Source organism: Oncorhynchus masou, chromosome 13 (assembly GCF_036934945.1).
Source record: "Oncorhynchus masou masou isolate Uvic2021 chromosome 13, UVic_Omas_1.1, whole genome shotgun sequence".
In the NCBI taxonomy this organism is placed as follows: Eukaryota; Metazoa; Chordata; class Actinopteri; order Salmoniformes; family Salmonidae; genus Oncorhynchus; species Oncorhynchus masou.
Genome location: NC_088224.1, coordinates 5,451,903 through 5,596,081, shown reverse-complemented (window position 1 = coordinate 5,596,081; position 144,179 = coordinate 5,451,903). Strand labels below are relative to the sequence as shown.

At 45.5% G+C, this 144,179-nt stretch overlaps 1 protein-coding gene and 1 pseudogene across 1 annotated transcript; one reads left to right on the top strand and one right to left on the bottom strand.

Annotated features, from left to right (window-relative positions):
- Positions 1–41,636: 41,636 nt before the first annotated feature.
- LOC135551623 (uncharacterized protein C18orf19 homolog A-like) lies at positions 41,637–42,808 on the top strand (annotated as a pseudogene).
- Positions 42,809–63,185: 20,377 nt separating this feature from the next.
- Positions 63,186–137,056, bottom strand: ldlrad4a (low density lipoprotein receptor class A domain containing 4a). The gene is made up of 4 exons (XM_064982561.1): positions 136,759–137,056; positions 66,473–66,639; positions 64,081–64,149; positions 63,186–63,792 (listed from the first exon to the last, which is right to left on the bottom strand). The coding sequence occupies exons 1-4, from the start codon at positions 136,856–136,858 to the stop codon at positions 63,205–63,207; spliced, it is 924 nt and encodes a 307-aa protein (XP_064838633.1). The 5' UTR covers positions 136,859–137,056; the 3' UTR covers positions 63,186–63,204.
- Between the last annotated feature and the right edge of the window lie 7,123 nt (positions 137,057–144,179).

Here is a 144,179-nt window from a genome sequence, read left to right as displayed (position 1 = left end):
AGGAGAAGACCATTCTAACATGGCAGGAGGAGTGGACCATTCTAACATGGTGGGATGAGAAGACCATTCTAACATGAAAGGAGGAGATGACCATTCTAACATGGTGGGATGAGAAGACCATTCTGACATGAAAGGAGGAGATTACCATTCTAACATGGTGGGATGAGAAGACCATTCTAACATGAAAGGAGGAGATGACCATTCTAACATTGTGGGATGAGAAGACCATTCTGACATGTTGGGAGGAGAAGACCATTCTGACATGGCAGAGGAGAAAACCATTCTAACATGGTGTGAGGAGAAGACCATTCTGACATGACAGGAGGAGATGACCATTCTAAGACCATTCTAACATGGTGGGATGAGAATGCCATTGTAACATGGCAGGAGTAGTGGACCATTCTAACTTGGTGGGATGAGACGACCATTCTAATATGGCAAGAGGAGATGACCATTCAAAGACCATTCTAACATGACAGAGGACAAGACCATTCTGACATGTTGGGAGGAGAAGACCATTCTAACATGGCATGAGGAGTGGACCATTTTAACATGAAAGGAGGAGATGACCATTCTAAGACCATTCCAACATGGTGGGAGGAGAAGACCATTCTAACTTGGCAGGAGGAGTGGACCATTCAAACATGGTGGGATGAGGAGACCATTCTAACATGGCAGGAGGAGAAGACCATTGTAAAATGGCAGGAGGAGTGGACCATTCTAACATGGTGGCATGAGAAGACCATTCTGACATGAAAGGAGGAGATGACCATTCTAAGACCATTCAAACATGGAGGGATGAGGAGACCATTCTAACATGGCAGGAGGAGTGGACCATTCTAACATGGTGGGAAGAGAAGACCATTCTGACATGTTGGGAGGAGAAGACCATTCTAACATGGCAGGGGGAGTGGACCATTCTAACATGGCAGGAGGAGTGGACCATTCTAACATGAAAGGAGGAGTGGACCATTCTAACATGAAAGGAGGAGATGACCATTCTAAGACCATTCCAACATGGTGGGAGGAGAAGACCATTCTAACTTGGCAGGATGAGTGGACAATTCTAAGACCATTCCAACATGGTGGGAGGAGAAGACCATTCTAACTTGGCAGGAGGAGTGGACCATTCTACCATCGTGGGATGAGAAGACCATTCTAACATGGTGGGATGCGAAGACCATTCTAACGTGGTGGGATGAGAAGACCATTCTAACATGGCAGATGAGAAGACCATTCTGACATGTTGGGAGGAGAAGACCATTCTAACATGGCAGGGGGAGTGGACCATTCTAACATGGCAGGAGGAGTGGACCATTCTAACATGAAAGGAGGAGATGACCATTCTAAGACCATTCCAACATGGTGGGAGGAGAAGACCATTCTAACTTGGCAGGATGAGTGGACAATTCTAAGACCATTCCAACATGGTGGGAGGAGAAGACCATTCTAACTTGGCAGGAGGAGTGGACCATTCTACCATGGTGGGATGAGAAGACCATTCTAACATGGTGGGATGAGAAGACCATTCTAACGTGGTGGGATGAGAAGACCATTCTAACATGGCAGATGAGAAGACCATTCTGACATGTTGGGAGGAGAAGACCATTCTAACATGGCCGAGGAGTGGACCATTCTGACATGTTGGGAGAAGAAGACCATTCTGACATGTTGGGAGGAGAGGACCATTCTAACATGGCAGGAGGAGTGGACCATTCTAACATGGTGGGATGAGAAGACCATTCTAACATGGCTAGAGGAGATGACTATTCTAAGACCATTCTAACATGGTGGGAGGAGAAGACCATTGTAACATTGCAGGAGGAGTGGACCATTCTGACATGGTGGGATGAGAAGACCATTCTAACATGAAAGGAGGAGATGACCATTCTAACATGGTGGGATGAGAAGACCATTCTGACATGTTGGGAGGAGAAGACCATTCTAACATGGCAGGAGGAGTGGACCATTCTAACATGGTGGGATGAGAAGACCATTCTAACATGAAAGGAGGAGATGACCATTCTAACATGGTGGGATGAGAAGACCATTCTGACATGAAAGGAGGAGATTACCATTCTAACATGGTGGGATGAGAAGACCATTCTGACATGTTGGGAGGAGAAGACCATTCTAACATGGCAGGAGGAGTGGACCATTCTAACATGGTGGGATGAGAAGACCATTCTAACATGAAAGGAGGAGATGACCATTCTAACATGGTGGGATGAGAAGACCATTCTGACATGAAAGGAGGAGATTACCATTCTAACATGGTGGGATGAGAAGACCATTCTAACATGAAAGGAGGAGATGACCATTCTAACATTGTGGGATGAGAAGACCATTCTGACATGTTGGGAGGAGAAGACCATTCTGACATGGCAGAGGAGAAAACCATTCTAACATGGTGTGAGGAGAAGACCATTCTGACATGACAGGAGGAGATGACCATTCTAAGACCCTTCTAACATGGTGGGATGAGAATGCCATTGTAACATGGCAGGAGGAGTGGACCATTCTAACTTGGTGGGATGAGACGACCATTCTAATATGGCAAGAGGAGATGACCATTCAAATAACATTCTAACATGACAGAGGACAAGACCATTCTGACATGTTGGGAGGAGAAGACCATTCTAACATGGCAGAGGGAGTGGACCATTCTAACATGGCATGAGGAGTGGACCATTTTAACATGAAAGGAGGAGATGACCATTCTAAGACCATTCCAACATGGTGGGAGGAGAAGACCATTCTAACTTGGCAGGAGGAGTGGACCATTCAAACATGGTGGGATGAGTAGACCATTCTAACATGGCAGGAGGAGAAGACCATTGTAAAATGGCAGGAGGAGTGGACCATTCTAACATGGTGGCATGAGAAGACCATTCTGACATGAAAGGAGGAGATGACCATTCTAAGACCATTCAAACATGGTGGGATGAGGAGACCATTCTAACATGGCAGGAGGAGATGACCATTCTAAGACCATTCTAACATGGTGGTAGGAGAAGACCATAGTAAAATGGCAGGAGGAGTGGACCATTCTGACATGTTGGGAGGAGAAGACCATTCTAACATGGCCGAGGAGTGAACCATTCTGACATGTTGGGAGGAGAAGACCATTCTAACATGAAAGGAGGAGATGACCATTCTAACATGGTGGGATGAGAAGACCATTCTGACATGAAAGGAGGAGATTACCATTCTAACATGGTGGGATGAGAAGACCATTCTGACATGTTGGGAGGAGAAGACCATTCTAACATGGCAGGAGGAGTGGACCATTCTAACATGGTGGGATGAGAAGACCATTCTAACATGAAAGGAGGAGATGACCATTCTGACATGTTGGGAGGAGAAGACCATTCTAACATGGCAGGAGGAGTGGACCATTCTAACATGGTGGGATGAGAAGACCATTCTAACATGAAAGGAGGAGATGACCATTCTAACATGGTGGGATGAGAAGACCATTCTGACATGAAAGGAGGAGATTACCATTCTAACATGGTGGGATGAGAAGACCATTCTAACATGAAAGGAGGAGATGACCATTCTAACATTGTGGGATGAGAAGACCATTCTGACATGTTGGGAGGAGAAGACCATTCTGACATGGCAGAGGAGAAAACCATTCTAACATGGTGTGAGGAGAAGACCATTCTGACATGACAGGAGGAGATGACCATTCTAAGACCATTCTAACATGGTGGGATGAGAATGCCATTGTAACATGGCAGGAGGAGTGGACCATTCTAACTTGGTGGGATGAGACGACCATTCTAATATGGCAAGAGGAGATGACCATTCAAATAACATTCTAACATGACAGAGGACAAGACCATTCTGACATGTTGGGAGGAGAAGACCATTCTAACATGGCAGAGGGAGTGGACCATTCTAACATGGCATGAGGAGTGGACCATTTTAACATGAAAGGAGGAGATGACCATTCTAAGACCATTCCAACATGGTGGGAGGAGAAGACCATTCTAACTTGGCAGGAGGAGTGGACCATTCAAACATGGTGGGATGAGGAGACCATTCTAACATGGCAGGAGGAGAAGACCATTGTAAAATGGCAGTATGAGTGGACCATTCTAACATGGTGGCATGAGAAGACCATTCTGACATGAAAGGAGGAGATGACCATTCTAAGACCATTCAAACATGGTGGGATGAGGAGACCATTCTAACATGGCAGGAGGAGATGACCATTCTAAGACCATTCTAACATGGTGGGAGGAGAAGACCATAGTAAAATGGCAGGAGGAGTGGACCATTCTGACATGTTGGGAGGAGAAGACCATTCTAACATGGCCGAGGAGTGAACCATTCTGACATGTTGGGAGGAGAAGACCATTCTGACATGTTGGGAGGAGAGGACCATTCTAACATGGCAGGAGGAGTGGACCATTCTGACATGGTGGGATGAGAAGACCATTCTAACATGGCAGGAGGAATGGACCATTCAAACATGGTGGGATGAGGAGACCATTCTAACATGGCAGGAGGAGATGACCATTCTAAGACCATTCTAACATGGTGGGAGGAGAAGACCATTGTAAAATGGCAGGAGGAGTGGACCATTCTAACATGGTGGGATTAGAAGACCATTCTGACATGTTGGGAGGAGAAGACCATTCTAACATGGCAGGAGGAGTGGACCATTCTAACATGGTGGGAAGAGAAGACCATTCTGACATGTTGGGAGGAGAAGACCATTCTAACATGGCAGGGGGAGTGGACCATTCTAAGACCATTCCAACATGGTGGGAGGAGAAGAGCATTCTAACTTGGCAGGATGAGTGGACAATTCTAAGACCATTCCAACATGGTGGGAGGAGAAGACCATTCTAACTTGGCAGGAGGAGTGGACCATTCTACCATGGTGGGATGAGAAGACCATTCTAACATGGTGGGATGCGAAGACCATTCTAACGTGGTGGGATGAGAAGACCATTCTAACATGGTGGGATGAGAAGACAATTCTGACATGGTGGGATGAGAAGACCATTCTAACATGGCAGATGAGAAGACCATTCTGACATGTTGGGAGGAGAAGACCATTCTAACATGGCAGGGGGAGTGGACCATTCTAACATGGCAGGAGGAGTGGACCATTCTAACATGGCAGGAGGAGTGGACCATTCTAACATGAAAGGAGGAGATGACCATTCTAAGACCATTCCAACATGGTGGGAGGAGAAGACCATTCTAACTTGGCAGGATGAGTGGACAATTCTAAGACCATTCCAACATGGTGGGAGGAGAAGACCATTCTAACTTGGCAGGAGGAGTGGACCATTCTACCATGGTGGGATGAGAAGACCATTCTAACATGGTGGGATGAGAAGACCATTCTAACGTGGTGGGATGAGAAGACCCTTCTAACATGGCGGGATGAGAAGACAATTCTGACATGGTGGGATGAGACGACCATTCTAACATGGCAGATGAGAAGACCATTCTGACATGTTGGGAGGAGAAGACCATTCTAACATGGCCGAGGAGTGGACCATTCTGACATGTTGGGAGAAGAAGACCATTCTGACATGTTGGGAGGAGAGGACCATTCTAACGTGGCAGGAGGAGTGGACCATTCTAACATGGTGGGATGAGAAGACCATTCTAACATGGCTAGAGGAGATGACTATTCTAAGACCATTCTAACATGGTGGGAGGAGAAGACCATTGTAACATTGCAGGAGGAGTGGACCATTCTGACATGGTGGGATGAGAAGACCATTCTAACATGGCAGGAGGAATGGACCATTCAAACATGGTGGGATGAGGAGACCATTCTAACATGGCAGGAGGAGATGACCATTCTAAGACCATTCTAACATGGTGGGAGGAGAAGACCATTGTAAAATGGCAGGAGGAGTGGACCATTCTAACATGGTGGGATGAGAAGACCATTCTGACATGTTGGGAGGAGAAGACCATTCTGACATGGTGGGATGAGGAGACCATTCTAACATGGCAGGAGGAGATGACCATTCTAAGACCATTCTAACATGGTGGGAGGAGAAGACCATTGTAAAATGGCAGGAGGAGTGGACCATTCTAACATGGTGGGATGAGAAGACCATTCTGACATGTTGGGAGGAGAAGACCATTCTAACATGGCAGGAGGAGTGGACCATTCTAACATGGTGGGAAGAGAAGACCATTCTGACATGTTGGGAGGAGAAGACCATTCTAACATGGCATGAGGAGTGGACCATTCTAACATGGTGGGATGAGAAGACCATTCTGACATGAAAGGAGGAGATGACCATTCTAACATGGTGGCATGAGAAGACCATTCTGACATGAAAGGAGGAGATTACCATTCTAACATGGTGGGATGAGAAGACCATTCTAACATGAAAGGAGGAGATGACCATTCTAACATGTTGGGATGAGAATGCCATTGTAACATGGCAGGAGGAGTGGACCATTCTAACTTGGTGGGATGAGACGCCCATTCTAACATGGCAAGAGGAGATGACCATTCAAAGACCATTCTAACATGATAGAGGACAAGACCATTCTGACATGTTGGGAGGTGAAGACCATTCAAACATGGCAGGGGGAGTGGACCATTCTAACATGGCAGGAGGAGTGGACCATTCTAACATGAAAGGAGGAGATGACCATTCTAAGACCATTCCAACATGGTGGGAGGAGAAGACCATTCTAACTTGGCAGGAGGAGTGGACAATTCTAAGACCATTCCAACATGGTGGGATGAGAAGACCATTCTAACACGGTGGGATGAGAAGACCATTCTAACTTGTTTGGATGAGAAGACCATTCTAACATGGCGGGATGAGAAGACAATTCTGACATGGTGGGATGAGAAGACCATTCTAACATGGCAGATGAGAAGACCATTCTGACATGTTGGGAGGAGAAGACCATTCTAACATAGCAGAGGAGAAGACCCTTCTGACATGTTGGGATGAGAAGACCATTCTAATATGCCTTTATGGTTGAGAATCCAACATCAGGGCTGTATTCGTTAGCTGTATTCGGCAGCAAAATGTTATATTTTTTGCAAAGCATATCGCAAAGAAAACAAAAACAAGTCTCTATTGGACAGAGTCAGGTCCCTCCCATTTCTGTTCCTTTTGCTCTGTTTGCTTCCCTTTGCTTCCTAGAATTAACGGTAAACGGTTTCTCTTGCGAAACGTTTTGCAGAAGACCAAATGTTTTGCACCGCAATCAGACTAATGAATTTACCCCAGGTTACGCTACTTTGAACTCGTGACTCCGTTACAAAACAAACACAATGGATCTATTGAGATAGTGTTCACACTATCTGTGTTAGCGTCCCTGCATGACAAATAGGTTTTCCCTAGAGCTCTGATGAAGTAGCTGCTGCTGCTAACAGAAGAACAAAGAGGTTGACAGAGTCAGGAGGGAAGAGAAGCTCTATATCAATACAACTATTGAACTCAGATTCAGTTAGCAAACACCACAACTTCATTGCATTTGATGGTAAGGGTTTTCATTGTGTTTTGTCAATTTTATGCTCCTTTGATCATATGTCTGACTCATACTGGTTACAGTAGTACTGGTATTTATTCTGTTTAATTCACAATTATATAATTTTTTTCTTTGGTCTACAAAAACAAATGAATCAGCAGATGAATCCATCTATTGTACATGTACATATGGGACAGCATATAGGCCCAGAGAATCAATCTCGGTTTCAAGAGCTGTCTGTGACGCTTTCAACTTGTCCAACACACAATCATATCCATATCTCTTGAATCAGTGTACTCAGTCCATCTCTCTTTGTGAACCAGCTGTCGTAGTGCATGCTATTTTCAGCCAGTACAACATATACGTAATAATATCCATAACCTCGTCCATAGGCTGCAGTTGCTAACGCATAGAGCCTGAGAACAGTGTGGGACTGTATGGAACTAAGGGAGTGACATTTACTGAGAGACACGCTATTAAATTCAAAATCCTTCCCAATCACACGACTATTGGGGGTGGATCTAAATCAAGGCGGGAGTGGGTAGTCACTAGTAAACACAAACACAAAGTTATAAAACTATTTCTACTATTTCTCTTTTTTAAAACTTTAACCTTGCCTAACGTTACATTTAATAATTACATTTTTGTAGCCAATTTTGACTTTGGCTGCGGAATCAGACTTTGTGGCTATGGAAGCTGATGGAAACTGAGAGGGAGTGAGGTTGAATGGCGAGAATCGGCAATAAAAATACAGGTTCTATTACATTAATAATATATTTTTTGTGAAGCCCAATTGATTCTGACTTCGGGCATAAGTTTCTATGCGAAAACCATTTCTACGATTTTAGAACTTCCTTGTTTACCTCCCTTGTACTGCTTGTGCTTTAAAGTCCACCATGTAGAGGGGAGGGTCTAAGGGTTGGGCTCGATAGTGAGGGACTGAGGGAACAGCCAATTAAAATCGGCGGATGTTTCGCCACTCCTGCCACAGACTCCCATTCAAGTTCCATTCTGTGAAATGGTGGTTCGACAGAGAGAGAGATGAGAGAGAGATGGTTCGACAGAGAGAGAGACAGCTAAGGGACGAGATTATAATCTCCAAATCTGTTGAGTCAGTCAAAATGGCGCCGGAAGAAGTGGCAGCAGTTTTACGGGCGCCCAACCAATTGTGCTATTATGTGTGTTTTTTCACGTTATTTGTAACTGTAACGGTTTTCTTGTGTCGAAGGTCCTTGTTTTTGAAAGAAAATCACCTTTTTTGTCCATTAAAATAACATCTGTAACGGTTTTCTTGAGGTGAAGGAGAGGCGGACCAAAATGCAGCGTGGTTATTATTCATGGTTCTTTAATAAATAAACTATACATGAATAGAATAACAAAACCAATAAATGTGAAAAACCAAAACAGCCCTATCTGGTGCAAACACAGAGACAGGAACAATCACCCACAAACCCTAACACCAAACAGGCTACCTAAATATGGTTCCCAATCAGAGACAATGACTAACACCTGCCTCTGATTGAGAACCATATCAGGCCAAACACAGAAACAGACAAACTCGACACACAACATAGAATGCCCACTCAGATCACACCCTGACCAAACAAAACATAGAAACATACAAAGCAAACTATGGTCAGGGTGTGACAGTAACTTGTTTTGTACAATGTAATGTTTCTGATACGGTTGCATAATGTTTCTGCAATCGTATTTTACGGCAAAAAAGAGCTTCTTGATATCAGGACAGCGATCACTAAACGCGGATGAGACAAAGATTGTTTCTTCAACAAGCAAGACGCACAGGACATTCTCCAAACACCCGACAGGGCCAACATCCCCGTTATTTGCAAGAGGAAGCAATGCAGATACAGAGGACAAAGAGCCGGATGCCTGGTCAGGACCCGGAAAAGGCGAGTGGGAAAGCTGCCGTTACCGCCAATACTACTTGCCAACGTGCAATCATTGGACAATAAACTAGAAGAGGTACGATCACAAATATCCTACCAACGGGACATCAAAACTGTAATATACTATGTTTCACGGAATTGTGGCTGAATGACGACATGCCTATTCAGCTAGCGGGATATATACGCTGCACCGGCAAGATAGGACAGCACACTCCGGAAAGAAGAGGGGGGGCGGTCTGTGCATATTTGTAAACAACAGCTGGTGCACGAAATCTAAGGAAGTCTCTAGATTTTGCTTGCCTGAAGTAGAGTATATTGTGATAAATTGCAGGCCACACTTCTTGCCTAAACAGTTTTCAGCTATACTTTTCGTGGCTGTTTATTTACCACCACAGACAGATGCTGGCACTAAGACTGTACTCAGTCAGCTGTATAAGGAAATAAGAAAGCAGAAAACTACTCACCCAGAGGTGGCGCTCCTAGTGGCTGGAAACTTTATTGCAGGGAAACTTAAATCAGTTCTACCAAATTTCCATCAACATGTTAAACGTGCAACCAGAGGGAAAAAAATTCTAGACCATCTTTACTCCATGCTTACAAGCAAAAATTAAAGCAGGAAGTACCATTGACTCGGTCCATAAAAAAGTGTTCAGATACAGGACTGTTTTGCTATCACAGACTGGAACATGTTCCGGGATTCCTCCGATGGCATTGAGGAGTTCACCACATCAGTCATTGGCTTCATCAATAAGTGCATCGATGACATTGTCCCCACAGTAATTGTACGTACATATCCCAACTAGAAGCCATGGATTACAGGCAACATCTGCACTGAGCTAAAGGCGAGAGCTGCCACTTTCAAGGTGCGGGACTTTAACCCGGAAGCTTATAAGAAATCCAGCTATTCCCTACGACAACCCATCAAACAGGCAAAGCATTAATACAGAACTAAGATCGAAACGTACTACACCAGCTCCGACATTCGTAGGATGTACGCCGGGGCCCCCTCGATGCCCAGAGGGGGCGGAGGAACCCCCCGCACCTCAAACTCCTGGAGCGGGCCAGCCACCACCGGCCTGAGGAGAGACACATGGAACAAGGTGTTAATACACAACAATTAATGAGGGAAATGAAAACCAGGTGTGTAGGAAAACAAGACAAAACAAATGGAAAATGAAAAGTGGATTGAGGATGGCTAGAAGAAGGGTTACGCCGACCGCCGAATGCCGCCCGAACAAGGAGAGGAACCGACTTCGGTGGAAGTCGTGACAGCTGTAAATGAGACCTTGGTCTCAGTCTGTGTTTCTTGTTGAAGTATAATAACAATAATAATAATTATCTATGCACAATCACTTTACCAGCATGTACAAATTACCTCGACTAACATGTATCCCCACACATTGACTTGGTAGCGGTGCCCCCTGTATATTACTTCATTATTTTTATTTTATTTAGAACTTTAAATGATTACATCATAACAATTTCTTAATATTAGCATTAACCTTTTCTTTCTTTGATTACATCTGCAAATTAATTTGTGAAATTATATCCAGGACAGCCTGAATTGTAATCAAAAATATAGGTAACACCAGTGACAAAAAGGAATCACTTGCATTTTTTAATGTAATCTATTGAAAGTATTTAAATGCATTAAGCTGGCATGTATGTTGATTTATAATGGTAAAGAGTTGGTTAAACTTCAAAATCCACCGTTTCCGTAGAATCGCCTAAGTGATAAAATCCAAAGTTATCAAATGAAGTTTTATGGAAAGACTGCACAAACTATTTATATAGCACATTTATTACAACAAATGCATTTCAAGGTGTTCAGGTGTTCAGTTGTTTGATGGGGTGTTGTCTGGAAAGTGGGGCAAAGAGGGCATCAAAATGGCTACATGCATGTATGTTCAGGAGTGGTGTGCACCACAGCAGTGGTGGAGGCCAAGAGTCCCTATGGTTCAAGGGACCTCACCATTAGAGTCAGTGAAGTCGAAGGATTTATATATGAAGGAGGGAGGATCTTACAGCCTCTGTGAGGTCCAAGGTCAACTCCACATCATGGGGAGGGACACCTGCTTCTTCACCTGCTTGTGTGAAACACCAAAGCCTCCGTCACCAGCACCATCCAACTTGAATCAAATCAAATCAAATCTATTTATATAGCCCTTCGTACATCAGCTGATATCTCAAAGTGCTGTACAGAAACCCAGCCTAAAACCCCAAACAGCAAGCAATACAGGTGTAGAAGCACGGTGGCTAGGATAAAACTCCCTAGAAAGGCCAAAACCTAGGAAGAAACCTAGAGAGGAACCAGGCTATGTGGGGTGGCCAGTCCTCTTCTGGCTGTGCCGGGTGGAGATTATAACAGAACATGGCCAAGATGTTCAAATGTTCATAAATGACCAGCATGGTCAAATAATAATAATCACAGGCAGAACAATTGAAACTGGAGCAGCAGCACGGCCAGGTGGACTGGGGACAGCAAGGATTCATTATGTCAGGTAGTCCTGAGGCATGGTCCTAGGGCTCAGGTCCTCCGAGAGAGAGAAAGAGAGAAAGAGAGAATTAGAGAGAGCATACTTTAATTCACACAGGACACCGGGTAGGACAGGAGAAGTACTCCAGATATAACAAACTGACCCTAGCCCCCGACACATAAACTACTGCAGCATAAATACTGGAGGCTGAGACAGGAGGGGTCAGGAGACACTGTGGCCCCATCCGAGGACACCCCCGGACAGGACCAAACAGGAAGGATATAACCCCACCCACTTTGCCAAAGCACAGCCCCCACCCCACTAGAGGGATATTTTCAACCACCAACTTACCATCCTGAGACAAGGCCGAGTATAGCCCACAAAGAACTCCGCCACGGCACAACCCAAGGAGGGGGGCGCCAACCCAGACAGGAAGATCACATCAGTGACTCAACCCACTCAAGTGACGCACCCCTCCCAGGGACGGTATGAAAGAACCCTAGTAAGCCAGTGACTCAGCCCCTGTAATAGGGTTAGAGGCAGAGAATCCCAGTGGAAAGAGGGGAACCGGCCAGGCAGAGACAGCAACGGCGGTTTGTTGCTCCAGAGCCTTTCCGTTCACCTTGACACTCCTGGGCCAGACTACACTCAATCATATGACCCACTGAAGAGATGAGTCTTCAGTAAAGACTTAAAGGTTGAGACCGAGTTTGCGTCTCTTACATGTGTAGGCAGACCGTTCCATAAAAATGGAGCTCTATAGGAGAAAGCCCTGCCTCCAGCTGTTTGCTTAGAAATTCTAGGGACAATTAGGAGGCCTGCGACTTGTGACCATAGCGTATGTGTAGGTATGTACGGCAGGACCAAATCAGAGAGATAGGTAGTAGCAAGCCCATGTAATGCTTTATAGGTTAGCAGTAAAACCATGAAATCAGCCCTTGCCTTGACAGGAAGCCAGTGTAGGGAGGCTAGCACTGGAGTAATATGATCACATTTTTCTAGTCAGGATTCTAGCAGCCGTATTTAGCACTAACTGAAGTTTATTTAGTGCTTTATCCGGGTAGCCGGAAAGTAGAGCATTGCAGTAGTCTAACCTAGAAGTTACAAAATCATTAATACATTTTTCTGCATCAAGTTTCTGATTTTTGCAATGTTACGTAGATGGAAAAAAGCTGTCCTTGAAACAATCTTGATATGTTCTTGAAAAGAGAGATCAGGGTCCAGAGTAACGCCAAGGTCCTTCACAGTTTTATTTGAGACGACTGTACAACCATTAAGATTAATTGTCAGATTCAACAGAAGATCTCTTTGTTTCTTGCGACCTAGAACAAGCATCTCTGTTTTGTCCGAGTTTAAAAGTAGAAAGTTCCACTTCCTTATGTCTGAAACACATGCTTCTAGCGAGGGCAATTTTGGGGCTTCACCATGTTTCATTGAAATGTACAGCTGTGTGTCATCTGCATGGCAGTGAAAGTTAACATTATGTTTTCGAATGACATCCCCAAGAGGTAAAATATATAGTGAAAACAATAGTGGTCCTAAAACGGAACCTTGAGGAACACCGAAATTTACAGTTGATTTGTCAGAGGACAAACCATTCACAGAGACAAACTGATATCTTTCCGACAGATAAGATCTAAACCAGGCCAGAACTTGTCCGTGTAGACCAATTTGGGTTTCCAATGGTGGTATCAAAAGCAGCACTAAGGTCAAGTAGCACGAGGACAGATGCAGAGCCTTGGTCTGATGCCATTAAAAGGTCATTTACCACCTTCACAAGTGCAGTCTCAGTGCTATGATGGGGTCTAAAACCACACTGAAGCATTTCGTATTCATTGTTTGTCTTCAGGAAGGCTGTAAGTTGCTGCGCAACAGCCTTTTCTAAAAATTTTGAGAGGAATGGAAGATTCGATATTGGCCGATAGTTTTTTATATTTTCTGGGTCAAGGTTTGGCTTTTTCAAGAGAGGCTTTATTACTGCCACTTTTAGTGAGTTTGGTACACATCCGGTGGATAGAGAGCCGTTTATTATGTTCAACATAGGAGGGCCAAGCACAGGAAGCAGCTCTTTCAGTAGTTTAGTTGGAATAGGGTCCAGTATGCATCTTGAAGTTTTAGAGGCCATGATTATTTTCATCATTGTGTCAAGAGATATAGTACTAAAACACTTGAGCGTCTCTCTTGATCCTAGGTCCTGGCAGAGTTGTGCAGACTCAGGACAACCGAGCTTTGAAGGAATATGCAGATTTAAGGAGGAGTCCGTAATTTGCTTTCTAATAATCATGATCTTTTCCTCAAAGAAGTTCATGAATTTATCACTGCTGAAGTGAAAGCCAACCTCTCTTGGGGAATGCTGTTTTTTTAGTTAGCTTTGCGACAGTATCAAAAAGGAATTTTGGATTGTTCTTATTTTCCTCAATTAAGTTAGAAAAATAGGATGATTGAGCAGCAGTAAGGGCTCTTCAGTACTGCACGGTACTGTCTTTCCAAGCTAGTTGGAAGACTTCCAGTTTGGTGTGGCGCCATTTCCGTTCCAATTTTCTAGAAGCTTGCTTCAGAGCTCGGGTATTTTCTGTGTACCAGGGAGCTAGTTTCTTATGAGAAATGTTTGTAGTTTTTAGGGGTGCAACTGCATCTCAGCTTTTGCGCAAGGTTAAATTGAGTTCCTCAGTTAGGTGGTTAATAAGGCTCGGGACAATACTGCCCCCTTTGGATGAATTGCGTGCCCATAGTAAACTGAAAAAAAATCTGTCCGAAATTGCTAATATATGCATATAATAATAATAATTGAATAGAAAACACTCTAAAGTTTCTAAAACAGTTTGAATTATGTCTGTAAGTACAGCAGAACTCACAGGGCAGCCAATCTCCCAAACTAGTTTTGGCATCCAGAAAGTTGGGGCAACTTTGATGTCATCGCCCCCACCCTTCCCAACCAGCTATGGATCTGGGAACAGTTTCTATGTCTTCCGCAAGATGTCCTCTATCAGTAGAGCGTTTAATTGTGCAAATCCCGCGAGCTTTGACCCTTTGGCAGGCAAAATAGTGAGTGTTGCGAGAAATACATGCGCGTTCGGGCGCGCGTTGGGCACAGAGCTTCCTTTGTTCTAGCTTGCATGAGAAGAAGTCAGATTGTCCGGTTAAATTGAGAATTGTTTTGTACGTTAATAACATCCTAAAGCTTGATTCTGCACTTAGTTTGACTAGTTTAGTCGACATATAATATGTAATTTTGAAGTTTTGATGCGCAACTGTTCGGGACCAGAAGTCATTTTGGATGCATTTCAGATGGAACTTGTAGCATATGCTAATACAAAGACACACGACTTGAAACCAAACGATTTATTGAGTAAGTATGACTCCTTCCACTACATTCTGATCGAAGACCATCAAAGGTAAGGGAATATTTATGTTGTAATTTTGTGTTTCTGTTGACTCCAACATAGCGGAGAAATATTGCTTATGTCTGAGCGCCGTCTCAGATTATTGAATAGTCAATGATTTCTGTAACGTTAAAAAGAAATGTGACAAAGCGATTGCATTAAGAAGCAGTGTATCTTTCTAATTATATGTAGAACATGTATATTTAGTCAAAGTTTATGATGTGTATTGCTGTTATCTGGCGGTATCAGGCGGAGCTATCTATAATTTCTCCGGACATTTTTTAGCATTTTCTGAACATGGCGTAAATGTAAACAGAGATTTATGGATATAAATTGCATATTATTGAAAAAAACATAAATATACTGTGTAACATGTCCTATTACTGTCATCTGATAAAGATTTTCAAAAGGTTAGTGAATTATTTTTCTTTTAATCCTGCGTTTGTGATTGCATCTTTTGTTCGACAAAATGGCTACATATCGTCTGTGTCTTTGTGGTGGTTTGACATACATATGTGCTATGTTTTCACCGTAAAACATTTTAGAAATCTGAATCGCTGGGTAGATGAACAAGGTGTTTATCTTTCATTTGAGCTATTGGACTTGTTAATGTGTGGAGGTTAAATATTTCTAAGAATATTTTTGCATTCTGTGAGCCACTTTTTGAGTTGAGGGGGGAAGTGGTGCCCTTGGGGAACGTGTAGCGTTTTGTCCTCTGGCATCCTTGGGTAGACAGAGGGAATCTGGAAGGACATCAAGGAATCTTTGTGTTGTCTGTGAATTTATAGCACAACTTTTGATGTTCCTTGGTTGGGGTCTGAGCAGCTTATTTGTTGCAATTGCAAAGGTAATAAAATGGTGGTCTGATAGTACAGGATTATGAGGAAAAAATTAAGATCCACAACATTTATTCCATGGGACAATACTAGGTCCAGAGTATGACTGTGACAGTGAGTGGGTCCAGAGACATGTTGGACAAAACCCACTGAGTCGACGATGGCTCTGAAAGCCTTTTGGAGTGGGTCTGTGGACTTTTCCATGTGAATATTAAAGTCACCAAAGATTAGAATATTATCTGCTATGACTACAAGGTCTGATAGAAATTCAGGGAACTCAATGAGGAACGCTGTATATGGCCCAGGAGGCCTGTAAACAGTAGCTATAAAAAGTGATTGAGTAGGCTGCATAGATTTCATGACTAGTAGCTCAAAAGACAAAAACGTCTTTTTTTTTGGTAAATTGAAATTTGCTATCGTAAATGTTAGCAACACCTCCGCCTTTGCGGGCTGCACGGGGGATATGGTCACTCGTGTAGCCATGAGGTGAGGCTTCATTTAACACAGTAAATTCATCAGGCTTAAGCCATGTTTCAGTCAGGCCAATCACATCAAGATTATGATCAGTGATTAGTTCATTGACTATAATTGCCTTTGAACTATGGGATCTAACATTAAGTAGCCCTATTTTGAGATGTGAGGTATCATGAGCTCTTTCAATAATGACAGGAATGGAGGAGGTCTTTATCCTAGTGAGATTGCTAAGGCGAACACCGCCATGTTTAGTTTTGCCCAACCTAGGTCGCGGCACAGACACGGTCTCAGTGGGGATAGCTGAGCTGACTACACTGACTACACTCAAGGCCATCAGACTGTTAAACAGCCACCACTAACATTGAGTTGCTGCTGCCAACATACTGACTCAACTCCAGCCACTTTAATGATGGAAAAATGGACGTAAAAAATATATCACTAGCCACTTTAAACAATGCCACTTAATATAATGTTTACATACCCTACATTAATCATCTCATATGTATATACTGTACTCTATACCATCTACTGCATCTTGCCATCTTTATGTAATACATGTATCACTAGCCACTTTAACTATGCCACTTTGTTTACATACTCATCTCATATGTATATACTGTACTCGATACCATCTACTGTATCTTGCCTATGCTGCTCTGCACCATCACTCATTCATATCTGATGTACATATTCTTTATCCCCTTACACTGTGTATAAGAAATTAGTTTTGGAATTGTTAGTTAGATTACCTGTTGGTTATTACGGCATTGTCGGAACTGGAAGCACAAGCATTTTGCTACACTCGCATTAACATCTGCTAACCATGTGTATGTGTCAAATAAAATTTGATTTGATTTGCTGGCATGCTGGCTAACAGCCTGCTGCCTGGCCTGCATCCTATTTCAATGTGGAGCTAGAGGAGCTAGAGCCCTGTCTATGTTGGTAGATAAGATGAGAGCACCCCTCCAGCTAGGATGGAGTCCGTCACTCCTCAGCAGGTCAGGCTTGGTCATGTTTGTGGGTGAGTCCCAGAAAGAATGCCAATTATCTACAAATTCTATCTTTTGGGAGGGGCAGAAAACAGTTTTCAACCAGCAATTGAGTTGTGAGACTGCTGTAGAGCTCATCACTCCCCCTAACTGGGAGGGGGCCAGAGACAATTACTCGAAGACCTCCGACAGACTCATAGTGTATCTCAGTTTCATTCAGTAGTACAGCAATGTACCAGGGCCTAAAATGAATACCCGCCACCTGCCAAATACGGGTAGATTTTGGCATTGATGGGTAAGATGTCCATTTCACCAGCCATGTTTGCGGGTGGTCAGTGCTCCACAGAGCATTTCACTAGCATTCGATACAAGAGTTGATCTGTTTAAGTTCTTTCTCAAGATTAAACTTGAGCATGTGTTTTCGCAAAATACTGATTCGGGCCTAGAAATACATAAAATAACTGGTACCCATTTTAAGCTCAAAAGCAAATTCTGTCCAAATTCTGTCCAACTCCTTGATTAATACCTATTGTAGGTTTGTCGAACAAGAAGCCATGACAGTATATAGGAGACAAACATTAAATGTGAATTAATGAATTAATGAAAGATTCACCTTAGGTTATGAAACCTGCAGATAAGGGGAGTGCTGTGGTTGTTTTAGACTATGATAAATATAAAGAAGAAATTCAAAGACAATTCAGTAGTGAATGTTTCTATAGAGATCCCACACAGGTGTTCCAAAGGGATATATGCTCTAATCTGGAGCCCAATTAAACCACCTCATCTCAAAACCTGAATATGAATACCTTTGCTGCAAATGTGCCATACATGCCTGTACATTTTACAGAAATTACACAAACCTAAAACACAACAAGGCAATTATCCAGGCAGAAGTTGCAGCATTGAGCCCATAGATGTTGAGAGTCTAAATACCGCGGCATTCCCCATGTGTGTGTGTGTGTGTGGGGGGGGGGGGGGCTGAATATTGTCGTGGAAATTTCCTCTATTTACCAAATCATGAGAGCAAACCACACACACACATAAGCCAGAGTTAGTTATCAAAGTCCATCTTTAATTATATGAGCTCTATCACAACCCTGTGACTCTCAGATCAATTCAGTGTCTATCAATGAATTCTCTGAGTCCCTTACACATTTCAACTGAGAACTTTTATAGCAAAGACACACAGGATAAGACAGCATCGGCATAATTCATCATTCAGCTTTGTCTCCTTTCTCAAGCTCAGAACCATAAACCAATCCTCCATATCAACAGGCATATATCAAATCCATCCTATCTTGACAAGATCACAGAGACACACTGACTGGCACACAGATTTGTGGAGCCAAGATATACACGCTTGACCTCTCCCCTCTCTCCGGCCCAAGCAACTTAGTCTTGACATAGAACAGATACTGCAACCCCGCCACAGTATTATACAAAAATAACATTCTGATGAGAAGTAACTTACAAACATATGATGAACACTAAAACCTCTTACCTATGTCACAAACCAATTCTGATTATTCCCCAACAATATGTTTTGAAGTAGAACTATTGATGATGAATACTACCTCCAAACGAATGGAATGTCCAGGGGATTTTTTTGTTAGTAATGAAAACGAAAATCCATTTTTTTAATAAAGTCCTGAAGTGGTATTGATATATTGAAGGCATTTTTTGCAAATGGGAAGGAACTGAAAAAGAGCTGTCAGATTTTATGGCACTACTCAATGACATTGACCCCAATCTCAAATTCACTATTGAACCATTACCACGAGATGTGGATTGAGAAATCAAATGGAACCCTGTTTACAACTCGTATAGAAAATTAAGGACAGAAATATTACATTGCAGGGTGACAGCTTCCATCCTGAGCCATTAAAAAGAGGACTTCCAAGAAGCCAGTTTTTCAGACTGCACCTTATATGCCACTCCACAGAGGACTATCTAGAAAAAGCAGCGGAGATGCACATGAGGTTTCTAAGAAGAGGCTATTAGCCACAATGTGTGGATGAAGCTCTTCATTTGGCATTGGAAAACACATGAGATGAACTGTTACAAAAAAAGACCCGCTAAAGCTATAGAACACTCCGTAATGTTCACAACTACATTTACTTTGAACTCGAGAAAACACATACAGGAAAACGGTTCCAAATTACATTTACATTTACAAGTCATTTAGCAGACGCTCTTATCCAGAGCGACTTACAAATTGGTGAATTCACCTGACATCCACCTGACATCCAGTGGAACAGCCACTTACACTTACATTACTTACAATAGTGCATCTAAATCATTTAAGGGGGGGGGGGTGAGAAGGATTACTTATCCTATCCTAGGTATTCCTTGAAGAGGTGGGGTTTCAGGTGTCTCCGGAAGGTGGTGATTGACTCTGCTGTCCTGGCGTCGAAATCAATGACATTATTACGTGCTCCACCAACCATGTTATCTACATGATTAAATGTCCATGTGGGCTCTGCTATGTCGGTAAAACCTCTTGTTCTCTCAAACAGAGAATTAGTGAACATAAAAGTTCAATCAGGAGAAACGACAGGGATTATCCAGTCGCAGTACATTTCAATGACCGGAAGCATGACATTTCTACCTTTAGATTTTGTGGCATAGAGAAAGTTATGATATAAAGACAGGGGAGGTGATATCAATAATACTTAATTATGAACTGCTGTTCTGGCTAGTTGAACTGCTGTTCTGGCTAGTTACTGCTGTTCTGGCTAGTTACTGCTGTTCTGGCTAGTTGAACTGCTGTTCTGGCTAGTTGAACTGCTGTTCTGGCTAATTGAACTACTGTTCTGGCTAGTTACTGCTGTTCTGGCAAGTTACTGCTGTTCTGGCTAGTTACTGCTGTTCTGGCTAGTTGAACTGCTGTTCTGGCTAGTTGAACTGCTGTTCTGGCTAGTTGAACTGCTGTTCTGGCTAGTTGAACTGCTGTTCTGGCTAGTTACTGCTGTTCTGGCTAGTTACTGCTGTTCTGGCTAGTTGAACTGCTGTTCTGGCTAGTTACTGCTGTTCTGGCTAGTTGAACTGCTGTTCTGGCTAGTTGAACTGCTGTTCTGGCCAGTTGAACTGCTGTTCTGGCTAGTTGAACTGCTGTTCTGGCTAGTTACTGCTGTTCTGGCTAGTTACTGCTGTTCTGGCTAGTTGAACTGCTGTTCTGGCTAGTTGAACTGCTGTTCTGGCCAGTTGAACTGCTGTTCTGGCTAGTTGAACTGCTGTTCTGGCTAGTTGAACTGCTGTTCTGGCTAGTTACTGCTGTTCTGGCTAGTTACTGCTGTTCTGGCTAGTTGAACTGCTGTTCTGGCTAGTTACTGCTGTTCTGGCTAGTTGAACTGCTGTTCTGGCTAGTTGGACTGCTGTTCTGGCTAGTTACTGCTGTTCTGGCTAGTTGAACTGCTGTTCTGGCTAGTTACTGCTGTTCTGGCTAGTTGAACTGCTGTTCTGGCTAGTTGGACTGCTGTTCTGGCTAGTTACTGCTGTTCTGGCTAGTTGAACTGCTGTTCTGGCTAGTTACTGCTGTTCTGGCTAGTTGAACTGCTGTTCTGGCTAGTTGGACTGCTGTTCTGGCTAGTTACTGCTGTTCTGGCTAGTTGAACTGCTGTTCTGGCTAGTTGAACTGCTGTTCTGGCTAGTTACTGCTGTTCTGGCTAGTTGAACTGCTGTTCTGGCTAGTTACTGCTGTTCTGGCTAGTTGAACTGCTGTTCTGGCTAGTTGAACTGCTGTTCTGGCTAGTTACTGCTGTTCTGGCTAGTTACTGCTGTTCTGGCTAGTTACTGAGAGGGTGTAAGGACATCAGGGATAAAATTGTAGACCTACTCAAAGCTGGGATGGGCTACAGGACAATAGGCAAGCAGCTTGGTGAGAAGGCAACAAATGTTGGCGCAATTATTAGAAAATGGAAGAAATTCAAGATGACGGTCAATCACCCTCGGTCTGGTGTTCCATGCAAGATATCACCTCGTGGGGCATCAATGATCATGAGGAAGGTGAGGGATCAGCCCAGAACTACACGGCAGGACTTGGTCAATGACCTGAAGAGAGCTGGGACCCCAGTCTTAAAGAAAACCATTAGTAACACACTATGCCGTCATGGATTAAAATCCTGCAGCGCACGTAAGGTCCCCCTGCTCAAGAGAGCGCATGTCCAGGCCCGTCTGAAGTTTGCCAATGACCATCTGGATGATCCAGAGGAGGAATGGGAGAAGGTCATGTGGTCTGATGAGACAAAAATAGAGCTTTTTGGTCTAAACTCCACTCGCCGTGTTTGGAGGAAGAAGAAGGATGAGTACAACCCCAAGAACACCATACCAACGGTGAAGCATGGAGGTGGAAACATCATTCTTTGGGGATGCTTTTCTCCAAAGGGGACAGAACGAATGCACCGTATTGAGGGGAGGATGGATGGGGCCATGTATCGCGAGATCTTGGCCAACAACCTCCTTCCCTCAGTAAGAGCATTGAAGATGGGTCGTGGCTGGGTCTTCCAGCATGACAACGACCCGAAACACACAGCCAGGGCAACTAAGGAGTTGCTCCGTAAGAAGCATCTCAAGGTCCTGGAGTGGCCTAGCCAGTCTCCAGACCTGAACCCAATAGAAAATCTTTGGAGGGCGCTGAAAGTCCGTATTGCCCAGCGACAGCCCTGAAACCTGAAGGATCTGGAGAAGGTCTGTATGGAGGAGTGGTCCAAAATCCCTGCTGCAGTGTGTGCAAACCTGGTCAAGAACTACAGGAAACGTATGATCTCTGTAATTGCTAACAAAGGATTCTGTACCAAATATTAAGTTCTGCTTTTCTGATGTATTAAATACTTATGTCATGCAATAGAATGCAAATTAATTACTTAAAAATCATACAATGTGATTTTCTGGATTTTTGTTTTAGATTCCGTCTCTCACAGTTTAAATGTACCTATGATAAAAATTACAGACCTCTACATGCTTTGTAAGTAGGAAAACCTGCAAAATCGGCAGTGTATCAAATACTTGTTCTCCCCACTGTACATGCGGATTGACAGGAAGGTGTTCATCTGCCGTTGCTACTGTCGAAGACACTGGAAATTATGTGGCTGCCTCGCTGCCAGATACTGCACTGCAGTCCACAGCTGTGCACGGCTCTCACACAATGACTCAAACATCTCTTTTGGAACTCTGACATTGTCTCAAACTGGAAGCAGAGTAACCTTGCTTGTCCCACACATGTTCACTTTGTATTGAGCAGTGTCTTTGCGTGACAAATAAATCATGTTCTGTTTTGGGGAAGCAGACTCCGTTGATTTTCAGGGAAGGGGCATGGGAAGTGTGTAAAGTGGTGGTGATGAATGACATGATTATCCCCTCCAGAAGTGAAATATTTATAACTGGTAAAGTTGAGGGTACAGTAAACAACTGAGGGTTCTTCTTGAGCACTGTGTCAATAAGGATCAGTGTCCCGCCAGTGGGGCAACTTCCGGTGAAACTGGAGGGCGCGCAATTCAAATAAAACAATCATAAATATTATGGATTTTAAACATTTAGATACTTATAAGTGTCTTATATTGGTAGAAAGCGTCAATTCTTGTTAATCTAACTGCACTGTCCGATTTACAGTAGCTATCATAGCAAAAAACATGCCATGTGATTGTTTGGGGACGGCGCCCCACATCAAAATATTATTCTGCAATATTTTGGTGATCCACCCCCCTATATATATATATTTTTCTTTTTTATCCCACCGGCACAGGTTCCATACATTCACGTATAACGATTAAATACTAACTTACTTTTTGAAAATCTTCCTATGATTTGTCATCCAAAGGGTCCCAGCTATAACATGTAGTGTCGTTTTGTTAGATAAAATCCTTCTTTATATCGCCAAAAGGCGCCATCGATTTGAGTAATCCACTCGTTCAATTTGCAGAGAGAATAATCCAAAATTATCCTCCGAACTTTGTTTCAACAAGTCAAAATACGTTTCTATTTACTTCTCAGATACCCTACAATGTAATCAAACTATAATGTTTATTTCGGAAAGAAGTATGTTCAATAGGAAACCGATTTTAGCAGGTGCGCAATTTCTTCAAGGCGCATGCAAAACAATTCCAAAACTGTCCTACTAAAACTGTTATTTCTTATTCGTTTTGGAAGTTACATGCCTGAAACCTTGAACATAGACTGCTGACACCCTGTGGAAGTCATGGGAATTGCATTTAGGGAGCAAATTTACAATATGACTTTTCTCTTGCATTTTAAATAGGGATAGGTCTCTCAGAAAATAATTCTGGTTGTTTTTTCTTTGGATTTTCTCCTACCATATCTATTGTGTTATATTCTCCTACATTATTTTAACATTTCTATAAACTTCAACGTTGTTTCTTTTCAATGGTACCAATTATATGCATATCCTGGCTCCAGGGCCTGAGCTACAGGCAGTTTACTTTGGGCATGTCATTCAGACAGGAAATTGAGAAAAAAGGGGCCTAATCCCTAATTAAAGTCACTGATACAAGTAACCTGTTGGTAGCATGAAACGTTTGCAGCTCAGTGAAGGGGAAACTGCCAGTGTGTGTGATGAGTGGGACTCCAGAATCACAGTTACTGAGGAAGGTGACTGAATTGCAGGATTGCTCTGTCTGGGAGAAGGGTAGTGAAAACACTATAATGGCTAACCTACATGATTCTAACAAGCCGCCATACTCTCCCACCACAGCAAAGTGGGATGTAGAGCAGTTAATGCACCTAACTGAGGTGCAGCTGAGAGTTGTAAAGGAAATGGTGGGAAGGTATGTGGGAGTGTTTAGCACTGGTGAATTTGATTTGGGCTGCACAAAACTAGTAAGATTGACACATGGGACATTTTGCAGGACATGATAAAAAGGGGAAAAGTTTACCCCTCCAACTGTCCATGGGCAGCACCAGTGGTGTAAGTAAGAAAGAAGGAAATCAGCTCAATCAGGTTCTGTGCGGATTACAGAAGGTTAAACGAGAGACAATGTTAAGATGCTTATCCACTTCCTAAGATCGACGAGACCTTGGACTCGCTTGCCAGTGCACAGTGGTTCTCCACTTTAGACTTAGCCAGTGGGTACTGGCAAGTCGAGATGCACCCCAAGGAGCATTGCAAAACTGCTTTTGTGACAAAGAGAGGGCATTTCAAATTCCAGGTCATGGGGTTTGGGTTGACAAAGCAGCTTCCAGCATCACATGGACCTGGTTTTGACTGATTTACAGTGAACAACATGTTTGGTGTACTTAGATGATATCATAGTGTTTGATCTTACATTCCAAGAGCATGTGAAGTGTTTAGACAAGGTTTTCAGACGATTGGAGCAGGCAGGACCTAAGGTGAAGCCATCAAAGTGCCATTTGTTCAGGTCACATGTGAGCTACCTGGGACACATCCTCTTGGCTGAGGGAGTGTCCACTGAACCCATGAAAACATGGACAGTCAGGTCATGGCCTAGTCCCAAGTCACTGACAGAGGCCAGAAGATTCTTAGGCCTGACGGCATACGACAGGAGGTTTATAGCACATTTTGCAGCTTTTGGGGAGTCTTTGTACAGGTTGACAGATAGGGAGAAATGTTTTAATGGAATGCAGCTTGTGAAGTGTCCTTTAATTAATTAAAGTCCAAGCTTACCACATCGCACACACGCTTTCCCGGACACAAATCTAGATTTTATAATGGATACTGACTCACGTGACTCCGGTAGAGGGGCAGTCCTCTCCCAGAAACACGAGGGTTGTGAGAGAGTAGTAGAATATGTCAGTCGGCCACTGCCAAAACAGGAGAGGATGTGTTCAACTACCAAGAAGGAGCTTCTTGCTGTAGTGGTGTTTCTTAAACATTTCAGACACTTTTATGGGGAGGAAATTTCTACTGAGAACTGATCACAGCTCACTTATCTGGCTGAGTAACTTCAAACAGCCTGGGGGACAGTTGCCTAGATGGTTAGATAAACTGTCACGGCTTCTTCCGAAGTCGGTCCCTCTCCTTGTTCGGGCGGCGTTCGGCGGTCGACGTCACCTGTCTTCTCGTCATTGCCGCTCCACTTTTCATTTTCCATTTGTTTTGTCCTGGTTTTCCACACACCTGGTTCACATTCCCTCATTTGACTAAATTTATGTTACCCTCTGTTCCCCCATGTCTGTTTGTTACATGTGGTTCACATCAGGCTGGTTTGTGCCGGGTATGTGTTTGACCCATGTGTTTTGTTTATTGTACCGTTTGTGTACTTTGGGCGTTATCGCTGTTTTCCTTGGCCATGAATAAACTGCGCCTGTTATCACCCATCTCAGCTCTTCTGCACCTGACTTACCTTCAACCAGTTGTGCACATTGTGACAGAATTCCACACCTGTTATGGAGTCAGCAGAAGCAGGTCCCCCTGTTTTACGGGTCGAGGAGTGTGTTCGGGAGCATACGGCAATGCTCCACCATCTTGGCGCCGTCATGGACCGCGTCGTCCAGACAATGGACAGGGAATCCCTCCATCACAACAGGGGTCTCCACTACCTCTTGTACCCGGTCCCAGTGGGATTTGTCTCGCCCTTCCCTGGGGAGTTTGATGGGACGGCGGCACGCTGCCAGGGGTTCCTGCTGAAGCAGGAACTTTATCTGCCGACCACCTACCCGGCTCTTTCGGGAAGTGAGAGGGTGTCCGCCCTCTCGTCTCGTGCCTCTCGGGGGAAAGCCCTGGAGTGGGCAAACGGTGTGTGGGTGGAAGGAGATGCGGTGCTGGGCCACTTTGAGGAGTTTAGGTGGAAAAGACGTTCACCCGCCGCTCTACCCTCGGGCGGGTCATCGAAGACTGCCCAGAAGTGGCGGGTGAATGTCTTTTCCACCTGAGACAGGGGACGCACCGGCCCTCCCTTCAGCAGTGAAGTAATGGGGGCAGCCACCTGACCAAAACCCCGGATAAACCTCCGGTAGTAATTGGCAAACCCTAAAAACCGCTGCACCTCTTTCACCGTGGTCGGAGTCGGCCAATTACGCACGGCTGTAACGCGGTCACACTCCATCACCACCCCGGAGGTGGAAATACGATAACCCAGGAAGGAAACAACCTGTTTGAAGAACACACATTTCTCCGCCTTGCAATACATGCTCCAGCAGTTGCCCAAGTACCTTACGCACCGGAGACACGTGCGCCGCGCGTGTGGCAGAATAGATCAAGATGTCATCGATGTACACTACCACTCCCTGCCCGAGCAGGTCTCGGAGAATCTCATCTACAAAGGAATTGTTCAACCCATATGGCATGACGCGGTACTCATAATGGCCAGATGTAGTCCTAAATGCGGTTTTCCACTCATCTCCTCCCGGGATACGCACCAGATTATACGCCCTCCTCAGGTCCAGTTTTGTGAAAAAGCGCACCCCGTGAAATGATTCCACCGCCCGAGTGATGAGAAGTAGTGGGTAACTAAACCCCACTGTGATAGAATTTAGACCTCGATAATCAAAGCACGGACACAGACCTCCCTCCTTCTTCACAAAAAAGAAGCTCGAGGAGACGGGTGATGCGGAGGGCCGAATGTACCCCTGTCCCAGCGATTCAGCAACATATGTCTCCATTGCTACTGTGTTCTCCTGGGACAATGGGTACACGTGACTCCTAGGAAGTGCAGTGTTCTCCAGGACGTCTATCGCGCAGTTATCACGCTTTTTACTGAAGGTGATAGCCAAATTGGCATATTCAGAGGGAATGCGCATGGTGGAAACCTGGTCTGGACTCTCCACCATAGTCGCACCAACGGCAACTGCTATACACCTGCCTGAACACTCCTCTGACCACCCCTTAAGAGCCCCCTGTCGCCAGGAAATCACCGGGTTGTGCTGAGCTAGCCAGGGGATTCCCAACACCACTGGAAACGCAGGTGAATCGATAAGGAACAAACTAATCTGCTCCTTATGACTCCCCTGCGTTACCATGTCCAGTGGCACCGTGACCTAAGGAGTGCACGGGGAAAGGTAGGTCTAACGACACAAGGGGAATCCCTAGCCTTAACGCAATCCCCCGATCCATGAAATTCCCAGCTGCGCCTGAATCGACTAGCGCCTTATGCTGTAGACACTTCCGGTTCCGGTTGGAGCGAGCGGTCGCATCTACACTTCGGTCCGCAGGTAGTATAACTTTTCATTACATTTCGTTATAGTACAACGGTTTGATTTGTCTAATTTTAGCAATTTCTTCTTAGCCAGCTACATAGCCGTCTTTGTATCAACGACAATTGCATAATTATCGTATTTCGTCGTCCTAACGTATCTGCCCAGCAGCTAGCTAAGCAGCTAGCTAACATCCACTGTCCACTAGCACTGTAGAAACTATTACACTCAACTGAACGACTCGATTAGCGTAGTGTCAGCTAGCTACATAGTTGTCTTCGCTGTCTTCGTATCCAAGATAATTGTGCAGTTTAGAGTGTGTAGACTTAGAGTGATTATCTTAATTTACCGAGGTTAGCTAGCCAGCTATTTGTCGTCCTTAACGTAGGAAATGCTGATAGCTAGCTAGCCAACAGCTAGCCAACCTCTACCGAATTGAACTCCAACTACCCGGTCAACATTCCGTCGCTCCACAGGTAGTATCACATTTTCATTTCACTTCATTACAGTACAACGGTTTGTTTTGTTTGATCGTAGCTAGCTAGCTACATAGCCGTCTTTGTCTCTAAGACAATTGTGTAGCCTAGAGCGATTTTCTAGGTTAGCTGGCCAGCTATTGTCGTTCTTTTAACGTAGCTAGCCAGCTAGCCCCCGAATAGCAGCACTGTAGTAACTATTACAGTACAACGGTTTGTTTTGTTTGATCGTAGCTAGCTAGCTACATAGCCATCTTTGTATCTAAGACAATTGTGTAGCCTAGAGCGATTTTCTAGGTTAGCTAGCCAGCTATTGTCGTTCTTTTAAAGTAACGTAACGCAATCAACCTGCTAGCTAGCCAGCTAGCCCCCGAATAGCAGCACTGTAGAAACTATTACACTCGACGGAACGACTTGATTAGTGTAGTGTCAACATCGCAGCCACTACCAGCTAGCCTACTCCAGCAGTACTGTATCATTTCAATCATTTTAGTCAATAAGATTCTTGCTACGTAAGCTTAACTTTCTGAACATTCGAGACGTGTAGTCCACTTGTCATTCCAATCTCCTTTGCATTAGCGTAGCCTCTTCTGTACCCTGTTAACTATGTGTCTATCTATCCCTGTTCTCTCCTCTCTGCACAGACCATACAAACGCTCCACACCGCGTGGCCGCGGCCACCCTAATCTGGTGGTCCCAGCGCGCACGACCCACGTGGAGTTCCTGGTCTCCGGTAGCCTCTGGAACTGCCGATCTGCGGCCAACAAGGCAGAGTTCATCTCAGCCTATGCCTCCCTCCAGTCCCTCGACTTCCTGGCACTGACGGAAACATGGATCACCACAGATAACACTGCTACTCCTACTGCTCTCTCTTCGTCCGCCCACGTGTTCTCGCACACCCCGAGAGCTTCTGGTCAGCGGGGTGGTGGCACCGGGATCCTCATCTCTCCCAAGTGGTCATTCTCTCTCTCTCCCCTTACCCATCTATCTATCGCCTCCTTTGAATTCCATGCTGTCACAGTTACCAGCCCTTTCAAGCTTAACATCCTTATCATTTATCGCCCTCCAGGTTCCTCGGAGAGTTCATCAATGAGCTTGATGCCTTGATAAGCTCCTTTCCTGAGGACGGCTCACCTCTCACAGTCCTGGGCGACTTTAACCTCCCCACGTCTACCTTTGACTCATTCCTCTCTGCCTCCTTCTTTCCACTCCTCTCCTCTTTTGACCTCACCCTCTCACCTTCCCCCCCTACTCACAAGGCAGGCAATACGCTCGACCCCATCTTTACTAGATGCTGTTCTTCCACTAACCTCACTGCAACTCCCCTCCAAGTCTCCGACCACTACCTTGTATCCTTTTCCCTCTCGCTCTCATCCAACACTTCCCACACTGCCCCTACTCGGATGGTATCGCGCTGTCCCAACCTTCGCTCTCTCTCCCCCGCTACTCTTTCCTCTTCCATCCTATCATCTCTTCCCTCTGCTCATACCTTCTCCAACCTTTCTACTGATTCTGCCTCCTCAACCCTCCTCTCTTCCCTTTCTGCATCCTTTGACTCTCTATGTCCCCTATCCTCCAGGCCGGCTCGGTCCTCCCCTCCCGCTCCGTGGCTCGATGACTCATTGCGAGCTCACAGAACAGAGCTCCGGGCAGCCGAGCGGAAATGGAGGAAAACTCGCCTCCCTGCGGACCTGGCATCCTTTCACTCCCTCCTCTCTACATTTTCCTCCTCTGTCTCTGCTGCTAAAGCCACTTTCTACCACTCTAAATTCCAAGCATCTGCCTCTAACCCTAGGAAGCTCTTTGCCACCTTCTCCTCCCTCCTGAATCCTCCTCCCCCTCCCCCCTCCTCCCTCTCTGCAGATGACTTCATCAACCATTTTGAAAAGAAGGTCGACGACATCCGATCCTCGTTTGCTAAGTCAAACGACACCGCTGGTTCTGCTCACACTGCCCTACCCTGTGCTCTGACCTCTTTCTCCCCTCTCTCTCCAGATGAAATCTCACTTCTTGTGACGGCCGGCCGCCCAACAACCTGCCCGCTCGACCCTATCCCCTCCTCTCTTCTCCAGACCATTTCCGGGGACCTTCTCCCTTACCTCACCTCGCTCATCAACTCATCCCTGACCGCTGGCTACGTCCCTTCCGTCTTCAAGAGAGCGAGAGTTGCACCCCTTCTGAAAAAACCTACACTCGATCCCTCCGATGTCAACAACTACAGACCAGTATCCCTTCTTTCTTTTCTCTCCAAAACTCTTGAACGTGCCGTCCTTGGCCAGCTCTCCCGCTATCTCTCTCAGAATGACCTTCTTGATCCAAATCAGTCAGGTTTCAAGACTAGTCATTCAACTGAGACTGCTCTTCTCTGCATCACGGAGGCGCTCCGCACTGCTAAAGCTAACTCTCTCTCCTCTGCTCTCATCCTTCTAGACCTATCGGCTGCCTTCGATACTGTGAACCATCAGATCCTCCTCTCCACCCTCTCCGAGTTGGGCATCTCCGGCGCGGCCCACGCTTGGATTGCGTCCTACCTGACAGGTCGCTCCTACCAGGTGGCGTGGCGAGAATCTGTCTCCTCGCCACGCGCTCTCACCACTGGTGTCCCCCAGGGCTCTATTCTAGGCCCTCTCCTATTCTCGCTATACACCAAGTCACTTGGCTCTGTCATAACCTCACATGGTCTCTCCTATCATTGCTATGCAGACGACACACAATTAATCTTCTCCTTTCCCCCTTCTGATGACCAGGTGGCGAATCGCATCTCTGCATGTCTGGCAGACATATCAGTGTGGATGACGGATCACCACCTCAAGCTGAACCTCGGCAAGACGGAGCTGCTCTTCCTCCCGGGGAAGGACTGCCCGTTCCATGATCTCGCCATCACGGTTGACAACTCCATTGTGTCCTCCTCCCAGAGCGCTAAGAACCTTGGCGTGATCCTGGACAACACCCTGTCGTTCTCAACCAACATCATGGCGGTGGCCCGTTCCTGTAGGTTCATGCTCTACAACATCCGCAGAGTACGACCCTGCCTCACACAGGAAGCGGCGCAGGTCCTAATCCAGGCACTTGTCATCTCCCGTCTGGATTACTGCAACTCGCTGTTGGCTGGGCTCCCTGCCTGTGCCATTAAACCCCTACAACTCATCCAGAACGCCGCAGCCCGTCTGGTGTTCAACCTTCCCAAGTTCTCTCACGTCACCCCGCTCCTCCGCTCTCTCCACTGGCTTCCAGTTGAAGCTCGCATCCGCTACAAGACCATGGTGCTTGCCTACGGAGCTGTGAGGGGAACGGCACCGCAGTACCTCCAGGCTCTGATCAGGCCCTACACCCAAGCAAGGGCACTGCGTTCATCCACCTCTGGCCTGCTCGCCTCCCTACCATTGAGGAAGTACAGTTCCCGCTCAGCCCAGTCAAAACTGTTCGCTGCTCTGGCCCCCCAATGGTGGAACAAACTCCCTCACGACGCCAGGACAGCGGAGTCAATCACCACCTTCCGGAGACACCTGAAACCCCACCTCTTCAAGGAATACCTAGGATAGGATAAGTAATCCTTCTCACCACCCCCCTTAATGATTTAGATGCACTATTGTAAAGTGGCTGTTCCACTGGATGTCAGAAGGTGAATTCACCAATTTGTAAGTCGCTCTGGATAAGAGCGTCTGCTAAATGACTTAGATGTAAATGTTAAATGTCTGTAGAGAGGGAGAAAACGTCTTTCCCTGGGTTAACACATTCATATGACCGACAGGAAGCTCTGGGTAAGTCTGGTGCTGACTCACCTGGGGTGATAGAGTAGTGCTCCGCCTGCACTCCCGACTCCCAGACGAGATCCTCCAGCACCGGTCCCCTTCGAAGCCGACCCCCTAACTCCATGGGGTTAGGAGCAGGAGGGCTGGGACGTGGAAACAACAGGACCTGTTCCGAATGCCCGCGGGCAGCCAGCAGGTTGTCAAGACGGATGGACATGTCGATGTGCTCATCCAGCGCGAGTGTGGTGTCCCGACACGTTAGCTCCCTGCGGACGTCCTCCCTGAGGCTACATCGGAAATGGTCTATCGAGGCCCTGTCATTCCACCCCGCTCCTGCGGCCAAAGTCCTGAACTCCAGGGCAAAGTCCTGCGCGCTCCTCATCTCCTGACCCAGGTGGAACAGCCGTTCACCCGCCGCACAACCCTCTGGTGTGTGATCAAAAACAGCTTGGAATCGGCGGGTGAACTCGGGGTAGTGATCCCTCGCCGAGTCTGGGCCACTCCACACTGCGTTTGCCCACTCTAGGGCTCGTCCAGTCTGACAGGAGACGAGGACGCTCATGCTCTCCTCTCTGTAGGGAGTAGGACGAATGGTCGCCAGGTAAAGTTCAAGTTGTAGGAGGAACCCCTGACACCCAGCCGCCATTCCATCATACTCCCGTGGGAGCGCCAGCCGAAGAGCCCCGGAGCCGAATGCGGTAGCAGGGGAAGGAGGTGCTGGAGGAGGGGGTGCTGGAGATGAGGTGGGAAGGCCACTCCTCTCCCATCGATCCATCCTCTCCATCATTAGATCCATCGCTGATCCAATCCTGTGGGGAACACTGGTATAATGGAGGACCCTTTGCTCCATCGATGCGAGAGGAGATGCGGCTGCTCCTGCTGATTCCATGTTCGGGTGCGGGATTCTGTCACGCAGGACTAGGTGGGTGAGGAAGGAATCAGGGGCAGAGAGTTCCACTAAGAAAAAAGTGCTCTTTAATAAGCACACAAAATTAGACAAGCCCAACAACACAGGGCGCAGACAGTAAAAGTGACTACCCAAAACACAGGGTGCCAAGTACAGAAAATACACACCTTTACCTAAACGCACACACGTAACAATAAAGACAATCCCGCACAAAACAAGGGCGGGTACACGTACTTTAAATAAGGAAGCTCATTAAGTACATACAACAGAACACAGGTGAAACTAATAAGACAAAACAAACAGACAAACGAAAAAGTGATCGGTGGCAGCTAGTAGGCCGGTAACGATGAAGGGGAGCCAACTTCAGCGGAAGTCGTGACATGATTAAAGTGCGCCTGTTATCTTCTTTGGGACTGGGGGGCAGTATTGAGTAGCTTGGATGAAAAAGGTGCCCAGAGTAAACTGCCTGCTACTCAGGCCCAAAAGCTAAAATATGCATATAATTAGTAGATTTGGATAGAAAACACTGAAGTTTCTAAAACTATTTGAATGATGTCTGTGAGTATAACAGAACTCATATGGCAGGCAAAACCTGTCCAATATACAGTGTCTATGGGGTCATATTGCACTTCCTACGGCTTCCACTAGATGTCAACCATCTTTAGAACCTTCTTTCATGCTTCTTCTGTGAAGGGGGAGCGAATAAGAGCTGTTTGACTAAGGGGTCTGGAGTTAGCTGTGTTCCTTTTTATTTCTAAAGACAAAATAATTGTCCGGTTGAAACATTATTGAAGATTTATGATAAAAACATCCTAAAGATTGATTCTGTACATCGTTTGACATGTTTGACATGTTTCTACGAACTGTAATATAACCTTTTTGACTTTTCGTCTGAACCAAGTGATCGCTCATTGAGCAGTTGGATTACTGGGCTCAACGCCCGAATAAAAAGGATGCCATTGGACATTAATTATGGACTTTATCGAACAAAACAAACATTTATTGTGGATCTGGGATTCCTGGGAGTGCATTCCGATGAAGATCATCAAAATTACAGTGGGGCAAAAAAGTATTTAGTCAGCCACCAATTGTGCAAGTACTCCCACTTAAAAAGATGAGAGAGGCCTGTAATTTTCATCATAGGTACACTTCAACTATGACCGACAAAATGAGAAGAAAAATCTAGAACATCACATTGTAAGATTTTAAATTAATTTATTTGCAAATTATGGTGGAAAATAACTCATCACTCAGTTGAATGCGATGAAGACACCCAGAAGATTTTCCACAATCCAACTTGTGCCCGGAAAAAATAGACTGGTACTCAGCTATGAGCTGGATGAGTTTCTTCTTACCAGCAGGAGACACTTGACAGGAGTCGATGTCATTATCAGTCAAACCTAAGTCATCTTGGCAGTCAGTCAGTATATCAGCCATTCTCTGCACTTGCTGCTGGAAAGCTGCTAATGAATCATCCTTCACACATTAACAGTCAAAGTCCTCTAGAGCCATGCAAGGAAAAAGGAAAGACATCGGCAAGAGTGGAATTTCGTCTCAATGTCACTGTCTCCTGAGAAGGGTATATCACTCTAACAGGGAGCCCCCCCCCCCCGCAATAGAGCTATTGTCCTCCATACCAGGATTGACCCTGGTGTTGACCTTGAACTGCTGGGCTCAAAGAGAACTGCACTGCCTGCTAATAGTTTCTGAGTGTTTTGTAGTCTGCCCCAGACTAAGTGCTCCTTCATAGGCTCTAGAGTCACAGCCCCTTTTAGTCTCACAGTTCCAACTTTGTCAGGTACTTCCCTGTCTCTCCATCTCTCCACATTAGCCATCATGTTGATTAGCTTGCTCTCCTCACCCCAGTCACACACAGGAATATAAACCCTCTTCCAGAGATCGCCATTAGTCTTCAGGTGGCGAATTAAGTGCTTTAGGAGATTGCTGCACAAGATGAAGTCATCACTCTGGCCCTCAACCACCAGTGTAGGCACGGCAACTCTACAGCCATACACCCCCATCTCCAGCTCACATACTCCCAAAGGCCTCTTCTTCAACCCACCACAACCAACCAAGACTACCTCTGTAGGACTCAATGATGGACTTTTCAAAACTCCAGCATACAACAGTTCAGGTAAGACCCTAGAGCTCAAGGTACAAGCCATGGACCCACTGTCAAGCATAGCTCTCACTTCCACTTCTCCTCCTATTAACACCTTGTCATAGAATATCATACGTGGAAAGTCTCTGTGTGTTCTGCATTATGATACTCTTCTCAGTCTCCATTTCGTCACAAACACTTTTATATACAGACTCCAAATCAACAGTTCTCAGTGATGGGGACTCTACAAAAGGCCCTAAACTTTCCCCTTCTACATGCAGGCCTACTAGTTTTCCGGGAGCTGAGCAGTGATTACTGTAGGGACTCCACGAGCTGTGCTCAAAGTTGCGGCCTTGGGGCACTGAGAGAGTGCGTGGACAGCTACATGACAAAAAAAGGCAGAGGTGATTGGCCCTGCAGTGAAAGTAAGTATCATGTCCAGCATCCCCACACACATCCCATGGCCTAATAGACATCAATTTGCTCCTATTCCCTTTATGGAACTGACGGTTAGACTGTTGTGGCCTCTGCTCCAGCAATGCAAGGATACGCTCCATCGGCTCAGCTGAGCCCTGAATAGTCTGGGCTGGGTAAGGCAACGTATTGGGTACTTCCATGTGGGTTCTCACAGCAGGCATGGTGATCGGCATGACAGCACCAACTTCCTGCTTCATTGTTGCAATGGCTGGGGTCACCTTAGATAAGTAAGAGTACCTCTGCTCCCTCCTGTATTCATCCAGCCTCTCATGAACATCTGCAGTGGTCAACTGCTGTAATGGCTTGCACTTAAATATAAGCGACAGTTCAGCATTAGGGCAATGTCTGATAAACATGACTGTGAGCTCATGAGATGGGTCTTCAACACTTTTTTCTGTCTCTTTAGACAATCTTCAGCAACCTCCATAGCCCTGTTTAGTCTGAGCCAATAGTCGAATGGTTGTTCATCAGTTTTTATTTTAATTTAATTTTTTTATTTCACCTTTATTTAACCAGGTAGGCTAGTTGAGAACAAGTTCTCATTTGCAACTGCGACCTGGCCAAGATAAAGCATAGCAGTGTGAACAGACAACACAGAGTTACACATGGAGTAAACAATTAACAAGTCAATAACACAGTAGAAAAAAAGGGGAGTCTATATACATTGTGTGCAAAAGGCATGAGGAGGTAGGTGAATAATTACAATTTTGCAGATTAACACTGGGGTGATAAATGATCAGATGGTCATGTACAGGTAGAGATATTGGTGTGCAAAAGAGCAGAAAAGTAAATAAATAAAAACAGTATTGGGATGAGGTAGGTGAAAATGGGTGGGCTATTTACCAATAGACTATGTACAGCTGCAGTGATCGGTTAGCTGCTCAGATAGCAGATGTTTGAAGTTGGTGAGGGAGATTAAAGTCTCCAACTTCAGGGATTTTTGCAATTTGTTCCAGTCACAGGCAGCAGAGTATTGGAACGAAAGGCGGCCAAAAAGGTGTTGGCTTTAGGGATGATCAGTGAGATACACCTACTGGAGCGCGTGCTACGGATGGGTGCTGCCATCGTGACCAGTGAGCTGAGATAAGGTGGAGCTTTACCTAGCAAGGACTTGTAGATGACCTGGAGCCAGTGGGTCAGGCAACGAATATGTAGCGAGGGCCAGCCGACGAGAGCATACAGGTCACAGGTGGTGGGTGGTATAAGGTGCTTTAGTGACAAAACGGATGGCACTGTGATAAACTGCATCCAGTTTGCTGAGTAGAGTGTTGGAAGCAATTTTGTAGATGACATCGCCGAAGTCGAGGATCGGTAGGATAGTCAGTTTTACTAGGGTAAGTTTGGCGGCGTGAGTGAAGAAGGCCTCGTTGCGGAATAGAAAGCCGACTCTTGATTTGATTTTCGATTGGAGATGTTTGATATGAGTCTGGAAGGAGAGTTTACAGTCTAGCCAGACACCATCCAGGGTGGTGATGCTAGTAGGGCATGCGGGTGCAGGCAGCGATCGGTTGAAAAGCAAGCATTTGGTTTTACTAGCGTTTAAGAGCAGTTGGAGGCCACGGAAGGGGTGTTGTATGGCATTGAAGCTTAATTGGAGGTTAGATAGCACAGTGTCCAAGGACGGGCCGGAAGTATATAGAATGGTGTCGTCTGCGTAGAGGTGGATCAGGGAATCGCCCGCAGCAAGAGCAACATCATTGATATATACAGAGAAAAGAGTCGGCCCGAGAATTGAACCCTGTGACACACCCATAGAGACTGCCAGAGGACCGGACCGCATGCTCTCCGATTTGACACACTGAACTCTGTCTGCAAAGTAATTAGTGAACCAGGCAAGGCAGTCATCCGAAAAACCGTGGCTACTGAGTCTGCCGATAAGAATATGGTGATTGACAGAGTCGAAAGCCTTGGCAAGGTCGATGAAGACGGCTGCACAGTACTGTCTTTTATCGATGGCGGTTATGATATCGTTTAGTACCTTGAGTGTGGCTGAGGTGCACCCGTGACCGGCTCGGAAACCAGATTGCACAGCGGAGAAGGTACGGTGGGATTCGAAATGGTCAGTGACCTGTTTGTTGACTTGGCTTTCGAAGACCTTAGATAGGCAGGGCAGGATGGATATAGGTCTGTAACAGTTTGGGTCCAGGGTGTCTCCCCCTTTGAAGAGGGTAGATGACTGCGGCAGCTTTCCAATCCTTGGGGATCTCAGACGATATGAAAGAGAGGTTGAACAGGCTGGTAATCGGGGTTGCGACAATGGCGGCGGATAGTTTCAGAAATAGAGGGTCCAGATTGTCAAGCCCAGCTGATTTGTACGGGTCCAGGTTTTGCAGCTCTTTCAGAACATCTGCCATCTGGATTTTGGTAAAGGAGAACCTGGAGAGGCTTGGACGAGGAGCTGTGGGGGGGGCGGGGCTGTTGGCCGAGGTTGGAGTAGCCAGGCGGAAGGCATGGCCAGCCGTTGAGAAATGCTTGTTGAAGTTTTCGATAATCATGGATTTATCGGTGGTGACCGTGTTACCTAGCCTCAGTGCAGTGGGCAGCTGGGAGGAGGTGCTCTTGTTCTCCATGGACTTCACAGTGTCCCAGAACTTTTTGGAGTTGGAGCTACAGGATGCAAACTTCTGCCTTAAGAAGCTGGCCTTAGCTTTCCTGACTGACTGCGTGTATTGGTTCCTGACTTCCCTGAACAGTTGCATATCGCGGGGACTATTCGATGCTATTGCAGTCCGCCACAGGATGTTTTTGTGCTGGTCGAGGGCAGTCAGGTCTGGAGTGAACCAAGGGCTGTATCTGTTCTTGGTTCTGCATTTTTTAAATGGAGCATGCTTATCTAAAATGGTGAGGAAGTTACTTTTAAAGAATGACCAGGCATCCTTAACTGACGGGATGAGGTCAATGTCCTTCCAGGATACCCGGGCCAGGTCGATTAGAAAGGCCTGCTCACAGAAGTGTTTTAGGGAGCGTTTGACAGTGATGAGGGGTGGTCGTTTGACTGTGTCTCCGTAGCGGATACAGGCAATGAGGCAGTGATCGCTGAGATCCTGGTTGAAGACAGCGGAGGTGTATTTGGTGGGCCAGTTGGTCAGGATGACGTCTATGGGGGTGCCCTTGTTTACAGAGTTAGGGTTGTACCTGGTGGGTTCCTTGATGATTTGTGTGAGATTGAGGGCATCTAGCTTAGATTGTAGGACTGCCGGGGTGTTAAGCATATCCCAGTTTAGGTCACCTAACAGGACAAACTCTGAAGCTAGGTGGGGGGCGATCAATTCACAAATGGTATCCAGGGCACAGCTGGGAGCTGAGGGGGGTCGGTAGCAGGCGGCAACAGTGAGAGACTTATTTCTGGAGAGAGTAATTTTCAAAATTAGTAGTTCGAACTGTTTGGGTATGGACCTGGAAAGTATGACATTACTTTGCAGGCTATCTCTGCAGTAGACTGCAACTCCTCCCCCTTTGGCAGTTCTATCTTTACGGAAGATGTTATAGTTGGGTATGGAAATCTCTGAATTTTTGGTGGCCTTCCTGAGCCAGGATTCAGTCAGAGGTAATGTGACATAAAGGCAGCAAGGGGCATGCTTGAAAAAGCAGTCTCACTAAAATGTTGTTTCAGTACAGGTATGTCAAAGATGGGACTCGGGCCTTTAGATAAATCAACAGAGGGATTGCTGCGTATGCCCACTTTAACAACATCGCGGGCTCTTCCCATAGGCCAACCGATAACCTCAACTGCTAGGTCCATCACAGATACGCCCCTCTTACGCATATAAACCATATCCTCCCACTCATGCACTGTGCACTTTCCAGAGCCATCCCCCCTAAAGTACACCAGTTCCCTGATATCAGACTTCAATACCAGGTTCAGGCCTGACACATCCATACCCCTCGAGCTGCATACACTCCCCATAACATTGTCCCCAACATGTCCAACAATTGCCTTTGACTCCAAACAGGAGGCAATGTTCTCCCCAATGGAGTGACCAATCTGCTGTACGATGTCTGCAATGAAATTCATGGAGACCTCCCCACTCCCTGTATTTGGCAAACCTCTTTCATACACATCCTTGGGCGTTTCCATGGGTAAACTATCATCAAAACTTCCAAAACCCTCCAGTTTAGGCATAGGTGTAGAAGCAACTGGAATTTTGGCTGAACCCCTACCAACAGATGGTAACAGATTAAATGACAGGAAACCCCTACCTCTCCCAACACATTACATCTTAATAATGGGAAATCAACACACTAAAATAAAAGTGCAAATAGCAAAATGTATATTTTTTAGCCTCACATCAAAATCTAACCTATATCTAGTACACTGGTAAAACTTACCTTAGTTATATCAGATACACGTTAGAATTGCAAATAAACAAGTAACACAAAAGTTATATTGCTTATCTGTGAAGAGAAAGTCCCAATCAATATAGAAAGTCTCAATCAGAGAAATCATCAATTTCGATAATAAAATGTTGTAGTAGTTCCCTCTTGTGACAAAATGTGATATCGCCATAAACTGCACCAGCAACGTCTTATCTGATTCTCGAACGGCAACCCCAGAAATGGAAATCCAGCCAGGGATGGTCCGATCCAGAAGAACGGTCACGGCACCACTGTTTCACAAGACGACAGCCTGGTTTTCTCAAGAATCCCTAAAACATTTAACATCCCGAATAACAATTTCATACTCATGTCACAATGCCCATAAAGCTAGCTAGCTAGCTCACTAATGTTAGCTTGTCAGCTAGCTTGCTAAATATCAATTTTCATAAATTAACTTTATGGCAAAAAATATGTATAGTTTGTCTCTACATGAACTAACATATTCCTCTCAACTCTAATGTTTCTGCATGACTCGTTATGACATTATAATTACTTACATTTGCCTCCATCCTATTATTTTTGTCAGCCATCATTGCTGAATAAAGTCTCCAGCGTTGGGTTGCATAGCGTCAAATTCATCATGAGAACCACTCGATATGATTGGTCATCGCCCCCAGCGTTCGCCACTGGTGATTTGCACAAAGTTGGGAATTGCTGAACTTTTTCATCTCCTCTCTCTCCAAGTTCGCGCCACCCAATGGTCCCCTAGTCACCATTTTCCTTGTTGTGTTTCACTGCACAGTTTTGCCAGTAGTGTACAGGACTGGGAGTATGTGAATACACTCGCTCGGTTCGCCTAGCTGAACAGCTGAACTGAAGCATGCTGACTCCTTTAACCCCTAACCGGCTAAATAACGGTAGCTACCAACATTAGCTAAAATGGAAAGTGAGAGACTGTGTACTGTGCACAGGTATTTGCCTACTTTTCTTAAACTATTAATGAAAATCATGCTTTGGTTTGTTTTGTGTATTAACCAGTGGGTGGACTAGGCAGCAGTATGAAGAAGCTGCAGTGTCTCTTTAACCAGAGAACCTTGTGGCAACCAGCTGCCATGCACTCCATGCTTCTGGGCCCAGATACCTGGGAGTCTATATACAGTCTATATATACAGTGCCTTGCGAAAGTATTCGGCCCCCTTGAACTTTGCGACCTTTTGCCACATTTCAGGCTTCAAACATAAAGATATAAAACTGTATTTTTTTGTGAAGAATCAACAACAAGTGGGACACAATCATGAAGTGGAACGACATTTATTGGTAAGTTTTACGAGGGTATGTTTGGCAGCATGAGTGAAGGATGCTTTGTTGCGATATAGGAAGCCGATATTAGATTTAATTTTGGATTGGAGATGCTTAATATGAGTCTGGAAGGAGAGTTTACAGTTTAACCAGACACCTAGGTATTTGTAGTTGTCCAAGTCAGAGCCGTCCACAGTAGTGATGCTGGATGGGCGGGCAGGTGCGGGCAGTGATCGATTGAATAGCATGCATTTGGTTTTACTTGCATTTAAAAGCAGTTGGAGGCCACAGAAGGAGAGTTGTATGGCATTGAAGCTTGTCTGGAGGTTAGTTAACACAGTGTCCAAAGAGGGGCCAGAAGTATAGAGGTAAAGAGGTGGATCAGACAATCACCAGTAGCAAGAGCGACATCATTGATGTATACAGAGAAGAGAGTCGACGCGAGAAGTTAACCCTGTAGCACCCCCATAGAGACTGCCAGAGGTCCGGACAGCAGGCCCTCCGATTTGACACACTGACCTCTATCAGAGAAGTAGTTGGTGAACTAGGCGAGGCAGTCATTTGAGAAACCAAGGCTGTCAGGTCTGCCAATAAGAATGCGATGTTTGACAGAGTCGAAAGGCTTGGCCAGGTCGATGAATACGGCTGCACAGTAATGTGGTTCAGGAGGACTCTAAAGCAGAATAGGAAGGTCATGATCCCCCTTCACCTCATCACCTCCTCCATGTGGTTTGGGACATTTTACTATGCTGCCATGCAGCAAGTTTTTATTTCATATTTATCTATACAGTGAAGTCCCAATGTCTCTTTTGCAAGGGAGCAAAAGTATCTGTATCACAAAAATGCAGCATGAAATAAATAATAAGGAATTAGTTATTGAATTACAACAGTTTTTTACTATGCAGAAAGTTAAAAGTAATAACATTGTATCAATACGTTATTTAGCAAACTGAAATGAGAGGAAGGGACAAAGACAAACCCATAAACATTCATGTACAATGTGAGATGTTTCTCTGAGTCTGTTTCTGTTACTCCTCTCCATATGGGCATTAGTAATAATGGGCTTTTCTCCATCCCTCTGTCAACCTGAGGTTACTGAATGACACAGACACCACTGAGTCTCATTTAGATGTACAGTATTCTAATTAAACAATCAGGGTTGTGTCTGTCTGGCCTGGCCTGGCCTGACAGTGAGAGTTGACAATAAGCCGTCTTTAATTAGTCTCAGACTAGGATGTGCAGAGTGATGGTCATTCGTTTAGTTTAGGGGTGTAAATTTTGTTCCGTTTCTGGATTATGTTGGACTCGCTCAGCTTGTTAAACTGTTGGAGCATTCCCAGAGTGGCTATGCACTGAATGCTCATATCTCATTTCACGTTTGGACAGCAATTGTTTGTGATTGGATTCTCATCCTATGGCAATTCCTTTGAGTGTTTTTGTATTGAAAACGATGTCCAGAGCTAAATCACCACAATATTAACACATCATAGTAATCACAATAACACTAACCACAATACTCATGTTTATTGTCTGACTTTTACAGTGTACCTGGCTGAGGTGGCAAAAAGAGGGACGTCACTCTCGATCAGGTACCTCCATAAACACAGCCACATGACCACCCCACCGCCCATTAAGGAGTATCTGCAGGACAAGATGGAGAAGACCAAGGAACGCCTCTCTGAGAAGATGGATTGAAACCAAGGACGGGTTGTCTGAGAAGATGGAAAAGCTCATCGGTCGGGGAGGATTGGGGACAACAAGGACAAGTTGGCAGAGAAACTCCAGGAGACCAAAGACCAAGTGTTTTTCAGAAAGAAACCAGAGTAGATATATGTTAATTACTGAATATGATTAAATATATGTTCATATGGCCACTGTTGCACTTAATAATTACATGTATAAGGAATGTATATTGTTGGGTCAATGAACTGAGGATAAGAACTAGGGTTATGGAAGTTACTGAGTGAGGAAAAAGGCCATCACTGATAAGGTGGTATAGCCGTGGATTAGAGAGGACTGAGGAATGTGGGCCGAGGTCAGGTAAAGTGACAAGGAACCCTTTTATTACACACATCACTTAACTTCCTGCCTCGATGTGCAAGGAGGCTCCACCTAATAGGCGGGTATAAATACTTGTGCTGGTGGAAACATGTCTTTATCTTTGCAGCTGTTTGACCCAGTGGGTGAATAAACTTGGTTTGAGCTTTAACTAGTTGTCCATTAGGTTCTGACAAACAGAGTGAAAAACGAACAGTTGGCGTTGTCGCCAAGATTCACAATGATTTTTTGTCGACCTGGACAGTCTGAATCATTAGAGCAGGAGCCGGCACAAAAACAAGGCAGGCACAGTTCCTACACCTGTTACCACTCATTCTGACATCTTAGGGAGATGAGAATAGTACGCTGAACAATAATAGGATACGGACCTAGAAAGCCTAAGCTTATTCAGTAATTCCTTTGTGTTAGGACTGGTCGTAAACATATGGTTTAGGGCAGGTTCCGTAAGGATAAGTCCCGAGTGGAGGTGTTCCTCTGCGAGATCCATAGAAACATATGGTTTAGGGCAGGTTCCGTAAGGATAGGTCCCTAGAGGTACTATTCCCCTGCGAGACCTGTAATAGGGACGAAAGTCCCAGCCACAGTAGCCAGGAAGCCATAGGATGAATATATAGGATAGGATGTGTACATCCGTAGGATGTGTGTATGAACATTTGAACATGATTTGGGTGTAGTAGCAGTAGCAATAAAGAGAGGTTGGTTTATGCCCTATTGGGGCGGCGAACTGTGACAGATCAGGTGGGTTGTTGGGAACAATGGTATTTTGGTCAAGAAATTGGACTAAAACCCCTTCCCGTGCTACACATTAGTCATACACAATTACCTGTGGGGAATTGACAGAAACAGTGTCGTCCAACACCAAAAGTATACAGAATAGTGAACAAATTATTGGTAGCCTAAGCTGTTACTGTCACACCCTGACCATAGTTTATTTGTATGTTTCTATGTTCCTGTCTCTGTGTTTGTTGCACCAGATAGGGCTGTTTCGGTTTTCCACATTTGTTGTTTTGTATTGTTCGTGTTTCATCTTCATTAAAGATGTATCTAACTAACCACGCTGCATTTTGGTCCGATCCTTGTTCCACCTCTTCGTCAGAAGAGGAGTTAGAAGAAACTCGTTACAGAATCACCCACCACAACAGGACCAAGCGGCGTGGTGACAAGCAGCGGCAGCAGGAGCAGCATTCACAGGACTTCTGGACTTGGGAGGAGATATTGGACGGAAAAGGACCCTGGGCACAGCCTGGAGAATATCGCCGTCCCAAGGAAGAACTGGAGTCGGCGAAAGCGGAGAGGCGCTGGTTTGAAGAGGCAGCACGGCGACGCGGTTGGAAGCCAGAGAGTCAGCCCCAAAAATTTCTTGGGGGGCTCACAGGGAGTATGGCTACGCCGGGTAGGAGACCTGCGCAAACTTCCTGTGCTTACCGGGGGGCTAGAGAGACCGGGCAGGCACCGTGTTATGCTGTGGTGCGCACGGTGTCTCCAGTGCGGGTGCATAGCCCGGTGCGTTCTATTCCAGCTCCGCGTATCGGCCGGGCTAGATTGAGCGTCGAGCCAAATGCCATGAAGCCGGCTCTACGCATCTGGTCCCCAGTGCGTCTCCTTGGGCCGGCTTACATGGCACCAGCCTTACGCTCGGTGTCCCCGGTTCGCCTGCATAGCACAGTGCGGGCTATTCCACCTTGCCGCACTGGCAGAGCGACCGGGAGTATTCAACCAGGTAAGGTTGGGCAGGCTCGGTGCTCAAGAGCTCCAGTGCGCCTGCACGGTCCGGTCTACTCAGTACCACCTCCACACCCCAGCCCTCCGGTGGCATATCCCCGCACCAGTCTTACTGTGTGTGTCCTCGGCCCAGTACCACCAGTGCCAGCACCACGCATCAGGCCTACAGTGCGCCTCACCTCTCCAGCGCTGCCGGAGCCTTCCTCCTCTCCTGTGCTGCTGGAGTCTCCCGCCTGTTTAGCACAGCTCGAGTCTTCCTCCTCTACTGCACTGCCGGAGCCTCCCGCCTGTTCAGCGCTGCCGGAGCCTTTCTCCTCTCCTGCGCTGCTGGAGTCTCCCGCCTGTTTAGCGCAGCCCGAGCTGTCAGTCTGCATGAAACAGCCGGAGCTGTCAGTCTGCAAGGAGCTGCTAGTCTGCAAGGAGCTGCCAGTCTGCAAGGCGCTGCCAGTCTGCAAGGCGCTGCCAGAGCTGCCAGTCTGCAAGAAGCCGCCAGAGCTGCCAATCTGCATGGAGCAGCCAGATCTGCCAGTCAGCATGGTGCAGTCAGAGCCGCCAGTCAGCATGGTGCAGCCAGAGCCGCCAGTCAGCATGAAGCAGCCAGAGCTGCCAGTCAGCGTGGAGCTGCCAGAGCCGTCAGTCTGCCAGGATCCGCCAGTCAGCCAGACTCTTCCAGATCTGCCAGTCAACCAGACACTTCCAGATCTGCCAGTCAGCCAGACTCTTCCAGATCGGCCAATCAGCCAGACTCTTCCAGATCTGCCAGTCAGCCAGACTCTTCCAGATCTGCCAGTCAGCCAGACACTTCCAGATCTGCCAGTCAGCCAGACTCTTCCAGATCTGCCAGTCAACCAGATTCTTCCAGATCTGCCAGTCAACCAGACTATTCCAGATCTGCCAGTCAGCCAGACTCTTCCAGATCTGCCAGTCAACTAGACTCTACCAGATCTGCTAATCAACCAGACTCTTCCAGATCCGTCAGTCAGCCAGGATCTGCCAGAACTGCCAGCCAGCCAGGATCTGCTGGATTCAACTACCTGGCTGAGCTTCCTCTCAGTACTGGGCTTCCCTCGGTGCTGGGCTTCCTCTCAGCCCCGAGCTTCCCCTCAGTGCTGAGCTTCCCCTCAGTGCTGAGCCACCCCTCAGTGCTGAGCTGCCCCTCAGTGCTGAGCTGTCCCTCTGTCCCGAGCTGCCCCTCTGTCCCGCGCTGCCCCTCTGTCCCGAGCTGCCCCTCTGTCCCGTGTTATTTAGTAAGGTTACCGTGGCTAGGAGGTCACGGAAGCGGACAAGGTGGGGGAGGACTACGGTGAAGTGGGGGCCACGTCCAGCACCGGAGCCGCCACCGCGGACAGATGCCCACCCAGACCCTCCCCGATAGGTTCAGGTTTTGCAGCCGGAGTCCGCACCTTGGGGGGGGGTACTGTCACTCCCTGACCATAGTTTATTTGTATGTTTCTATGTTCCTGTCTCTGTGTTTGTTGCACCAGATAGGGCTGTTTCGGTTTTCCACGTTTGTTGTTTTGTATTGTTCGTGTTTCATCTTCATTAAAGATGTATCTAACTAACCAAGCTGTATTTTGGTCCGATCCTTGTTCCACCTCTTCGTCAGAGGAGGAGTTAGAAGAAACTCGTTACAGTTACTACTTAACGCCGTCAGGGGACCGCAGAGTCTATAATAACTGAAATGGCTTATATGGCCAGGAGACTCCCGGAGTGGGAGGAGACTCCGAGTGGGAGGGGTAGAAGGGAAAAAGTTACAAAAGCACTAGAGGCAAAAAAAATATGACCTACTCCAAGAACCAGATAAATGGTGAGGAATATTAGGCAAATTTGACAAAATTGGTACACATTAACCCGTGGATGGAAAGTTGAAAACCAGCCAAGAGTGTATGGATGCAATCATAGTGTGGAACACTGAAATCAGAGAACGGTCCAGACCACAATACGTATCCTAACCATGGGATTTTATCAGCAGCAGATAAAGATGTGAAAAATAGAGACCTGCGGGGTGAAATAGAGCAGGCAGTAGACAAGAACGAGGCGACAAAGAAAAAACTAGGCATATCCGAAGGTCATGAGCATAGATTAGATGAACAGCAGCAGGAATTGGGTATTGTACTAGAAAATAGTCAAAAACTAAACCAAGAATTAGAGGGAGCCCTTGAGGATAGACAAAAACAAATAATTATCAGGGCATAAGGCGAGACCCAGATGCAGATGGTTGGAGTCTTACATGTTTATTGATCCATAAAGGGGTAGACAAGGGAATGGTCATGGACAGGCAAAAGGTCAAAACCAATTCAGAGTCCAGGAGGTACAGAGTGGCAGACAGGCTCGAGATCAAGGCAGGCAGAATGCTCAGGCAGGCGGGTACAGAGTCCAAAAACAGGCAAGGGTCAAAACCAGGAAGGACCAGCAAAAAGACAATAGAAAGGCAGGAGCACGGGAAAAACACGCTGGTTGACTTGAACATACAAGACGAACTGGCACAAAGAGAGAGGAAACACAGCAATAAATACACCAGAGAAAAAAAGCGACACCTGGAGGGGGTGGAGACAATCACAAGGACAGGTGAAACAGATCAGGGTGTGACAATAATACAACTCATGGTTGCGCTTCAACAGTATCAAAATACGTGTGGAGGAGTATATGCAATTGCCACTCCTCTGCCGTTCACCCTTTATCCCCTGTCTATATCTGGAAAGTACTCCTATATCTATATATCTGGAGACTTCGCTATAAGATAAAACAGGTCACATCTGGTGGGCCACTATTATACCCCTCTCTTGGATAGTGGATCAGCATTATCCAGGTAATAATAGAGATGTGCGCCCAGTATGAACAAACATGACCCCGGAAACATATTATCTTGGACAAATAGTACTAGGAGAGGACAACCCTATTCCCGATGACACACAACCTGAAGTATGGATCCAAATTCAGCATCACCATCCGCCACTGAGTGAAATGCGACGTATTATGAAAGTACTTTCAGTTTTTCTGAGGAAACGGTAGAATTTTTGGGTTTCATACTCAGGATTACGATCATATTGTACTCTCGCTTTTGCCAAAGGCCATATTTTCAACAATCCCACGGGGATATAAAAACGTCAGTTTGGTACTTTGGACACAAACTATGTGACCCAGCGACAATAAATTACGAAATTGAGGATTCTTAACCACAATAAAATGCAAATTAATTACTTAAAAATCATACAATGTGATTTTCTGGATTTTTGTTTTAGATTCCGACTCTCACAGTTGAAGTGTACCTATGATTAAAAAAATTACAGACCTCTACCTGCTTTGTATGTAGGAAAACCTGCAAAATCGGCAGTGTATCAAATACTTGTTCTCCCCACTGTATATACATTTAAATATATAGCTACAAGCTATTTAGCCACTGCTAGCGGCCTTTACCTTCTGCACAAGTACCTGTCATGCATAGGTGTAATAGGTGGCAGGGAAGTCAGGCGCAGGAGAGTCAAATGGAGTGTAAAATGGAGTCTTTTAATAAAGTCCACGAATTATGCTCCATAACACTAAATGTACATAACAAACAAACATGGGTACAAGGACCCGACACGCACCTATACAACAAACACACTACACTGACAATAAAACAATCTCTGACAAAGACATGAGGGGAACAGAGGGTTATATACACAACAGGTAATGAATGGGATTGAAAACAGGTGTGTGGGAAGACAAGAAGAAACCAATGGACAATTAAAAAAGGATCAATGATAGCTAGAAGACCGGTGACGTCGAACGCCGAGCACCGCCCGAACAAGGAGAGGCAACGACTTCGGCAGAAGTTGTGACAGTACCCCCCCCCCCCGATGCGCGGCTCCAGCTGCGCGTCGACACCGGCCTCGGGGACGACCCGGAGGGCGAGGTGCAGGGCGATCCGGATGGAGACGGTGGAATTCTGATAACATGGAAGGATCTAACACATCCTCCACCGGAACCCAGCATCTCTCCTCCGGCCAGTACCCCTCCCAGTCCACGAGGCACTGAAGGCCCCTCGCCCGATGTCTCGAATCCAAAATGGATCGAACAGAGTACGCTGGAACCCCCTCGATGTCTAGAGGAGGCGGAGGAACATCACGCACTTCAGCCTCCTGGAGCGGGCCAGCCACCATCGGCCTGAGGAGAGACACATGGAACGAGGGGTTAATACGGTAATGAGTGGGTAGTTGTAACCTATAGCATACCTCGATCACTCTCCTCAGGACTTTAAACGGCCCCACAAACCGCGTACCCAGCCTCCGGCAGAGCAGGCGAAGGGGCAGGTTTCGGGTCGAGAGCCAGACCCTGTCCCCTGGTGCGAACTCTGGGGCCTCACTGCGGCGACGGTCTGCGCCAATTTTCTGGCGCCTTATGGCACGCTGAAGGTGGACGTGGGCTGCCTCCCAGGTCTCCTCAGCTTGCCGAAACCAATTGTCAATCGCAGGGGCCTCGGTCTGGCTCTGATGCCAAGGAGCCAGAACCGGCTGATATCCTAATACACATTGAAATGGAGTAAGGTTAGTGGAGGAGTGACGTAGCGAGTTCTGAGCCAGGGCACGAACTTCGCCCACTCCCCCGGCCGATCCTGGCAATAAGACCGCAGAAACCTACCCACATCCTGGTTAACTCTCTCCACCTGCCCATTACTCTCAGGGTGAAAACCTGAGGTAAGACTAACCGAGATCCCCAGACGCTCCATGAACGCCTTCCAGACCCTTGATGCGAACTGGGAACCCCGATCAGACACTATATCCTCAGGCACCCCATAGTGCCGGAAAACGTGTGTAAACAGGGCCTCTGCAGTTTGTAAGGTCGTAGGGAGACCGGGCAAAGGGAGGAGACGACAGGACTTAGAAAACCGATCCACAACGACCAGGATCGTGGTGTAACCCTGTGAAGGTGGAAGATCAGTCAAAAAATCCACCGACTGGTGCGACCACGGCCGTTGAGGAATGGGTAGAGGTTGTAGCTTACCTCTGGGCAGGTGTCTAGGAGCCTTGCACTGGGCGCACACCGAGCAGCAAGAAACATAAATCCTCACGTCCTTAGCTAAAGTGGGCCACCAGTATCTCCCGTCAAGACAGCGCATTGTCCGACCTATCCCAGGATGACCAGAGGAGGGTGATGTGTGAGCCCAATATATCAATCGGTCGCGGACAGCAGACGGAACGTGCAGACGACCAGCTGGACACTCAGGGGGAGAAGGCTCTGCACGTGACGCCCGCTCAATGTCCGCGTCCAGCTCCCACACTACAGGCGCCACCAGACACGAAGCTGGGAGTATGGGAGTGGGATCCATGGACCGCTTCTCTGTGTCATACAGCCGAGACAATGCGTCTGACTTAACGTTCTGGGAGCCTGGTCTGTAAGAAAGAGTAAACACAAAACGAGTGAAAAACATGGCCCACCTTGCCTGGCGAGGACTCAATCTCTTCGCCTGCCGGATATACTCCAGATTGCGGTGGTCAGTCCAGATGAGAAAAGGGTGTTTAGCCCCCTCAAGACAATGCCTCCACACCTTCAAAGCTTCTACGACAGCTAACAGCTCTCGGTTCCCCACATCATAGTTTCGCTCCGCTGGGCTGAGCTTCTTCGAAAAGAAAGCACAGGGGGCGAAGCTTCAGTGGCGTACCCGAACGCTGAGAGAGCACTGCTCCTATCCCAGCATCGGATGCGTCCACCTACACTATGAATGGCAAAGAGGGATCCGGATGAGCCAGCACAGGCACCGTGGTAAACAGAGTCTTCAGGTGCTCAAAAGCCCTGTTCGCCTCAGCCGACCACTGCAAGCGTACCGGGCCCCCCTTTAGCAGTGAGGTAATGGGAGCTGCCACCTGACCAAAACCCAGGATAAACCTCCGGTAGTAATTGGAAAACCCCCCAAAACGCTGCAACTCCTATACCGTGGTTGGAGTCGGCCAATTACGCACGGCTGTAATGCGGTCGCTTTCCATCTCCACTCCTGAAGTGGAAATCCGATGCCCTAGGAAGGAGATGGATTGTTAGAAAAACAAGCATTTCTCAGCCTTGACATATAGATCATTCTCCAACAGGCGACCAAGCACCCTGCGCACCAGGGACACATGCTCGGCGCGTGTAGCAGAGTATATCAGAATATCATCGATATACACCACTACACCCTGCCCGTGCAGGTCCCTGAAGATCTCATCTACAAATGATTGGAAACCTGATGGAGCATTCATCAACCCATATGGCATGACCAGGTACTCATAATGACCTGAGGTGGTGCTAAATGCCGTCTTCCACTCATCACCCTTCTTAATACGCACCAGATTGTACGCACTCCTGAGATCCAATTTTGTGAAAAAACGTGCCCCGTGCATTAACTCAATAATCGTATTGATCAGAGGTAGCGGGTAACTATATTTCACTGTGATTTTATTAAGACCTCGATAATCAACGCACGGGCGTAAACCGCCATCCTTTTCTTTCACAAAAAAAAAACTCGAAGAAATGGGTGAAATGGATGGCTGAATGAACCCCTGATGCAGGGATTCAGAGACATATGTCTCCATTTCCTCCGTCTCCGCTTGCGACAGGGGATACACGTGACTCTTGGGATATGCACTGTCTACCAGGAGATCTATCGCACAATCCCCCCGTCGATGGGGTGGTAATTGAGTCGCCTTCTTTTTACAGAAGGCGAGAGCCAAATCGGCATATTCGGGGGGAATGCGCACGGTGGAGACCTGGTCTGGACTTTCCACCGTAGTACCACCAATGGAAACCCCTAAACACCTACCTGAGCATTCTCGCGACCACCCCGTAAGTGCCCTCTGTGGCCAAGAAACAGTGGAGTTATGACAAACTAACCAGGATAGGCCTAGCACCACAGAATACGCAGGAGAATCAATAAGGAAAAGACTAATCTTCTCCTTGTGACCCTCCCGCGTTATCATACACAAAGGTGCGGTTACCTCCCTGATAAACCCTGACCCTAATGGTCGACTATCTAAGGCATGAATAGGGAAAGGCATATCCACAGGAACAATAGGGATCCCTAAACTATGAGCTAGACTTTTATTAATGAAATTCCCAGCCGCACCTGAATCTACTAGCGCCTCATACTGGGAATGCAGTGAAAAATCAGGAAAAGAGACAGAGACAAACATTAGTGCAGCAGAGGGCTCTGGATGAGAATGGTGCCTACTCACCTGGGGTGACGCCAGAATACCCTGCCTGCCCTCTCTATTCCCAGAGGAACAAACCCGGCACCGACCAGCAGTGTGCTCTCTGCGACATTGAATGGTGCTCGAGCGGGAACCCCCTCCGATCTCCCTGCGCACCATCCCTCCCAATTCCATAGGTTCGGGAGAGAGGGTGCGGGAGGATGGAACAACCAGACCCCGATCTAGACGTCCACGAGTAGCCAGCATGTTGTCCTGCTTGATGAACATGTCCACCAGCTGGTCGAAGGTGAGGGTGGTGTCTCTACAGGCCAGCTCCCGACGGACGTCCTCGCATAGACTACACCGGTAATGGTCGATCAGGGCCCTGTCGCTCCCTCCAGCGCCGGCAGCCAAGGTCCTAAACTCCAAAGCAAAATACTGTGCACTCCTCGTCTACTGCCTCAGATGATAGAGAAGCTCACCTGCTGCTTTGCCTTCAGGTGGGTGATCGAATACTATCCGGAATTGGCGGTTGAACACCTCAAAATGGTCAAGCGCCGCATCCTCCCTACTACACACAGCGCTGGCCCATTCCAGGGCTTTCCCGGTGAGGCATGAGACGAGGGCGTAACTCTTCTCACGGTCAGATGGTATTGGGGAGGCCGTGGCTAGATACAAGTTCAGTTTAAGGAGGAAAACCTGGCAGCCGGCAGTATCTCCGTTGTATCCCGTAGGTAGAGATAAATGGATCTTTGATTCCGGAGAGGAAAAAACGTTGACGGGAGATTCCGGTTGTGGTGGTGGTGGCGCTGGAGAAACTCCCTGTCTCTCCCAGCGATCCATTTTCATGACAATGTGATCCATGACGGAGCTGATAACGTCAAGCTCTCTCGCTTGTTCTTGAACGCGTTCCTCCAGGTCCATGGGCATAGAGTCTTCTCCTGCTGACTTCATATATGGTCAGAGATTCTGTCATGCATAGGTGTAATAGGTGGCAGGGAAGTCAGGTGCAGGAGAGTCAAATGGAGTGTAAAATGTAGTCTTTTAATAAAGTCCACGGAGTATGCTCCATAACACTAAATGTACATAACAAACAAACATGGGTACAAGGACCCGACGCGCACCTATACAACAAACACACTACACTGACAATAAAACAATCTCTGACAAAGACATGAGGGGAAACAGAGGGTTATATACACAACAGGTAATGAATGGGATTGAAAACAGGTGTGTGGGAAGACAAGACGAAACCAATGGAAAATAAAAAAAGGATCAATGATGGCTAGAAGACCGGTGACGTCGAACGCCGAGCACCGCCCGAACAAGGAGAGGCAACGACTTCGGCAGAAGTCGTGACAGTACCAGACCTTTTTTTAGCTTGGATAATTCTCGCCAGCCTACCAGTAACGGACTGTCTCTCCGCCACAACGCTGGATTCCTGCCGTAATCCCTGGACCACTCTCCTGATCTTCACAGCTAGCTAGCACCCACCGAGTTACCCAGTACCGAAACTATCCCTGAGGCCCACCTCCCTGCCTACTCAGTTGTTCACCCGGACTCCACCCAAACACGGCTAGAACACACTACTCCACCGGATCCTTGCCGTAAACTCTGGACCTTGGCACCGGATCACCACTGCTACTGAGTGGCTATAGTGGCTAACGCCCCTGCCCCGAAGCTAGCACCAGTTAGCCGTGAGCCAGGCGCATCTCCCGGAAACTAAATTACTACAACTACAATACCTCTTTCGCCATCTGGCTTGGATCCTTAGTTGACACGGCATCCCACCGCACCACCACGACAGGTCTGCCTGCGAATACTCCATCCGCTGTGTCTTCAACCGGCCTCCGTTGGCGCAGACGCTTCCACTAGCCCCGGGCTACTAACTTTAAACGCCACGTCGCCTGCGTGATACTGTGGTAGCGACTACTCCGCGGCTTCCCTGTCCCATATATTGCGGTCCCCTGGACCCTATGATCACTTGGCTACATACAGTAGCTGATGCCCGCTGGACTGTCCATTAATCACGGTATTCCATTCTGTTTATTTATTATTATCTTTTACTTTTTTTGTTTGTTATTTTTGTTTATCTGTCGGCCCCAGCCGCGAACTCAGGCTCTGTGTGTAGTTAACCGACCCTCTCTGCCCATTCATCGCCATTTTACCTGTTGTTGTTTTAGCTCATTAGCTGTTGTTGTCTTACCTGTTGTTGACTTAGTTAGCTCTCCAAATCAACACCTGTGATTACTTTATGCCTCGCTTTACTTCTCTCTCAGATGTCAATATTCCTTGTATACTGTTGTTTAGGTTAGTTATCATTATTTTAGTTTACAATGGAGCCCCTAGTTCCACTCATAATACCTCTGATACCTCCTTTGTCCCACCTCCCACACATGCGGTGACCTCACCCATTATAACACAGCTTATCTAGAGATACAACCTCTCTTATCATCACTCAGTGCCGCTGTACCCACACCCCACCATACCCCTGTCTGCACATTATGCCCTGAATCTATTCTACCATGCCCAGAAATCTGCTCCCTTTATTCTTTGTCCACAAGGGGACCAGTTTTGCTAGCCTTTAGCCGTACCCTCATCCTACTCCTCCTGTGTTCCTAGGGTGATGTGGAGGTAAACCCAGGCACCCTCATTTGTTGACATTTGCGATCGAAAAAGCCTTGATTTCATGCATGTCAACATCAGAAGCCTCCTCCCGAAGTTTGTTTTACTCACTGCTTTAGCACACTCTGCCAACCGTGATGTCCTTGCCGTGTCTGAATCCTGGCTTAGGAAGGCCACCAACAATTCTGAGATTTCCATACCCAGCTACAACATTTTCCGTCAAGATAGAACTGCCAAAGGGGGAGGAGTTGCAATCCACTGCAGAGATAGCCTGCAAAGTTCTGTCATACTTTCCAGGTCTATACCCAAACAGTTTGAAATTCTAATTTTATCTACAGAGGGTACTGGAGAAGACTCATGAGATGAGAACATGTACTTGGTACAGTAACCGATAAAGGTTAAGGACAACTGGAGTATAGAATGGTTCTATAACCAGAACATTAGATTCTAGAGCATAACACATTTCCTTTGTAGCAGATTATATAAGGAGTATTTTTCTGTCATTATGTGACCATCATAACTGTAGCATGTTTTATTTCCTCTGTTCTACAAAAAGACAAAGCACATTGGAGGCATTCACAAAAAACTGATGCCCTCTTGCCGTGTTAAATGTTCTTTTTAATATCATCATCTATACACATTATATTACAGTATTAACAACGTTCTCTTGTGGTTTCTACCCATTGGGTAGGATATGTGCATAATATATTAAATACATATACAGCACCGTACAAATAAACAGAGTCAGACCACTGAAGAAAGCACCATCAGTAGAGGCACAACAAAGGTGGGGCGTAGAGTGGTTTCCAATGCCTGCTCAACACACAACCATTAGGCACCGAATTTGCTCACGTAATTGTAACATGCAAACCTCCTTAAAACTGAAAAATATATAAAAATAAAATGTTATCCGTCCTAACTTCTAACTACAAGAGCAAAAAGCTACAAGCAAAAATAGGAACATAAAAAAAGAGCACAAACACCTCATTTCTAAAGTCTCCAAAAAAGGTTTTAGCGAATACCAAGACACGGCCCTGCTACACTAAAGCCATCAGTCATTAGCCATCAGCCATTATCCGTCAGCCATTGAGGGAACGCTTGCTTTGAAATAAACGAAAGGTGCTTCGCTGCTGTGTTGTGCTCGTATTGCGCCCAGTCCAATAGCAGCGTCCAAGCTCAAGAATCGCAGAGGTTCAATTCTCGATGGCTGACCTGCATGTTAATTCTATTTTGTGAATATAAAAAAAGAGAAAAATAAGTTGCTGTTGGTTGGTTTCGGTGTAAAAGGTAGAAGACACAATGCTGATGGCAACACATGTACTGTAGCTGACTTGTTGTACGGAGGAGTTAATATCAATAGGAACAATTGACAGCAGTAGTAGTAGTAGTAGTAGTAGTAGTAGAAGTAGTAGTAGCAACAGTAGTAGTAGAAGTAGTAGTAGTAGAAGTAGTAGAAGTAGTAGTAGTAGAAGTAGTAGTAGTAGAAGTAGTAGTAGTAGTAGTAACAGTAGTAGTAGTAGTAGTAGTAGTAGTAGAAGTAGTAGTAGCAACAGTAGTAGAAGTAGTAGTAGTAGAAGTAGTAGAAGTAGTAGTAGTAGAAGTAGTAGTAGTAGAAGTAGTAGTAGTAGAAGTAGTAGTAGTAGAAGTATCAGTAGTAGTAGTAGTAGTAGTAACAGTAGTAGTAGTAGTAACAACAGTAGTAATAGTCGAAGTAGTAGCAACAGTAGTAGTAGAAGTAGTAGAAGTAGTAGTAGTAGAAGTAGTAGTAGTAGAAGTATCAGTAGTAGTAGTAGCAACAGTAGTAGTAGTAGTAGTAGCAACAGTAGTAGTAGTAGTAGTAGTAACAGTAGTAGCAGTAGTAGTAGTAGCAACAGTAGTAGTAGTAGTAGAAGTAGTAGTAGCAACAGTAGTAGTAGTAGAAGTAGTAGTAGCAACAGTAGTAGCAACAGTAGAAGTAGTAGTAGTAGTAGTAGTAGAAGTAGTAGAAGCAACAGTAGTAGTAGAAATAGCAGCAACAGTAGTAGTAGTAGTAGTAGTAGCAATAGTAGTAGTAGTATTTGCAGCAATAGTAGTAGTAGTAGTAGCTGCAGTAGTAGTGGTAGTAGTAGTAATAGCAGCAATAGTAGTAGTAGTAGTAGTAGTAGTAGTAGCAGCAGTAGTAGTAGTAGTAACAGTAGTAGTAGTAGTAGTAGCAACAGTAGTAGTAGTAGTAGTAGCAACAGTAGTGGTAGTAGTAGTAGTAGCAGCAACAGTTGTAGTAGTAGTAGTAGTAACAACAGTAGTAGTAGTAGTAGTAGTAGTAGTAGTAGTAGTAGTAGTAGTAGTAGTAGTAGAAGTAGTAGCAGCAACAGTAGTAGTAGTAGCAGCAATAGTAGTAGTAGTAGTAGTAGTAACAGTAGTAGTAGTAGTAACAGTAGTAGTAGCAACAGTAGTAGTAGTAGTAGTAGTAGTAGTAGTAGCAACAGTAGTGGTAGTAGTAGTAGTAGTAGCAACAGTAGTGGTAGTAGTATAAGTAGTAGAAGCAACAGTAGTAGTAGTAGCAGCAACAGTAGTAGTAGTGGTAGTAGTAGTAGTAGTTGTAGTAGTAGCAGCAACAGTAGTAGTAGTAGTAGCAGCAAAAGTAGTAGTAGTAGCATCAAAAGTAGTTGTAGTAGTAGTAGTAGTAACAGTAGTAGTAGTAGCAACAGTAGTAGTAGTAGTAGCAACAGTAGTAGTAGTAGTAGTAGCAACAGTAGTAGTAGTAGTAGTAGCAACAATAGTAGCAACAGTAGTAGTAGTAGTAGTAGTAGTAGCAACAGTAGTGGTAGTAGTAGTAGTAGCAACAGTAGTAGGAGTAGCAACAGTAGTGGTAGTAGTAGTAGCAGCAACAGTTGTAGTAGTAGTAGAAGCAACAGTAGTAGTAATAGTAGTAGTAGTAGTAGTAGTAGTAAAAGTAGTAGTAACAGAGAAGTATAAGCAGTAGATGTAGTAGTAGTAGTAATAGTAGCCGTAGTAGTAGTAGTAGTAGCAACAGTAGTAGTAGTAGCAACAGTAGTAGTAGTAGAAATAGTAGTAGTAGTAGTAGAAATAGTAGTAGTAGCAACAGTAGTAGCAGTAGTAGTAGCAACAGCAGTAGTAGTAGTAATAATAGTAGCAGTAGTAGCAACAGTAGTAGTAGTCGTAGTAGTAGCAGTAGTAGCAACAGTAGTAGTAGTAGTAGTAGTAGTAGTAGTAGTAGTAGTAGTAGCAACAGTAGTAGTAGTCGCAGTAGTAGCAACAGTAGTAGTAGTAGCAACAACAGTAGCAGTAGTAGTAGTAGTAGTAGTAATAGCAGCAACAGTAGTAGTAGCAGCAACAGTAGTAGTAGTAACAGCAACAGTAGTAGTAGTAGTAGCAGCAAAATTAGTAGTAATAGAAGCTACAGCAGTAGTAGTAGTAGTAGCAGCAACAGTCGTAGTAGTAGTAGTAGTAGTAGCAGCAACAGTAGTAGTAGTAGCAGTAGCAGCAGCAGTAGTAGTAGTAGTAGTATTAGCAGTAGTAGTAGTAGTAGAATTAGCAGTATTAGTAGTAGTAGCAGCAGAAGTAGCAGTAGTACTGACAGTATTAGTAGTGGTAGTAGTAGTAGTAACAGATAAGTAGTAGCAGTACTAGCAGCAGTAGTAGCAGTAGTAGTAGTAGAATTAGCAGTATTAGTAGTAGTAGCAGTAGAAGTAGCAGTAGTACTGGCAGTAGTAGTAGTGGTAGTAGTAACAGATAAGTAGCAGCAGTAGTAGCAGCAGCAGTAGTAGTAGTAGCAGTAGTAACAGCAGCAGTAGTAGCAGTAGTAGTAGTAGTAGCAGCAGTAGTAGCAGCAGTAGTAGTATTAGTAGCAGTAGTAGCAGCTGCAGTAGTAGCAGTAGTAGTAGAAGTATCAGCAGCAGCAGAAGCAGCAGGAGCAGTAGCAGTGCAGACAGTTTTTAAAAAGAAAGTTACTACAATGTAATGTCTAAGTGTTACTCATGTGAATGCTCTCATTAAAACAATACTTACAGAAACATATGCTATTCCATCCTCCCTTTACCCAGTAATGTAGGTATTAACTAGGGAATGACCAGTAGGTATTAACTAGGTATGACCAGTAGGTATTAACTAGTGAATGACCAGTAGGTATTAACCAGGGAATGACCAGTAGGTATTAACTAGTGAATGACCAGTAGGTTTTAACTAGGGAATGACTAGTAGGTATTAACTAGCGAATGACCAGTAGGTATTAACTAGGGAATGACCAGTAGGTATTAACTAGGGAATGACCAGTAGGTATTAACTAGGGAATGACCAGTAGGTACTAACAACGGAATGACCAGTAGTTATTAACTAGGGAAACTTTTTCCCAGTAGGTATTAATTAGGGAAACCTTTACCCAGTAGGTATTAACTAGGGACCGACCATTAGGTATTAACTAGGGAACTTTTACCGAGTAGGTATTAACTAGGGAAACCTTTAACCAGTAGGTATTAACTAGGGAATGACTAGTAGGTATTAAATAGGGAAACCTTTTCCCAGTAGGTATTAATTAGGGAAAGCTTTACCCAGTAGGTATTAACTAGGTACGCTTTAACCAATAGGTATTAACTAGGGAAGCTTTACCCAGTAAGTATTAACTAGGGAAGATTTACCCAGTAGGTATTAACTAGGGAATGACCAGTAGGTATTAACTAGGGAAACCTTTACCCAGTAGGTATTAACTAGGGAAACTTTTTCCCAGTAGGTATTAATTAGGGAAAACTTTACCCAGTAGGTATTAACTAGGGAAACATTTAACAAGTAGGTATTAACTAGGGAATGACCAGTAGGTATTAACTAGGGAAACTTTACCGAGTAGGTATTAACTAGGGAATGACCAGTAGGAATTAACTAGGGAAACTTTTACCCAGTAGGTATTAACTAGAGAATGACCAGTAGGTATTAACTAGGGAATGACCACTAGGTATTAACTAGAGAATGACCAGTAGGTATTAACTAGGGAATGACCAGTAGGTATTAACTAGGGAATGACCAGTAATGATTAACTCGGGAATGACCAGTAGGGGTTAACTAGGGAATGACAGGAATATGTTTCTACAGACACTGCCTTCTTTGTCAGCTGCAGTAACATGTTGAACAGCTAAGACTGCATGTTAAACAGCTAAGACTGCAGTAACATGTTAAACAGCTAAGACTGCAGTAACATGTTGAACAGCTAAGACTGCAGTAACATGTTGAACAGCTTAGACTCCAGTAACATGTTGAACAGCTAAGACTGCAGTAACATGTTGAACAGCTAAGGCTGCAGTAACATGTTGAACAGCTAAGGCTGCAGTAACATGTTGAACAGCTAAGACTGCAGTAACATGTTAACCCGCTAAGACTGCAGTAACATGTTGAACAGCTTAGACTCCAGTAACATGTTGAACAGCTAAGGCTGCAGTAACATGTTGAACAGCTTAGACTCCAGTAACATGTTGAACAGCTTAGACTGCAGTAACATGTTGAACAGCTAAGACTGCAGTAACATGTTGAACAGCTTAGACTGCAGTAACATGTTGAACAGCTAAGACTGCAGTAACATGTTGAACAGCTAAGACTGCAGTAACATGTTGAACAGCTTAGACTCCAGTAACATGTTGAACAGCTAAGACTGCAGTAACATGTTGAACAGCTAAGGCTGCAGTAACATGTTGAACAGCTAAGACTGCAGTAACATGTTAACCCGCTAAGACTGCAGTAACATGTTGAACAGCTTAGACTCCAGTAACATGTTGAACAGCTAAGGCTGCAGTAACATGTTGAACAGCTTAGACTCCAGTAACATGTTGAACAGCTTAGACTGCAGTAACATGTTGAACAGCTAAGACTGCAGTAACATGTTGAACAGCTTAGACTGCAGTAACATGTTGAACAGCTAAGAATGCAGTAACATGTTGAACAGCTTAGACTGCAGTAACATGTTGAACAGCTAAGACTGCAGTAACATGTTGAACAGCTTAGACTCCAGTAACATGTTGAACAGCTAAGGCTGCAGTAACATGTTGAACAGCTAAGACTGCAGTAACATGTTAACCCGCTAAGACTTCAGTAACATGTTGAACAGCTAAGACTGCAGTAACATGTTGAACAGCTAAGGCTGCAGTAACATGTTGAACAGCTAAGGCTGCAGTAACATGTTGAACAGCTAAGACTGCAGTAACATGTTAAACAGCTAAGACTGCAGTAACATGTTACACAGCTAAGACTGCAGTAACATGTTGAACAGCTAAGACTGCATGTTAAACAGCTAAGACTGCAGTAACATGTTACACAGCTAAGACTGTAGTAACATGTTGAACAGCTAAGACTGCAGTAACATGTTGAACAGCTAAGACTGCAGTAACATGTTAAACAGCTAAGACTGCAGTAACATGTTACACAGCTAAGACTACAGTAACATGTTGAACAGCTATGACTGCAGTAACATGTTGAACAGCTAAGACTGCAGTAACATGTTGAATAGCTAAGACTGCAGTAACATGTTAACCTGCTAAGACTGCAGTAACATGTTGAACAGCTAAGACTGCAGTAACATGTTGAACAGCTAAGACTGCATTAACATGTTGAACAGCTAAGATTGCAGTAACATGTTAACCTGCTAAGTGCAGTAACATGTTGAACAGCTAAGACTGCAGTAACGTGTTGAACACCTAAGACTGCAGTAACATGTTGAACAGCTAAGATTGCAGTAACATGTTAACCTGCTAAGTGCAGTAACATGTTGAACAGCTAAGACTGCAGTAACGTGTTGAACACCTAAGACTGCAGTAACATGTTGAACACCTAAGACTGCAGTAACATGTTGAACAGCTAAGGTTTCAGTAACATGTTGAACAGCTAAGGTTTCAGTAACATGTTGAACAGCTAAGACCGCAGTAACATGTTGAACAGCTAAGACTGCAGTAACATGTTGAACAGCTAAGACTGCAGTAACATGTTGAACAGCTAAGGCTGCAGTAACATGTTGAACAGCTAAGACTGCAGTAACGTGTTGAACACCTAAGACTGCAGTAACATGTTGAACACCTAAGACTGCAGTAACATGTTGAACAGCTAAGGTTTCAGTAACATGTTGAACAGCTAAGGTTTCAGTAACATGTTGAACAGCTAAGACCGCAGTAACATGTTGAACAGCTAAGACTGCAGTAACATGTTGAACAGCTAAGACTGCAGTAACATGTTGAACAGCTAAGACTGCAGTAACATGTTAACCCGCTAAGGCTGCAGTAACATGTTGAACAGGGGGACCTCTACTAGACAAGTTAGTGGATGTGCAGAAGACTACAAGGCAAAGTGATCTCCATGACAACTCTAACAGACAGGAAATGTAAAGTGCTAGTCGAAAGGATTAAAGCAACATTAATGAGAGAGAGCGCGTTAGTGAGAGAGAGAGAGAGAGAGAGAGAGAGAGAGAGAGAGAGAGAGAGAGAGAGAGAGAGACCACCATTATTCACTTGGTCTGTCAGAAGAGACAAGGAATTGGAAAATGTAAATATAAAGACATAAGACATATCTTTAACTCTATAACCGGATGTATACACTTAAGTGTACAAAACATTAAGGACACCTGCTCTTTCCTTGACATAGACTGACCAGGTGAATCCAGGTGAAAGCTATGAGCTATGATGTCACTTAAATCTACTAAAATCAGTGTAGATGAAGGGGAGGAGATGGGTTAAAGAAAGATTTTTAAGCCTTGGGACAATTGAGATATGGATTGTGTATGTGTGCCATTCAGAGGGTGAATGGGCAAGACAAAACAAATGAAGTGCCTTTGAATGGGGTATGGTAAAAGGTGCCAGGCGCACCGGTTTGTGTCAAGAACTACAACTCTGCTGGGTTTTTCACGATCAAACAGTTTTCCGTGTGTATCAAGAATGGTCCACCACCCAAAGGACATCCAGCCAACATGACACAACGGTGGGAAGCATTGGAGTCAACATGGGCCAGCATCCCTGTGGTACGCTTTCGACACCTTGTGGAGTCCATGCCCAGATGAATTTAGGCTCTTCTGAGGGCAAAAGGTGGGGATGCAACTCAATATTAGGAAGTTGTTCCAAATGTTTGGTATACTCAGTGTGTCTTTAAACTGAACTGCCATGTTGGAGTTAGTTTCAGGGGACGTTAGGCTGGATCAGAGTTGTGGATAATAACAGAAAAATAACCAGTCATTCAAAACATTTGGAGCCCACACAAACAAACAAACTAGGAGAAGCTTTTAAATAATAAGTTAGGTCAACTTTTGATTTCTGATGATATATCCCGTTGATTTAGCAGAATCGTGGCACTCTGATTCTGATTGAAGGTTTGTGCACTGATCTGGGATTTTTATTTCTTTAAGACAATAAAAGCCATAACTTCTATAACTGGGTGTTACAGTCATTCAAACAAAATCAGTGTCAACAATCTTATTTTAAATAAATGAAAGCATACAAAAATAAACAAACAAGAAATTAGCTATGAAGCCTTAGTGTTCAAGCAGAAGCCCACAGCTCTTGAACGCCGAACGAAGGAATACAAAAAGAGTGTTTGTAAGCTTGGCTCCTCAGGTTTCTTCATATTGTGCATGGGGAATGCTGAGAGGAGGCCACTCCCCTTCAGGTGAGAGGAGTAGGTCCTGTTTGGTACAGACCAGCTACAACCCCCCCCCCCCCCTCACACTGGTTTGTCCCGTCGCCTGTCCCTATCCTTCTCTTTGTCCTTGACCTTGCCAGAGCCAGAGGAGCCTGTGGTGGTTGTGCTTTCATTGCTTATCTGCCTGTCTCTGTCTGAGAGTGTCCTGTCTTTGCTCCCTGTCCACTGGGCGAACGGCTCTTTATTGCTGTACTGGTTCTGGTGGTGAAACACAGAGGATCCTGGGTAGTGACCCATGACCTCACTGTAGGTGGGAGGCAGTCCCTCCATGCGTTCGGCGGCACTGACACCAGCGTTACTGCTCGGGGGTCGAGGGCCACCACTGTGGACGTAAACATGGATCAGGTCGCTGTGGAAGATGGTCCTGTTAGGGGGGGGCCTGATGGATGCTCTGCTCAGCTCCAGCTGCTGCTCTGGGTCTCTTAGCTGTAAAGTACATGGGCCTTTATAGGGCGGCAGCTCCTCCCCATCAGAAAGACAGATGGTGGGCGGCAGGTCAATGTCCTGCTGCAGATAGGGGTAGGTGGGCTGGAAGCGGCTGAAATGCTCCCGTTGCATAAAGGAGGGAGGGTTGAACCTCTCCTGGGCCGGCCTGGGCCCAAACATCACCTATGGGGGGGGGGAGATGTAGTCAGCACCTCAGGGATTTAACCAACACTATGGACTACACTGCACTGTGTAGCAGCATATCAAATCACTAGGCTAAGTAAATATTAACACTATACTTTGAATGTATGTTATCTGATTCAAGTGAGACAGAGAAGCTGCTCTGAATATGTCAGGGGTCCAGCCATTATGCAATGGAACTCAGTCAACAGCAAAGGGGCTTGCACTGTGTTAACCTATCAAATGACAATGCAAGGTACACGTAACAACGGTAGACGATCCATGACGTACATTTTTCCCACTCACCTCTGTGGTTCCCTGCTGCATCACCAAACTGTTGGTTGGCCACACACAGCCATCCTGCGAGAGAGAGACAGGGACAGAGAGAGAGGCATAAAGAGAGAGGGAGAAGGAACAGGGGAGAAAGAAAGGGGGATGGAGAGAGGCAGAGGAAAGAGAAAGAGAAGAGGTGGGAGAGAGCAGAGGAGAGAGGGGTAGGAAGAGAGAAAGAGGTAGAGGAGAGGGAAAAAGAGAATGAGGGAGAGAGGAAGAGAGATGTTGATTTATTTTCCATTTTGTACTTTATTTGCACATCTTTACAACACTGTACATAGACATAATATGACATTTGAAATATCTTTATTCTTTTGTAACTTTTGTGAATGTCATGTTTACTGTCAATCTTTATTGTTTATTTCCCTTTTGATTATTATCTATTTCATTTGCTTTGGCAATGTAAACATATGTGTCCCATGCCAATAAAGCCCTTTGAATTGAATTGATTTGAGAGATTGTTAAAAATCAACCGAGCCCCGTCTGGCAGAAAGTACTGATTAACAGTGCTGTGGCTAGAAGGGGCTGGGGAGCCCCACTGTGCTGTTCTGTTAGCTTGCTGTGTTTCTAAACAACCTAGTTGGGTTAACCCTGACACCACTGTCTCACTCTCTATCCTTCTAGCTATCTCTCACTCTCTCACTCTCTCTCACTGTCTCCCTATCCTTCTAGCTATCTCTCACTGTCTCCCTATCCTTCTAGCTATCTCTCACTCTCTCTCTCACTGTCTCTCTATCCTTCTAGTTATCTCTCACTCTCTCTCTCACTGTCTCCCTATCTTTCTAGCTATCTCTCTCTCTCACTGTCTCCCTATCCTTCTAGCTATCTCTCACTCTCTCTCTCACTGTCTCCCTATCCTTCTAGCTATCTCTCACTGTCTCTCACTGTCTCCCTATCCTTCTAGCTATCTCTCACTCTCTCTCTCACGGCAGTCTGCAGTTCTTGTCTGTGTCACAAAAGGCACCCTATTCCCTATTTATGGGCACTGGTCAAAAGCAGTGCATTACATAGGGAATATGTAGTCATGCCATTTGTGACAGTGTCCTCTCCTCTGCGTTTGGTGTTTAGAAGCCACTCCGGTCTAAATCTACACAGGACCAGCTGGGTTTATCTGCAGTTTGATTACACTAACATAATGAAAGTCTACGGTAGCTAACGAAGTGAGAGACACAGGGAAGAGTAGTATTTGGAAAGAGGGAAAAAATCAGAATAAGAGAATTCTTGAATTTTGGAATATGCTACAACAGCGTAAAGGCCACCTCCCTCCCTGCATGCTGCCAGCCCACGAAGGAAGCTCAAACCATACCCAGACAACCAGAGACCATTTTGTGGGCAGTGTGCATATAGCCTGTCTTCTCTTGAGAGCCAGGTCTGCTTCGGGTGGCCTTTCTCAATAGCAAGGCTATGCTCACTAAGTCTGTACATAGTCAAACCTGTCCTTAAGTGTGGGTCAGTCACAGTGGTCAGGTATTCTGCCTCTGTGTACTCTCTGTTTAGGGCCAGATAACATTCTAGTTTGATCAGTTTTTTTGTTGATTCTTTCCAATGTGGCAAATAGTTATGTTTTTGTTCTCTCATGATTTGGTTGGGTCTCATCCATCCATCGATCTATCTCTCTTTCTCTGTCGCTGTCTATATCTGCTCTTTCTTCCTTTCTCTATAATTTCTCTCTCTCTCCAGTCGCTCTCCTCTCCTCAGCAATGGGAGCAGTACACTGCACTATCCTCCCAGCTCCTCCTAACTTCTCCAGCTCCTCCTAGCTCCTTCTAGCTCCCCCTAACTTCTCCAGCTCCTACTTGCTCCTCCAGCTCCTCCTAGATTCTCTTAGCTCCTCCAGCTTATACTTGCTCCTCTGAGCACCTCCAGCTCCTACTTGCTCCTCCAGCTCCTCCTAGCTCCTCCTAGCTTCTCCTAGCTCCTCCAGCTCCTACTTGCTCACTACTTGCTCACCATCTCCTCCTAGCTTCTCCAGCTCCTATTTGCTCCTCCAGCTCCTCCTAACTCCTCCAGCTCCTCCAAGCTCCTACTTGCTCCTTCAGCTCCTCCTAGCTCCTCCAGCTCCTACTTGCTCATCCATCTCCTCCTAGCTCCTCCTATCTTCTCCAGTTCCTACTTGCTCATCCAGCTCCTCCTAGCTCATCCAGCTCCTCCAGCTCCTACTTGCTTCTCCATCTCATCCTAGCTCCTCCAAGCTCATCCAGCTCCTCCTAGCTCCTACTTTCTCCTCCTAACTCCTCCAGCTCTGCTCACTGCCCCCAGCCAGAATCATCAATAAAAATGAGGATGAAGCATCATTTATTAGTTAGGTAGGTAGGTAGGTAAGTAGATAGGTAAGAAGTTGTGTACTGACGTGCTGCATGTTGACCTGATCCCGCTGTCTGTCCTGGTCGTGGCTGTGTGTCTGTCTGCTAAAGAAGGCCAGGGCAGACAGCCTGTGGTTCAACAGACAGATAATCACCACCACCATCACTGTCATCACCACCATTATGATTACTATCTGAACAAACTCCAGTTCAGCTGAAACAGAGAGAGAAACACAGAGGTTTAATATACATGTCAAATTCCAGTGCACTATATAGAGAATGGTTTAGAATGTAGAAGATTTTGGAGCTAGGTGTTGTTATGCGTCTGACCATGAGAGGGCGACAGAGATAGCACAACCAAACAGACATGTTCACGAATGTTATTTGCTGATCCACAAGGGTGTGTGGACATGTTATTCTGAGAGAGGGTCTATACTGGGTCTATAATAGGTCTGAGGTATATACAGGGTCTGAAGTATATACTGGGTCTGAGGTATATACAGGGTCTGAAGTATATACTGGGTCTATACTGGGTCTGAGGTATATACTGGGTATATACTGGGGCTGAGGTATACACTGGGGCTGAGGTATATACTGGGTCTGAGGTATATACTGGGTATATACTGGGGCTGAGGTATACACTGGGGCTGAGGCATATACTGGGTCTGAGGTATATACAGGGTCTGAAGTATATACTGGGTCTATACTGGGTCTGAGGTATATACTGGGTATACACTGGGGCTGAGGTATACACTGGGGCTGAGGTATATACTGGGTCTATACTGGGGCTGAGGTATATACTGGGTCTATACTGGGTCTGAGGTATATACTGGGTCTATACTGGGTCTGAGGTATACACTGGGTCTATACTGGGGCTGAAGCATATACTGGGTCTATACTGGGTCTGAGGCATATACTGGGTATATACTGGGTCTGAGGTATACACTGGGTCTATACCGAGTCTGAGGTATACACTGGGTCTATACTGGGTCTGAGGTATAAACTGGGTCTGAGGTATATACTGGGTCAATACTGGGTCTGAGGTATATACTGGGTCCGAGGTACAAACTGGGTCTATACTGGGTCTGAGGTATATACTGGGTCTATACTGGGGCTGAGGCATTTACTGGGTCTATACTGGTTCTGAGGTATATACTGGGTCTATACTGGGGCTGAAGCATATACTGGGACTATACTGGGGCTGAGGCATATACTGGGTCTGAGGTATATACTGGGTCTGAGGTATATACTGGGTCTATACTGGGTCTGAGGTATACACTGGGTCTGAGGTATATACTGGGTCTATACTGGGTCTGAGGTATACACTGGGTCTGAGGTATATACTGGGTCTATACTGGGTCTGAGGTATATACTGGGTCTGAGGTATATACTGGGTCTATACTGGGTCTGAGGTATATACTGGGTCTATACTGGGTCTGAGGTATATACTGGGTCTATACTGGTTCTGAGGTATATACTGAGTCTATACTGGGTATGAGGTATATAATGGGTCTATACTGGTTCTGAGGTATATACTGGGTCTATACTGGGTCTGAGGTATATACTGGGTCTATACTGGGGCTGAGGTATATACTGGGTCTATACTGGGTCTGAGGTATATACTGGGTCTATACTGGTTCTGAGGTATACACTGGGTCTATACTGGGGCTGAGGTATATACTGGGTCTACACTGGGTCTGAGGTATATACTGGGTCTATACTGGGGCTGAGGTATATACTGGGTCTATACTGGTTCTGAGGTATATACTGGGTCTATACTGGGTCTGAGGTATATACTGGGTCTATACTGGGTCTGAGGTATATACTGGGTCAATACTGGTTCTGAGGTATATACTGGGTCTATACTGGGTCTGAGGTATATACTGGGTCTATACTGGGTCTGAGGTATATACTGGGTCTATACTGGGTCTGAGGTATATACTGGGTCTGAGGTATATACTGGGTCTGAGGTATATACTGGGTCTATACTGGTTCTGAGGTATACACTGGGTCTATACTGGGGCTGAGGTATATACTGGGTCTACACTGGGTCTGAGGTATATACTGGGTCTATACTGGGGCTGAGGTATATACTGGGCCTATACTGGTTCTGAGGTATATACTGGGTCTATACTGGGTCTGAGGTATATACTGGGTCTATACTGGGTCTGAGGTATATACTGGGTCAATACTGGTTCTGAGGTATATACTGGGTCTATACTGGGTCTGAGGTATATACTGGGTCTATACTGGGTCTGAGGTATATACTGGGTCTATACTGGGTCTGAGGTATATACTGGGTCTGAGGTATATACTGGGTCTATACTGGGTCTGAGGTATATACTGGGTCTATACTGGGTCTGAGGTATATACTGGGTCTATACTGGGTCTGAGGTATATACTGGGTCTATACTGGTTCTGAGGTATTCACTGGGTCTATACTGGTTCTGAGGTATATACTGGGTCTATACTGGGGCTGAGGTATATACTGGGTCTATACTGGGTCTGAGGTATATACTGGGTCTATACTGGGGATGAGGTATATACTGGGTCTATACTGGGTCTGAGGTATATACTGGGTCTATACTGGTTCTGAGGTATACACTGGGTCTATACTGGGGCTGAGGTATATACTGGGTCTACACTGGGTCTGAGGTATATACTGGGTCTATACTGGGGCTGAGGTATATACTGGGTCTATACTGGTTCTGAGGTATATACTGGGTCTATACTGGGTCTGAGGTATATACTGGGTCTATACTGGGTCTGAGGTATATACTGGGTCTATACTGGTTCTGAGGTATATACTGGGTCTATACTGGGGCTGAGGTATATACTGGGTCTATACTGGGTCTGAGGTATATACTGGGTCTATACTGGTTCTGAGGTATTCACTGGGTCTATACTGGGTCTGAGGTATATACTGGGTCTACACTGGATCTGAGGTATATACTGGGTCTATACTGGTTCTGAGGTATAAACTGGGTCTATACTGGTTCTGAGGTATATACTGGGTCTATACTGGGTCTGAGGTATATACTGGGTCTATACTGGTTCTGAGGTATATACTGGGTCTATACTGGGGCTGAGGTATATACTGGGTCTACACTGGGTCTGAGGTATATACTGGGTCTATACTGGGGCTGAGGTATATCCTGGGTCTATACTGGTTCTGAGGTATATACTGGGTCTATACTGGGGCTGAGGTATATACTGGGTCTATACTGGGTCTGAGGTATATACTGGGTCTATACTGGTTCTGAGGTATATACTGGGTCTATACTGGGGCTGAGGTATATACTGGGTCTATACTGGGGCTGAGGTATATACGGGGTCTATACTGGTTCTGAGGTATATACTGGGTCTATACTGGGTCTGAGGTATATACTGGGTCTATACTGGGTCTGAGGCATATAATGGGTCCGAGGTATATACTGGGTGTGAGGTATACACTGGGTCTATACCGGGTCTGAGGTATACACTGGGTCTGAGGTATACACTGGGTCTATACTGGGTCTGAGGTATACACTGGGTCTGAGGTATATACTGGGTCTATACTGGGTCTGAGGTATATACTGGGTCTGAGGCATATACTGGGTCTGAGGTATATACTGGGTCTATACTGGGTCTGAGGTATATACTGGGTATATACTGGGGCTGAGGTATACACTGGGGCTAAGGTATATACTGGGTCTATACTGGGTCTGAGGTATATACTGGGTCTATACTGGGTCTGAGGTATACACTGGGTCTATACTGGGGCTGAAGCATATACTGTGACTATACTGGGTCTGAGTCATATACTGGGTATATACTGGGTCTGAGGTATACACTGGGTCTATACCGGGTCTGAGGTATACACTGGGTCTATACTGGGTCTGAGGTATACACTGGGTTTGAGGTATATACTGGGTCAATACTGGGTCTGAGGTATATACTGGGTCCGAGGTACAAACTGGGTCTATACTGGGTCTGAGGTATATACTGGGTCTATACTGGGGCTGAGGCATTTACTGGGTCTATACTGGTTCTGAGGTATACACTGGGTCTATACTGGGGCTGAAGCATATACTGGGACTATACTGGGGCTGAGGCATATACTGGGTCTGAGGTATATACTGGGTCTGAGGTATATACTGGGTCTATACTGGGTCTGAGGTATATACTGGTTCTATACTGGGTCTGAGGTATATACTGGGTCTATACTGGGTCTGAGGTATACACTGGATCTGAGGTATATACTGGGTCTATACTGGTTCTGAGGTATAAACTGGGTCTATACTGGTTCTGAGGTATATACTGGGTCTATACTGGGTCTGAGGTATATACTGGGTCTATACTGGGTCTGAGGTATATACTGGGTCTATACTGGGGCTGAGGTATACACTGGGTCTGAGGTATATACTGGGTCTATACTGGGTCTGAGGCATATAATGGGTCCGAGGTCTATACTGGGTCTGAGGTATACACTGGATCTGAGGTATATACTGGGTCTATACTGGTTCTGAGGTATAAACTGGGTCTATACTGGTTCTGAGGTATATACTGGGTCTATACTGGGTCTGAGGTATATACTGGGTCTATACTGGTTCTGAGGTATATACTGGGTCTATACTGGGGCTGAGGTATATACTGGGTCTACACTGGGTCTGAGGTATATACTGGGTCTATACTGGGGCTGAGGTATATCCTGGGTCTATACTGGTTCTGAGGTATATACTGGGTCTATACTGGGGCTGAGGTATATACTGGGTCTATACTGGGTCTGAGGTATATACTGGGTCTATACTGGTTCTGAGGTATATACTGGGTCTATACTGGGGCTGAGGTATATACTGGGTCTATACAGGGGCTGAGGTATATACGGGGTCTATACTGGTTCTGAGGTATATACTGGGTCTATACTGGGTCTGAGGTATATACTGGGTCTATACTGGGTCTGAGGTATATACTGGGTCTATACTGGGGCTGAGGTATATACGGGGTCTATACTGGTTCTGAGGTATATACTGGGTCTATACTGGGTCTGAGGTATATACTGGGTCTATACTGGTTCTGAGGTATATACTGGGTCTATACTGGGGCTGAGGTATCTACTGGGTCTATACTGGGGCTGAGGTATCTACTGGGTCTATACTGGGTCTGAGGTATATACTGGGTCTGGGGTAGACACTGGGTCTATACTGGGGCTGAAGCATATACTGGGTCTATACTGGGTCTGAGGCAAATAATGGGTCCGAGGTATATACTGGGTCTGAGGTATACACTGGGTCTATACCGGGTCTGAGGTATACACTGGGTCTGAGGTATACACTTGGTCTATACTGGGTCTGAGGTATACACTGGGTCTGAGGTATATACTGGGTCTATACTGGGTCTGAGGTATATACTGGGTCTGAGGCATATACTGGGTCTGAGGTATATACTGGGTCTATACTGGGTCTGAGGTATATACTGGGTATATACTGGGGCTGAGGTATACACTGGGGCTAAGGTATATACTGGGTCTATACTGGGTCTGAGGTATATACTGGGTCTATACTGGGTCTGAGGTATACACTGGGTCTATACTGGGGCTGAAGCATATACTGTGACTATACTGGGTCTGAGTCATATACTGGGTATATACTGGGTCTGAGGTATACACTGGGTCTATACCGGGTCTGAGGTATACACTGGGTCTATACTGGGTCTGAGGTATACACTGGGTTTGAGGTATATACTGGGTCAATACTGGGTCTGAGGTATATACTGGGTCCGAGGTACAAACTGGGTCTATACTGGGTCTGAGGTATATACTGGGTCTATACTGGGGCTGAGGCATTTACTGGGTCTATACTGGTTCTGAGGTATACACTGGGTCTATACTGGGGCTGAAGCATATACTGGGACTATACTGGGGCTGAGGCATATACTGGGTCTGAGGTATATACTGGGTCTGAGGTATATACTGGGTCTATACTGGGTCTGAGGTATATACTGGTTCTATACTGGGTCTGAGGTATATACTGGGTCTATACTGGGTCTGAGGTATACACTGGATCTGAGGTATATACTGGGTCTATACTGGTTCTGAGGTATAAACTGGGTCTATACTGGTTCTGAGGTATATACTGGGTCTATACTGGGTCTGAGGTATATACTGGGTCTATACTGGGTCTGAGGTATATACTGGGTCTGAGGTATATACTGGGTCTATACTGGGGCTGAGGTATATACTGGGTCTATACTGGGGCTGAGGTATATACTGGGTCTATACTGGGTCTGAGGTATATACTGGGTCTATACTGGGGCTGAGGTATATACTGGGTCTATACTGGGTCTGAGGTATATACTGGGTCTATACTGGTTCTGAGGTATATACTGGTCTATACTGGGTCTGAGGTATATACTGGGTCTATACTGGGTCTGAGGTATATACTGGGTCTGAGGCATATACTGGGTCTATACTGGGTCTGAGGTATATACTGGGTCAATACTGGGTCTGAGTTATATACTGGGTCTATACTGGTTCTGAGGTATATACTGGGTCTATACTGGGGCTGAGGTATCTACTGGGTCTATACTGGGTCTGAGGTATATACTGGGTCTATACTGGGTCTGGGGTAGACACTGGGTCTATACTGGGGCTGAAGCATATACTGGGTCTATACTGGGTCTGAGGCATATAATGGTTCCGAGGTATATACTGGGTCTGAGGTATACACTGGGTCTATACCGGGTCTGAGGTATACACTGGGTCTGAGGTATACACTTGGTCTATACTGGGTCTGAGGTATACACTGGGTCTGAGGTATATACTGGGTCTATACTGGGTCTGAGGTATATACTGGGTCTGAGGCATATACTGGGTCTGAGGTATATACTGGGTCTATACTGGGTCTGAGGTATATACTGGGTATATACTGGGGCTGAGGTATACACTGGGGCTAAGGTATATACTGGGTCTGAGGTATACACTGGGTCTGAGGTATATACTTGGTCTATACTGGGTCTGAGGTATATACTGGGTCTGAGGCATATACTGGGTCTGAGGTATATACTGGGTCTATACTGGGTCTGAGGTATATACTGGGTCTATACTGGGTCTGAGGTATATACTGGGTCTATACTGGGTCTGAGGTATATAATGGGTCTATACTGGGTCTGAGGCATATACTGGGACTATACTGGGTCTGAGGCATATACTGGGTCTGGGGTATATACTAGGTCTATACTGGGTCTGAGGTATATACTGGGTCTATACTGGGTCTGAGGTATACACTGGGTCTATACTGGGGCTGAAGCATATACTGGGTCTATACTGGGTCTGAGGCATATAATGGGTCCGAGGTATATACTGGGTCCGAGGTACAAACTGGGTCTATACTGGGTCTGAGGTATATACTTGGTCTATACTGGGTCTGAGGTATATACTGGGTCTATACTGGGTCTGAGGTATACACTGGGTCTATACTGGGTCTGAGGTATACACTGGGTCTATACTGGGTCTGAGGTATACACTGGGTCTGAGGTATATACTGGGTCTATACTGGGTCCGAGGTATATACTGGGTCCGAGGTACAAACTGGGTCTATACTGGGTCTGAGGTATATACTTGGTCTATACTGGGGCTGAGGCATTTACTGGGTCTATACTGGTTCTGAGGTATATACTGGGTCTATACTGGGGCTGAAGCATATACTGGGACTATACTGGGGCTGAGGCATATACTGGGTCTGAGGTATATACTGGGTCTGAGGTATATACTGGGTCTATACTGGGTCTGAGGTATATACTGGGTCTATACTGGGTCTGAGGTATATACTGGGTCTATACTGGGTCTGAGGTATACACTGGGTCTGAGGTATATACTGGGTCTATACTGGTTCTGAGGTATATACTGGGTCTATACTGGGTCTGAGGTATATACTGGGTCTATACTGGGTCTGAGGTATATACTGGGTCTGAGGCATATACTGGGTCTATACTGGGTCTGAGGTATATACTGGGTCTATACTGGGTCTGAGTTATATACTGGGTCTATACTGGTTCTGAGGTATATACTGGGTCTATACTGGGGCTGAGGTATATACTGGGTCTATACTGGGTCTGAGGTATATACTGGGTCTATACTGGGTCTGGGGTAGACACTGGGTCTATACTGGGGCTGAAGCATATACTGGGTCTATACTGGGTCTGAGGCATATAATGGGTCCGAGGTATATACTGGGTCTGAGGTATACACTGGGTCTATACCGGGTCTGAGGTATACACTGGGTCTGAGGTATACACTTGATCTATACTGGGTCTGAGGTATACACTGGGTCTGAGGTATATACTGGGTCTATACTGGGTCTGAGGTATATACTGGGTCTGAGGCATATACTGGGTCTGAGGTATATACTGGGTCTATACTGGGTCTGAGGTATATACTGGGTATATACTGGGGCTGAGGTATACACTGGGGCTAAGGTATATACTGGGTCTATACTGGGTCTGAGGTCTATACTGGGTCTGAAGCATATACTGGGACTATACTGGGTCTGAGGCATATACTGGGTCTGGGGTATATACTAGGTCTATACTGGGTCTGAGGTATATACTGGGTCTATACTGGGTCTGAGGTATACACTGGGTCTATACTGGGGCTGAAGCATATACTGGGTCTATACTGGGTCTGAGGCATATAATGGGTCCGAGGTATATACTGGGTCTGAGGTATACACTTGGTCTATACTGGGTCTGAGGTATACACTGGGTCTATACAGGTTCTGAGGTATATACTGGGTCTATACTGGGTCTGAGGTATACACTGGGTCTATACCGGGTCTGAGGTATACACTGGGTCTATACTGGGTCTGAGGTATACACTGGGTCTGAGGTATATACTGGGTCAATACTGGGTCTGAGGTATATACTGGGTCCGAGGTACAAACTGGGTCTATACTGGGTCTGAGGTATATACTGGGTCTATACTGGGGCTGAGGTATACACTGGGTCTATACTGGTTCTGAGGTATACACTGGGTCTATACGGGGGCTGAAGCATATACTGGGACTATACTGGGGCTGACGCATATACTGGGTCTGAGGTATATACTGGGTCTGAGGTATATACTGGGTCTATACTGGGTCTGAGGTATATACTGGTTCTATACTGGGTCTGAGGTATACACTGGGTCTATACTGGGTCTGAGGTATACACTGGGTCTGAGGTATAAACTGTGTCTATACTGGTTCTGAGGTATATACTGGGTCTATACTGGGTCTGAGGTATATACTGGGTCTATACTGGGTCTGAGGTATATACTGGGTCTATACTGGGTCTGAGGTATATACTGGGTCTATACTGGGTCTGAGGTATATACTGGGTCTATACTGGGGCTGAGGTATATACTGGGTCTATACTGGGGCTGAGGTATATACTGGGTCTATACTGGGTCTGAGGTATATACTGGGTCTATACTGGTTCTGAGGTATATACTGGTCTATACTGGGTCTGAGGTATATACTGGGTCTATACTGGGTCTGAGGTATATACTGGGTCTGAGGCATATACTGGGTCTGAGGTATATACTGGGTCTATACTGGGTCTGAGGTATATACTGGGTATATACTGGGGCTGAGGTATACACTGGGGCTAAGGTATATACTGGGTCTATACTGGGTCTGAGGTATATACTGGGTCTATACTGGGTCTGAGGTATACACTGGGTCTATACTGGGGCTGAAGCATATACTGGGACTATACTGGGTCTGAGGCATATACTGGGTATATACTGGGTCTGAGGTATACACTGGGTCTATACCGGGTCTGAGGTATACACTGGGTCTATACTGGGTCTGAGGTATACACTGGGTCTGAGGTATATACTGGGTCAATACTGGGTCTGAGGTATATACTGGGTCCGAGGTACAAACTGGGTCTATACTGGTTCTGAAGTATACACTGGGTCTATACTGGGGATGAAGCATATACTGGGACTATACTGGGGATGAGGCATATACTGGGTCTGAGGTATATACTGGGTCTGAGGTATATACTGGGTCTATACTGGGTCTGAGGTATATACTGGGTCTATACTGGGTCTGAGGTATACACTGGGTCTGAGGTATATACTGGGTCTATACTGGTTCTGAGGTATAAACTGGGTCTATACTGGTTCTAAGGTATATACTGGGTCTATACTGGGTCTGAGGTATATACTGGGTCTATACTGGGTCTGAGGTATATACTGGGTCTATACTGGGTCTGAGGTATATACTGGGTCTATACTGGGGCTGAGGTATATACTGGGTCTATACTGGGGCTGAGGTATATACTGGGTCTATACTGGGTCTGAGGTATATACTGGGTCTATACTGGGTCTGAGGTATATACTGGGTCTATACTGGGTCTGAGGTATATACTGGGTCTATACTGGGGCTGAGGTAAATACTGGGTCTATACTGGGTCTGAGGTATATACTGGGTCTATACTGGGTCTGAGGTATATACTGGGTCTATACTGGGTCTGAGGTATATACTGGGTCTATACTGGTTCTGAGGTATATACTGGGTCTATACTGGGGCTGAGGTATATACTGGGTCTATACTGGGTCTGAGGTATATACTGGGTCTATACTGGTTCTGAGGCATATACTGGTCTATACTGGGTCTGAGGTATATACTGGGTCTATACTGGGTCTGAGGTATATACTGGGTCTGAGGTATATACTGGGTCTATACTGGGGCTGAGGTATATACTGGGTCTATACTGGTTCTGAGGTATATACTGGGTCTATACTGGGTCTGAGGTATATACTGGGTCTATATTGGGTCTGGGGTATATACTGGGTCTATACTGGGTCTTAGGTATATACTGGGTCTATACTGGGTCTGAGGTATACACTGGGTCTATACTGGGGCTGAAGCATATACTGGGTCTATACTGGGTCTGAGGCATATAATGGGTCCGAGGTGTATACTGGGTCTGAGGTATACACTGGGTCTATACCGGATCTGAGGTATACACTGGGTCTGAGGTATACACTTGGTCTATACTGGGTCTGAGGTATACACTGGGTCTGAGGTATATACTGGGTCAATACTGGGTCTGAGGTATATACTGGGTCCGAGGTATACACTGGGTCTATACTGGGTCTGAGGTATACACTGGGTCTGAGGTATATACTGGGTCTATACTGGGTCTGAGGTATATACTGGGTCTGAGGTATATACTAGGTCAAATCAAATCAAATCAAATTTATTTATATAGCCCTTCGTACATCAGCTGATATCTCAAAGTGCTGTACAGAAACCCAGCCTAAAACCCCAAACAGCAAGCAATGCAGGTGTAGAAGCACGGTGGCTAGGAAAAACTCCCTAGAAAAGCCAAAACCTAGGAAGAAACCTAGAGAGGAACCAGGCTATGAGGCATATACTGGGTATATACTGGGTCTGAGGTATACACTGGGTCTATACCGGGTCTGAGGTACACTGGGTCTATACTGGGTCTGAGGTATACACTGGGTCTGAGGTATATACTGGGTCAATACTGGGTCTGAGGTATATACAGGGTCCGAGGTACAAACTGGGTCTATACTGGGTCTGAGGTATATACTGGGTCTATACTGGGGCTGAGGCATTTACTGGGTCTATACTGGTTCTGAGGTATATACTGGGTCTATACTGGGGCTGAAGCATATACTGGGACTATACTGGGGCTGAGGTATATACTGGGCCTGAGGTATATACTGGGTCTATACTGGGTCTGAGGTATATACTGGGTCTATACTGGGTCTGAGGTATATACTGGGTCTATACTGGGTCTGAGGTATACACTGGGTCTGAGGTATATACTGGGTCTATACTGGGGCTGAAGCATATACTGGGACTATACTGGGGCTGAGGCATATACTGGGTCTGAGGTATATACTGGGTCTATAATGGGTCTGAGGTATACACTGGGTCTGAGGTATATACTGGGTCTATACTGGGGCTGAAGCATATACTGGGACTATACTGGGGCTGAGGCATATACTGGGTCTGAGGTATATACTGGGTCTATACTGGGTCTGAGGTATATACTGGGTCTATACTGGGTCTGAGGTATATACTGGGTCTATACTGGTTCTGAGGTATATACTGGGTCTATACTGGGTCTGAGGTATATACTGGGTCTATACTGGGGCTGAGGTATATACTGGGTCTATACTGGGGCTGAGGTATATACTGGGTCTATACTGGGTCTGAGGTATATACTGGGTCTATACTGGTTCTGAGGTATATACTGGGTCTATACTGGGGCTGAGGTATATACTGGGTCTATACTGGGTCTGAGGTATATCCTGGGTCTATACTGGTTCTGAGGTATATACTGGGTCTATACTGGGTCTGAGGTATATACTGGGCCTATACTGGTTCTGAGGTATATACTGGGTCTATACTGGGGCTGAGGTATATACTGGGTCTATACTGGGGCTGAGGTATATACTGGGTCTGAGGTATATACTGGGTCTATACTGGGGCTGAGGTATATACTGGGTCTATACTGGTTCTGAGGTATATACTGGGTCTATACTGGGTCTGAGGTATATACTGGGTCTGAGGTATATACTGGGTCTATACTGGTTCTGAGGTATATACTGGGTCTATACTGGTTCTGAGGTATATACTGGGTCTATACTGGGGCTGAGGAATATACTGGGTCTATACTGGGTCTGAGGTATATACTGGGTCTATACTGGGTCTGAGGTATATACTGGGTCAATACTGGTTCTGAGGTATATACTGGGTCTATACTGGGGCTGAGGTATATACTGGGTCTATACTGGTTCTGAGGTATATACTGGGTCTATACTGGGTCTGAGGTATATACTGGGTCAATACTGGGTCTGAGGTATATACTGGGTCCGGAGGTATACACTGGGTCTATACTGGGTCTGAGGTATACACTGGAGCTGAGGTATATACTGGGTCTATACTGGGTCTGAGGTATATACTGGGTCTATACTGGGTCTGAGGTATACACTGGGTCTATACTGGGGATGAAGCATATACTGGGTATATACTGGGTCTGAGGTATACACTGGGTCTATACCGGGTCTGAGGTATACACTGGGTCTATACTGGGTCTGAGGTATATACTGGGTCTATACTGGGTCTGAGGTATACACTGGGTCTGAGGTATATACTGGGTCAATACTGGGTCTGAGGTATATACTGGGTCCGAGGTACAAACTGGGTCTATACTGGGTCTGAGGTATATACTGGGTCTATACTGGGGCTGAGGCATTTACTGGGTCTATACTGGTTCTGAGGTATATACTGGGTCTATACTGGGGCTGAAGCATATACTGGGACTATACTGGGGCTGAGGCATATACTGGGTCTGAGGTATATACTGGGTCTGAGGTATATACTGGGTCTATACTGGGTCTGAGGTATATACTGGGTCTATACTGGGTCTGAGGTATATACTGGGTCTATACTGGGTCTGAGGTATACACTGGGTCTGAGGTATATACTGGGTCAATACTGGGTCTGAGGTATATACTGGGTCCGAGGTACAAACTGGGTCTATACTGGGTCTGAGGTATATACTGGGTCTATACTGGTTCTGAGGTATAAACTGGGTCTATACTGGTTCTGAGGTATAAACTGGGTCTATACTGGTTCTGAGGTATATACTGGGTCTATACTGGGTCTGAGGTATATACTGGGTCTATACTGGGTCTGAGGTATATACTGGGTCTATACTGGGTCTGAGGTATATACTGGGGCTGAGGTATATACTGGGTCTATACTGGTTCTGAGGTATATACTGGGTCTATACTGGGGCTGAGGTATATACTGGGTCTATACTGGGTCTGAGGTATATATTGGGTCTATACTGGTTCTGAGGTATATACTGGGTCTATACTGGGGCTGAGGTATATACTGGATCTATACTGGGTCTGAGGTATATACTGGGTCTATACTGGGTCTGAGGTATATACTGGGTCTATACTGGGTCTGAGGTATATACTGGGTCTATACAGGTTCTGACGTATATACTGGGTCTATACTGGGGCTGAGGTATATACTGGGTCTATACCTGGTCTGAGGTATATACTGGGTCTATACTGGGGTTGAGGTATATACTGGGTCTATACTGGGTCTGAGGTATATACTGGGTCTATACTGGTTCTGAGGTATATACTGGGTCTATACTGGGGCTGAGGTATATACTGGGTCTACACTGGGTCTAAGGTATATACTGGGTCTATACTGGGGCTGAGGTATATCCTGGGTCTATACTGGTTCTGAGGTATATACTGGGTCTATACTGGGGCTGAGGTATATACTGGGTCTATACTGGGTCTGAGGTATATAATGGGTCTATACTGGTTCTGAGGTATATACTGGGTCTATACTGGGGCTGAGGTATATACTGGGTCTATACTGGGGCTGAGGTATATACGGGGTCTATACTGGTTCTGAGGTATATACTGGGTCTATACTGGGTCTGAGGTATATACTGGGTCTATACTGGGTCTGAGGTATATACTGGGTCTATACTGGGTCTGAGGTATATACTGGGTCTATACTGGGGCTGAGGTATATACGGGGTCTATACTGGTTCTGAGGTATATACTGGGTCTATACTGGGTCTGAGGTATATACTGGGTCTATACTGGGTCTGAGGTATATACTGGGTCTATACTGGTTCTGAGGTATATACTGGGTCTATACTGGGGCTGAGGTATCTACTGGGTCTATACTGGGTCTGAGGTATATACTGGGTCTGGGGTAGACACTGGGTCTATACTGGGGCTGAAGCATATACTGGGTCTATACTGGGTCTGAGGCATATAATGGGTCCGAGGTATATACTGGGTCTGAGGTATACACTGGGTCTATACCGGGTCTGAGGTATACACTGGGTCTGAGGTATACACTTGGTCTATACTGGGTCTGAGGTATACACTGGGTCTGAGGTATATACTGGGTCTATACTGGGTCTGAGGTATATACTGGGTCTGAGGCATATACTGGGTCTGAGGTATATACTGGGTCTATACTGGGTCTGAGGTATATACTGGGTATATACTGGGGCTGAGGTATACACTGGGGCTAAGGTATATACTGGGTCTATACTGGGTCTGAGGTATATACTGGGTCTATACTGGGTCTGAGGTATACACTGGGTCTATACTGGGGCTGAAGCATATACTGTGACTATACTGGGTCTGAGGCATATACTGGGTATATACTGGGTCTGAGGTATACACTGGGTCTATACCGCGTCTGAGGTATACACTGGGTCTATACTGGGTCTGAGGTATACACTGGGTTTGAGGTATATACTGGGTCAATACTGGGTCTGAGGTATATACTGGGTCCGAGGTACAAACTGGGTCTATACTGGGTCTGAGGTATATACTGGGTCTATACTGGGGCTGAGGCATTTACTGGGTCTATACTGGTTCTGAGGTATACACTGGGTCTATACTGGGGCTGAAGCATATACTGGGACTATACTGGGGCTGAGGCATATACTGGGTCTGAGGTATATACTGGGTCTGAGGTATATACTGGTTCTATACTGGGTCTGAGGTATATACTGGGTCTATACTGGGTCTGAGGTATACACTGGATCTGAGGTATATACTGGGTCTATACTGGTTCTGAGGTATAAACTGGGTCTATACTGGTTCTGAGGTATATACTGGGTCTATACTGGGTCTGAGGTATATACTGGGTCTATACTGGGTCTGAGGTATATACTGGGTCTATACTGGGTCTGAGGTATATACTGGGTCTATACTGGGTCTGAGGTATATACTGGGTCTATACTGGGGCTGAGGTATATACTGGGTCTATACTGGGGCTGAGGTATATACTGGGTCTATACTGGGTCTGAGGTATATACTGGGTCTATACTGGGGCTGAGGTATATACGGGGTCTATACTGGTTCTGAGGTATATACTGGGTCTATACTGGGTCTGAGGTATATACTGGGTCTATACTGGGTCTGAGGTATATACTGGGTCTATACTGGGTCTGAGGTATATACTGGGTCTATACTGGGGCTGAGGTATATACGGGGTCTATACTGGTTCTGAGGTATATACTGGGTCTATACTGGGTCTGAGGTATATACTGGGTCTATACTGGGTCTGAGGTATATACTGGGTCTATACTGGTTCTGAGGTATATACTGGGTCTATACTGGGGCTGAGGTATCTACTGGGTCTATACTGGGTCTGAGGTATATACTGGGTCTGGGGTAGACACTGGGTCTATACTGGGGCTGAAGCATATACTGGGTCTATACTGGGTCTGAGGCATATAATGGGTCCGAGGTATATACTGGGTCTGAGGTATACACTGGGTCTATACCGGGTCTGAGGTATACACTGGGTCTGAGGTATACACTTGGTCTATACTGGGTCTGAGGTATACACTGGGTCTGAGGTATATACTGGGTCTATACTGGGTCTGAGGTATATACTGGGTCTGAGGCATATACTGGGTCTGAGGTATATACTGGGTCTATACTGGGTCTGAGGTATATACTGGGTATATACTGGGGCTGAGGTATACACTGGGGCTAAGGTATATACTGGGTCTATACTGGGTCTGAGGTATATACTGGGTCTATACTGGGTCTGAGGTATACACTGGGTCTATACTGGGGCTGAAGCATATACTGTGACTATACTGGGTCTGAGGCATATACTGGGTATATACTGGGTCTGAGGTATACACTGGGTCTATACCGCGTCTGAGGTATACACTGGGTCTATACTGGGTCTGAGGTATACACTGGGTTTGAGGTATATACTGGGTCAATACTGGGTCTGAGGTATATACTGGGTCCGAGGTACAAACTGGGTCTATACTGGGTCTGAGGTATATACTGGGTCTATACTGGGGCTGAGGCATTTACTGGGTCTATACTGGTTCTGAGGTATACACTGGGTCTATACTGGGGCTGAAGCATATACTGGGACTATACTGGGGCTGAGGCATATACTGGGTCTGAGGTATATACTGGGTCTGAGGTATATACTGGTTCTATACTGGGTCTGAGGTATATACTGGGTCTATACTGGGTCTGAGGTATACACTGGATCTGAGGTATATACTGGGTCTATACTGGTTCTGAGGTATAAACTGGGTCTATACTGGTTCTGAGGTATATACTGGGTCTATACTGGGTCTGAGGTATATACTGGGTCTATACTGGGTCTGAGGTATATACTGGGTCTATACTGGGTCTGAGGTATATACTGGGTCTATACTGGGTCTGAGGTATATACTGGGTCTATACTGGGGCTGAGGTATATACTGGGTCTATACTGGGGCTGAGGTATATACTGGGTCTATACTGGGTCTGAGGTATATACTGGGTCTATACTGGGGCTGAGGTATATACGGGGTCTATACTGGTTCTGAGGTATATACTGGGTCTATACTGGGTCTGAGGTATATACTGGGTCTATACTGGGTCTGAGGTATATACTGGGTCTATACTGGGTCTGAGGTATATACTGGGTCTATACTGGGGCTGAGGTATATACGGGGTCTATACTGGTTCTGAGGTATATACTGGGTCTATACTGGGTCTGAGGTATATACTGGGTCTATACTGGGTCTGAGGTATATACTGGGTCTATACTGGTTCTGAGGTATATACTGGGTCTATACTGGGGCTGAGGTATCTACTGGGTCTATACTGGGTCTGAGGTATATACTGGGTCTGGGGTAGACACTGGGTCTATACTGGGGCTGAAGCATATACTGGGTCTATACTGGGTCTGAGGCATATAATGGGTCCGAGGTATATACTGGGTCTGAGGTATACACTGGGTCTATACCGGGTCTGAGGTATACACTGGGTCTGAGGTATACACTTGGTCTATACTGGGTCTGAGGTATACACTGGGTCTGAGGTATATACTGGGTCTATACTGGGTCTGAGGTATATACTGGGTCTGAGGCATATACTGGGTCTGAGGTATATACTGGGTCTATACTGGGTCTGAGGTATATACTGGGTATATACTGGGGCTGAGGTATACACTGGGGCTAAGGTATATACTGGGTCTATACTGGGTCTGAGGTATATACTGGGTCTATACTGGGTCTGAGGTATACACTGGGTCTATACTGGGGCTGAAGCATATACTGTGACTATACTGGGTCTGAGGCATATACTGGGTATATACTGGGTCTGAGGTATACACTGGGTCTATACCGGGTCTGAGGTATACACTGGGTCTATACTGGGTCTGAGGTATACACTGGGTTTGAGGTATATACTGGGTCAATACTGGGTCTGAGGTATATACTGGGTCCGAGGTACAAACTGGGTCTATACTGGGTCTGAGGTATATACTGGGTCTATACTGGGGCTGAGGCATTTACTGGGTCTATACTGGTTCTGAGGTATACACTGGGTCTATACTGGGGCTGAAGCATATACTGGGACTATACTGGGGCTGAGGCATATACTGGGTCTGAGGTATATACTGGGTCTGAGGTATATACTGGGTCTATACTGGGTCTGAGGTATATACTGGTTCTATACTGGGTCTGAGGTATATACTGGGTCTATACTGGGTCTGAGGTATACACTGTATCTGAGGTATATACTGGGTCTATACTGGTTCTGAGGTATAAACTGGGTCTATACTGGTTCTGAGGTATATACTGGGTCTATACTGGGTCTGAGGTATATACTGGGTCTATACTGGGTCTGAGGTATATACTGGGTCTATACTGGGTCTGAGGTATATACTGGGTCTATACTGGGTCTGAGGTATATACTGGGTCTATACTGGGGCTGAGGTATATACTGGGTCTATACTGGGTCTGAGGTATATACTGGGTCTATACTGGGGCTGAGGTATATACTGGGTCTATACTGGGTCTGAGGTATATACTGGGTCTATACTGGTTCTGAGGTATATACTGGTCTATACTGGGTCTGAGGTATATACTGGGTCTATACTGGGTCTGAGGTATATACTGGGTCTGAGGCATATACTGGGTCTATACTGGGTCTGAGGTATATACTGGGTCAATACTGGGTCTGAGTTATATACTGGGTCTATACTGGTTCTGAGGTATATACTGGGTCTATACTGGGGCTGAGGTATCTACTGGGTCTATACTGGGTCTGAGGTATATACTGGGTCTATACTGGGTCTGGGGTAGACACTGGGTCTATACTGGGGCTGAAGCATATACTGGGTCTATACTGGGTCTGAGGCATATAATGGGTCCGAGGTATATACTGGGTCTGAGGTATACACTGGGTCTATACCGGGTCTGAGGTATACACTGGGTCTGAGGTATACATTTACATTTACATTTAAGTCATTTAGCAGACGCTCTTATCCAGAGCGACTTACAAATTGGATACATGGCCTATACTGGGTCTGAGGTATACACTGGGTCTGAGGTATATACTGGGTCTATACTGGGTCTGAGGTATATACTGGGTCTGAGGCATATACTGGGTCTGAGGTATATACTGGGTCTGAGGTATATACTGGGTCTATACTGGGTCTGAGGTATATACTGGGTATATACTGGGGCTGAGGTATACACTGGGGCTAAGGTATATACTGGGTCTGAGGTATACACTTGGTCTATACTGGGTCTGAGGTATACACTGGGTCTGAGGTATATACTTGGTCTATACTGGGTCTGAGGTATATACTGGGTCTGAGGCATATACTGGGTCTGAGGTATATACTGGGTCTATACTGGGTCTGAGGTATATACTGGGTCTATACTGGGTCTGAGGTATATACTGGGTCTATACTGGGTCTGAAGCATATACTGGGACTATACTGGGTCTGAGGCATATACTGGGTCTGGGGTATATACTAGGTCTATACTGGGTCTGAGGTATATACTGGGTCTATACTGGGTCTGAGGTATACACTGGGTATATACTGGGGCTGAAGCATATACTGGGTCTATACTGGGTCTGAGGCATATAATGGGTCCGAGGTATATACTGGGTCTGAGGTATACACTTGGTCTATACTGGGTCTGAGGTATACACTGGGTCTATACAGGTTCTGAGGTATATACTGGGTCTATACTGGGTCTGAGGTATACACTGGGTCTATACCGGGTCTGAGGTATACACTGGGTCTATACTGGGTCTGAGGTATACACTGGGTCTGAGGTATATACTGGGTCAATACTGGGTCTGAGGTATATACTGGGTCCGAGGTACAAACTGGGTCTATACTGGGTCTGAGGTATATACTGGGTCTATACTGGGGCTGAGGCATTTACTGGGTCTATACTGGTTCTGAGGTATACACTGGGTCTATACTGGGGCTGAAGCATATACTGGGACTATACTGGGGCTGAGGCATATACTGGGTCTGAGGTATATACTGGGTCTGAGGTATATACTGGGTCTATACTGGGTCTGAGGTATATACTGGTTCTATACTGGGTCTGAGGTATATACTGGGTCTATACTGGGTCTGAGGTATACACTGGGTCTGAGGTATATACTGGGTCTATACTGGTTCTGAGGTATATACTGGGTCTATACTGGGTCTGAGGTATATACTGGGTCTATACTGGGTCTGAGGTATATACTGGGTCTGAGGCATATACTGGGTCTATACTGGGTCTGAGGTATATACTGGGTCTATACTGGGTCTGAGTTATATACTGGGTCTATACTGGTTCTGAGGTATATACTGGGTCTATACTGGGGCTGAGGTATATACTGGGTCTATACTGGGTCTGAGGTATATACTGGGTCTATACTGGGTCTGGGGTAGACACTGGGTCTATACTGGGGCTGAAGCATATACTGGGTCTATACTGGGTCTGAGGCATATAATGGGTCCGAGGTATATACTGGGTCTGAGGTATACACTGGGTCTATACCGGGTCTGAGGTATACACTGGGTCTGAGGTATACACTTGATCTATACTGGGTCTGAGGTATACACTGGGTCTGAGGTATATACTGGGTCTATACTGGGTCTGAGGTATATACTGGGTCTGAGGCATATACTGGGTCTGAGGTATATACTGGGTCTATACTGGGTCTGAGGTATATACTGGGTATATACTGGGGCTGAGGTATACACTGGGGCTAAGGTATATACTGGGTCTATACTGGGTCTGAGGTATATACTGGGTCTATACTGGGTCTGAAGCATATACTGGGACTATACTGGGTCTGAGGCATATACTGGGTCTGGGGTATATACTAGGTCTATACTGGGTCTGAGGTATATACTGGGTCTATACTGGGTCTGAGGTATACACTGGGTCTATACTGGGGCTGAAGCAGATACTGGGTCTATACTGGGTCTGAGGCATATAATGGGTCCGAGGTATATACTGGGTCTGAGGTATACACTTGGTCTATACTGGGTCTGAGGTATACACTGGGTCTATACAGGTTTTGAGGTATATACTGGGTATATACTGGGTCCGAGGTACAAACTGGGTCTATACTGGGTCTGAGGTATATACTGGGTCTATACTGGGTCTGAGGTATATACTGGGTCTATACTGGGTCTGAGGTATACACTGGGTCTGAGGTATATACTGGGTCTGAGGTATATACTGGGTCTATACTGGGGCTGAGGCATATACTGGGTCTATACTGGTTCTGAGGTATATACTGGGTCTATACTGGGGCTGAGGTATACACTGGGTCTATACCGGGGCTGAAGCATATACTGGGTCTATACTGGGTCTGAGGCATATACTGGGTATATACTGGGTCTGAGGTATACACTGGGTCTATACCGGGTCTGAGGTATACACTGGGTCTATACTGGGTCTGAGGTATACACTGGGTCTGAGGTATATACTGGGTCAATACTGGGTCTGAGGTATATACTGGGTCCGAGGTACAAACTGGGTCTATACTGGGTCTGAGGTATATACTGGGTCTATACTGGGTCTGAGGTATATACTGGGTCTATACTGGGTCTGAGATATACACTGGGTCTGAGGTATATACTGGGTCTATACTGGGTCTGAGGTATATACTGGGTCTATACTGGGGCTGAGGCATATACTGGGTCTGAGGTATATACTGGGTCTGAGGTATATACTGGGTCCGAGGTACAAACTGGGTCTATACTGGGTCTGAGGTATATATTGGGTCTATACTGGGTCTGAGGTATATACTGGTTCTATACTGGGTCTGAGGTATACACTGGGTCTGAGGTATATACTGGGTCTGAGGTATATACTGGGTCTATACTGGGGCTGAGGTATATACTGGGTCTATACTGGGGCTGAGGTATATACTGGGTCTATACTGGGTCTGAGGTATATACTGGGTCTATACTGGTTCTGAGGTATATACTGGGTCTATACTGGGGCTGAGGTATATACTGGATCTATACTGGGTCTGAGGTATATACTGGGTCTATACTGGTTCTGAGGTATATACTGGGTCTATACTGGGTCTGAGGTATATACTGGGTCTATACTGGGTCTGAGGTATATACTGGGTCTATACTGGGTCTGAGGTATATACTGGGTCTATACAGGTTCTGAGGTATATACTGGGTCTATACTTGGGCTGGGGTATATACTGGGTCTATACTGGGTCTGAGGTATATACTGGGTCTATACTGGTTCTGAGGTATATACTGGGTCTATACTGGGTCTGAGGTATATACTGGGTCTATACTGGGTCTGAGGTATATACTGGGTCTGAGGTATATACTGGGTCTATACTGGGGCTGAGGTATATACTGGGTCTATACTGGTTCTGAGGTATATACTGGGTCTATAATGGGTCTGAGGTATATACTGGGTCTATACTGGGTCTGAGGTATATACTGGGTCTATACTGGTTCTGAGGTATATACTGGGTCTATACTGGGGCTGAGGTATATACTGGGTCTATACTGGGTCTGAGGTATATACTGGGTCTGGGGTATATACTGGGTCTATACTGGGTCTGAGGTATATACTGGGTCTATACTGGGTCTGAGGTATACACTGGGTTTATACTGGGGCTGAAGCATATACTGGGTCTATACTGGGTCTGAGGCATATAATGGGTCCGAGGTATATACTGGGTCTGAGGTATACACTTGGTCTATACTGGGTCTGAGGTATACACTGGGTTGAGGTATATACTGGGTCAATACTGGGTCTGAGGTATATACTGGGTCCGAAGTATACACTGGGTCTATACTGGGTCTGAGGTATACACTGGGTCTGAGGTATATACTGGGTCTATACTGGGTCTGAGGTATATACTGGGTCTGAGGTATAAACTGGGTCTGAGGTATATACTGGGTCTGAGGTATATACTGGGTCTATACTGGGTCTGAGGTATATACTGGGTATATACTGGGGCTGAGGTATACACTGGGGCTGAGGTATATACTGGGTCTATACTGGGTCTGAGGTATATACTGGGTCTATACTGGGTCTGAGGTATACACTGGGTCTATACTGGGGCTGAAGCATATACTGGGTCTATACTGGGTCTGAGGCATATACTGGGTATATACTGGGTCTGAGGTATACACTGGGTCTATACCGGGTCTGAGGTATACACTGGGTCTATACTGGGTCTGAGGTATACACTGGGTCTGAGGTATATACTGGGTCAACACTGGGTCTGAGGTATATACTGGGTCCGAGGTACAAACTGGGTCTATACTGGGTCTGAGGTATATACTGGGTCTATACTGGGTCTGAGGTATATACTGGGTCTATACTGGGTCTGAGGTATACACTGGGTCTGAGGTATATACTGGGTCTGAGGTATATACTGGGTCTATACTGGGGCTGAGGCATATACTGGGTCTATACTGGTTCTGAGGTATATACTGGGTCTATACTGGGGCTGAGGTATACACTAGGTCTATACTGGGGCTGAAGCATATACTGGGTCTATACTGGGTCTGAGGCATATACTGGGTATATACTGGGTCTGAGGTATACACTGGGTCTATACCGGGTCTGAGGTATACACTGGGTCTATACTGGGTCTGAGGTATACACTGGGTCTGAGGTATATACTGGGTCAATACTGGGTCTGAGGTATATACTGGGTCCGAGGAACAAACTGGGTCTATACTGGGTCTGAGGTATATACTGGGTCTATACTGGGTCTGAGGTATATACTGGGTCTATACTGGGTCTGAGATATACACTGGGTCTGAGGTATATACTGGGTCTATACTGGTTCTGAGGTATATACTGGGTCTATACTGGGTCTGAGGTATATACTGGGTCTATACTGGGTCTGAGGTATACACTGGGTCTGAGGTATATACTGGGTCCGAGGTACAAACTGGGTCTATACTGGGTCTGAGGTATATATTGGGTCTATACTGGGTCTGAGGTATATACTGGGTCTATACTGGGTCTGAGGTATACACTGGGTCTGAGGTATATACTGGGTCTGAGGTATATACTGGGTCTATACTGGGGCTGAGGCATATACTGGGTCTATACTGGGGCTGAGGCATATACTGGGTCTGAGGTATATACTGGGTCTGAGGTATATACTGGGTCCGAGGTACAAACTGGGTCTATACTGGGTCTGAGGTATATACTGGGTCTATACTGGGTCTGAGGTATATACTGGGTCTATACTGGGTCTGAGGTATACACTGGGTCTGAGGTATATACTGGGTCTGAGGTATATACTGGGTCTATACTGGGGCTGAGGCATATACTGGGTCTATACTGGTTCTGAGGTATATACTGGGTCTATACTGGGGCTGAGGTATACACTGGGTCTATACTGGGGCTGAAGCATATACTGGGTCTATACTGGGTCTGAGGCATATACTGGGTATATACTGGGTCTGAGGTATACACTGGGTCTATACCGGGTCTGAGGTATACACTGGGTCTATACTGGGTCTGAGGTATACACTGGGTCTGAGGTATATACTGGGTCAATACTGGGTCTGAGGTATATACTGGGTCCGAGGTACAAACTGGGTCTATACTGGGTCTGAGGTATATACTGGGTCTATACTGGGTCTGAGGTATATACTGGGTCTATACTGGGTCTGAGATATACACTGGGTCTGAGGTATATACTGGGTCTATACTGGGTCTGAGGTATATACTGGGTCTATACTGGGGCTGAGGCATATACTGGGTCTGAGGTATATACTGGGTCTGAGGTATATACTGGGTCCGAGGTACAAACTGGGTCTATACTGGGTCTGAGGTATATATTGGGTCTATACTGGGTCTGAGGTATATACTGGGTCTATACTGGGTCTGAGGTATACACTGGGTCTGAGGTATATACTGGGTCTGAGGTATATACTGGGTCTATACTGGGGCTGAGGTATATACTGGGTCTATACTGGGGCTGAGGTATATACTGGGTCTATACTGGGTCTGAGGAATATACTGGGTCTATACTGGTTCTGAGGTATATACTGGGTCTATACTGGGGCTGAGGTATATACTGGATCTATACTGGGTCTGAGGTATATACTGGGTCTATACTGGGTCTGAGGTATATACTGGGTCTATACTGGGTCTGAGGTATATACTGGGTCTATACAGGTTCTGAGGTATATACTGGGTCTATACTGGGGCTGGGGTATATACTGGGTCTATACTGGGTCTGAGGTATATACTGGGTCTATACTGGTTCTGAGGTATATACTGGGTCTATACTGGGTCTGAGGTATATACTGGGTCTATACTGGGTCTGAGGTATATACTGGGTCTGAGGTATATACTGGGTCTATACTGGGGCTGAGGTATATACTGGGTCTATACTGGTTCTGAGGTATATACTGGGTCTATAATGGGTCTGAGGTATATACTGGGTCTATACTGGGTCTGAGGTATATACTGGGTCTATACTGGTTCTGAGGTATATACTGGGTCTATACTGGGGCTGAGGTATATACTGGGTCTATACTGGGTCTGAGGTATATACTGGGTCTGGGGTATATACTGGGTCTATACTGGGTCTGAGGTATATACTGGGTCTATACTGGGTCTGAGGTATACACTGGGTCTATACTGGGGCTGAAGCATATACTGGGTCTATACTGGGTCTGAGGCATATAATGGGTCCGAGGTATATACTGGGTCTGAGGTATACACTTGGTCTATACTGGGTCTGAGGTATACACTGGGTTGAGGTATATACTGGGTCAATACTGGGTCTGAGGTATATACTGGGTCCGAAGTATACACTGGGTCTATACTGGGTCTGAGGTATACACTGGGTCTGAGGTATATACTGGGTCTATACTGGGTCTGAGGTATATACTGGGTCTGAGGTATAAACTGGGTCTGAGGTATATACTGGGTCTGAGGTATATACTGGGTCTATACTGGGTCTGAGGTATATACTGGGTATATACTGGGGCTGAGGTATACACTGGGGCTGAGGTATATACTGGGTCTATACTGGGTCTGAGGTATATACTGGGTATATACTGGGTCTGAGGTATACACTGGGTCTATACTGGGGCTGAAGCATATACTGGGTCTATACTGGGTCTGAGGCATATACTGGGTATATACTGGGTCTGAGGTATACACTGGGTCTATACCGGGTCTGAGGTATACACTGGGTCTATACTGGGTCTGAGGTATACACTGGGTCTGAGGTATATACTGGGTCAACACTGGGTCTGAGGTATATACTGGGTCCGAGGTACAAACTGGGTCTATACTGGGTCTGAGGTATATACTGGGTCTGAGGTATATACTGGGTCTATACTGGGTCTGAGGTATACACTGGGTCTGAGGTATATACTGGGTCTAAGGTATATACTGGGTCTATACTGGGGCTGAGGCATATACTGGGTCTATACTGGTTCTGAGGTATATACTGGGTCTATACTGGGGCTGAGGTATACACTGGGTCTATACTGGGGCTGAAGCATACACTGGGTCTATACTGGGTCTGAGGCATATACTGGGTATATACTGGGTCTGAGGTATACACTGGGTCTATACCGGGTCTGAGGTATACACTGGGTCTATACTGGGTCTGAGGTATACACTGGGTCTGAGGTATATACTGGGTCAATACTGGGTCTGAGGTATATACTGGGTCCGAGGTACAAACTGGGTCTATACTGGGTCTGAGGTATATACTGGGTCTATACTGGGTCTGAGGTATATACTGGGTATATACTGGGTCTGAGATATACACTGGGTCTGAGGTATATACTGGGTCTATACTGGGTCTGAGGTATATACTGGGTCTATACTGGGTCTGAGGTATATACTGGGTCTGAGGTATATACTGGGTCCGAGGTACAAACTGGGTCTATACTGGGTCTGAGGTATATATTGGGTCTATACTGGGTCTGAGGTATATACTGGGTCTATACTGGGTCTGAGGTATACACTGGGTCTGAGGTATATACTGGGCTGAGGTATATACTGGGTCTATACTGGGGCTGAGGCATATACTGGGTCTATACTGGGGCTGAGGCATATACTGGGTCTGAGGTATATACTGGGTCTGAGGTATATACTGGGTCCGAGGTACAAACTGGGTCTATACTGGGTCTGAGGTATATACTGGGTCTATACTGGGTCTGAGGTATATACTGGGTCTATACTGGGTCTGAGGTATACACTGGGTCTGAGGTATATACTGGGTCTGAGGTATATACTGGGTCTATACTGGGGCTGAGGCATATACTGGGTCTATAGTGGTTCTGAGGTATATACTGGGTCTATACTGGGGCTGAGGTATACACTGGGTCTATACTGGGGCTGAAGCATATACTGGGTCTATACTGGGTCTGAGGCATATACTGGGTATATACTGGGTCTGAGGTATACACTGGGTCTATACCGGGTCTGAGGTATACACTGGGTCTATACTGGGTCTGAGGTATACACTGGGTCTGAGGTATATACTGGGTCAACACTTGGTCTGAGGTATATACTGGGTCCGAGGTACAAACTGGGTCTATACTGGGTCTGAGGTATATACTGGGTCCGAGGTACAAACTGGGTCTATACTGGGTCTGAGGTATATATTGGGTCTATACTGGGTCTGAGGTATATACTGGGTCTATACTGGGTCTGAGGTATACACTGGGTCTATACTGGGGCTGAAGCATATACTGGGTCTGAGGTATAAACTGGGTATATACTGGGGCTGAGGCATATACTGGGTTTGAGGTATACACTGGGGCTGTGTTATATACTTGGTCTATACTGGGTCTGAGGTATATACTGGGTCTATACTGGGTCTGAGGTATATACTGGGTCTATACTGGGTCTATAATGGGTCTGAGGTATACACTGGGTCTATACTGGGGCTGAAGCATATACTGGGTCTGAGGTATAAACTGGGTATATACTGGGGCTGAGGCATATACTGGGTTTGAGGTATACACTGGGGCTGAGGTATATACTTGGTCTATACTGGGTCTGAGGTATATACTGGGTCTATACTGGGTCTGAGGTATATACTGGGTCTATACTGGGTCTATACTGGGTCTGAGGTATACACTGGGTCTATACTGGGGCTGAAGCATATACTGGGTCTATACTGGGTTTGAGGCATATACTGGGTCTGAGGTGTATACTGGAGCTGAGGTATATACTGGGTCTATACTGGGTCTGAGGTATATACTGGGTCTATACTGGGGCTGAGGCATATACTGGGTCTATACTGGGGCAGAGGCATATACTGGGTCTGAGGTATATACTGGGGCTGAGGTATATACTGGGTCTATACTGGGTATGAGGTATATACTGGGTCTATACTGGGGCTGAGGTATATACTGGGTCTATACTGGGGCTGAGGAATATACTGGGTCTATACTGGGGCTGAGGTATAAATTGGGTCTGAGGTATATACTGGGTCTGTATTGGGACTGAGGAATATACTGGGTCTATACTGGGGCTGAGGTATGTACTGGGTCTGTATTGGGACTGAGGAATATACTGGGTCTATACTGGGGCTGAGGTATATACTGGGTCTATACTGGGTCTGAGGTATATACTGGGTCTGTACTGGGATTGAGGTATATACTGGGACTGTATTGGGACTGAGGAATATACTGGTCTATACTGGGGCTGAGGTATATACTGGGTCTATAATGGGTCTGAGGTATATACTGGGTCTGTACAGGGGCTGAGGCATATACTGGGTCTGTACTGGGATTGAGGTATATACTGGGTATATACTGGGTCTGAGGTATACACTGGGTCTGAGGCATATACTGGGTCTATACTGGGTCTGAGGTATATACTGGGTCTATACTGGGTCTGGGGTATATACTGGGTCTATACTGGGTCTGAGGTATATACTGGGTCTATACAGGGGCTGAGGCATATACTGGGTCTGTACTGGTATTGAGGTATATACTGGGTCTATACCGGGTCTGAGGTATATACTGGGTCTATACTGGGTCTGAGGTATATACTGGGTCTATACAGGGGCTGAGGTATATACTGGGTCTATACTGGGGCTGAGGCATATACTGGGTCTGAGGTATATACTGGGTTTATACTGGGATTGAGGTATATACTACATCTATACTGGGTCTGAGGTATATACTGGGCATATACTGGGTCTATACTTGGGCTGAGGTATATATTGAGTCTATACTGGGTCTGAGGTATGTACTGGGTCTATACAGGGGCTGAGGCATATACTGGGTCTATACTGGGTCTGAGGTATATACTGGGTCTATACTGGGGCTGAGGCATATACTGGGTCTGAGGTATATACTGGGTTTATACTGGGATTGAGGTATATACTGCATCTATACTGGGTCTGAGGTATACACTGGGTCTATACTGGGGCTGAGGCATATATTGGGTCTATACTGGGTCTGAGGTATATACTGGGTCTATACTGGGTCTATACTAGGGCTGAGGTATATACTGGGTCTATACTGGGTCTGAGGTATATACTGGGTCTAAACTAGGGCTGAGGTATATACTGGGTCTATACTGGGTCTGAGGTATATACTGGGTCTATACTGGGTCTGAGGTATATACTGGGTCTATACTAGGGCTGAGGTATATACTGTGTCTATACTGGGTCTGAGGTATATACTGGGTCTATACTTGGGCTGAGGTATATACTGGGTCTATACTGGGTCTGGGGTATATACTGGTTCTATACTGGGGCTGAGGCATATACTGGGTCTATACTGGGTCTGAGGTATATACTGGGTCTATACTGGGGCTGAGGCATATACTGGGTCTGAGGTATATTATGGGTATATACTGGGTCTATACTGGGTCTGAGGTATATACTGGGTCTATACTGGGTCTGAGGTATATACTGGGTCTATACTGGGTCTGAGGTATATACTGGGTCTATACAGGGGCTGAGGCATATACTGGGTCTGTACTGGTATTGAGGTATATACTGGGTCTATACCGGGTCTGAGGCATATATTGGGTCTATACTGGGTCTGAGGTATATACTGGGTCTATACTGGGTCTATACTAGGGCTGAGGTATATACTGGGTCTATACTGGGTCTGAGGTATATACTGGGTCTATACTAGGGCTGAGGTATATACTGGGTCTATACTGGGTCTGAGGTATATACTGGGTCTATACTGGGTCTGAGGTATATACTGGGTCTATACTAGGGCTGAGGTATATACTGGGTCTATACAGGGGCTGAGGTATATACTGGGTCTATACTGGGGCTGAGGCATATACTGGGTCTGAGGTATATACTGGGTTTATACTGGGATTGAGGTATATACTGCATCTATACTGGGTCTGAGGTATATACTGGGTCTATACTGGGTCTATACTTGGGCTGAGGTATATATTGAGTCTATACTGGGTCTGAGGTATGTACTGGGTCTATACAGGGGCTGAGGCATATACTGGGTCTGAGGTATATACTGGGTCTGTACTGGGATTGAGGTATATACTGGGTCTATACCGGGTCTGAGGTATATACTGGGTCTATACTGGGTCTGAGGTATATATTGGGTCTATACTGGGGCTGAGGCATATACTGGGTCTGAGGTATATACTGGGTCTGTACTGGGATTGAGGTATGTACTGGGTCTATACCGGGTCTGAGGTATATACTGGGTCTATACTGGGTCTGAGGTATATACTGGGTCTATACAGGGGCTGAGGCATATACTGGGTCTATACTGGGTCTGAGGTATATACTGGGTCTATACTGGGGCTGAGGCATATACTGTGTCTGAGGTATATACTGGGTTTATACTGGGATTGAGGTATATACTGCATCTATACTGGGTCTGAGGTATACACTGGGTCTATACTGGGGCTGAGGCATATATTGGGTCTATACTGGGTCTGAGGTATATACTGGGTCTATACTGGGTCTATACTTGGGCTGAGGTATATATTGAGTCTATACTGGGTCTGAGGTATGTACTGGGTCTATACAGGGGCTGAGGCATATACTGGGTCTGAGGTATATACTGGGTCTGTACTGGGATTGAGGTATATACTGGGTCTATACCGGGTCTGAGGTATATACTGGGTCTATACTGGGTCTGAGGTATATATTGGGTCTATACTGGGGCTGAGGCATATACTGGGTCTGAGGTATATGCTGGGTCTGTACTGGGATTGAGGTATGTACTGGGTCTATACCGGGTCTGAGGTATATACTGGGTCTATACTGGGTCTGAGGTATATACTGGGTCTATACAGGGGCTGAGGCATATACTGGGTCTATACTGGGTCTGAGGTATATACTGGGTCTATACTGGGGCTGAGGCATATACTGGGTCTGAGGTATATACTGGGTTTATACTGGGATTGAGGTATATACTGCATCTATACTGGGTCTGAGGTATACACTGGGTCTATACTGGGGCTGAGGCATATATTGGGTCTATACTGGGTCTATACTAGGGCTGAGGTATATACTGGGTCTATACTGGGTCTGAGGTATATACTGGGTCTATACTAGGGCTGAGGTATATACTGGGTCTATACTGGGTCTGAGGTATATACTGGGTCTATACTGGGTCTGAGGTATATACTGGGTCTATACTAGGGCTGAGGTATATACTGTGTCTATACTGGGTCTGAGGTATATACTGGGTCTATACTTGGGCTGAGGTATATACTGGGTCTATACTGGGTCTGGGGTATATACTGGGTCTATACTGGGGCTGAGGCATATACTGGATCTATACTGGGTCTGAGGTATATACTGGGTCTATACTGGGGCTGAGGCATATACTGGGTCTGAGGTATATTATGGGTATATACTGGGTCTATACTAGGGCTGAGGTATATATTGAGTCTATACTGGGTCTGAGGTATATACTGGGTCTATACTGGGGCTGAGGCATATACTGGGTTTGAGGTATATACTGGGGCTGAGGCATATACTGGGTTTGAGGTATATACTGGGGCTGAGGCATATACTGGGTCTATACTTGGGCTGAGGTATATATTGAGTCTATACTGGGTCTGAGGTATATACTGGGTCTATACTGGGGCTGAGGCATTTACTGGGTCTATACTGGGGCTGAGGCATTTACTGGGTCTATACTGGGGCTGAGGTATATACTGGGTCTATACTGGGGCTGAGGTATATACTGGGTCTATACTGGGTCTGAGGTATATACTGGGTCTATACTGGGTCTGAGGTATTTACTGGGTCTATACTGGTTCTGAGGTATATACTGGGTCTATACTGGGGCTGAGGTATATACTGGGTCTATACTGGGTCTGAGGTATATACTGGGTCTATACTGGGTCTGAGGTATATACTGGGTCTATACTGGTTCTGAGGTATATACTGGGTCTATACTGGGGCTGAGGCATACACTGGGTTTGAGGTATATACTGGGGCTGAGGCATATACTGGGTTTGAGGTATATACTGGGGCTGAGGCATATACTGGGTCTATACTTGGGCTGAGGTATATATTGAGTCTATACTGGGTCTGAGGTCTAGGGCAAGGGTAGCCTAGTGGTTAGAGCGTTGAACTAGTGACCGGAAGGTTGCAAGTTCAAACCCCCGAGCTGACAAGGTACAAATCTGTTGTTCTGCCCCTGAACTGGCAGTTAACCCACTGTTGCTAGGCTGTCATCAGAATTTGTTCTTAACTGACTTGCCTGGTTAAATAAAGGTAAAAAAAAAAAACATACAGTCAATAATACAGTAGAAACAAGTCTATATATGATGTGAGCAAATGAGGTGAGCTAAGGGAGGTAAAGGCAAAAAAAGGCCATGGGGGCAAAGTAAATACAATATAGCAAGTAAAACATTGGAATGGTTGATTTGCAGTGGAAGAATGTACAAAGTAGAAATAAAAATAATGGTGTGCAAAGGAGCAAAATATATGCATAAATAAATACAGTAGGGAAAGAGGTAGTTGTTTGGGCTAAATTATAGGTGGGCTATGTACAGGTGCAGTAATCTGTGAGCTGCTCTGACAGCTGGTGCTTAAAGCTAGTGAGGGAGATAAGTGTTTCCAGTTTCAGTGATTTTTGTAGTTCGTTCCAGTCATTGGCAGCAGAGAACTGGAAGGACAGGCGGCCAAAGGAAGAATTGGTTTTGGGGGTGACCAGAGAGATATACCTGCTGGAGCGCGTGCTACAGGTGGTTGCTGCTATGGTGACCAGCGAGCTGAGACTTTACCTAGCAGGGTCTTGTAGATGACATGGAGCCAGTGGGTTTGGCGACGAGTATGAAGCGAGGGCCAGCCAACGAGAGCATACAGGTCGCAATGGTGGGTAGTATATGGGGCTTTGGTGACAAAACGGATGGCACTGTGATAGACCGCATCCAATTTGTTGAGTAGGGTATTGGAGGCTATTTTTTAAATGACATCGCTGAAGTCGAGGATTGGTAGGATGGTCAGTTTTACAAGGGTATGTTTGGCAGCATGAGTGAAGCATGCTTTGTTGCGAAATAGGAAGCCAATTCTAGATTTAACTTTGGATTGGAGATGTTTGGTGTGGGTCTGGAAGGAGAGTTTACAGTCTTACCAGACACCTAGGTATTAATGTTAACATGCATGAAACCAAGGCTATTATGGTTACAGAAGTCATCATAAGAGAGCGTCTGGGGAATAGGAGTGGAGCTAGGCACTGCAGGGCCTGGATTCACCTCTACATCACCAGAGGAAAAGAGGAGGAGTAGGATAAGGGTACGGCTAAAAGCAATGAGAATTGGTCATCTAGAATGTCTGGAACAGAGTAAAAGGAGGTTTCTGGGAGCGATAAAATAGCTTCAAGGTATAATGTACAGACAAAGGTATAGTAGGATGTGAATACAGTGGAGGTAAACCTAGGTATTGAGTGATGATGAGAGAGATATTGTCTCTAGAAACATCATTGAAACCAGGAGATGTCATTGCATGTGTGGGTGGTGGAACTAATAGGTTGGATAAGGTATTGTGAGCAGGACTAGAGGCTCAACAGAGAAATAAGCCAATAAACACTAACCAGAACAGCAATGGACAAGGCATATTGACATTAAGGAGAGGCATGCTTAGTCGAGTGATCAAAAGTGTCCAGTGAGTAGTGAGGTTGGTTGAGGTCACGGCGATTCAGACAGCTAGCCGGGCCATCGGTAGCAAGTTAGCACAGGATGGAGGTCTGTTTTTAGCCACCTAGTGCGTTTCCGTCGGTAGGATTAGTGGGGTTCCGTGTGGTAGAGGGGATCAACCCAATTTGCACAAAAAAAATAGATATGGTTATAGAGGCCCAAGAAAAAATAAAAGAAATTGTCTGATAGGTCTATTCAGACAGCAGCTGATAAGACAGCTAACGATTAGCGGGCTGCAGATGGGCGTTCAGGTAACGTCGCGACGGAGGAGCCAGCTGGGGAACTCCCTCGGGCAGATAACGTCGGTAGTCCAGTTGTGAAGGCCCGGTGGGGCTCCGCGTTGGCAGTAAAACGGGTCCGGATAGGTGATTGTAGCCCAGGAGTGACTGATGGAACTCTTCAGCTGGCTAGCTCCGGAATAATTGATGTTTGCTCCGGAATCGACGTAAGCCGATAGTCACACGGATAGCAGCTAGCTAGCTGCGAGATCCAGGTATAAATTCCAGAGCTTGCGGTTGAAATCCGGGGACATGGAGAGAAAAATAGGTCCGGTATGTTCCGGTCCGAGCTGCGCCGTACAAAACTGGCGATAGATTTTCGAGCTAAAGGATAGCTGATGACCACAAACCGTGGTTAGCTGAATACTAACGATTAGCCAGTAAAGAAGCTAACTAGCTTCTGGGTCTATACTGGTTCTGAGGTATATACTGGGTCTATACTGGTTCTGAGGTATATACTGGGTCTATACTGGGTCTGAGGTATATACTGGGTCTGAGGTATTTACTGGGTCTATACTGGGTCTGAGGTATATACTGGGTCTATACTGGGTCTGAGGTATATACTGGGTCTATACTGGGGCTGAGGTATATACTGGGTCTGAGGTATATACTGGGTCTGAGGTATATACTGGGTCTATACTGGGTCTGAGGTATATACTGGGTCTATACTGGGGCTGAGGTATATACTGGGTCTTGACTGTGCTTCCCTTTGTAGTCTGTAATAGTTAGAAAGACCTGACACATCCTCAGACAGGGAGAAGAGTCTTAGAATCTGCTTCCTATTTTGCAACAATGCATCCAGCACTCATGCTGCCAAACATACCCTCGTAAAACTTACTATATTACAGATCCTTCACTTCGGCGATGTCATTTACAAAATAGCCTCCAACACTCTACTCAGCAAATCGGATGCAGTCTATCACAGTGCCATCTGTTTTGTCACCAAAGCCCCATGTACTACCCACTGCGACCTGTATGCTCTCGTTGGCTGGCTCTTGCATCATATTAGTCGCCAAACCCACTGGCTCCAGGTCATCTACAAGTCTTTGCTAGGTAAAGCCCCGCCTTATCTCAGCTCACTGGTCACCATAGCAGCACCCACCCATAGCACGCGCTCCAGCAGGTATATTTCCCTGGTCACCCCCAAAGCCAATTCCTCCTTCGGCCGCCTTTCCTTCCAGTTCTCTGCTGCCAATGACTGGAAGCAACAGCAAAATCGCTGAAGCTGGAAACTCATATTTCCCTCACTAACTTTGAGCATCAGCTGTCAGAGCTCACAGATCACTGCAGCTGTACAAAGCCCATCTGTAAATAGCCCACCCAACTACCTCATCCCCATATTGTTTTTTTTTTGTTGCTTCCTAGCACCCCGGTATCTCTACTTGCACATTCATCTTCTGCACATCTATCACTCCAGTGTTTATTCGCTAAATTGTAATTATTTTGCCACTATGGCCTATTTATTGCCTTACATCCCTAATCTTACCTCATTTGCACACACTGTATATAGACTTTTCTATTGTGGTATTGACTGTACGTTTGTTTACCCTCCTACCAGTGAAGGTTATCTGGACCACTTCAGACCTACCCTCCTACATGCTGTAGAACAACATGGTATACATCACTGGGTGGTGGGAGAGACTTATAGTCCTCTAGACTTGACTGACTGGTTCTCTAAGCTTGTTAGACAGCGCGTCCTAAAAACAGCAGCTAGGCGTCCTTTACTGTGTGTGACAGCCTTTTTCCAATCAGACTAGAAACACTGGGGTCTCCCTCCTCTCTCCTACTGCCTCTGCCACCACCACAGTCACAAAGCAGGAAGGATAGAAAATGAGACACTGAAGGATCACAAACCAGACTGGTAAAGCATACACCTGGTGGAAACTTGGTGAACATGATCAGTGTCCTATTCATTAATGCACACAGTAGCAAAACTTTTTGCAACACAAAAAGAGCCGTTCTTGGAGTCATTCCGTGTCTCAGTGTTTTTTTAGATTTGATACGTAATGAACAGGACCCAGGTCAGCACCAACCCCAGGTATAGGGGGAGGGGCTGGCTAAACAGACCTATTCATCAAGCTGCGTCACGCTGAGTGAATGTCAACGGAGCTCTGGGTGTTGTCACCTAAGCAGAGCATGGCCACTTACTCGCTTCTTCTCTAATCTCAGATAAAGACTGACTGACTGACTGACTGAGTGGCTGGCTGACTCCTGGACTGACTGACTGAGTGGCTGGCTGACTCCTGGATTGACTGACTGACTGACTGACTGACTGGCTGACTGGCTGGCTGGCTGACTCCTGGATTGACTGACTGGCTGGCTTAGTGACTGACTGTCTGGATGACTGACTGGCTGGCTGATAGTGCTGGCTGGTTGACTCCTGGACTGACTGACTGACTGAATGGATGACTGGCTGACTGATAGTGCTAGCTGGCTGACTGACTGGCTGACTGACTTGCTGACTGACTGGCTGACTGTTTGACTGGCTGGCCGACTGACTGACTGGCTGGCTGAATGGTATCAAAGAACTGCCTGGCTGACGGTGATAACACCCATGTAGAATATTGGCCTGTCACACAGTTCACGCTGGTTCTGATTTATCTCTAGAGAAACCACAACTCCCTACTACATCACACAGTTCAGACTGGATCTGATTTATCTTTAGAGAAACTACAACTCCCTACTACATCACACAGTTCAGACTGGATCTGATTAATCTCTAGAGAAACTACAATTCCCTACTACATCACACAGTTCAGACTGGATCTGATTTATCTTTAGAGAAACTACAACTCCCTACTACATCACACAGTTCAGACTGGATCTGATTGATCTTTAGAGAAACTACAACTCCCAACTACATCACACAGTTCAGACTGGATCTGATTTATCTTTAGAGAAACTACAACTCCCAACTACATCACACAGTTCAGACTGGATCTGATTTATCTCTAGAGAAACCACAACTCCCAACTACATCACACAGTTCAGACTGGATCTGATTTATCTTTAGAGAAACTACAACTCCCAACTACATCACACAGTTCAGACTGGATCTGATTTATCTTTAGAGAAACTACAACTCCCAACTACATCACACAGTTCAGACTGGATCTGATTTATCTTTAGAGAAACTACAACTCCCAACTACATCACACAGTTCAGACTGGATCTGATTTATCTCTAGAGAAACCACAACTCCCAACTACATCACACAGTTCAGACTGGATCTGATTTATCTTTAGAGAAACTACAACTCCCAACTACATCACACAGTTCAGACTGGATCTGATTTATCTTTAGAGAAACTACAACTCCCAACTACATCACACAGTTCAGACTGGATCTGATTTATCTCTAGAGAAACTGTGCAATGTGCACGTTGAGCTCACAGAAGAAGAAAAAAACGAATTAAATGGAATTCAAATAATTGAACCGACGTCGGTCAATTAGTTATGTAAAAACCAAATGTTTTGTTAATCGATGTGAAATGTGAAATGTCTCTATTCTTATGAAACTTTTATGAGTGCAATGTTTACTGTTTATTTCACTTTTGTTTATTATCTATTGCACTTGCCTTGGCAAAGTAAGCATATGCTTCCTATGCCAATAAAGCCCTTTGAGTTTAATTGAATTGAGCAAAGGGGAGTACTGGAAAGAGAGAGATAGGGAGAGAGGCAGAGAGAGAGAGTACCAGCGAGACAGAGTACCAGAGAGAGAGAGAGAGAGTCAGAGAGAGAGACTGGAGAGTCCAGAAAGAGAGGGAGAGAGAGAGTCAGGGAGAGACTGGAGAGTCCAGAAGAAAGAGAGAGAGAGAGAGAGAGACGGAAGAGTCCAGAAAGAGAGAGAGAGTCAGAGAGAGACTGGAGAATCCAGAAAGAGAGAGAGAGACTGGAGAGTCCAGAGAGAGAGAGAGTCAGAGAGAGAGTCAGAGAGAGACTGGAGAGTCCAGAAAGAGAGAGAGAGTCAGGGAGAGAGTCAGAGAGAGACTGGAGAGTCCAGAAAGAGAGAGAGAGTCAGAGAGAGAGACGGAAGAGTCCAGAAAGAGAGAGAGAGTCAGAGAGAGACTGGAGAGTCCAGAAAGAGAGAGAGAGTCAGAGAGAGAGACGGAAGAGTCCAGAAAGAGAGAGAGAGTCAGAGAGAGACTGGAGAGTCCAGAAAGAGAGAGAGAGACTGGAGAGTCCAGAGAGAGAGAGAGAGTCAGAGAGAGAGTCAGAGAGAGACTGGAGAGTCCGGAAAGAGAGAGAGAGTCAGGGAGAGAGTCAGAGAGAGACTGGAGAGTCCAGAAAGAGAGAGAGAGTCAGAGAGAGACTGGAGAGTCCAGAGAGAAAGTCAGAGAGAGAGAGTACCAGAGAAAGACAGAGAGTCAGAGAGAGAGAATGGAGAGTCCAGAAAGAGAGAGAGAGACTGGAGAGTCCAGATAGAGAGAGAGAGTCAGAGAGACTGGAGAGTCCTATAACCACCTAAAAGGAAGCGATTCCCAAACCTTCCACAACAAAGCCATCACCTACAGAGAGATGAACCTGGAGAAGAGTCCCCTAAGCAAGCTGGTCCTGGGGCTCTGTTCACAAACACACCCTACAGAGCCCCATGACAGCAGCACAATTAGACCCAACCAAATCATGAGAAAACAAAAAGATAATTACTTGACACATTGGAAAGAATTAACAAAAAAACAGAGCAAACTAGAATGCTATTTGGCCCTACACAGAGAGTACACAGCGGCAGAATACCTGACCACTGTGACTGACCCAAAATTAAGGAAAGCTTTGACTATGTACAGACTCAGCGAGCATAGCCTTGCTATTGAGAAAGGCCGCCATAGGCAGACATGGCTTTCAAGAGAAGACCGGCTATGTGCTCACTGCCCACAAAATGAGGTGGAAACTGAGCTGCACTTCCTAACCTCCTGCCCAATGTATGACCATATTAGAGAGACATATTTCCCTCAGATTACACAGATCCACAAAGAATTCGAAAACAAATCCAATTTTGAAAAACTCCCATATCTACTGGGTGAAATTCCACAGTGTGCCATCAGAGCAGCAAGATTTGTGACCTGTTGCCACGAGAAAAGGGCAACCAGTGAAGAACACGCACCACTGTAAATACAACCCATATCTATGCTTATTTATTTTATCTTGTGTCCCTTACCATTTGTACATTGCAAAAACACTGTATATATATAATATGACATTTGTAATGTCTTTATTGTTTTGAAACTTCTGTATGTGTGATGTCTACTGTTAATTTTTATTGTTTATTTCACTTTATATATTATCTACCTTACTTGCTTTGGCAATGTTAACACATGTTTCCCATGCCAATAAAGCCCCTTGAATTGAATTGAATTGAATTGAGAGAGAGAGAGAGAGAGAGAGAGAGAGAGAGAGAGAGAGAGAGAGAGAGAGCGACAGAGAGAGAGAGTCAGAGAGAGACTGGAAAGTCCAGAAAGAGAGAGAGAGTCAGAGAGAGACTTGAGAGTCCAGAAAGAGAGAGAGAGTCAGAGAGAGACTGGAGAGTCCAGAAAGAGAGAGAGAATCAGAGAGACTGGAGAGTCCAGAGAGAAAGAGAGAGTCAGAGAGAGAGTACCAGAGAAAGAGAGAGAGAGAGTCAGAGAGAGACTGGAGAGTCCAGAAAGAGAGAGAGAGTCAGAGAGAGACTGGAGAGTCCAGAAAGAGAGAGAGTCAGAGAGAGACTGGAGAGTCCAGAAAGTGAGAGGCAGAGAGACAGTACCAAAGAAAGAAAGAGAGAGTCAGAGAGAGATAATGGAGAGTCCAGAAAGAGAGAGAGAGTCAGAGAGACTGGAGAGTCCAGAAAGAGAGAAAGAGTCAGAGAGAGACTGGAGAGTCCAGAAAGAGAGAGAGAGTCAGAGAGAGCATCAAAGAAAGAGGGAGAGAGTGTCAGAGAGAGACTGGAGAGTCCAGAAAGAGAGAGAGAGTCAGAGAGAGACTGGAGAGTCCAGAAAGAGAGAGAGAGTCAGAGAGAGAGAGTGGAGAGTCCAGAAGGAGAGAGAGAGTCAGAGAGAGACTGGAGAGTCCATAAAGAGAGAGTCAGAGAGAGACTGGAGAGTCCAGAAAGAGAGAGAGAGTCAGAGAGACTGGAGAGTCCAGAAAGAGAGAGAGAGAGAGTCAGAGAGAGACTGGAGAGTCCAGAGAGAAAGAGAGAGGCAGAGGGAGAGTACCAGAGAAAGAGAGAGAGAGTCAGAGAGAGAGACTGGAGAGTCCAGGAAGAGAGAGAGAGTCAGAGAAAGACTGGAGAGTCCAGAAAGAGAGAGAGAGTAAGAGAGAGACTGGAGAGTCCAGAAAGAGAGAGAGAGAGTCAGAGAGACTGGAGAGTCCAGAAAGAGAGAGAGGCAGAGAAAGAGTACCAGAGAGAAAGAGAGAGAGAGAGAGAGAGAGAGAGTGAAACACAAACCCATATGTATGCTTATTTATTTTCCATTTTGTACATTAACCATTTGTACATCGTTATAACACTGTATATATACATAATATGGCATTTGAAATGTCTTTAACATACGTTTCCCATGCCAATAAAGCCCCTTGAATAAATTGAGAGAGAGAGAGACAGAGAGAGAGAGAGAGAGTCATCATAACCGCCATCGATACAAGACAGTACTGTGCAGCCGTCTTCATCGACCTTGTCAAGGCTTTCGACTCTGTCAATCACCATATTCTGATCGGCAGACTCAGTAGCCTCGGTTTTTTGGATGACTGCCTTGCCTGGTTCACCAATTACTTTGCAGACAGAGTTCAGTGTGTCAAATCGGAGGGCATGCTGTCCGGTCCTCTGGCAGTCTCTATGGGGGTGCCACAGGGTTCAATTCTCGGGCCGACTCTTTTCTCTGTATATATCAATGATTTTGCTCTTGCTGCGGGCGATTCCCTGATCCACCTCTACGCAGACGACACCATTCTATATACTTTCGGCCCGTCATTGGACACTGTGCTATCTAACCTCCAAACGAGCTTCAATACCATACAACACTCCTTCCGTGGCCTCCAACTGCTCTTAAACGCTAGTAAAACCAAATGCATGCTTTTCAACCGATCGCTGCCTGCACCCGCATGCCCGACTAGCATCACCACACTGGATGGTTCCAACCTTGAATATGTGGACACCTATAAGTACCTAGGTGTCTGGCTAGACTGCAAACTCTCCTTCGAGACCCATATCAAACATCTCCAATCAAAAATCAAATCAAGAGTCAGCTTTCTATTCCGTAACAAAGCCTCCTTCACTCACGCTGCCAAGCTTACCCTAGTAAAACTGACTATCCTACCGATCCTCGACTTCGGCGATGTCATCTACAAAATTGCTTCCAACACTCTTCTCAGCAAACTGGATGCAGTTTATCACAGTGCCATCCGTTTTGTCACTAAAGTACCTTATACTACCCACCACTGCGACTTGTATGCTCTAGTCGGCCACTGGAGACCCACTGGCTCCAGGTCATCTACAAGGCCATGCTAGGTAAAGCTCCGCCTTATCTCAGTTCACTGGTCACGATGGCAACACCCATCCGTAGCACGCGCTCCAGCAGGTGTATCTCACTGATCATCCCTAAAGCCAACACCTCATTCGGCCGCCTTTCGTTCCAGCACTCTGCTGCCTGTGACTGGAACGAATTGCAAAAATCGCTGAAGTTGGAGACTTTTATCTCCCTCACCAACTTCAAACATCAGCTATCTGAGCAGCTAACCGATCGCTGCAGCTGTACATAATCTATTGGTAAATAGCCCACCCATTTTCACCTACCTCATCCCCACAGTTTTTATTTATTTACTTTTCTGCTCTTTTGCACACCAATATCTCTACCTGTACATGATCATCTGATCATTTATCACTCCAGTGTTAATCTGCAATATTGTAATTATTCGCCTACCTCCTCATGCCTTTTGCACACATTGTATATAGACTCCCCTTTTTTTTCTACTGTGTTATTGACTTGTTAATTGTTTACTCCATGTGTAACTCTGTGTTGTCTGTTCACACTGCTATGCTTTATCTTGGCCAGGTCGCAGTTGCAAATGAGAACTTGTTCTCAACTAGCCTACCTGGTTAAATAAAGGTGAAAAAAAAGAGAGAGTACCAGAGAAAGAGAGAGAGAGTCAGAGAGAGAGAATGGAGAGTCCAGAAAGAGAGAGAGAGTCAGAGAGAGACTGGAGAGTCCAGAAAGAGAGAAAGAGTCAGAGAGAGACTGGAAAGTACAGAAAGAAAGAGTCAGAGAGAGACTGGAGAGTCCAGAAAGAGAGAGAGTCAGAGAGAGAGCATCAGAGAAAGAGAGAGAGTCGGAGAGTCTGGAGAGTCCAAATTTGAGAGATAGAGAGTCAGAGAGAGACTGGAGAGTCCAGAAAGAGAGAGAGAGTCAGAGAGAGAGTGGAGAGTCCATAAAGAGAGAGTCAGAGAGAGACTGGAGAGTCCAGAGAGAAAGAGAGTCAGAGACAGTACCAGAGAAAGAGAGTCAGAGAGAGAGACTGGAGACTCCAGAAAGAGAGAGAGAGTCAGAGAGAGACTGGAGAGTCCAGAAAGAGGGAGAGAGTCAGAGAGACTGGAGAGTCCAGAAAGAGAGAGAGAGAGAGAGAGAGAGAGAGAGAGAGAGAGAGAGAGAGGAGAGAGACTGGAGAGTCCAGAGAGAAAGAGAGAGGCAGAGGGAGAGTACCAGAGAAAGAGAGAGAGAGTCAGAGAGAGAGAGACTGGAGAGTCCAGGAAGAGAGAGAGAGTCAGAGAGAGACTGGAGAGTCCAGAATGAGAGAGAGAGTCAGAGAGAGACTGGAGAGTCCAGAAAGAGAGAGAGGCAGAGGAAGAGTACCAGAGAGAGAGAGAGAGAGAGAGGGTGAAACACAAACCCATATGTATGCTTATTTATTTTCCCTTTTGTACATTAACCATTTGTACATCGTTATAACACTATATATATATACATAATATGGAATTTGAAATGTCTTTAACATGCGTTTCCCATGCCAATAAAGCCCCTTAAATAAATGGAGAGAGAGGGAGAGAGAGCGAGTACCAGAGAAAGAGAGTCAGAGAGAGACTGGAGAGTCCAGAAAGAGAGAGAGTCCGAGAGAGAGCATCAGAGAAAGAGAGAGAGAGTCGGAGAGTCTGGAGAGTCCAAATTTGAGAGATAGAGAGTCAGAGAGAGACTGGAGAGTCCAGAAAGAGAGAGAGAGTCAGAGAGAGAGTGGGGAGTCCATAAAGAGAGAGTCAGAGAGAGACTGGAGAGTCCAGAGAGAAAGAGAGTCAGAGAGAGAGCATCAGAGAAAGAGAGAGTCGGAGAGTCTGGAGAGTCCAAATTCGAGAGATAGAGAGTCAGAGAGAGACTGGAGAGTCCAGAAAGAGAGAGAGAGTCAGAGAGAGAGTGGAGAGTCCATAAAGAGAGAGTCAGAGAGAGACTGGAGAGTCCAGAGAGAAAGAGAGTCAGAGAGAGTACCAGAGAAAGAAAGTCAGAGAGAGAGACTGGAGACTCCAGAAAGAGAGAGAGAGAGAGTCAGAGAGAGACTGGAGAGTCCAGAAAGAGAGAGAGTCAGAGAGACTGGAGAGTCCAGAAAGAGAGAGAGAGAGAGAGTCAGAGAGAGACTGGAGAGTCCAGAGAGAAAGGGAGAGGCAGAGGGAGAGTACCAGAGAAAGAGAGAGAGAGTCAGAGAGAGAGAGACTGGAGAGTCCAGAATGAGAGAGAGAGTCAGAGAGAGACTGGAGAGTCCAGAAAGAGAGAGTCAGAGGAAGAGTACCAGAGAGAGAGAGAGAGAGAGAGGGTGAAACACAAACCCATATGTATGCTTTATTTATTTATCCCATGCCAATAAAGCCCCTTGAATAAATGGAGAGAGAGAGAGAGAGAGAGTACCAGAGAGAGAGACTGGAGACTCCAGAACGAGAGAAAGAGTCAGAGAGAGACTGGAAAGTACAGAAAGAAAGAGTCAGAGAGAGACTGGAGAGTCCAGAAAGAGAGAGAGTCAGAGAGAGAGCATCAGAGAAAGAGAGAGAGAGAGTCGGAGAGTCTGGAGAGTCCAAATTTGAGAGATAGAGAGTCAGAGAGAGACTGGAGAGTCCAGAAAGAGAGAGAGAGAGTCAGAGAGAGACTGGAGAGTCCAGAAAGAGAGAGTCAGAGAAAGACTGGAGAGTCCAGAGAGAAAGAGAGAGGCAGAGAGAGACTGGAGAGTCCAGAAAGATAGACAGAGTCAGAGAGAGAGAATGGAGAGTCCAGAAAGAGAGAGTCAGAGAGAGACTGGAGAGTCCAGAGAGAAAGAGAAAGGCAGAGAGAGACTGGAGAGTCCAGAGAGAAAGAGAAAGGCAGAGAGAGACTGGAGAGTCCAGAAAGAGAGAGAGAGTCAGAGAGAGACCGGAGAGTCCAGAAAGAGACAGAGTCAGGGAGAGAGTACCAGAGAAAGAGAAAGAGAGAGTCAGAGAGAGAGAATGGAGAGTCCAGAAAGAGAGAGGGAGTCAGAGAGACTGGAGAGTCCAGAAAGAGAGAGAGAGTCAGAGAGAGACCGGAGAGTCCAGAAAGAGACAGAGTCAGGGAGAGAGTACCAGAGAAAGAGAAAGAGAGAGTCAGAGAGAGAGAATGGAGAGTCCAGAAAGAGAGAGGGAGTCAGAGAGACTGGAGAGTCCAGAAAGAGAGAGAGAGTCAGAGAGAGACTGGAGAGTCCAGAAAGAGAGAGAGAGTCAGAGAGAGAGTATCAGAGAAAGAGAGAGAGTCAGAGAGAGACTGGAGAGTCCAGAAAGAGAGAGAGTCAGAGAGAGACTGGAGAGTCCAGAAAGAGAGAGAGTCAGAGAGAGACTGGAGAGTCCAGAAAGAGAGAAAGAGTAGGAGAGAGACTGGAGAGTCCAGAAAGAGAGAGAGAGTCAGAGAGAGAGCATCAGAGAAAGAGAGAGAGAGTCCGAGAGAGTTTGGAGAGTCCAGAAAGAGAGTGAGAGAGTCAGAGAGAGACTGGAGAGTCAAGAAAGAGAGAGAGAGTCAGAGAGACTGGAGAGTCCATAAAGAGAGAGAGAGTCAGAGAGACTGGAGAGTCCAGAAAGAGAGAGAGAGAGAGTCAGAGAGAGACTGGAGAGTCCATAAAGAGAGAGTCAGAGAGAGACTGGAGAGTCCAGAAAGAGACTGAGTCAGAGAGAGAGTACCAGAGAAAGAAAGTCAGAGAGAGAGACTGGAGACTCCAGAAAGAGAGAGAGAGAGAGTCAGAGAGAGACTGGAGAGTCCAGAAAGAGAGAGAGTCAGAGAGACTGGAGAGTCCAGAAAGAGAGAGAGAGAGAGAGTCAGAGAGAGACTGGAGAGTCCAGAGAGAAAGGGAGAGGCAGAGGGAGAGTACCAGAGAAAGAGAGAGAGAGTCAGAGAGAGAGAGACTGGAGAGTCCAGAATGAGAGAGAGAGTCAGAGAGAGACTGGAGAGTCCAGAAAGAGAGAGAGGCAGAGGAAGAGTACCAGAGAGAGAGAGAGAGAGAGAGGGTGAAACACAAACCCATATGTATGCTTTATTTATTTATCCCATGCCAATAAAGCCCCTTGAATAAATGGAGAGAGAGAGAGAGAGAGTACCAGAGAGAGACTGGAGACTCCAGAACGAGAGAGAGAGAGAGTCAGAGAGAGACTGGAGAGTCCAGAAAGAGAGAGAGAGAGTCAGAGAGAGACTGGAGAGTCCAGAAAGAGAGAGTCAGAGAGAGACTGGAGAGTCCAGAGAGAAAGAGAAAGGCAGAGAGAGACTGGAGAGTCCAGAGAGAAAGAGAAAGGCAGAGAGAGACTGGAGAGTCCAGAAAGAGAGAGGGAGTCAGAGAGACTGGAGAGTCCAGAAAGAGAGAGAGAGTCAGAGAGAGACTGGAGAGTCCAGAAAGAGAGAGAGAGTCAGACAGAGACTGGAGAGTCCAGAGAGAAAGAGAGAGTCAGAGAGAGAGTATCAGAGAAAGAGAGAGAGTCAGAGAGAGACTGGAGAGTCCAGAAAGAGAGAGAGAGTCAGAGAGAGACTGGAGAGTCCAGAAAGAGAGAGAGAGTCAGAGAGAGACTGGAGAGTCCAGAAAGAGAGAAAGAGTAGGAGAGAGACTGGAGAGTCCAGAAAGAGAGAGAGAGTCAGAGAGAGAGCATCAGAGAAAGAGAGAGAGAGTCCGAGAGAGTTTGGAGAGTCCAGAAAGAGAGCGAGAGAGTCAGAGAGAGACTGGAGAGTCAAGAAAGAGAGAGAGAGTCAGAGAGACTGGAGAGTCCATAAAGAGAGAGAGAGTCAGAGAGACTGGAGAGTCCAGAAAGAGAGAGAGAGTCAGAGAGAGACTGGAGAGTCCATAAAGAGAGAGTCAGAGAGAGACTGGAGAGTCCAGAAAGAGACTGAGTCAGAGAGAGAGTACCAGAGAAAGAGAGAGAGAGTCAGAGAGAGAATGGAGAGTGCAGAAAGAGAGAGGGAGTCAGAGAGAGACTGGAGAGTCCAGAAAGAGAGAGAGAGTCAGAGAGAGACTGGAGAGTCCAGAAAGAGAGCGAGAGAGTCAGAGAGAGACTGGAGAGTCAATAAAGAGAGAGAGAGAGAGAGTCAGAGAGAGACTGGAGAGTCCATAAAGAGAGAGAGAGTCAGAAAGACTGGAGAGTCCAGAAAGAGAGAGAGAGTCAGACAGAGACTGGAGAGTCCCGAGAGAAAGAGAGAGTCAGAGAGAGAGTATCAGAGAAAGAGAGAGAGTCAGAGAGAGACTGGAGAGTCCAGAAAGAGAGAGAGAGTCAGAGAGAGACCGGAGAGTCCAGAAAGAGACAGAGTCAGGGAGAGAGTACCAGAGAAAGAGAAAGAGTCAGAGAGAGAGAATGGAGAGTCCAGAAAGAGAGAGGGAGTCAGAGAGACTGGAGAGTCCAGAAAGAGAGAGAGAGTCAGAGAGAGACTGGAGAGTCCAGAAAGAGAGAGTCAGACAGAGACTGGAGAGTCCAGAGAGAAAGAGAGAGTCAGAGAGAGAGTATCAGAGAAAGAGAGAGAGTCAGAGAGAGACTGGAGAGTCCAGAAAGAGAGAGAGAGTCAGAGAGAGACTGGAGAGTCCAGAAAGAGAGAGAGTCAGAGAGAGACTGGAGAGTCCAGAAAGAGAGAAAGAGTAGGAGAGAGACTGGAGAGTCCAGAAAGAGAGAGAGAGTCAGAGAGAGAGCATCAGAGAAAGAGAGAGAGAGTCCGAGAGAGTTTGGAGAGTCCAGAAAGAGAGCGAGAGAGTCAGAGAGAGACTGGAGAGTCAAGAAAGAGAGAGAGTCAGAGAGACTGGAGAGTCCATAAAGAGAGAGAGAGTCAGAGAGACTGGAGAGTCCAGAAAGAGAGAGAGAGAGAGTCAGAGAGAGACTGGAGAGTCCATAAAGAGAGAGTCAGAGAGAGACTGGAGAGTCCAGAAAGAGACTGAGTCAGAGAGAGAGTACCAGAGAAAGAGAGAGAGAGTCAGAGAGAGAATGGAGAGTGCAGAAAGACAGAGGGAGTCAGAGAGAGACTGGAGAGTCCAGAAAGAGAGAGAGTCAGAGAGAGACTGGAGAGTCCAGAAAGAGAGCGAGAGAGTCAGAGAGAGACTGGAGAGTCAAGAAAGAGAGAGAGAGAGAGAGAGAGAGAGAGAGAGTCAGAGAGAGACTGGAGAGTCCATAAAGAGAGAGAGAGTCAGAAAGACTGGAGAGTCCAGAAAAGAGAGAGAGAGTCAGAGAGAGACTGGAGAGTCCAGAGAGAAAGAGAGAGGCAGAGAGAGTACCAGAGAAAGAGAGGGAGAGTCAGAGAGAGACTGGAGAGTCCAGAACGAGAGAGAGAGGCAGAGAGAGTACCAGAGAAAGACTGGAGACTCCAGAACGAGAGAGAGAGAGAGTCAGAGAGAGACTGGAGAGTCCAGAAAGAGAGAGAGAGAGTCAGAGAGAGACTGGAGAGTCCAGAAAGAGAGAGTCAGAGAGAGACTGGAGAGTCCAGAGAGAAAGAGAAAGGCAGAGAGAGACTGGAGAGTCCAGAGAGAAAGAGAAAGGCAGAGAGAGACTGGAGAGTCCAGAAAGAGAGGGAGTCAGAGAGACTGGAGAGTCCAGAAAGAGAGAGAGTCAGAGAGAGACTGGAGAGTCCAGAAAGAGAGAGAGTCAGACAGAGACTGGAGAGTCCAGAGAGAAAGAGAGAGTCAGAGAGAGAGTATCAGAGAAAAGAGAGAGTCAGAGAGAGACTGGAGAGTCCAGAAAGAGAGAGAGTCAGAGAGAGACTGGAGAGTCCAGAAAAGAGAGAGAGTCAGAGAGAGACTGGAGAGTCCAGAAAGAGAGAAAGAGTAGGAGAGAGACTGGAGAGTCCAGAAAGAGAGAGAGAGTCAGAGAGAGAGCATCAGAAAAGAGAGAGAGTCCGAGAGAGTTTGGAGAGTCCAGAAAGAGAGCGAGAGAGTCAGAGAGAGACTGGAGAGTCAAGAAAGAGAGAGAGAGTCAGAGAGACTGGAGAGTCCATAAAAGAGAGAGAGTCAGAGAGACTGGAGAGTCCAGAAAGAGAGAGAGAGTCAGAGAGAGACTGGAGAGTCCATAAAAGAGAGTCAGAGAGAGACTGGAGAGTCCAGAAAGAGACTGAGTCAGAGAGAGAGTACCAGAGAAGAGAGAGAGAGTCAGAGAGAGAATGGAGAGTGCAGAAAAAGAGAGGGAGTCAGAGAGAGACTGGAGAGTCCAGAAAAGAGAGAGAGTCAGAGAGAGACTGGAGAGTCCAGAAAGAGAGCGAGAGAGTCAGAGAGAGACTGGAGAGTCAATAAAAGAGAGAGAGAGAGAGTCAGAGAGAGACTGGAGAGTCCATAAAGAGAGAGAGTCAGAAAGACTGGAGAGTCCAGAAAGAGAGAGAGAGTCAGACAGAGACTGGAGAGTCCCGAGAGAAAGAGAGAGTCAGAGAGAGTATCAGAGAAAGAGAGAGAGTCAGAGAGAGACTGGAGAGTCCAGAAAGAGAGAGAGTCAGAGAGAGACCGGAGAGTCCAGAAAGAGACAGAGTCAGGGAGAGAGTACCAGAGAAAGAGAAAGAGTCAGAGAGAGAGAATGGAGAGTCCAGAAAGAGAGAGGGAGTCAGAGAGACTGGAGAGTCCAGAAAGAGAGAGAGAGTCAGAGAGAGACTGGAGAGTCCAGAAAGAGAGAGTCAGACAGAGACTGGAGAGTCCAGAGAGAAAGAGAGAGTCAGAGAGAGAGTATCAGAGAAAGAGAGAGAGTCAGAGAGAGACTGGAGAGTCCAGAAAGAGAGAGAGAGTCAGAGAGAGACTGGAGAGTCCAGAAAGAGAGAGAGAGTCAGAGAGAGACTGGAGAGTCCAGAAAGAGAGAAAGAGTAGGAGAGAGACTGGAGAGTCCAGAAAGAGAGAGAGAGTCAGAGAGAGAGCATCAGAGAAAAGAGAGAGAGTCCGAGAGAGTTTGGAGAGTCCAGAAAGAGAGCGAGAGAGTCAGAGAGAGACTGGAGAGTCAAGAAAGAGAGAGAGAGTCAGAGAGACTGGAGAGTCCATAAAGAGAGAGAGAGTCAGAGAGACTGGAGAGTCCAGAAAGAGAGAGAGAGAGAGTCAGAGAGAGACTGGAGAGTCCATAAAGAGAGAGTCAGAGAGAGACTGGAGAGTCCAGAAAGAGACTGAGTCAGAGAGAGAGTACCAGAGAAAGAGAGAGAGTCAGAGAGAGAATGGAGAGTGCAGAAAGACAGAGGGAGTCAGAGAGAGACTGGAGAGTCCAGAAAGAGAGAGAGAGTCAGAGAGAGACTGGAGAGTCCAGAAAGAGAGCGAGAGAGTCAGAGAGAGACTGGAGAGTCAAGAAAGAGAGAGAGAGAGAGAGAGAGAGAGAGAGTCAGAGAGAGACTGGAGAGTCCATAAAGAGAGAGAGAGTCAGAAAGACTGGAGAGTCCAGAAAGAGAGAGAGAGAGTCAGAGAGAGACTGGAGAGTCCAGAGAGAAAGAGAGAGGCAGAGAGAGTACCAGAGAAAGAGAGGGAGAGTCAGAGAGAGACTGGAGAGTCCAGAACGAGAGAGAGAGGCAGAGAGAGTACCAGAGAAAAGAGAGAGTCAGAGAGAGAATGGAGAGTCCAGAAAGAGAAAGGGAGTCAGAGAGAGAGTGGAGAGTCCAGAAAGAGAGAGAGAGTCAGAGAGAGAGTGGAGAGTCCAGAAAGACAGAGAGAGTCAGAGATAGACTGGAGAGTCCAGAGAGAAAGAGAGAGTCAGAGAGAGTACCAGAGAAAGAGAGTCAGAGAGAGACTGGAGAGTCCAGAAAGAGAGAGAGTCAGAGAGATACTGGAGAGTCCAAAAAGAGAGAGCGAGTCAGAGAGAGACTGGAGAGTCCAGAAAGAGAGAGAGAGTTGATGTTAATGGTCATTTATTTTCCACTAATACTACTATTTCAACTAAAATTACTACTCATGCTGCTATTATTGATGTTAATGGTAATACCATTTCAAATCAAATCCAAGTTTATTTGTGACATGCGCTGAATACAACAGTGAAATGCAAAAAAAGGTACAAGGTGAACAATAGGTAAGTAAAGGAATAAAACAACAGTAAAAAGACAGGATATTTGAAGTAGAGAGGCTATAGAAGCAGATAGGCTACATACAGACACTGGTTCGTCAGGCTGATTGAGGTAGTATGTACATGAATGTATAGTTAAAGTGACTATGCATATATGTTAAACAGAGAGTAGCAGCAGCGTAAAAGAGGGGTTGGGGGGGCACACAATGCAAATAGTCCGGGTAGCCATTTGATTACCTGTTCAGGAGTCTTATGGCTTGGGGGTGAAAACTGTTGAGAAGCCTTTTTGTACTAGACTTGGCGCTCCGGTACCGCTTGCCATGCGGTAGTAGAGAGAACAGTCTATGACTGGGGTGGCTGGGGTCTTTGACCATTTTTAGGGCCTTCCTCTGACACTGCCTGGTGTAGAGGTCCAGGATGGCTGACAGCTTCACCCCACAGGCAGCTTTTCCACAACTACTACAACTATTATTGATGCCTTATTGATGTTAATGGTAATACCATTCCCACTAATACAACAACTATTATTTTATTTATATTTATTATTTATTTCACCTTCATTTAACCAGGTAAGCTAGTTGAGAATAAGTTCTCATTTGCAACTGCGACCTGGCCAAGATAAAGCAAAGCAGTTCGACACATACAACAACACAGAGTTACACATGGAATAAACAAGCATACAGTCAATAATACAGTAGAAAAATCTATAAACAGCATGTGCAAATGAGTTGAGATAAGGGAGTCAAGGCAATAAATATGCCATGGTGGCGAAGTAATTACAATATAGCAATATAGCAAGAGATACTGGGGTGCAAAGGAGAAAGATAAATAAATAAATACAGTATGGGGTTGAGGTAGATTGGATGGGCTATTTACAGATGAACTATGTACAGGTGCAGTGATCTGTGAGGTGCTCTGACAGCTGGTGCTTAAAGCTAGTGAGGGAGGTAAGAGTCTCTAGCTTCAGAGATTCTTGCAGTTTGTTCCAGTCATTGGCAGCAGAGAACTGTAAGGAGAGGCAGACAAAGGAAGAGATGACTTTGGGGGTGACCAGTGAGATATACCTGCTGGAGCGCGTGCTACGAGTGGGTGCTGCTATGGTGACCAGTGAGCTGAGATAAGGAGGGGCTTTACCTAGCAGAGACTTGTAGATGACCTGGAGCCAGTGGGTTTGGCGACGAGTATGAAGCGAAGGCCAGCCAACGAGAGAACCCAGGTCGCAGTGGTGGGTAGTATATGAGGCTTTTGTGACAAAACGGATGGCACTGTGATAGACTGCATCCAGTTTGTTGAGTAGAGTGTTGGAGGCTATTTTGTAAATTACATTGCCGAAGTTGAGGATTGGTAGGATGGTCAGTTTTACGAGGGTATGTTTGGCAGCATGAGTGAAGCATGCTTTGTTGCGAAATAGGAAGCAGATTCTCAATTTAATTTTGGATTGGATATGTTTAATGTGAGTCTAAAAGAAGAGTTTACAGTCTAACAGACACCTAGGTATTTGTAGTTGTCCACATATTCTAAGTCAGAACCGTCCAGAGTAGTGATGCTGGACGGGCAGGCAGGTGTGGGCAGCGAACGGTTGAAGAGCATGCATTTAGAATTACTTGCATTTAAAAGCAGTTGTACGAGAGTTGTATGGCATTGAAGCTCATCTGGATGTTAGTTAACAGTGTCCAAAGAAGGGCCAGAGGTATACAGAATGCTGTCATCTGCGTAGAGGTGGATCAAAGAATCGCCAGCAGCAAGAGTGACATCATTGATGTATACAGAGAAGAGAGTCGGCCTGAGAATTGAACTCTGTGGCACCCCCATAGAGACTGCCAGAGGTCCGGACATCAGGCCCTCCGATTTGACATACTGAACTCCATCGGAGATGTAGTTGGTGAACCAAGCGAGGCAAACAATTGAATTGAGAAACCAAGGCTGTGGAGTCTGCCAATAAAAATGTTGTGATTGACAGAGTCGAAAGCCTTGGCCAGGTCGATGAATACGGCTGCACAGTAATGTCTCTTATCATTGGCGGTTATGATATAATTTAGGGCCTTGAGCGTGGCTGAGGTGCACCCATGACCAGCTCTGAAACCAGATTGCATAGCGGAGAAGGTACGGTGAGATTCGGAATGATTGGTAATCTGTTTGTTGACTTGGCTTTCAAAGACCTTAGAAAGGCAGGGTAGAATAGATATAGGTCTGTAGTAGTTTGGTTCAAAAGTGTCTCCCGCTTTGAAGAGGGGGATGACCGCGGCAGCTTTCCAATCTATGGGAATCTCAGACGATACGAAAGAGAGGTTGAACAGGCTACTAATAGGGGCTGCAACAATTTCGGCAGATAATTTTAGAAAGAGAGGGTCCAGATTGTCTTGCCCGGCTGATTTTTGGGGGTACAGATTTTGCAGCTCTTTCAGAACATCAGCTATCTGGATTTGGGTGAAGGAGAAGTGGGGGGGTGAGTTGCTGTGGGGGGTGGAGGGCTGTTGACAGGGGTAGGGGTAGCCAGGTGGAAAGCATGGCCAGCCGTAGAAAAATGCTTATTGAAATTCTCAATTATTGTGGATTTACCGGTAGTGACAGTGTTTCCCAGCCTCGGTGCAGTGGGCAGCTGGGAGGAGGTGTTCTTATTCTCCATGGACTTTACAGTGTCCCAGAACATCTTTGAGTTTGTACTAATTTCTGTTTGAAAAAGCTAGCCTTAGTTTTCCTACCCGCCTGTGTATATTGGTTCCTAACTTCCCTGAAAAGTTGCATATCACGGGGGCTATTCGATGATAATGCAGAACGCCACAGGATGTTTTGTGCTGGTCAAGGTCAGACAAGTCTGGAGTGAACCAAGGGCTATATCTATTCCTGATTCTAAGAATAATCAGGCATCCTCTACTGACAGGATGAGGTCAATGTCATTCCAGGATACCCGGGCCAGGTCGATTAGAAAGGCCTGTTCTCTGAAGTGTTTTAGGGAGCGTTTGACAGTGATGAGGGGTGGTCCACCACAGACCCATTACAGATGCAGGCAATAAGGCAGTGATCACTGAGATCTTGGTTTAAAACAGCAGAGGTGTATTTGGAGGTCGAGTTAGTTAGGATGACATCTAAGAGGGTGCCCGTGTTTACGGATTTGGGGTTGTACCTGGTAGGTTCATTGATCATTTGTGTGAGATTGAGGGCATCAAGCTTAGATTGTAGGATGGCCGGGGTGTTAAGCATGTCCCAGTTTAGGTCACCTAGCAGCACGAGCTCAGAAGGTAGATGAGGGGCAATCAACTCACATATGGTGTCCAGGGCACAGCTGGGGGTAGAGGTTTTTGATGCCTTATTGATGTTAATAGTAATACCATTTCCACTACTACTAATAATAATAATAATATTGATGTTAATGGTAACACCATTTCCACTAATATTACTACTACTACTATTGATGCCTTATTGATGGTAATACCATTTCCACTAATACAATGACTATAATTATTTTTATTTTATTTTTTCATTTCACCTTTATTTAAGCTATTGACAAAATCCAACTCGAACGTGTATACTGCTTCGGACAGTGAGGGCAGAGGTATGAACGCCCAATCGCTGCCAAATGTGCTTCATTTAAAGATAAAATAATGGTTAAACTGGGTAAAAGACTTGCTGGGACCCAAATTGTCATGAATGACCAGTTTCTGAAGGAAATTGCAGAACGGCGTAAAGTTCTGTACCCAATTTTCAAGGAAAATAAATTAAAAGGGAAACGAGTAGCTCTCGTCGTTGATAAACTATGTATTGATAACCAGTTGTTCAGAGACACAAAGACTACTCCATGGTTATTTTAAAAATTACCAAGTTCTTATAGATGAGGAAAATAATGAAACACAATTCTTGCCCGGTTATGGATAAAAAAATATAGCTTTTCTATGCATCTTCAAATATAACTAATTGGAAGACAAAAGCACTAATTCAACATGGTGAAGATAAAAACTCAGTAAACAGAAGGCACAGTATGTGTGGATGGATGGTGAGTGTTTTTTATGTTTGGGAAAGTGTGGCATTGAGTGAGAAAGGAAATGGTTGCATATCCCAGAACCAATGTATTGCTGTGAGAGGGGGTGTGGGAGGGTTTCAATGTTGTTCAGATGATGGATATACTTTTTATAATGACTTATACGTCTTATTTATTTATTTATTGTCCTATCATGGGGAACTACATTTTTAAAATAAATTATTTCAAATTTATTTATTTATGATCCTATATTGATGGAACGGTCCACAACCCTATACCATAGACACCCACCTGAATGACTCAGATACTAAGGAGAAGTCCCTAACTGTTTTATGGGCCTGCTGTAAGCGGTCTGTATGCAGCCAAAATGCAGTCAGAGACCGAGAGCAGCACCGCCCCCTCAAGATTCTGAGTCTGCTTGACAGGGTTGGTCCTGCAAAGCCAAAGCCCCCTAAAGGGAGAGCCAACCCCTCTTTTTACGCTACTGCTACTCTCTGTTCATCATATATGCATAGTCACTTTAACCATATCTACATGTAAATACTACCTCAATAAGCCTGACTATTAATAGCCTTGCTACTGTTATTTTCAAATATCTTTTTACTGTTGTTTTATTTCTTTACTTACTTACCCACACACACACACACACACACACACACACACACACACACACACACACACACACACACACACACACACACACACACACACACACACACACACACACACACACACACACACACATATTTTCCCGCACTATTGGTTAGAGCCTGTAAGTAAGTATTTCACTGTGAGGTCTACACCTGTTGTATTCAGCATATCACTGTGAGGTCTACACCTGTTGTATTCAGCATTTCACTGTGAGGTCTACACCTGTTGTAGTCAGCATTTCACTGTGAGGTCTACACCTGTTGTATTCAGCATTTCACTGTGAGGTCTACACCTGTTGTATTCAGCATTTCACTGTGAGGTCTACACCTGTTGTATTCAGCATTTCACTGTAAGGTCTACTACACCTGTTGTATTCAGCATTTCACTGTAAGGTCTACTACACCTGTTGTATTCAGCATTTCACTGTGAGGTCTACACCTGTTGTATTCAGCATTTCACTGTGAGGTCTACACCTGTTGTAGTCAGCATTTCACTGTGAGGTCTACACCTGTTGTATTCAGCATTTCACTGTGAGGTCTACACCTGTTGTAGTCAGCATTTCACTGTGAGGTGTGACCTGTTGTATTCAGCGCACGTGACAATAAACTTTGATTTGATTTACTATACAAGGAAATTCTCAAAGCTGCTAATGAGAACATTGATGACCTTGTACCTAGCCGGTGGGGATTCCGGTGGGGTGCCCCCACCCAGGCAGTGGCAGTGCTGGCAACACTAGCTGCAGTAACTCATGGGGAGGGGTTCCCACTTGGACATTCAGAGAGGGGGTATGTTATTGTGGCCCTGGTGGCACAAAATCAAAAGGCTGACTGCATGGAGATGCTTGGGAATATGGTCAATACGGGGGACCGTGTTGTGGGTGTTTCAGCAAAAAGGTGTACATTTGACCTCCATCATCTAGGATGTGACAATGGTTAATAAAATCTCTCCATTTCTGCCCATTTTTTCTGCACGGTCTTGCAGGCCTTCTCATACAGCTGCAACTGTAAATGCATTTGTAAATCAGGACCTTTCTTGAGTTGGGCTCTGGGATGGTGCAACTGTTGAGAATGTGAGCCTTTGGTTGTGTGGTTGGAAAGGGTTGAGTGTGTATGAGTGTGTGGGGGTATGTGCGTATCACACAACTGTTGCAAAGGAGTAAAATATGTTAGGGACAATATAGGATGATTCACAATAACTGTTTGCTAATGTAATGATTGCTTGCAATAATGTAATTTTGGTAATGGTGAGACTGGTGAGAGGTAAAATCATTCGCATAAATTGTCTCCATTACTACATATATTAATAGTTAATTACGGAAATTAAGTAACAGGATTTTTTAAAATATATATATATATTTTGATTGCTATATATAATACAAATGGAGATGAGGGTGATGGAAATGCATTTCGTGGTTGATCTACTTCTGTTGTGTAAATGGCACTTTGTGCTCTTTTCGAAGGAAGGATCCCAGTCTTTTCAGGGCTATGGGATACAGGGAGTCGGGGGTGGTCTGCCGGGCATTGGGATGACAAACCAACTCGGGATGAGGGGGGCCTTTAGAGGGTGGAATAGTAAATTTCTCCCATGGGCAAAGAAATTCAAAAGGGGTGATGGTTTTAAATAACAGTCATTTTGATCCAAATGTGCAAATCATCAAGGTAGGTGGATCATTTTAAATGTTATTGGACAATAAACAGATATGGCTTATTAACCTTAACGGACCAAATAATGATGATCAAAGCTTCTTTGAAACTATACTTAAGAATTTATCAACTCAACAAGCAACACTAGACTCTATTATTATGGTAGGAGATTTTAATACGGTCTTAAATACCTCTATGGACCGGAAAGGAAATCACACTACAAACTATCACCCTCAGGCACTTAAGGAAATCATGAATGTCATGAATATATTGGAATTAGTGGATATATGGAGGCTTACATACCCTGACCTAGTGAGATATACATGGCGGAGGCTTAATCAAGCTAGTCGTGTTGACTACTTTCTTATACCATTCTCTCTGGCACCAAAAGTTTAAAAGGTGTTGATAGGGGACAGAATGTGGTCGGATCATCACATAATTGGCATATATACAGTGGGGCAAGATAGTATTTAGTCAGCCACCAATTGTGCAAGTTCTCCCACTTAAAAAGATGAGAGAGGCCTGTAATTTTCATCATATGTACACTTCAACTATGACAGACAAAATGAGAAAAAAAATCCAGAAAATCACATTGTAGGATTTTTTTTGAATTTATTTGCAAATTATGGTGGAAAATAAGTATTTGGTCAATAACAAAAGTTTAGCTCAATACTTTGTTATATACCCTTTGTTGGCAATGACAGAGGTCAAACGTTTTCTGTAAGTTTTCACAAAGTTTTCACACACTGTTGCTGGTATTTTGGCCCATTCCTCCATGCTGATCTCCTCTAGAGCAGTGATGTTTTGGGGCTGTTGCTGGGCAACACGGACTTTCAACTCCCTCCAAAGATTTTCTATGGGGTTAAGATCTGGGGACTGGCTAGGCCACTCCAGGACCTTGAAATGCTTCTTACGAAGCCACTCCTTCTTTGCCCGGGCAGTGTGTTTGGGATCATTGTCATGCTGAAAGACCCAGCCACGTTTCATCTTCAATGCCCTTGCTGATGGAAGGAGGTTTTCACTCAAAATCTCACGATACATGGCCCCATTCATTCTTTCCTTTACACGAATCAGTCGTCCTGGTCCCGTTGCAGAAAAACAGCCCCAAAGCATGATGTTTCCACCCCCATGCTTCACAGTAGGTATGGTGTTCTTTATGATGCAACTCAGCATTCTTTGTCCTCCAAACACGACGATTTGAGTTTTTACCAAAAAGTTATATATTGGTTTCATCTGACCATATGACATTCTCCCAATCTTCTTCTGGATCATCCAAATGCTCTCTAGCAAACCTCAGACGGGCCTGGACATGTACTGGCTTAAGCAGGAGGACACGTCTGGCACTGCAGGATTTGAGTCCCTGGCGGCGTAGTGTGTTACTGATGGTAGGCTTTGTTACTTTGGTCCCAGCTCTCTGCAGGTCATTCACTAGGTCCCCCCGTGTGGTTCTGTAATTTTTTCTCACCGTTCTTGTCATCATTTTGACCCCACGAGGTGAGATCTTGCGTGGAGACCCAGATCGAGGGAGATTATCAGTGGTCTTGTATGTCTTCCATTTCCTAATAATTGCTCCCACAGTTGATTTTGTCAAACTAAGCTGCTTACCTATTGCAGATTCAGTCTTCCCAGCCTGGTGCAGGTCTACAATTTTGTTTCTGGTGTCCTTTGACAGCTCTTTAATCTTGGCCATAGTGGAGTTTGGAGTGTGACTGTTTGAGGTTGTGGACAGGTGTCTTTTATACTGATAACAAGATCAAATGGGTGCCATTAATACAGGTAACGAGTGGAGGACAGAGGAGCCTCTTAAAGAAGAAGTTACAGGTCTGTGAGAGCCAGAAATCTTGCTTGTTTGTAGGTGACCAAATACTTTAAGTGGGAGAACTTGCACAATTGGTGGCTGACTAAGTACTTTTTGCCCCACTGTGCTTGGCGCATAGAATTAAATAAGTATTGTCAGATATTATTCATCCTCATCATGCAGGTTTTTTACATGGATTATACGTTGGAGATAATATAAGACAAGTACTGGAAACAATAGAACACTATGAAATATCGGCGACACCAGGACTGGTTTTCATAGCTGATTTTGAAAAGGCTTTTGATAAAGTACGACTGGAATTTATACACTGCTCAAAAAAGTAAAGGGAACACTAAAATAACACATCTGAATGAATGAAATATTCTTATTAAATAATTTTTTCTTTACATAGTTGAATGTGCTGACAACAAAATCACACAAAAATTATGGAAATCAAATTTATCAACCCATGGAGGTCTGGATTTGGAGTCACACTCAAAATTAAAGTGGAAAACCACACTACAGGCTGATCCAACTTTGATGTAATGTCCTTAAAACAAGTCAAAATGAGGCTCAGTAGTGTGTGTGGCCTCCACGTGCCTGTATGACCTCCCTACAACGCCTGGGCATGCTCCTGATGTCTCCTGAAGGATCTCCTCCCAGACCTGGACTAAAGCATCCGCCAACTCCTGGACAGTCTGTGGTGCAACGTGGCGTTGGTGGATGGAGCGAGACATCATGTCCCAGATGTGCTCAATTGGATTCAGGTCTGGGGAACGGGCGGGCCAGTCCATAGCATCAATGCCTTCCTCTTGCAGGAACTGCTGACACACTCCAGCCACATGAGGTCTTGCACTGACCGTTTGAGCAGACACATACACATTTGTGGCCTGCTGGAGGTCATTTTGCAGGGCTCTGGCAGTGCTCCTCCTGCTCCTCCTTGCACAAAGGCGGAGGTAGCGGTCCTGCTGCTGGGTTGTTGCCCTCCTACGGCCTCCCCCACGCCTCCTGATGTACTGGCCTGTCTCCTGGTAGCGCCTCCATGCTCTGAACACTACGCTGACAGACACAGCAAACCTTCTTGCCACAGCTCACATTGATGTGCCATCCTGGATGAGCTGCACTACCTGAGCCACTTGTGTGGGTTGTAGACTCTGTCTCATGCTACCACTAGAGTGAAAGCATCAGCCAGGAAGCATAGGAACTGAGAAGTGGTCTGTGGTCACCACCTGCAGAACCACTCCTTTATTGGGGGTGTCTTGCGAATTGCCTATAATTTCCACCTGGTGTCTATTCCATTTGCACAACAGCATGTGGAATTTATTGTCAATCAGTGTTGCTTTCTAAGTGGACAGTTTGATTTCACAGAAGTATGATTGACTTGGAGTTACATTGTGTTGTTTAAGAGGTCCCTTTATTTTTTTGAGCAGTGTATATAAATGCCGAGAATATTTCAATTTTGGGGAATCTCTTAAAGTAATGTATATTAACCCTAGGTGTAAAATAGTAAATAATGGCTACATCTCAGAACGTTTTAAACTATCTCGATGAGTAAAACAAGGTTGTCCACTATCGGCATATCTATATATTATTGCCAACGAAATGTTATCTGTTAAAATTAGATTAAAGAATAATATTAAGGGATTAGAAATCTGTGGCTTAAAAACTAAGGTGTCATTGTAAACTGATGATTCATGTTTTCTTTTAAAACCACAATTAGAGTCTCTCCACGGCCTCATAGAGGATCTAGATACATTTGCTAACCTCTCTGGATTAAACCAAATTATGATAAGTGTACCATATTAAGTATTGGATCTCTAAAAAATGCAAATTTTACATTACCGTGTAGTCTACCAATTAAATGCTCTGACGGAGATGTGGACATACTTGGTATACATATCCCAACATAAATAAATTATCTCACTCCAATAAATGTTTATAGAAAGTTAGAAAAAATAGACAAGATATTGTTACCATGGAAAGGAAAATACCTGTCTATTTGTGGAAAAATCACCCTGATTTACTCTTTAGTCATATCATAGTTGACCTATTTGCTTATGGTTTTGCCTACACCTAGTGACCTGCTTTTTAAATTATATGAACAAAAATACTTCATTTTATTTGGAATAACATGCCAGACAAAATTAAAAGGGCCTATTTATGTAACGAGTATGAATTCGGAGGGCAGAAATGATTAAATATTAATGCATTAGACCTCTCACTAAAGGCATAATTCATACAAAAATTATACTTCAATCCAAACTGGTTCTCTGGTAAATTGGTAGGAATGTCTCATCCTATGTTCAAGAAGGGCATTTTTCCCTTTATTCAGATTACACCTGCTCACTTTCGGGTTGTTTGAAAAATAAATAATCTCCAAAATATCATTATTTTTAAAACAAGCCTTAGACAATTGGTTGCAATTTCAGCTTAATCCACCTGAAAAGACAGAACAAATAATACAACAAATATTGTGGTTAAACTCAAATATACTAATAGATTTTTTTTATGTACATTTAAAAAAATGTATAATTTTAGTGAATGATATCATACATAGGACTGGTGGAGTTATGTCACACATGCAGCTAACACAGACATATGGAAATGTCTCTACCAAAGACCATGAGTCTTCAATATTCCCAGGTAAGAAGTTTTAGGTTGTAGTTATTATAGGAATTATAGGACTATTTCCCTCTATACCATTTGTATTTAATTAACCTTTGACTATTGGATGTTCTTATAGGCACTTTATTATTGCCAGTGTAACGGTATATCCTCCGTCCCTCTCCTCGCTCCTCCCTGGGCTCAAACTAGCAACACAACGACAACAGCCACCACATCGAAGCAGCGTTACCCATGCAGAGCAAGGGGAACAACTACTAGAAGGCTCAGAGCGAGTGAAGTTTGAAACACTATTAGCATGTGCTAACTAGCCAGCCATTTCACTTCGGTCACACCAGCGTCATCTCGGGAGTTGATAGGTTTGAAGTAATAAACAGCGCAATGCTTGACCACCGCTCAGTCAGATACTTGTGTGCTTGTATGCTCAGTCAGATTATATGCAACACAGGACACGCTAGATAATATCTAGTAATATCATCAACCATGTGTAGTTAACGAGTGATTATGATTGATTGTTTTTATAAGAAAAGTTTAATGCTAGCTAGCAACTTACCTTGGCTTGCTGCAGTTGCGTAACAGGCAGTCTCCTTGTGGAGTGCAACGAGAGAGAGGCAGGTCGTTACTGCGTTGGACTAGCTAACTGTAAGGTTGCAAGATCCCCCGAGCTGACAAGGTGAAAATCTGTCTTTCTGCCCCTGAACGAGGCAGTTAACCCACCGTTCCTAGGCCGTCAGTTAAGAATGTGTTCTTAACTAACTTCTCTAGTTAAATAAAGATTAAATAAATGTGTCAAAAATAAAAATAAAAAAATAGGAAAATCGGCGCCCAAAAATACCGATTTCCGATTGTTATGAAAACTTGATATACGCCCTAATTAATCGGCCATTCCGATTAATCGGTCGACCTCTACCTTGTATATAACCATGGTATTATCTGGTTCTCCCTGTATATAGCCGTGTTTTACATCGTACCCCCGCACATTGACTCAGTACTGGTACTTCCTGTATATACCCATGTTATTACATCATACCCCCGCACATCAACTCAGTACTGGTACTTCCTGTATATACCCATGTTATTACATCGTACCCCCGCACATTGACTCAGTACTGGTACTTCCTGTATATACCCATGTTACTACATCGTACCCCCGCACATTGACTCAGTACTGGTACTTCCTGTATATAGCCAAGTTATTACATCGTACCCCCGCACATTGACTCAGCACTGGTACTTCCTGTATATAGCCATGTTATTACATCGTACCCACACACATTGACTCAGTACTGGTACTTCCTGTATATACCCATGTTATTACATTGTACCCCCGCACATTGACTCAGTACTGGTACTTCCTGTATATACCCATGTTATTACATTGTACCCCCGCACATTGACTCAGTACTGGTACTTCCTGTATATACCCATGTTATTACATTGTACCCCTGAACATTGACTCAGTACTGGTACTTCCTGTATATACCCATGTTATTACATCGTACCCCCGCACATTGACTCAGTACTGGTACTTCCTGTATATAGCCATGTTATTACATCATACCACAGCACATTGACTCAGTACTGGTACTTCCTGTATATAGCCAAGTTATTACATCGTACCCCCGCACATTGACTCAGTACTGGTACTTCCTGTATATAGCCATGTTATTACATCGTACCCCCGCACATTGACTCAGTACTGGTACTTCCTGTATATACCCATGTTATTACATCGTACCCCCGCACATTGACTCAGTACTGGTACTTCCTGTATATAGCCATGTTATTACATCGTACCCCCGCACATTGACTCAGTACTGGTACTTCCTGTATATACCCATGTTATTACATCGTACCCCCGCACATTGACTCAGTACTGGTACTTCCTGTATATAGCCATGTTATTACATCGTACCCCCGCACATTGACTCAGTACTGGTACTTCCTGTATATACCCATGTTATTACATCGTACCCCCGCACATTGACTCAGTACTGGTACTACCTGTATATAGCCATGTTATTACATCGTACCCCGCACATTGACTCAGTACTGGTACTTCCTGTATATACCCATGTTATTACATCGTACCCCCGCACATTGACTCAGTAGTGGTACTCCCTGTATATAGCCATGTTATTACATCATACCCCCGCACATTGACTCAGTACTGGTACTTCCATACCCTAAGGGAACATTTCGACATTTTCTGTATGGATGTTACTACATCGTACCCCCGCACATTGACTCAATACTGGTACTTCCTGTATATAGCCATGTTATTACATCGTACCCCCGAACATTGACTCAGTACTGGTACTTCCTGTATATATGTGACGTAGAAGTCCGTCACTGGCCGCGGGCAGCATTTGGTTCTTTAACGCACACACATATTCATCACTCCTCCCTGCGCCATTATAAGATAAGTTAACAATGTGGGTCGACACACAAATTAACTTCTGTCTCGGTGCATGCATTTCACACTTGTCAATGTTCATATTTGAGAGATACAATAATTATTATACTTATCAATGTTGTGGATGAGCGCATTGTTTGTTTGTTCTGTTCTCTCTCTCCATCTCTGTAGCTTCCGGGTATGCTGGAAAAGGACCCGAGCTAAGGGAATTGGGTTGGCTTTATAGTGCCTGTCCCAAATGGCTCATTAATGCATATGGGCATATTGAAAGATATTGTCAGTAGTGATGTAATGTTGTAAATGTTATGTTGTGATATTGTTTAAAACTGTGTTGCAATGTATATCCTTTAGTATGTTTAGTTCATGGAAAATGTAGGTTTGTATTGTTAATTGATTAATTAATTAGGGTTAATGTTCTGAGGGGAGGGGCTAGCCCTACAAAAGGAGCCTCTCTTTCAGTCATGGAGAGGCAGTTTGAATTGAGCTGTGGATGGGGCAGCATTGTTTTTAAGCTGTCCCATAAGGTAGACGTTGATGGCAGTACTGTTGTTTTTGTTCCGGAATCACTTGTAAATAAACACCTTTGCACAGAAGAATGTTTGCGGTTCCGCCATCTTTTTATTTTGATAGAGGTTAGGTTATCCAGTTTAGCCTTCTGGCCTACTCTACGTGACATATGGTGGCAGTGGTGGGATGGCGTACCGCAAATCAGTGAATTACAACAAGAGAGGTAAAGGAATGAGTACAGGATTGCGTTCTCAGCAACAGCATCAACTGTCAGAAAAGGTACCTGAAGTTGAACCGGGGTGGAATACCATGGAATCGTCTGGTGAAGAAGAGGTCAAGTATGAGAAACTAGGAGCCCGACCGCGGGGCCAAAGACAACCAGAACTGGGTGAGCTGCTGACTGAAGGAGCAGTTGGGGGACCAGAACCACACCCAACCATGGTAACCCTTTTTCAGCAACTTTTCACCTGCCTTGAGAGGAGGGACGAAGACCTCAAGCAGGAGTTACGTGGCCTATGCCAATCTATCCTCACAGCTCCCCACCAGGCGGAACTCGTCAGTGAGAGCCCAAGATTGGGTCTTCCAACACCAGGACGACAAAGGCTCGATGCAGCAGGGACTTCAACTCCACAGCAGGTACCCCAAGCAGTAATGAGGCCAGTACCAGGAGACCAGTACTGGTACTTCCTGTATATACCCATGTTATTACATCGTACCCCCGCACATTGACTCAGTAGTGGTACTCCCTGTATATAGCCATGTTATTACATCATACCCCCGCACATTGACTCAGTACTGGTACTTCCATACCCTAAGGGAACATTTCGACATTTTCTGTATGGATGTTACTACATCGTACCCCCGCACATTGACTCAATACTGGTACTTCCTGTATATAGCCATGTTATTACATCGTACCCCGAACATTGACTCAGTACTGGTACTTCCTGTATATATGTGACGTAGAAGTCCGTCACTGGCCGCGGGCAGCATTTGGTTCTTTAACGCACACACATATTCATCACTCCTCCCTGCGCCATTATAAGATAAGTTAACAATGTGGGTCGACACACAAATTAACTTCTGTCTCGGTGCATGCATTTCACACTTGTCAATGTTCATATTTGAGAGATACAATAATTATTATACTTATCAATGTTGTGGATGAGCGCATTGTTTGTTTGTTCTGTTCCTCTCTCTCCATCTCTGTAGCTTCCGGGTATGCTGGAAAAGGACCCGAGCTAAGGGAATTGGGTTGGCTTTATAGTGCCTGTCCCAAATGGCTCATTAATGCATATGGGCATATTGAAAGATATTGTCAGTAGTGATGTAATGTTGTAAATGTTATGTTGTGATATTGTTTAAAACTGTGTTGCAATGTATATCCTTTAGTATGTTTAGTTCATGGAAAATGTAGGTTTGTATTGTTAATTGATTAATTAATTAGGGTTAATGTTCTGAGGGGAGGGGCTAGCCCTACAAAAGGAGCCTCTCTTTCAGTCATGGAGAGGCAGTTTGAATTGAGCTGTGGATGGGGCAGCATTGTTTTTAAGCTGTCCCATAAGGTAGACGTTGATGGCAGTACTGTTGTTTTTTTGTTCCGGAATCACTTGTAAATAAACACCTTTGCACAGAAGAATGTTTGCGGTTCCGCCATCTTTTTATTTTGATAGAGGTTAGGTTATCCAGTTTAGCCTTCTGGCCTACTCTACGTGACATATGGTGGCAGTGGTGGGATGGCGTACCGCAAATCAGTGAATTACAACAAGAGAGGTAAAGGAATGAGTACAGGATTGCGTTCTCAGCAACAGCATCAACTGTCAGAAAAGGTACCTGAAGTTGAACCGGGGTGGAATACCATGGAATCGTCTGGTGAAGAAGAGGTCAAGTATGAGAAACTAGGAGCCCGACCGCGGGGCCAAAGACAACCAGAACTGGGTGAGCTGCTGACTGAAGGAGCAGTTGGGGGACCAGAACCACACCCAACCATGGTAACCCTTTTTCAGCAACTTTTCACCTGCCTTGAGAGGAGGGACGAAGACCTCAAGCAGGAGTTACGTGGCCTATGCCAATCTATCCTCACAGCTCCCCACCAGGCGGAACTCGTCAGTGAGAGCCCAAGATTGGGTCTTCCAACACCAGGACGACAAAGGCTCGATGCAGCAGGGACTTCAACTCCACAGCAGGTACCCCAAGCAGTAATGAGGCCAGTACCAGGAGACCAGTACTGGTACTTCCTGTATATACCCATGTTATTACATTGTACCCCCGCACATTGACTCATTACTGGTACTTCCTGTATATACCCATGTTATTACATCGTACCCCTGCACATTGACTCAGTACTGGTACTTCCTGTATATAGCCATGTTATTACATTGTACCCCCGCACATTGACTCAGTACTGGTACTTCCTGTATATAGCCATGTTATTACATCGTACCCCCGCACATCAACTCAGTACTGGTACTTCCTGTATATACCCATGTTATTACATCGTACCCCCGCACATTGACTCAGTACTGGTACTTCCTGTATATACCCATGTTATTACATCGTACCCCCGCACATCAACTCAGTACTGGTACTTCCTGTATATACCCATGTTATTACATCGTACCCCCGCACATCAACTCAGTACTGGTACTTCCTGTATATACCCATGTTATTACATTGTACCCCCGCACATTGACTCAGTACTGGTACTTCCTGTATATACCCATGTTATTACATCGTACCCCTGCACATTGACTCAGTACTGGTACTTCCTGTATATACCCATGTTATTACATCGTACCCCCGCACATTGACTTAGTACTGGTACCCGGTGTACAGTGCTTTAGGAAAGTATTCAGAAACCTGACTTTTTCAACAACAAGACATACATTACAGGCTTATTCTAAAATGGATTATATATTTTGTTCATCAATCTACACACAGTACCCTTATAATGACATCACAATACACTTAAAATGACAAAACAAAAACTTTTAATGTTTTTATTTGAGCAAATTTGGAAAAACATGTGACTGAAATATCACATTTACATAAGTATTCAGATCCTTTACTCAGTATTTTGCTGAATCCTCTAATCTTCTTGGGTATGACGTTATAAACTTGGCACACCTGTATTTGGGGAGTTTCTCCCATTCTTCTCTGCAGATCCTTTCACGCTCTGTCAGGTTGGATGGGGAGCATCGCTGCACAGCTATTTTCAGGTCTCTCCAGAGATGTTCGATCAGGTTCAAATCTGGGCTCTGGCTGGGCCACTCAAAGACATTCAGAGACTTGTCCCGAAGCCATTCCTGAGTTGTCTTGTCTATGTGTTTAAGGTCATTGTCCTGTTGGAAGGTGAACCTTCGCCCCCAGTCTGAGGTCCTGAGAGCTCTGGAGCAGGTTTTCATCAAGGATCTCTCTGTACTTTGCTCGGATCATCTTTGCCTCGATCCTGACTAGTCTCCCAGTCCCTGCTGCTGAAAATCATCCCCACAGCATGATGCTGCCACCACCATGCTTTACCGTAGGGATGGTGCCAGGTTTCCTCCAGACGTGACGCTTGGCATTCAGGCCAAAGAGTTCAATCATGGTTTCATCAGACCAGAGAATCTTGCCACGGGGCAAGGTGCCTTTTGGCAAACTCCAAGCAGGCTGTCATGTGCATTTTAATGCGGAGTGGTTTCCGTGTGGACACTCTACCACAAAGGCCTGATTGGTGGAGGCCTGCAGAGATGGTTGTCCTTCTGGAAGGTTCTCCCATCTCCACAGATGAACTCTGGAGCTCTGTCAAAGTGACCATTGAGTCCTTGGTCACCTCCCTGACCAAGGCCCTTCTCCCCCGATTGCTCAGTTTGGTCAGGCGGCCAGCTCTAGGAAGAGTCTTGGTGGTTCCAAACTTCTTCCATTTAAGAATGATGGAGGCCACTGTGTTCTTGGACCTTCAATGCTGCAGACATTTTTTAGTACCCTTCCCAAGATCTGTGCCTCGATGCACCTGAGCTCAATTTTGAGTCTTATAGTAAAGGGTCTGAATGCTTATGTAAATAAGATATTTCTGTTTTTTATTTGTAATACATTTGTCTACATTTCAAAAATCCTGTTTTTGTTTTGTCATTATGGGGTATTGTGATGTCATTATGGGGTATTGTGTGTAGATTGGGTTAGGGGGGTAGGGGGTTAGGGGGGATAATTTAAAAATTAATTTCATACATTTTTGAAGGCTGTAACGTAACAAAATGTGGAAAAGGGGAAGGGGGTCTGAATACTTTGTGAATGCACAAGTTAACATTCATTTGTGTATTTATTCTTGGTGTTATTATTTCTATTATTTTTCTATCTTTCTCTCTGCTTTTTGGGAAGCCCTCATTATTAAGCATTGCACTTTTAGTCCACAACTACAAAGCATGGGACAAATAACATTTTAGTTATTTGTAAGACATATTGGAGTAAACAATTTCCCTACATGAGGTTGATCTATAATCAATCTAAGGACATGTCACAGTCTTCCTCTAGCTCCACTAGACAGCTGGGACAAGAGTCTCTTCTACACCTCCTTTACATGTTAGAATATATTTGGGCCATGTGTTACAACCATGGGCTGCACTAACACACACCAGGCAGAGTCCCGGTGAGAGCCTTAGTTCCCATACTCATTATTGCAATGCCTTTGTCCACTGTGTGTTTCAGACAGCCCTAACCCACAGCCCTGTCTGGATGTTTAGGCAAGACGGTCTGCTCTGCACTGCACGGGGGAGGTGGGGGTAGGGTGAACCCACCGCCTGCCTGTCTGCTTGCCTGTCTGCCAACCAGTCTGCCTGCCTGTCTGCTGTGAATTACTGTCTCTGTCTGACAATATCACATATTCCACCACTATAACGGGATGTAGGCTAGGCCACAGATGACAAAGAAATAGCTATTTCCAGTCTGAGCCGTTAGCTGTAGCCTGCCTATCCTCTACTGTAGTCTACTGTATGTAGGCCTACGTCTACCAAACTATGAGACATTTTTGAATGTGGGAGTAGGCCAAGTTAGCCGAGACTGCAGGAGTTTTGGAGAATGTCTGCGCAGCCCCTCTGGAGCTGAAGACGTAATGTGACATGGACGCATAGTTTCGAGTTAGGTTTCACTGAGAAACAGGCATACATGTGGAAATGTGCACCCAACATAACCATCGACAATATCATTATTAACTTCATTTTTTTTTTTAAATACAATCGAAGTCCAGAGTCATTGTGACCTCAATTAAATAATATCCTAATGCAATGCACCACACGTCACGTCTGCGTTTTCTAAAACTCAGATGGACAGAATGATCGAAAATAGCCTGCCACCAACCATCCAGTGAATAAATACAACACCGTTTATCTAAAACACACACGAAATTCAGCGAAACCCTATATTGCGGTTGCGCTCGGTCGAGAGACTGCTGTCACAATTTAACGGTTACAGGTTAAACCAACTGTCCTGTCGCTCTTTCGGTCGGTTTATTGTAACAATAAATGCGCAAATCGGTTTCATTTTAAAACAGCAACGTAGTGTCATAAATGCGTAGTTACTTACATATATCCATCCCCTGTGACTGGGATCCAGTGCAGTTGCAGGAGCAAATGACATTGGAGTTAGAGTTGATGGAGCTGCCCGGTACCGTTGTGTTTTGCATGGGGCTCGGGAGTAGCGGGACGCCGGGGAAGAGCCGCCGACAGTGGCCCTACACAGGACTGACAACTTGTACAGCAGCTCCCGCTGTCAGAGTCGGCCTCTATGGTTCCACATTTCTCACGTCATTCCAACCTAGTCACGATGTAGCGATGTTACCTATGGTGAATAGACACCCCACATCTTGAAATGTTTTCCAGCGTCCCTCTCGCATTCATTCAAAAGAATGGCTGTGTTCCGTGCTCCTGGTGTGGGCAGGCTTACACCCCACCCCTCCTCCCTCCGCTTTCCAAAAGGGGAGCGGTTCTAGACAGGCTGCCAGACATGGGGGGGGGGGGGGGGGGGGGAAGCTAGACTCGGGAGCAGTGGGATGGTGGAGGAGGGAGACTGCTGCTGGTGACAATGACAGTGAGAGAAAGAGGGGGAGAGGGGCTGTGAGAGAGAGAGACAACCCCCCTGACCTGCTAGTCCGACTCCCGAAGGACCTACACAGAGCGAACCCAGGCCAAGAAGACCACCGCATCACCAGCCACACCCCAACCAGCTGAGACCCCCCCCCAAAAAAAAAAAAACTAGCCACACCCCATACAGTGCTTTCGGAAGGTATTCAGACCCCTTGACTTCTACCACATTAGGTTACAGCCTAAAATTAATTCAATTGTGTTTTTTTCTCATCAATCTACACACAATATCCCATAATGACAAAGTCAGGATATTTTTGGAATTTAAATTAAAAATAAACTGAAATAAACATTTACATAAGTTTTCAGACTCTTTACTCAGTACTTTGTTGAAGCACCTTTGGCAGCGATTACAGACTCTTGTCTTCTTGGGTATGACGCTACAAGCTTGGCACAACTGTACTTGGGGAGTTTCTCCCATTCTCTGCAGATCCTCTCAAGCTCTGTCAGGTTGGATGGGGAGCGTTGCTGCAGTCTCTCCAGAGATGTTCGATCAGGTTTAAGTCGGGGCTCTGGCTAGGCCCCTCAAGGACATTCAGGGACTTTTCCTGAAGCCACTCCTGCGTTATCATGGCTGTGTGCTTAGGGTGGTTGTCCTGTTGTAAGGTGAATATTCGCCCCCAGTCTAAGGTCCTGAGAGCTCTGAAGCAGGTTTTCATCAAGGATCTCTCTGTACTTTGCTCCGTTCATCGTTGTCTTGATCCTGACTAGTCTATCAGTCCCTGCTGCTGAAAAACATCTCCACAGCATGATGCTGCCACCACCATGCTTCACCGTAGGGATGGTGCCAAGTTTCCTCCAGACTTGATGCTTGGCATTCAGGCCAAATAGTTAAATCTTGGTTTGATCAGACCAGAGAATCTTATTTCTCATGGTCTGAGAGTCCTTTAGGTACCTTTTGGCAAACTCCAAGGGGGCTGTCATGTGCCTTTTCCCGAGGAGTGGCTTCCGTCTGGCCAATATACCATAAAGGCCTGATTGGTGGGGTGCTGCAGACATGGTTGTCCTTCTGGCAGGTTCTCCCATCTCTACAGAGGAACTCTAGAGCTCTGTCAGAGTCGTTGGTCACCTCCCTGACCAAGGCCCTTCTCCCCCGATTGCTCAGTTTGGCCGGGCGGCCAGGATTGATCATTACCATTGTAGTCTACGTGAAGACGTCCTTCGGGAGCTGGCCTGTAGAGACATCACCCTCTCCTTCGACCAGCTGGTGGACATGTCCATCAGGCTGGACAACATGCTGGCTACTCGTGGACGTCTAAATCGGCGTCTGGTTGTTCCATCCTCCCGCACCCTCTCTCCCAAAACTATGGAATTGGGAGGGATGGTGTGCAGGGAGACCTGGAGGGGGTTCCCGCTCGAGCACCATCTATGGTCGCAGAGAGCACACTGCTGGTCGGTGCAGGGTTGGTTCCTCTGGGAATAGAGAAGGCAGGCAGGGCATTCTGGCATCACCCCAGGTGAGTAGGCACCATTCTCATCCAGAGCCCTCTGTTGCACTAATATTTGTCTCTGTCACTTTTCCGGATTTTTCCCTGCATTCACAGTATAAGGCGCTAGTAGATTCAGGCGCGGCTGGGAATTTAATTAATACAAATTTAGCTCATAGTTTAGGGAACCCTATTGTTTCTGTGGATATGCCTTTACCTGTTCATGCCTTAGATAGTCGACCATTAGGGTCAGGGTTTATCAGGGAGGTCACTGCACCTTTGTCTGATATCACAGGAGGGTCACAAGGAGAAGATTTGTCTTTTCCTTATTGATTCTCCTACGTATTCTGTGGTGCTAGGCCTACCCTGGTTAGCTTGTCATAACCCCACTGTTTCTTGGCCACAGAGGGCTCTCACGGGGTGGTCGCAAGAGTCCTCAGGGAGGTGTTTAGGTGTTTCTGTACGGTGGAAAGTCCAGACCAGGTCTTCACCTTGCGCATTCCCCTCGAATATGCTGTAAAAAGAAGGCGACTCAATTACCACCCCATCGACGGGGGGATTGTGCGATAGATCTCCTGGTAGACGCTGCATATCCCAGGAGTCACGTGTATCCCCTGTCGCAAGCGGAGACGGTGGCTATGGAGACATATGTCTCTGAATCCCTGCATTAGGGGTACATTCAGCCATCCATTTCACCTGTCTCTTCGAGTTTCTTTTTTTGTGAAAAAGAAGGACGACGGTTTACAACCGTGCATTGATTATCGAGGTCTACATAAAATCACTGTGAAATATAGTTACCCGCTACATCTGATAAATACGGTTATTGAGTCAATGCATGGGGCATGTTTCTTCACAAAATTGGATCTCAGGAGTGTGTACAATCTGGTGCGTATTCGGAAAGGGTGATGAGTGTAAGACGGCATTTAGCACCACCTCAGGTCATTATGAGTACCTTGTAATAATAATAATAATAATAATATATCCCATTTAGCAGACGCTTTTGTCCAAAGCGACTTACAAGTCGGCTGGGGCCACTACTTTTACATATGGGTGGCCCCAGCGGGAATCGAACCCACGACGCTTGGCGTTGCAAGCGCCATGCTCTACCGACTGAGCCACACAGGACCCATATGGGTTGATGAATGCTCCATCAGTCTTCCAATCATTTGTAGATGAGATCTTCAGGGACCTGCACAGGCAGGGTGTAGTGGTGTATATCGATGATATTCTGATATACTCCACTACACGCGCCGAGCATGTGTCTCTGGTGCGCAGGGTGCTTGGTCGCCTGTTGGAGCATGATCTATATGTCAAGGCTGAGAAATGCTTGTTCTTCCATCTCCTTCATAGGGCATTGGATTTCCACTTCAGGAGTGGAAATGGAGAGCGACCGCATTGCAGCCGTGTGTAATTGACTGACTACAACCACTGTAAAGGAGGTGCAGCGTTTTTTAGGGTTTGCCAATTACTACCGGAGGTTTATCCGGGGTTTTGGTCAGGTTGCTGCTCCCATTACCTCACTGCTAAAGGGGGGCCGGTGCGCTTGCATTGGTCAGCTGAGGCGAACAGGGCTTTTCGACACCTGAAGACTCTGTTTACCTCAGTGCCTGTGTTGGCTCACCCTGATCCGTCCTCCGGGTCGTCCTCGAGGCCGGGGTTGGCGCGCTGTGGGAGCCATGCGTCAGGGGGGGGTTAGAAGTTGTAACAGGAAGGCAGCCACGGTTCGTCCTTTATTTAAAGGGGCAGATCAAGCTGATCCTAACTGTTATACGCCTATTTTTATTTTGCCCTGTTTATCAAAAGTGTTGGAAAAACTTGGCAATAATCAACTGACTGGCTTTCTTGATGTCTAAAGTGTTCTCTCAGGTATGCAATCTGGTTTACTTCAGGTTATGGATGTGTCACTGCAACCTTAAATGTCCTCAATGATGTCACCATTGCCCTTGATTCTAAGCAATATTGTGCTGCTATTTTTATTGACTTGACACGTACGCTAAGGTCACAAGACGCAGGCCTCCTAATTGTCCCTAGAATTTCTAAGCAAACATCTGGAGGCAGGACTTTCTCCTATAGAGCTCCATTTTCATGGAATGGTCTGCCTACCCATGTGAGATGCAAACTCGGTCTCAACCTTTAAGTCTTTACTGAAGACTCAACTCTTCAGTGGGTCATATGATTGAGTGTCGTCTGGTCCAGGAGTGTGAAGGTGAACGGAAAGGCACTGGAGCAACGAACCGCCCTTCCTGTCTCTGTCTGGTCGGTTCCCCTCTCTCCACTGGGATTCTCTGCCTCTAACCCTATTACAGGGGCTGAGTCACTGGCTTACTGGTGCTCTTTCATGCCGTCCCTAGGAGGGGTGCGTCACTTGAGTGGGTTGAGTTACTGACGTGATCTTCCTGTCTGGGTTGGCGCCCCCCCTTGGGTTGTGGCGGAGATCTTTGTGGGCTGTACTCGGCCTTGTCTCAGGATGGTAAGTTGGTGGTTGAAGATATCCCTCTAGTGGTGGGGGGCTGTGTTTTGGCAAAGTGGGTGGGGTTATATCCTTCCTGTTTGGCCCTGTCCGGGGGTATCATCGGATGGGGCCACAGTGTCTCCTGACCCCTCCTGTCTCAGCCTCCAGTATTTATACTGCAGTAGTTTGTGTCGGGGGGCTAGGGTCAGTTAGTTATATCTGGAGTACTTCTCCTGTCTTATCTGGTATCTTGTGTGAATTTAAGTATGCTCTCTCTAATTCTCTCTTTCTCTCTTTCCTTCTCTCTCTTGGAGGACCTGAGCCCTAGGACCATGCCTCAGGACTACCTGGCATGATGACTCCTTGCTGTCCCCAGTCCACCTGGCCGTTTCAACTGTTCTGCCTTATTATTATTCAACCATGCTGGTCATTTATGAACATTGGAACATCTTGGCCATGTTCTGTTATCTCCACCCGGCACAGCCAGAAGAGGACTGGCAACCCCTCATAGCCTCATAGCCTGACAGATTTGTACCTTGTCAGCTCAGGGGTTTGAACTCACAACCTTCCGGTTACTAGTCCAACGCTCTAACCACTAGGCTACCCTGCCGCTGTTGTCTGTGCCCTTTAATGTTTGTACCATGTTTTGTGCTGCTTCCATGTTGTGTTTCTACCATGTTGTTGTCATGTTGTGTTGTTACCATGCTGTGTTGTCATGTGTTGCTGCAGTGCTATGTTGTCTTATGTCTCTCTTTATGTAGTGTTGTGGTGTCTCTCTTGTCGTGATGTGTGTTTTGTCCTATATTTATATATATGTTTTATTTTTAATCCCAGAACATCCCCGCAGGAGGCCTTTTGCCTTTTGGTAGGCCGTCATTGTAACTAAGAATTTGTTCTTAACTGACTTGCCTAGTTTTAACCTCTAGCGTCGAGCAATCCCTTATCCGGGAGTGTAATCATAGCCTCAAGCTCATTAGCATAACGCAACGTTAACTATTCATGAAAATCACAAATGAAATGAAGTAAATATATTGGCTCACAAGCTTAGCCTTTTGTTAACAACACTGTCATCTCAGATTTTCAAAATATGCTTTTCAACCATAGCTAAACAAGCATTTGTGTACGAGTATTGACAGCTAGCATAGCATTAAGCCTAGCATTCAGCAGGCAACATTTTCACAAAAACAAGAAAAGCATTCAAATAAAATAATTTATCTTTGAAGAACTCTCAGTTAGATAGCAAATGTTCAGTTAATCCAAAAATATTATTTGTGTAGGAGAAATCGCTCCGTTTTGTTCATCACGTTTAGCTAAGAAAAAAAAATGAAAATTCAGTCATTACAACGCCAAACCTTTTTCCAAATTAACTCCATAATATCGACAGAAACATGGCAAACGTTGTTTAGAATCCTCAAGGTGTTTTTCACATATCTATTCTATGATAAATCATTCGTGGCAGTTGCCTTTCTCCTCTGAACCAAATGGAAAAGTGCACGCACCTGGAGATTGCGCAATAATTTTGACGGAGGACACCAGCGGACACCTGGTAAATGTAGTCTCTCATGGTCAATCTTCCAATGATATGCCTACAAATACGTCACAATGCTGCAGACACCTTGGGGAAACGACAGAAAGTGTAGGCTCATTCCTGGCGCATTTACAGCCACATAAGGAGACATTGGAACACAGCGCATTCAAAATCTGGGGCATTTCCGGTATGAAATTTCATCTTGGTTTCGCCTGTAGCATTAGTTCTGTGGCACTCACAGACAATATCTTTGAAGTTTTGGAAACGTCAGAGTGTTTTCATTCCAAAGCTGTCAATTATATGCATAGTCGAGCATCTTTTCGTGACAAAATATCTTGTTTAAAACGGAAACGTTTTTTTATCCAAAAATTAAAAGAGCGCCCCCTATATCGAAGAAGTTAAAAAGGTTAAATAAATACAAAATATATAGAGGCTATAACCTCTGTAATAACATGCCTTGGGATATAGAGTGGGGCTATGGAGACTGTAACCTCTATAATAACAGGCCTTGGGATCCAGACTGGGGCTATGGAGGCTGTAACCTCTGTAATAACAGGTGAGTACAAACGGTCCAGCTCTGTAAGGCAATAAAACAGGCAAACTTACAATACAGAGCCAAAGTGTAGTCGCAATTCAACAGCTCAGACACAAGACATATGAGGACTGTGAGCTCTGGTTCGTTGTGGTCAAAACGAGTAAGTCATTTAAGTTAACCTTGCAAGGCTGCCAGCCCAGATGGAGTCCACGGATGACGCCATCACACTGTAGACTGCCCTATCCCATCTGGATAAGAGGAATACCTAATGTAAGAATGCTGTTTATCGACTGCAGCTCTGCCTTCAACAGCATAGTGCCCTCCAAGCTCATCACTAAGCTCGGGGCCCTGGATCTGAACCCAACTCTGTGCAACTGGGTCCTGGACTTCCTGACGGGTCGACCCCAGGTGGTGAAGGTAGACAACAACACCTCCACTACACTGATCAAACACTGAAGCCCCACAAGGGTGCGTTCTGAGCCCTCTCCTGTACTCCCTGTTCACCCACGCCTCCTACTCAATCATCAAGTTTGCTGACGACACCACAGTGGTAGGCCTGATTACCAACAATGACAAGACATACAAAAGGTATAATCTTTGTAAATGATTTCATAAATAGGACTGTTGGAGTTACGTTTCACATGTAGCTAAAAATAAATATTTGGAAATGTCTGCTCTACCCAAAATTACAACCAACTAATTGCATTACCATGAAAATGGAAGAAAGTGGAAGGGTGAAAAAGGAAGGAACTTGTCTGTCGGCCCTGAATTAAAGACCTTAATTGGTTAAAGAAAGTTGTGATAAATAAAAAGTATATCCGTTTCATTTAAGGACCAAAGAAATTACAGCTTTGCCATATAAATTGCAAAATAGTTGTGAAGAGATTTTTCACGTACCGATTCCATGACACATGTTTTTTGA

What these genes read in the sequence shown, in the direction of transcription:
- ldlrad4a (XM_064982561.1), bottom strand. Translation starts at nt 136,858, where the DNA reads ATGCAAAACACAACGGTACCGGGCAGCTCCATCAACTCTAACTCCAAT. An exon ending in GTCACAGGGGATGGATATAT is followed by an intron (nt 66,640 to 136,758) that starts GTAAGTAACTAC and finishes TCTCTGTTTCAG; the next exon opens with CTGAACTGGAGTTTGTTCAG. An exon ending in CAGAGGTGAGTGGGAAAAAT is followed by an intron (nt 63,793 to 64,080) that starts GTACGTCATGGA and finishes CCCCCCCCATAG; the next exon opens with GTGATGTTTGGGCCCAGGCC.